General features: G+C 42.8%; 1 protein-coding gene across 3 annotated transcripts; it reads right to left on the bottom strand.

The window, feature by feature from the left end:
• Positions 1-18,317: 18,317 nt before the first annotated feature.
• LOC122782677 (ryanodine receptor 3-like) lies at positions 18,318-106,107 on the bottom strand. Of its 3 annotated transcripts, XM_044047120.1 has the most exons (107): positions 105,796-106,107; positions 87,502-87,621; positions 84,535-84,639; positions 83,712-83,732; positions 81,326-81,340; positions 80,759-80,833; positions 80,560-80,638; positions 79,982-80,094; positions 78,974-79,073; positions 78,556-78,649; positions 77,761-77,835; positions 77,194-77,350; positions 76,423-76,587; positions 75,839-75,960; positions 74,914-75,094; positions 73,878-74,013; positions 72,058-72,153; positions 71,639-71,757; positions 70,677-70,810; positions 69,277-69,518; positions 68,690-68,882; positions 66,711-66,927; positions 66,513-66,617; positions 66,281-66,283; positions 64,443-64,546; positions 63,608-63,691; positions 62,988-63,147; positions 61,288-61,435; positions 60,797-60,999; positions 60,066-60,240; positions 59,531-59,739; positions 59,239-59,438; positions 58,384-58,450; positions 58,135-58,295; positions 57,883-58,048; positions 57,146-57,232; positions 56,535-56,761; positions 55,189-55,993; positions 54,197-54,397; positions 53,388-53,490; positions 52,934-53,065; positions 48,498-48,771; positions 48,282-48,396; positions 47,683-47,815; positions 46,764-46,867; positions 46,447-46,582; positions 46,073-46,259; positions 45,820-45,928; positions 45,610-45,730; positions 44,874-45,043; positions 44,270-44,490; positions 43,821-43,911; positions 43,087-43,227; positions 42,595-42,758; positions 42,383-42,461; positions 41,539-41,628; positions 41,299-41,445; positions 41,069-41,131; positions 40,877-40,952; positions 40,642-40,765; positions 40,396-40,511; positions 40,247-40,314; positions 40,016-40,137; positions 39,808-39,857; positions 39,518-39,578; positions 38,675-38,913; positions 38,253-38,334; positions 38,016-38,146; positions 37,614-37,937; positions 36,911-37,151; positions 36,721-36,808; positions 36,488-36,580; positions 34,894-35,064; positions 34,699-34,758; positions 34,476-34,610; positions 33,993-34,105; positions 32,307-32,403; positions 32,051-32,128; positions 31,321-31,430; positions 31,171-31,222; positions 31,031-31,087; positions 30,835-30,934; positions 30,673-30,752; positions 30,514-30,590; positions 30,221-30,294; positions 29,281-29,298; positions 28,593-28,673; positions 28,421-28,509; positions 28,191-28,319; positions 27,993-28,097; positions 27,289-27,370; positions 25,749-27,064; positions 25,298-25,356; positions 25,046-25,217; positions 24,876-24,962; positions 24,588-24,782; positions 24,356-24,486; positions 24,119-24,161; positions 23,881-24,008; positions 23,724-23,784; positions 23,492-23,638; positions 22,478-22,612; positions 22,232-22,388; positions 21,996-22,060; positions 21,253-21,353; positions 20,692-20,743; positions 18,318-19,470 (listed from the first exon to the last, which is right to left on the bottom strand). In XM_044047120.1, the coding sequence occupies exons 1-107, from the start codon at positions 105,841-105,843 to the stop codon at positions 19,375-19,377; spliced, it is 14,760 nt and encodes a 4,919-aa protein (XP_043903055.1). In that variant the 5' UTR covers positions 105,844-106,107; the 3' UTR covers positions 18,318-19,374. The 3 variants fall into 3 exon arrangements, with proteins under 3 accessions (XP_043903055.1, XP_043903056.1, XP_043903057.1); XM_044047121.1 differs by lacking the exons at positions 32,051-32,128; positions 66,281-66,283; positions 81,326-81,340; positions 83,712-83,732 and having other exon boundaries at positions 105,796-106,106; XM_044047122.1 differs by lacking the exons at positions 29,281-29,298; positions 32,051-32,128; positions 66,281-66,283; positions 81,326-81,340; positions 83,712-83,732 and having other exon boundaries at positions 105,796-106,106.
• Between the last annotated feature and the right edge of the window lie 12,233 nt (positions 106,108-118,340).

The raw sequence follows: 118,340 nt of genomic DNA, 5'->3' as shown, positions 1-118,340 counted from the left end.
CTGTCTATTTTCTTTCGCGGGCCATGTTTCCATTGTGACATGATACTAAGTGGTGGGCCGCATGTGGCCCACGAGCCGCCAGTTTGACACCTCTGCACTGTAGGGTATTATCTATTTCATGACATATATAGCGCTTGATCAAATTATTGTTGTACGGTTGGGGTATTGTTTTTTAAAGATAATGCCTCGCATTTTCAACCCTTGCACTGTACTAACTGAAAATGGTTGCCATATTTATACTTTATATAACAATTAATACTAAATCAAATTTAAGTGTCATTAATTTCATTTTATTTATCTTTATCTTTTACACGTGTGTTTTTAGGTCTTAGGTGTGTGGGAACACTGCAAAGAAAGTGGATAAATGTATAGACTTAACTGATCAAGCTAATTTAAATGTGACGATACTGTGTCTTTGTTAATTCAGTCACGTGAACACAGATAACACACACACACTCTTACACAGATATTCCATCATAATGCACCAGTTCACTGTTATATTGCTCCTGGGTCAGAGCGTTCCAAATGCTTAAGCCACGATTGATGCGTATCATGAAAATCCCTCCATGTCTGCTCGACACGTCGCCGTACATCACCCCCGTGAGCAGCCGCTCACTTCCCATCCTGCCTGACAGAATCGCTGACCTGCACCGCGTTAACGTCGTGGTCATATTTTTTAAAACTCTCCGATACGACCACACATTAACACGTTTAAAAGCACATGCACCCAAAAAGCGTGTCACATTTAAAACCCATTCCTATTGATTCGGTTAGTGTGACGTGTCTGTGATTGATCAGACCGTAAAAAAATCATCCCTAACTGATTTATAATTAAACGTGTGATGGAAAATTGATAAACTGAAATGAAGCCGTTGACCTTAAACATTAAAAATTTGAACGATATCTTGTAGGAAACTATTGAAATGTGATGCCATCATTTTGGGCTTTCTCCTCTTTGCTTCTCTGCTCCCTGAAGGCATGACTGTGTTTCCACAGGCCGCCGTGCCTGTGTGTGTGTGTGTGTGAGACAAGATGGGGGAGGACATTAACACAGTCGGAGATGCTTTGCATCTGTCCACAGTCCACAGAGGCTCGCTTATCTCCTGACCCAATTGTGCACCCATATGCTAGTAAAAAACAACTACACAGTGCAATTGCAGTGTCTTTCAGTCCACCGCTTATTTCCTGTTCAGTTTCAGAATCTCTTCCTGTTTGTTGGGTTTATTTTTGTTAGTCAAACGTAGGATTAGCCTCCATCACTGTGGACGATAAAGATCCGGCCGACACGATCAATTCCTCACTCCGGAGCCTCATTTAATGTACTGCACTTGATCCCTGGCATATGTCTCTCTCTGTCCATGCTGTTAGAATGAAGCGACTCCTCAGCTGTCCTCCTCCCTTCAAGGCTTTGCTGTGCAGGACGATGCTATTGCTATTGTGCCATTTTTATTCCCCCCTTTTTTTTTTTTGGTCTTAATGATTTGTCAATACCTCGTTCTATGTCAGTGGATTTACGAGTCCCTCCTGCTGTGGCGTTCGCTTTTATCCCTGATTTTAAAGGACAGGTCTGTCAGGAGCTCCACACAGAGTCTTTCTCAGTATTTTCGTCAAAGCTACAGAATGACCGCTGTCTCGTGAACATGAGTGCATAGTGAAATGTACCTGAATCTAAAAGGCAGAATATGTGTCTTGAGATAACTCTTCATTTTAACTGGATATATACTGTATATAATCTCAGTTATATATAGTCTCACTTTTTAATCCAACTCCATCTGACACAACAAAAAGTATGCTACTCTAATTTAATGTGCTAACAGTTTTCCATACCAGAATTATGTTATAAAATGTGATTATATACACAAGTTTCATAATTTTACATCCCATTTCAAAATAAATCAAATGTTCCTACTTAATTTTTAATATTAGGTATACATATATATATACACATTATATATATATATACATATATATATATGTATATATATATAGATATATATATACACACATATACATATATATAGATATATAGATATAGATATATTCAGTATTCCAAATGGAAATAAGACACAATTGCATGTAGTTCAACTGCTGTTCTCATGTATAAACCCCTCATTCTGACAGGAACAAAAGAGCATGAAATTAATTTAATTAGAATCCGAATAAAAGCTAAAAGGAAACGAACGGACAGGAGCATGAGAACGTCACCCTAGCGCGTGAAGACCGGGAGCTTCCGGAACGGGAGCGAGCAATGAACGATTGTGATCATATTTGTTGGCTTTATACTTTACGGTTTCCAAAATAGGGCAAAATAACATGTGATATGAAAGTGATGATGTCAGACAGGCTTTAAAATAAGTGGTTATGGGAAAACAGGGCAGAGGTTTCTAAGATTAGGCCGATACTGGCTTGCAACAATTACGTTCTCTTTGTTCCTTGTGTCCGCAGAATCTTTCCTACACACCATGAACTCGTTGTCTGTTGTTTTAAGAAGAAGAAGAAGAAGAAAAAGAAGAGGAAGGAGGAGGAGGAGACCTGATTAAACGACAAATGCAACTTTAATGTTGCCTTGACAGCGGAGATTAGCTCTGGTAGGCAGGCTCTGATTGAGCTGTTGTTGTGAACCGATGCTTTGTAGCCCTTTTAAGGACATCCAACACCGACTCCTCAGACAGTCCTACGTCAAAAACAATGACCTTGTCTGGACAAAACAAGGCCACCACTGCCCACCGTGTGTGTGTGTGTGTGTGTTCATGTTGTCTAATAACAGTGGATGTTTAAAGGAAAAGTCATTTAAAGACATAAAAGTTGATGTTAAACTGTGCAAACAACAGACAAATAGACATATGAACTCATAATGATTTCCTCTAGTGACTTTTAAAAGAGTCACCACTGGTCAGCATGACCTTGCACCAAATGTGCTCCCCTCTTATTTGCTGTTAACCCCATGAAAAGGGGCAGAGCATGTATTATTACTATAAATGAATGAAGCAATTCATTTACATATCAGAACTCCCTCTCCCTCTTACATAACTGTTTCCTTGTTTGTTACCTTCTGAATTGTGCTGGCAAAACATATAATAATAGACAACAGTGAACACCTTCATCCCTATTATCTTGTGAAAACAGACAAATTCCTACTTGTATTTGAACTGTTTTATATTTAAACTCCTTCATCACACAGTAGTGTCCACTGTTCGGAATATTTCCTGGTAGTTTAACCTTTAGTAACTTTGCAGTAAAAGTAGTTATCAGGCTGATCAAACACTGGACGTGGACTCAAAAGAGAAGAGAAAAAAAACACCTTTTACTGGTCTTTGAAACAAAACAGGTTAAAAGCACAAGCAACTAAAGATACACAAAGAGGTCAAAGGGCTAAAGGAAGTGATCTTGAATGCAGACAAGGAGCCACAGACACGGGAAACCTGCTAAATACACAGGTGCAGGGCTAACGACACACAGGTGAAACACGTCAGCTCATCACAGAGGAGGGAAACTCTACAGGAAGCAGACACTGAAACGAGAGGCAGTGGTGATTATTTCAAAATAAAACAGGAAACGGAACACAATGTTAGAGTAGTGGGTGAATTGGTACTGTGTCGTATCATTATTGCTATGGAATAATGCAGCTGTGCGGCGTGAGCGCGCTCGTGTGCGTCCTGAGACGCGTTGTCGTGGACGCCGTGTACAAAATGTTCCCCGTCTATCAGGTCGTCCAGTCGCCATCCGTCTGAACTACTTCAGGGTGTCAAGGCTCAAATGAGCTGAGCCCGTGTCACAGCCTTATCAGCGGCCACCAAATTTCCACGGCGAAGAGACAAAATCGAATACCTTTCACAGCACAGCTCGCCCCCCCGTCTGACCCCACAGAGAAAAAGTGGGAGACATTAATTGATAAAGAGGGTGCTCAATATCTGATCTCTGTCTCTGTGACCTCGCTTGTCTTGTCTGGACGCAGCCACGCGCTCGTGTTACACGGGACTCTGCGTGTCCTTTTAATGAGCGTAATAATTCAGAATCGTCCGCTCAGTGTTTCTAATGCATGTAATAATCCACTTATAGCTGTATATTTGTAACCATTAATTGCAAACCAGTAGATAACTGTCTCTATGGTAACTATGGTAACTGTCACCCTTTACTCTGTAACCGTGTCGTGTCCATGGACGATGAAAATTGTGGCGTGGTCAGATTTGGATCCGATATTCCTTTCAAAATGATTTATTAAACCCATTCGATGTAAATTAGAACAAAAAAAGAAATATATAATATATATCAGCACAGAAAAAAAGAGTAAAAGCCTCATTACCAAAACCTAACCCGTCCTATGACCTTTGACCCCTCTCAGCCAAACAGCCGAGCCGATGACGAATATAACGTGTGTGTATAAATTATATAAAAGAATTACAGATTCATTTGATACCTTTACCATTGTTAAACCATATTTTTGAGTCAAAAATATACATATTTGGAACTACGTCACGGTTCAAAGTTCACTTGGCTTGTTTTTATGAACAAAAAGAAAAGAAAGAACAGTCAATTGTGTGATAATAAGATAATAAACATCAAAAAATGTATCATATATAAAGATATTAACACTAAGACTATAAAAAAATGGTTAGAATATTTTGTAGGATGTACATCATAGACCGTTTGCAGGATACACATAGTATGGACTTGATATTTACAGTATAAATAAATAAAGGTTGAACATGGGACACACCCCCCCAGGATGTCCATATAAGGAGTTGTGTATTAGCGTGCACCTGCGGCACAGATCACTAAGGGTTAAAAAGAACAAAGATCCTCCTCCAGAGTCCTTAAAAACATTATGTGAACTCTCACTCTTCACATCAAAGCTAGATCAATGACTTCTGTCTAAAACACTAGAGAGAACATGTCACATGACAAAGTCTTGTGCATGCGGTCCAGAAGACACTATTAGATCCTGCTACAAAAAAACAGCCTGACCCAGTTTGGGTATGTGGGTTTTGAGCAAGTGACACCAGTCGTCTGCCTCAACTCTGGTAATGAGAAGACTTTCCAAACCTAGGCCTAGTTCTGTATCACAACTAAAACAATGTCTAACTGTTCTGTTCCGTGAGCAGCGAGCGAAACCTGGCGCCGTTTCGTTTGGGTTCCATTAACCTGTTATTATTCTCGTTTCGGCATAAAAGAGCAAAGAGAAAATGACACATACACCCACAAAATTCTAGAAATGTCTAGATAATAATCCCTGTCTGTGCGATGGTATTTGGGCTGTGTGTATGGGGGGGGGTTCTTTTTTTCTACAATACACTTATAACGCGTATAACACACGGCATGTCAACCCCCAAAAGACACTTTTTATAGAGGTATAGATTACACCTCATGCACAAGAGGAGTTATGGTGATAAGATGTGGGTGGAGGTGGTGGAGGGACTAATAAATGACACAGCGGAGTTTAGCAACGTGAAGCTGAAGCATTAACGACAACGAGAGCTCGTGACGGGGGGGGAGGGAATCTAATGATCTTGAATTTGACGCGATGGGTGATGGAACAATATACTGTAAGAGCCAAGAATCTGACATTTTTAAGAGAGTTTTGTTCCCTTTGGTTCATTTGTGAGCGTGGACTCATCACTGTAGCTCATGCATAAACATCCCAAAAACAAGAATGCGAGGCAGATTTAAAATGAAGTACCTTTCCCGGTGAAATGCATCCGTATGAAGGGGAAATTTATTTCAAATCACCGCGAAGGATATGAGCCAGGATTGCTTTTGCAGAGAGCACGGCGGGCGAATAAGTTCCACCGGTTTGAAATAGACTGCCAAACGATAAGAGGTCACTCGGCAGTTAAGTATTTTTCTAATGCATATCGATCACGGGAGACGAGCGGGATCCATTTGCCTACGGATTAAGTCGCTGTATTTACTTTTTTTCCATCACTATGTTTAAACGTACAGTATATACAAAGTCAGAAATGTCCTTAGAAACAAAAGACGATGATACTGATCGAGTACTGACACCTAATCCTCAAAATGTCCGTCTGGACTTTCTTGCTTATTTTAGCCATAAAAAGAGTGAGTTAAGTGCTTTTGCCCATTTTTCCAGAATAACTTTCAATATCTGGCAGTTTTACCACATGCTAATATAGTGTATTAACAATTTAAAATGAAAAAAAGACATTCTGTTGTACATGAACACCAGATTTTGCGAGTTAAAAGTCGAAATTTGAACAGTATAACACATATTTAAATTCCAAAAATTGGAATTGTGTTTTTCCAACGACAAAGACGCTGATTGGCTGACTTCCTGCAGCAGCATGAGTGACATTATCGTAATGACCACACAAACCGTCACATAATGACAGCGATGCAAACGTGACGCCTGCGACGAGACCAGTGTGTGTGTCAAACACAATCACAACAACGCGGCGACGTCCAGAACATTCAGGTGAGCTGAGGTGTGACGTCTGAAGAAACTCACACCGACTAACGCGTTGTGAATTCTCCTGCCGAGTTCTCTCGCTCGCAGACACTTCTTCTAGATATTTAGATGAGAAACGCGACAGAGAACGACCAAAGGAGCATTTTAACATCTCAAACAGTCAAAGCCTCGATTCGTCTTTGCAAATCCACGGCTCCAAATGTGGATTCAAAACGGATCAGACCCATTTTTTTTTAGAGCAAAATGCCTCAGAGATGATAGGGACATATGACAAAAAAAAAGGAGGGGAAACAACATGAAAAACAGCATTGTGCATTATTCCTCTGTGACTCATCTGCACAAGAACAAAAGAAAATGCTTTGTGTACAGAACGGTGATTCATTCAGTTTTTCCGCCTCCACTGTTTCTGTCACTTTGGCTCTCCCTTCATCGTATCGTATCCGTCACAGATTTCCACGCCTGAGCATCCGTTAAACTCATACCTGACTGCCTTCCTCGCGGCCCGGAGCTCTACAAGCTCTGAATCTGCCCGGTAACAGAGCCACTAAGGCTTAGTGCCTCAGGTCAGCTAATGCACCTGGGGACCATGTAGTGCCGGCGGAGTAAAATAGAAAGCTCTGATGTTCCACAGAGCTACAAACATCTGCCACTTAAAGCCACAGACCGATGACGGACGACGTCTAAACCCAGGAAACCCAAACACTGTCTCGCTCTTATCTGTACATGGTGCAGTGTCTGGATCCTGACATTTGCAGTCCCGCGGTGGTGAAGCGAAGCTGTCACAGCACATCTCTTCTGATTCCTGTCACACACACACACACACACACACACCATCAATCCCCTGTGCCTCCATACACCTCATGGCAAAAAGGAGGAGGAAGAGGAGGCGACAATTATTTAATGGCTCAGTCGTTGGACACACACACACACACACTGTAATATTGATTTGATCATAACACACAAGTTAAGTGGTGATGTTTTATCTCGGGATCATTCATGGTTTCATAAAGTGTTTGAAAGGTTCTGTTACCATCATCTTCTGTATGTGACTGACGTTGTCGTACTATATCCACCTCGGAAATATACCGTTGAACTAAAGTGATTATAAAGCTGCAATTCAACATTTAATACACGTTGGGATTAAAGGGGAAAAAAAAAAACCCTGCAGCAGGATTGAGGGAAAGTTGCATCGATGGTCTCTAAACAAACACCTGACAATTATGTGCACAGCTGGAGGCTGAAAGCGAGTTTTATCATTTTATAACTTGTGGGGACCGGTGCAGGTGTAGCAATAATCCGTCTCTGTCAAACTCAAAGCTATTCGCTCCAGACTAATCAGCGTCTTCGGTCGGGAAAGTGATGCATTTGCTGCACAACACGACTACATAACAGGGCGGGACTGAAACTGTCCCCCAGTCTTTGGACAACATTTTGTTGTTTTCATTCCACATATTGCACTTATTGGTCTCAAATGATTCCATGTGCTGACATTTTAGCTCGTAAACTAAATGACGTGGTAACTATAGGTAACAGCCTAGATGAAGAGACTGTGCATGTCTTTGCCAAATGACATGATAATCCAACCAATAAGTGCCGACATATTTCAATCTGCGTCCAACTCGCGAACCACCTGACAGTAACCGTCCCTGGCGGCGGCAGACTATACTAGACATATTAGCACCCCTCGAATTTTATGATCTCACACACCCAAGAATCATTATTTCTTGATGTAAAACAAGAAGGGAGTGTGCAGCAGCAGCAGCAGCAGCGGAGAAATCCATTCATTCATTCATTCATTCCGTGGTCAAAAGCCTCTGTGCAGAGCTGCGTGGAGGCTTCTGATGTCCTGGTTCAGCAAAAGTTGCCTCATTATTGGAGCTGTGCGAGGCCCCTGACATGAACCACATGGTGGCCCTGCCACGACTCACTGTTCTGAAGCCACAGATTACAGCAGCGTAGCGCCTCGCTGGGTTCCAGAGGCGGAAGTAGCTGCCCTTTCTAATGGCACCCGAGGGGACACAGATTTGTACGTAAGTTTGGCGATTCCTTTAGTCTTTAGAGACCTGGTGGAAATATCCAATAAGTCGTGACCACAAAAGGCGCCGGTCTCTTTTTTTCCATTTTGTTTGGCAGTTATATGCCAGCCACACTAAAAATACAGGTTTTCGCCCGTGGCAGGAATGTTGATGTCACCTGGGGACAGCTTTAAAACAGCGCAGGATGGAAATATCATCAGCAGTCAAACGGACGCCTCGCGCTCCTCGCTGAAGTTAAATTAACAGCGTTTTCATTAGCCGTTCTTCTGCTCTCCTCGCGTCGCTTTACCTGACCTTTTCAAATTAGAATGAACTTTAATATGTAAATACCGGTTTGTTTTTCCCCCAGAGCTCTTTCCACTCAGATCCCCCACTGATGTTCTTCTGCTGACCAGGAGTGCGTTGTCTCTGGTTTCCTCATGTCCTTATTTCTCACAAACCGGCTTGTGTCGCTTTCTGTCGCCAGGAAACCAAAGAGTGTTATGATCTATGTCGATTTCACTGTGAGAAATCCTGACACACAGTATGTATGTACGCTATTACTTTCTATAACACAAAGTCCCAGAGTTCTCGTGTGGGTTTCATTTTTAAGCGGTAACCAAAAATATTACACGCTGTCATCTCAGACGTGGTTGATGTTAAAATAAACACGAGAGCATCTCTTTCTTTTAAAAACGCCACAATGTCACTGTCAAACTCTACCATCTCCCTCACAACAACGCACACTTCACTGCGGCTTTATAATTGCACGGCCTGTCTATGTGCCTGTCTATGTGCATTCTGTACTGTCAGGCGGGAGATGTGCTGCTGGAAGTGAAGTGAGGGGACGACAGGTGTGTCTTTCCACAGAGGAAGCTGTGAGGAGGTGAATTGATCCCCCATGCTCCCCGTAAACCAAATAAGGCCTTTGCAAATTTGAATTTCAATCCATCATAAATTCAACAATACTAGAAAATTGACAATTTAACCTTTAGTTGTTTGCAAAACTGAGGGTTTAAGCCTGGTTTAAGGGTTAGGGTTAGAAGTGGGAATAGGTTACGGTTAAGGTTAGGATAAGGGTTTTTTGGGGGGAAAGTGAGGTCATTTTGACTGGTCCTCAAGTTCTAGCACCCCTTAAAAGGGCCTTTTGAGGGTGAAGACCTGGTTTTAGGGTCAGGGTCAGCAACCTGATCTTTCCAACTCTTATTTTGTCTGGGAATGTTATCACTAGCACTCGTTTCTCATAACACATCCATGATTCCGGCCGGGTCTGTGTGTGAGACGACCGATGTGTGACAGCATAGATGTCCTGTCTCTGTTTGCTTTGTCCCGCTCTGAAACAACTCATCCGCCTCCTCAAACGTCTGATCTCGTTGTTGAGCAGCGTCTCGGACTGTTCGGCGTATGCTCGCCTGGACTTGCCTGAACTTCCTTCTATACTTAGCACAAAACAACAGTGGCCCTGTTTACTCTTGATGAAAATGTGCGCCACATCAAAATAGAAACCGTTCGCCCAGAGCAGTCGGCAAGGTGCTGAATTCTAATTAGGTGAGATGACTGTCAGAAGTCCTCAGTGGGCTGATGACCGTGGGCCATTTACCCAGCACCACCCCTCTGATAAGGTGTTTATTTTGGGCATACAGCCAGTGCCCATCATGTGGTCCCATCTCCATCGCGCCATAATTACTTATGCACATGCACATGAACTTGACATTAAATAGGAAAAGCTCGGCTGAATTCCATATTGGGATGAACCTCGCTGCGTTTTTTGCCCCAAAGCAAGTATTTCCATATTGTTCCAGCTTTATCGGTTTGTGGATATTTTAAAGATGTCAAAGTCAAAAACACTGCTGGTAAATATCTCTCGGGTCGGCGTGCTTGGAAAGATGAGTCAGTAAGTAAGGTTCCTTGTTGCTCACCAGTGCAATCATCCCGTTTCCATGTCTCTGAATTATTAATTAATACATATATAGCAGAGATTAGCCGTAATGAAGAAAGATGAGAGAGTCCCGTTTAATGAAAAATAAACACAGATGGTGTCCATGACTGCCGACGACAGATTATGAGTGACATCTCTCGGGAAGTTTGAGGGGAAAAAAAGAGCTAAAGATAATTCATAAAGTGCACCTTTGACGGCTGGAAGTGACGTTCTCGTCTTTTTAAGATCCTCGAGCATGAATCTTTCATTTCCATTCTAAATAATGTGCCATGGATTATTGATGAGACGCACTTTCCTGCAGTGCCGTGTGCTAATTGGTCGAAATTGCACTGAGCTTCGCAGATGAGTGATGACGGAATGAAGCGAAGACGGTGCCACGGATCATTTATACGGGCTGTGCCTCAAAAGTTTTTACCTGAACTCTTATTTAGGGTTAACCCTAAAGGTTACCCTAATCCTAACCCTAACCCCATTAATCTGTACAGCCTAACCAAAGCGCTATCCCAAACCTTAACCATAACAGTCATATAATACCTAACCTTAACCGCAATTCAAATCCTAGCCCTAAACTCCACCAGTTCCTCAGACTTTTGGTTCCGCCAAATTAGAACCAGGTTTCGGTCTCCATGACGACTGCTGGACCTGACACGGTCAGTGTTTAGGCCAGAAAAAGGTCCTACAGAGGTAATAAATAAATACAAGGCGACGCACAAACCTCTCCAACTCCACTCAGGTCACCGACCTCATCACAGAAACCGCTCCTATTAGATTGATTAATGATAAGGTCGAACCCTGAATCAGGTAAGGTGTCAGTTCTGGTCTCAGTGCTGCATTTGATACTGTGGATCACACTGTACTGTTAAAGAGGATGGACACATGGGCACGACTCAACGGAACAGTGCTATAACGGTTCAGGTCCTACTTGGAGGAGCTGTTGAGTTATTTTGTGAACATTGGAAGTTATAGATTGGATCAAATGGCTGCGACAGGTGGAGTACCTCAGGGGTCGATTCTTGGACCCCTTCTGTTTAGGTTATAGATGCTGCCTTTGAGTCAAATTCTGCAGAAATCCATTATTGACTATCATACTTATATATATATATATATATATCTGGCACTGTCCCCAGAGTCATTGTGTCATTGTTTAGAGCAAGTAAATAATTGGATGAACCCATATTTTCTTCAATTAAATCAGGAGAAAACAGTAATGCTGCTCCATTTTGTTTTCCCTCGTTCTTTTTATTAGTCTGTACTCGGTTTTCTTTATGTGATCATGGAAGTCAGAAAGTCAGAAACTCTCGTCCTTCTTGTCACCGTGAATGCTCGAGGACGGCTCAGGTCAAAATCAAAAGCGGTTATTACATTGGAAAATCGCCGCAGGTACATTAGCTTCACGGTTGCTTTTGTGTTACAGTCCCGAGGGTTTAAAGCAGAATTATAATATTCACAGAGGTGGCTCAGCCACAATTGGGCCTCTGATCAATAACATATTGTTACATTTATCTCGCAGCGAGATAACAGTGGCAACTTAAGACCCGTAACAGATAACGCTGTAGCTTTGGACTCTGGTGACAACCATCTGCTTTGTTTTTATGTGCACAATAACCTAAAGCTGTCTAAGATAACGGCCAAGTCCTGGGACCCGAAATTTAATAAAGCTGAGTGAAAAACAACAGTAAATTGCCTTTATAAGCTCGTGTCACGTCGAGATTACCTGTGGAGCGCACTCAAGGATTCCACACAGGGTGAAAATGGCGTTATTATTTCTGTTTTCCCTTTTCAGTGCCATCTGGAGAAAAATTACATAATTGCATGCGTCTTTATTAACCTCAGGGCAACGCTGAGATATAGAGACCTGCCATGTGCAATGTGCTGGAGCTGCTCCTCTTGTCCTGGGTGTCCACATTTTGCTGGAACAGCTCCGTGAACATCCCTCACCACTTGTGCCTCGGGAGATATCGTTTAGAAAATCATGTTTGCACAAAAACACGTTCGAAACCTATTAGACTGTACAGAGCGATGCTACGCGGCGATGGTGAATGAGAGCAGGTGCTGCGACAGTTAAATGTCTCCCTGGAGGTTTTTATTTCTTTTTTTTTAAATGTCAATTATTGAAAAGATTGCCATGAAGTTTTATACAGACATTCATTTCCCCCCCATTAGGATGATTACAGGTAAAATCTTCATTTTACATTTTTAACAGGTACTGCAATCGACAAGCGATCATAAAACAAAGAGATATGCCACAATAAAAGTCTTTTAAAACATTAAAATATCACTGTAGACATTGGATAATTTGGCCAGTGACGTTCACAAGTGCACTTACAGTTTAGTGCAAATTAGCAGTGTGTACGTGTGTGTGTGTCTGCCGAAAAACCTAAGGGAGTGAGGACCGTCTGGATGTTTTGTTATTTTAACCATAAAAGTTATCCTCTAAGTGCTTTTGCCCATTTTTCCAGGATAACTTTCAATATCTGGCAGTTATTTACTAATTTATTGCATGTTACAATTGCGTATTAACAATTTAACAGTGAGAAAAAACACTAGAGTTGTATATGAACTCCAGATTTTGCGTTAAATTTGAAATGTGATGTCCAAAAACAGGGCAAAAAATAAATGGAAACTGTGTTTTTTCCAAACTCAGGAATGACCGTAATAACCATGACGTTAGTTTTTTTGTCCGATAGCACAAATCGTTGCGTATTTACGGTAATGCAAAGTGCGCCAACGTGTCGTCTGTTATACGCCCGCTGTTAAAGGGTTAAAGGGCTTTTTCAAGGTTAAGACCTGGTTTTAGGGTTAGGTTATATGAATGAACCTCTGTTTAGGACTTAATGTGTCTTTTTACACACTGCTGCTGTGGCCTTGTGACAGTCCACTGGACTCCTGAGCACCTCTGATGCCCCGGGTGACACGAGCCCATCCTGGTAATCATCCAGGGAGGAACTAATGAGCCGTGAAGTGGAAATCCAAAACGGCTCAGAAGAATGAGGGGAGGGGGGGAGAGATCTTGAAAAGCTTCCACGTCCTTCCTTGACTTCACATTAGTCAGCCTCGGCCGGCCCATTCATGCGTGCGTGCCGTGTTCTTAATGACATGTATTATTCACAGGCGGGATTAAATCACACGAGCGCCGACCTCGTGGTTGTCGTCCTGAATGATGTCGCAGCCGGTTTTCTTCTTCCCTCTGAGTTCTCTTCACTATGAATGAGCGACATAACCGTGATCGTCGTGTTGTGAGGAAGCGTGCAGCTCAGTGAGTGACTGTGACGGTGACGGGGAACAAACGGCTAATTACCGCATGTGTGTTTTACAACCTCGTCATCTGCAGTTGGTGTTAAAGACAAACAAAGTGCGGTTAATTGAGTGCACACAGTGCTGGTTAACCCTGCTAACCCTCGCTGGAGCTTTTTTATTTAGTTTTAATTAGCTTTTAAAGCGGGTTTGCTTGTTCTTATTCGATGTAAATACTTAGTTTTAGTTGAGTTTTTATTAGTTGTCGTGTTAAGATAAGATAAAGTAAGATAAGATAAGATAATTGTCTCCAGAGTGGAGAGATTTGGTAGCATGGGTACATTGAAATCTAGTCTCGAGCTACACACTATACAGTCTGTGACTAGCGCGTGTAATCTGGATTTAAGTGTAGTTTTAAAATGTTCTCGTGCCGCTCAAGTGACGGATTTCCGGTTCCTTTACCATAGACTCTCTCTCACACAGACACGCCCCTGCAATGCAAAAGGTGGGAAAACTCTTGGGCACACAACCGAGCGGGGGCCGGCCCAGATAACCGGATATAAGCACGTTACCCCGGTAACTACCGAGAGCGTCAGTGTGGACACACAGCTTCTCCACAGCAGGTGAGACACACGTGACGACGGAGTCCATCATGTCAGCAAGAGGCAACACTGTCGCCGTCTCTCAGAACAGAGCGTCATGTCATCGTCGAGTCAAAATACGAATACTCCACAATAAATATTCAAGTTCCACACCGCCCACAAATCTGCTTCACTGGGTCACAGCACTCAACGTGCCAGTGGGTTATCAGACGCCTTCATAAAATGTTGGAGCATGTCTGCAAAGTCACCTCGTCCTCTCCAGCAGGTTCGTTTGGCTTCGTGTCAGAAGCTGATCTGTACTTGACTCGTCCCCCTGCTGCCTTATCAGCGCAATAGAACACCCGCCGAGCATCATGCGGCCTGTTTAAAGCTCACTCACTTCAACCCTCGCCCGGCGCCGGTCATCTCAAATTATTGCATCTGCATCTGCACCAGTGACCCACGGTCTGACACTGGACATGTTACGCACCTGTAATCCAAGTTCATTTGATGAAAGCAGAGATGATGTTTAAGTATTTAGTGCAAGGAATTTAAGGGGATTGCTGTTGCAACACAAACTAAACCATACTGATGACATGACTGCAGACAAATCGAATAATTAACTCACAAACCCTTTTACGGAACAGTATTAGGGCCACATGTAAAAAAAAAAACAAACAGCATGAATTCTGAGATGGATTCTGAGAAAAAAATCTGATTAAAGTCAGAATTCTGCATTAAAATCAAAATTATGTATTAAAGTCAGAATTCTGAGTACAAAGTCAGGATTCAAGTCAGAATTCTGAGAAAAAAATCTGATTAAAATCAGAATTCTGGATTAAAATCAGATTAAAGTCAGAATTCTGAGAAAAAAAGTCAGATTAATGTCAGAATTCTGAGAAAAAAATCAGATTAAAGTCAGAATTCTGGTTTAAAATCAGATTAAAGTCAGAATTGTGGATTAAAGTCAGAATTCTGAGATTAAAATCAGGATTCAAGTCAGAATTCTGAGATTAAAATCAGATTAAAAGTCAGAATTCTGAGTATTAAAGTCAGATTCAAGTCAGAATTCTGAGCATTAAAGTCAGAATTCTGAGCATTAAAGTCAGAATTCTGAGATTAAAGTCAGATTAAAGAATGAATCACATGTTGGTATCAAAGCTTCCCTGAGGCTGCAATTCAGTTTCATTAGAAGCACAAAGGCACAAACACGGCCGAAAGGTTAAAGGTCATGAATTTACTGCAGCTAAATTTAGTTACATTTAGTAAAAGATACAGTTTTTAAGCATTTACAAAAGAAGGGACACTTACATAACTCTCCTTTACCTCAGGTAAGTTTTATAAAATTCACCTTTGTTCTTAATCTCCATCCAATTTTCACACTTCACGCACATAAACTGAATTGACGTCGACCCTCAGGGAAGAGCACATCTGCCAGTACTGCGGCATATGCATGTAAACTGAGGACAGCACACACACACACACACACACACACACACACACACACACACACACACACACACACAAAAGCACTTACAGTCTGTTTCATTTTTGGGAGTAAATCTCAACTTTGTGTTTCCATCTGTTCGACTCGTTCCACTTTAGCCTCCAGTGTGTACTTTTCCTCTCAAATAATGCTGAGTCAGTATCCATTTGACTGTGGGGAGCTTCACTTTCTGAACACAAGCTCGTGGAACTCAGTTTATCCAAGTAAAGCGAAGACCGAAGAGCAGAGACCACAGAGACCACAGAGACCACAGAGACCGCAGGGACCACAGAGACCACAGACAGCACTGGTGACACTTTTAAAAGTGATTTATTTGAAATTCAGAGTGTTGTCTTGACCACTTGATTAGTTAACTCGACTCAGCTGAGTTAATCAACTCACCTGGTGCTGCTCCTGCTCAGCTGGCTCCGCCCTGTGAGTGCTGAACAGTTTCCCTCTCGTCCTTTGTATTGTTAGACGCAGTCCTGACAGCAGTTGAGGATAGCATTTGGTTGTTATTTCTAGATTAAAGTCAGAATTATGAGGAAAAAAAAGTCATATTAAAGTCATAATTCTGAGAAAAAAGTCAGAGTAAAGTCATCATTTTGAGGAAAAAAGGCAGTTTAAAGTCACATTTTTGAGATTTAAATCAGATTAAAGTCAGAATTCTCAGATTAAAGTCAGAATTCTCAGATTAAAGTCAGAATTCTGAACGCAGAGAAGTTGCAAGTCAAAACCAATATGTGGGTATTACGGTAATTTCACTCACGCTTTTGCAGGAAGCCGACAAATCAGCATCTTTGTCACCACCAGAGAGGAGAGAGTTGGAAAAACGTGGCCTGTTTTTGGACGATCTCTTCATTTTAAATGCACTGTTACACTATTTTAAGAGATTGGGCAAATGCATTAAACTCTAAAGGACATTTTCTGGCCCTTTTATGATTAAAATAAGCAAAAAAAAAAAGGTGTTAAAGTGTTAATCGATGATGAGAGAAACATCAGATGAACACAAGTGTTCAGGTGTTGTTTGTTGTTTGTCGCTGCATAAAAACAGTCAAACACTGACAGGATGCGTCGCCGCGACCATATGCAGCAGTCTCGTCTCAGGTCGGAGGTTTCACTGCAGGTCGTCAGCCACAGGTGACAGCACTGATCCGCGACTCAAGCTGCTCTCTGTTTTCTCCCTGTCACTTCATGGCACTGCGCGCCGCGGGGGGGCGGGCGGGGCGGGCGGGGCGCGGATGCCTGTTGTCGTTTAAGTCAGGCTTCCTTCTCTGTAAGAACAACAGGCGATGAGTCCATGGTGTATTTTGGGTATTCCATCTCCGATACAGAAGCCACTTGAGAAACCCAAAGATATTCTCTCATCTGGATAAATTATGGGAATGTTGTGGGTTCAATACACGTATTTCAGGATTGTTTGGTAGAAGTTGTCAAATTCAAAAAAGTTAAAAACAAACCTCATTTGCTGACACAGTGCCACCAAATATTCCTCTCTCCTTTCATAATGGCTCCCCACAGCTTCCAATATGTCAGACGACGGCGTCCTCCTGTTGCCGTAATGGCCACATAATAACGTAATAACTCATTTTCTTGTTGGAATATAAAATATAAGATCTTGAAACTTTAGATTGACTTCCCAAAGCACACATTTACTAGTTAAAGTTACTGCTTTTCATGTGGAACATTTATTTATTTATTTACTCAAAGACAAAACACTCCTGCTTGGACCACAGAAACCAGTCAGCGCACTTAACGGGCATAAGTTGAGGAGTGGAGGAGGAAGAGTTGCTCTCAGCGGCAGGCCGCAGCGCCGTGTGGCGCCACCGGTGCCTGAGGTGTGCTGACGTGATGCGAGCTGACAGGTGGCACCATGGGTAATCGGGCCAAAAACTCCCATCATGCAGCCTGCTGCTGAGGTCCCGTCCCACCGTTCTGTGTCCAACTAGAATTGCAAATCTGCTCAGCCACTGCTAATTAAACACTAATTAAAACCCGCAGGAAGGTCACAGTTATGACATGGCGCTTTTTTTTTTTCGACGTCAAATTAACGATGTGACTTTTAAATGCTATTTGCACACAGTAGGTGTCATATTATTTTATTTTTTTGATCTGGATCTGGCTGCAGAGACAAGATTGCATCTTCCTGATTTAGGATTGAAAAGATGGACATTTTGACCTTGTGAGGACATGATAGTTCACACTTTAGGTTGTAGGGTTCACGTTAGAATTGGGTTTAGTTCAGGGTCAGATTAAGGGTTGAGTCTGCCATTTTTGGACTTGTCTGGTCTAGTCCCATTTTGATTGTCGTCATGGAGCGCCGTCACAGGAAGGGACGTCCGACACAAGAATCAAGCCGAACAATGCCGAACTGTAGATCAGTAAAAAAGACTTAACAATCCTGAAAAGCGTGGCTTCATCTCCAACAATTACCAGGGAAATGTCTAAAATCTCAATATTTAACATAGGAGTCTGGTGTATTTAGCGACAGCACCGCTGTCCAGGGACTGTAGTAGAAGTACTGCTGTGCAGCGATGACTCCGCCCACCTTGAGTAGAAAAACTAAACCGTGCAGAGAAGACATAGAGAGTCATTTAGCTCTAAATATGTGTTTAAAGATCACTGAGCAGACCATTTCACATTTGTTGCATTGATTTCTTTATTTTTCCCATCAAAAGAAATGCACAGGTCAGCAAAGCTACTACATACAAATGGCCATACAATAGCAATTAAACGTTTGTTCTTGTTCGAAGGCGCTTCCTCAAATTCTGATGTGTCGTCTTTTACACGTCATACTTTGAACACTTGCACTTATTCTGCATTCGGCAAAATCAATCAAATAAATAAATAAATAAATAACTAAATAACTAGAAAATCAAACAAATCAAATCTTCTTCCATGTTCGAATGAAAACTCTCAGCCACAAAATATGTGTCTGGACAGCGACGTGTTACTGCTCCAGTAAAACGACTGCACTTACATACAATAAAGAAAAAACTAAAAGTCTTGCATAGCTTCATTGTAATGTAGACACAGTACAGTAAGGCACTTCATGAGGACAATTTAGGCATTTTTATAATCCTACATAAACCTTTTTTTTCCTCTTTCTAAAACTTCATCTTCTCAATATGCATGGTTTACGACATCTGAAATAAAATCTTTTTCCACAAGACATTTGTTTTTTGTTTTTTTTTTGCACACTATACAACTCTACTGCACGCCACTGCATTTCTCTTTTGGCATTAAGTCTCAAGTTCAACATTCTCAAAGTACTGTAGTAAGGTTCTTTGTGCATAATGTGACCCAACAATTATTATTATTGTCCCATTGACTCAATAAAGACAACAAAAACATAAACAAATCAAGAATAAGAATTGTGCAATGAGTTGGGGTTATGTGGAGTAAAAAAGGCAACACACTTTCCCAAATTAAACAAAAAGAATCAAAATCTAACATCTGAGCAAGTTACAGGTCATTTCTTCACTGACTGCATCTGTACCGACGTGACGTAGGTAGAAGACTTTTCTCTTACTGTAGATAAAAAGTACGTTTGCCTTGCCTCTCTCTTCTCAGCCCGGTCCAATGCATTGGGGTGTGATGACTGGTGTACTGTTGTAGTCCAGAAGCTGCATGTAGGACTACACATCCCAGCAGCCCACTCCATGTGCACAGAGGTAAAGAGGATCGCGTCAGATCTATCCGAGCTGATCTTCGTATTGTTTGCGGAAGCAGTCGCCGGCTGGGAAGAAGTCCCAGCAGCGCTCCTGGTACATCTTCCACACATATGACTCCTGCAAACACACACACACACACACACACACGTTTATATATGTATATCATGATGATTGACAGCTGTCAAGTTAGCCTGCTGTGTGTCTTTATTACCACAGTTATGCCACTTTCACCGCTGGAAACATGAATGTTTATTAAAACTGATCAAGAGAGAAAGAGAACGAGAGAACGAACGAACAAACGATAGAACGAACAATAGATAGAACAAACAAACTATAGAATGAACGAGCAAACAATAGAACGAATGAACGATAGCACAAACGAATGGAGAATAGATAGAACGAACGATAAGCGATAGATAGAACGAACAGATGATAGAATGAACGATGGAACGATAGAACGAATGAACGATAGCACAAACAATAAAACGGAGAATAGATAGAACGAACGATAAGATAGATAGAGCGAACAGATGATAGAATGAACGATGGAACGATAGAACGAATGAACGATAGCACAAACGATAGAGCGGAGAATAGATAGAACGAACGATAAACGATAGATAGAACGAACGGATGATAGAATGAACGATGGAACGATAGAACGAACAATAGATAGAACGATAGATAGAACAAATGATAGATAGAACGGACGCTATAACGAGATAGAATGAATGATGTAAAGATAGAACGATATAATGATAGTTAGAACAAACAATAGATAGAACGAACCAACGATACAACAAACATTAGGACGATGGAACAATAGATAGAATGAACGATAGACAGAACAAACAAACGATAGATGGAATGAACGAACGAACAAACGATGTAACGATAGAATGATATAACAAACGAACAAACGATAGAACGAACGACTGAACAATAGACCGAAAGATAGATGGATAGATGTGGCGGTTGTACTTCATTTAGGTGTTTCTGTGTATTACTGTGTGTATTTATGTGTTAATCATGAAACATAGTAAATAAAGTAAAGAGAAATTAGCCGATGGCTGCAGTCCAGCTGTTGCTATTCATGTAAAATAAATAAAATACAATGAATAAATACAATCCTATCGTATGTAACGCTATGCAATTACCACCCAATTAAAATTCTATAGTACCACAATATAAGTCACTATAACTGCATATTCATCTGCAACCATCCCTACTGTACAGTGTCTTCTCCAACATTGGCAGGACGTTAACTGAGTCACTGTTTGTGTCACTGGTTGAAGCTCAGATGAGCGATGGCTCATTAGTGTCGCCGTTATACTGTACCTGGCCTGTGTGCTCTGTCTCGTCTTTGTTGATAAGGTACATCAGGAAAAACCTGACGAGACAAAACAAAAATGTCACATGAAGAGTCATAGAATCACCTGTTGTAATTGGCAGCGGCCGCTGTGTATCTGTCGGCGTCACAGCGCGCCGCAATCGTGATGAATACTGCATGAGAGCGCGCCATCCCCAAACCTATTTTCCAATAAAGATCACGGCATTAAATAGTAATGAAGCGACATAATGAGGCCGGTCTCGTATCCCTCTGGTCAGCTGACAGCGAGTGCAAACAACTCCGTTGTTCTATTGTCACAGGCATTTGAGAGAGGACACTGGATAAGCGACGAGCGCAGAGGAAACGTGGCGACAGGTGGAAAAGAACCCTGAGGGGATGAAGCGTTCTGGATCACTGCGGCTATTAGTGGCCTCGGCTTTAACGCTGTGGAAAAGTGCTGAGGCCACTGTGGTTCAATTACAGAAGGATTTGATCGATATATTATATATATATATATATTTGATCGATATATTATATATATATATATATATAAAAAGTGAGATACTTACAGGTAGTTGGCCAAATTGTGCTCTTGTAAGGTGTGAGTCTCGAAGCCGTGTGGCGTCGTGTCGAAATAATCATTACCGATGCCACAGATGAAACACTTGGTCTGCGGGACAGAAGATGAAAAGGATGATTATGGCACAGGAGACATTAATACAGTATTAACCCTACAACGCATCGCATTGCTGTGATCACGAGGCGGTTTGTGCTATCGGAAAAAAAGGCAGACGGTTTTTGAAAGTGGAGAAGTTGCACGCCAAAGCCGACGTGCGGTTATTACGGTAATTTCACTCGAATCGACGTCTTTGTTGCCAGAAAGGGGGACGGTTTTAGGACATTGTCCCTTTTGTTTTTCTCCATTTTAATACACCATTTTAACATGCAGTAAATTGTAAATACCTGCCAGATATTAAACGTTATTCTGGAAAAATGGGCAAAATCACTTACTCACAGGACATTTTCTGACTTATGGTTAGAATAAGCACAAAGGTTTAAGTGTTAAACATAGTATATGAATTAAAAGGGGTCAAAGTCTGACTATTTAATGATGTCTTCAGGGTTTTTTGTGCTGATTTATTATATAATAGAGAGAAGAATCAAACACTTACAATGAAATCTTAAACATAAATTAAGGCTAACTGATTCTCTGTACTAGAAAGTCAGTAAAAGACGTTCTCCCTCCTCTTCCCCTGAACCTGCTGCGTCTGCACTCAGGGACATAATGGGTGAAAATGAAATATCCTTTCACCTCCATGTCCTCTTTGACTTGCTCCTGCTGGTCTCTCAGCTCTCCGAAGGCATCGATGATCAAACCTACGATCACAGAAAGAAGCGCCGTGAGCATACATATCATATACTGCGCTGTGTAGAGCAGCCCACAATCTCACACCTACTCTCCTCTCAGACACGGGGAAATTGAGTGTGATACAGACGACCTTCATTTGACCTGCAGGGAAAAAGAGCACTCAATCAGTCTGCGCTCACCCTGAATAATGGCCAGGAGGATGACAATGACAAAGAAGAAGAAGGTGATGTCAAAAAGGATCCGGTAGAGCTCGTACGGGTCGCCGGCTGGATCCTCGATCTCATCGCCGATGCCGCCTCCCGCTCTCACGCCAACATACATGTGGAACAGGTAGCACTGGTGGGCAAACAGAGAGGGACAGTCGGGTCCATGATGTGTCGCGTTGAATTGGAATCTATCGGGAATTTTTCTGTACAATATCTTACCGTCATCATGTCGTCACACTTCATGTCCGGCTCGTCGTCGTCCTCGCTCTTGTTGTAGAACTTCCTGAAGAAGTTGAAGGCCACCACAGTGTAGAGGTAGACCACCACCGCCAGCAGGCCCACCGTCAACACCAGCTACAGAGAAGAACACAGGAAGATGTCAAGAGGAGATCTTGAGTCGAGAGAAGAGGTTGTGACAAGGAAAATTCCAATTACATACAGTAAATAAATGAATTTAGACTGCAGCCTTTACATCTCACGTCCGACATGGAGCTCAATTCACAAACAGCTCTCACATTGATTTACTCGTGATCCTAAACAGCAAGAATGGTGGTAGCAGCAGCAGCAGCAGCAGCAGCACACTGACTCTGGATTGACAGCTTGATTGATCTGCCCACAGGCGGCTGAATGTGGCAATTTCTTGCAGCCTAAACCACTCAGGTGTGCATCCACCTTTTAGAGATTGAGGTGACATAAACACACCACAGACGCTTTGTTTCGTGCCTCGGGTCGGTCGACTTAACGGCCGCCGCAAAGGAGCGAAGACTTTTGGGGCATTGCAACTCAAATTGAATCCATCGTACGGCAGAGTCTTTGATTCCTTCACTGACATCTATTTAGTTTTCCATTCCTGTCCAGGCATATTTAATAAAGATGACCCTCAGTCTGGTCGGATAGTATTACTTGACTACTCGATAGGGCCCGTTTTCAGATGAGGCTGACAATTTACAACAAAAATCACCACATTATGTCCTTTACAAGGGGTTGTACATGTGTCACAAACTAGTATGGTGATACCTGCAGAGTGGAAACACACCTGGACAGTTTTAGTCCATATAAGTGTTAAAAAATGTAGTGAAATTACAGTGGTTACTAGACATTCATGTCACACTATCACAGTGTGGCTACAACCGCCAAAGTGAACCAAGGTCAAATGGACTTGCAGTTGTGCGTCGGGGGAATACGGAGGCGGCGCTTACAGCCCAGAAGCCCTGCGCTCTCCTCGCGTCTCACCTGTTTGCCGTTGTGTGTGACAGAGGAGAGGATGGTGCGGAGCGTCTTGAAGCCCATGGCGATGTCCAGAAGATGGGCAGCGAAGAAGAAGTTGTTGTAGTGGCCCAGGATGGACATGGTGGTGTACCACACAAGATACAGGAAAGACTGGCAAAAGGAAACGTGCATCAGTTAAACTCCCTGCATGAAACACTATTCACTCGGTCAGTGACAAAAAAAAAGCACAACTCACATTGTCCGTAAACACCACTCCCAATTTCCAGACGTGGTACTTTGTGTCAATTGAGCTTAACCTGGGAAACAGACAGAGATATTGATGTGAGATCTTCCAAATTTTTTCTGGGACGTCCTATTTTTGGTCCAGACACGTCTGCAATCGAATCTCTCACCACAGCACCAGCGAAGCTTCCTTGGTGACGGTTTCTTCTGTGGGGTTGAAGTCCAGGGCGCTTTTATCCAGGCCCAGCAGCTCTGCTATCCTCTCTGCTCCATACAGGTCGCCGTACTTTTTGATCACCTGCAAACGGCAGGAGGGGACAGAGGAGAGGATGACGCTGTAATATTGTCACTTTAATGAAAAGAATCACCAGATTTGATTTATAGCTACTACAAAAGAATGACACTCACTTTCCGTTTGACAAATTTATCCCAGTAGTTGTTTGGGAAGGAACTGATTAAAAAAAGGAAAGAAACACAATAAACTTTAAACAACAAGAACTCATATTAAAACATATTATAAACAACCTGAAATATACATTTATAATACATCTTAAATCCAATATCTGCCCATGCTGATATGGCGCCGATAGCATCCCTAGTGTTTTTTTAAAACAATATACAATAAGTTAGCGTTTGATAACTCACGGTGTATTGATGACCAGTCTGTCCCACTGTCCTTTGATGTCGTCGTCCGACGGCTGCTCGGTGATGTAGAGGCCGGCAAACTCCAACTTTCTCGCTATCTCCTTCTCGCGCTTGAAAACCACCAGTGGCACCTGCGACACACAGAAGTCAGAATTCAGGTAAAACTATTTTAAGAAACGTGTTGACATTCATATGCGTTCAAATTCTGTCTGTTTTTGGGTGTTTTCTGCACCTTCAGGTAGTAGTATCCCACCACACACAAGAAAGATATGATCGTGTGCAGTATTGCAAGACAGCGAAGCGTTGGAGCCATGTAGCCTGTGCTCTCCTGCAGGACAAAGTATTCAAGCGCCCCTTCTTCCTCCTCCTCGCCAGCTTTGCCTCTACCGTTCCAGGGGTCTTCATCATCCGAGTAATCACCAGTTACCTGAAAGAATGGGGAGACATTTTTAATTAAATTCTTTTTTTTTAAAGTGATGAAAGCACTTAATCTATGTGTTTAAATAGTAGCTAAACTCACTTTGTAGAAGAGCAAAATGAAGTTGATGGCAAAGGCAACAAAAAGGGCCAGAAAACGGAGGTTGTAGAAGTTTCTGGCAAGGTAGTTCTGAGAAGACAACATTATGGATTTCAGCTGTATATACTTAATATGGATTCATTCAGACAACTGGGAGGTAAATAATATCTCACCAGCATCTTAGTCTGGTAAACTTCCAAGCCAGCGAAGAAGCTGGCCATGAAGGCCTCGGGTGGTTCTTTCCTCTGGCCGAGCCTCTTCTTTGGGGCTTTCTTCTCCACTGAGTGCTCCGGAGGGGCTTCATCTTTGGCCTTGTCGGGATCCTTCTTCTCACCATCATCTGAGCTGTAGCAGTAAACCTTCTGTTAGTGACACGTAACAAATGCCACAAGAGGATGAACAAAGTACAGTTTCAGAACACTCACTCTCCTTTCTCTGAGTCTGATTTGTATTCTCCATTGGAAGCCCTCTTCTTTGCAGCCAACTGTAAAAAGATATATTTTTATTTTTTTATCTACATTGACCAGAGAAGGTTTATGGATGCTATGAAGGAGGAGGACACGAGGACAGGGTTAGGACTGCAGGACCAGCGGCGTGGAGGCAAGAAACTTTAGTCCTGTCAAACTAGTAAACAACTGGGTTTATGAGCAGAATTCAAGATTTTTGTGGCCAATTCTTTGGGGTTTCAGACATACTGTGACCTGTTTACAGGCACGTCACTTTACTGATGGAATACTGTTGTTGCCGCCATCTGTCTTGACATAAAAAAAAACTATTATTCAGCCTCGTTAATATTGTACACACTCCAGCTCTAAAGTACACGATGAAGACCAATAGAGCCATCGTGTTTCCTTCTGATTTCACATGATTACTGACCTGTGCCTTCTTCTGCTTGACAGCACTGGCAATAGATGGAGCATCTCCCACCACCACCTCAGACACGTCCCCCAGCCCTGGCTCAGCCCCATGCTTTCCCTCCTTCTTGGGCTGCATGTTCAGCAGCTCGGCCATCAGGTCGGCCTCTGCCGCGTCCCCCTGAGCCATCTGACCCAACTCTGCCAACGCAGCCGCCTCACTCGCCTCCAGCTTCTCTGCCTCCAACACGTCCCCATGAATGCCAAACTGAGTGGGGTCGGGCATGTTCCCCAAAATATCGGTCACCTTCATGTTCTTAGCCCCTTCCACGAAGCCGCCGCCGAACATGGTGGTCCACAAGATATGGAAGAAGCCCCAAATTAGGCTGTAGATGAAATGGAAGAGTCCTGTGATGAGCATCCAGAAGAAGGAGAAGAAGCTTCGCACCATCTCCTTCACACTCATCTTCTTGAATTTCCTGTACTGTCGCCTCATGCTCTTGAGAGTAAGCATTTGGCGGAACTGGCACAGGTTTTTCCTCATGGAAATGCAGGCGAATGTGAAGGCAGAGGAGGACTCCATCATCATGTTTTCCTCGTCTTCCTCCTCCTCCTGGTTTTCTACGACACTCTGCTTGTCGTCTTCGTCTTCCTCGGAGCGCTCCACTGGGTCCGGCTCTGAAATCTGAGAGGCCAGCTGCATCTCAAAGATGGTGTCCTCACAGAAGTTGACAAAGAGCTCCATTTTCTCACTCTCTCCACCCTCGTTGACAACGTCAAAGATGAACTGCCTCTTCGACTCCTTCACCTGAGGCTTCTCCCACTGGGTACGACTGGACTCGCTGATCTCGAAGTAGACTCTCTCAATGCGCTTGGCTCCGCCCATTATCTCAATACGCCCCAAATAAGGCTCAAAATAGCTGAGGACACTTTCAGCCAGGTCGAGGAAGGTCGATAGGCGAGCGTCGTGGGGCATGTGCTCAGAGAGATTCATCAGCAACACAGCGACGTTAAATCCGATGTCCTTGGCAGGCTCGTGAAACCGCTCCACGAACTGCGTGTAGTTGAACATGTCGTTCTCATCAGCTTCGGCACAAGAGAGGAGGAACTCAATCTCGGACTGGGAGTATTGCTTCTGGTTCTCCATGGACTTCTGAAAATCCTTCTTGGAGATGATCCCCTTGCTCTCGCGGTCGTACTCCCTGAAGCTGTCGGACGTGGTTAAATCCTTCAACTTGAGGAACATGTCAAAGAATTTCAGGATCATCTCCACGTTGCTGGAAGATTCCACCAACGTGTCGACCATTTGCTTGCCAATGGTGCCGTTGACAACGTTACCTGTGAGGGGGGGGGGGAAACCAAATGTGTGTCAGCAAACACAGGCAACACAACGCTCTCTCTACAAATTACGCAAAGCCACTGCCGCTGCTGCTGTAAATATTTGATCACAACCCGTGAATCTGTTTGATGAAAGTCATAAACGGGGAGATTACCCTTGTAACTAATGCTGATGAAACGACACACAGAGGTGTCGCTGATGAGATATAAAAAAAAAAGCCAACCTTCGAGAAGAGAGAGCATCATAACGATCATGTCCTTGTGTAGGTCCAGCAGCTCCTTCAGTACTTCAATCTGACTGGAGTCCTGTTAGAGGAGGACAGAAAAGAGAAAACCCTGCCAATCACACGACACTACATCACACAGATTACCCTCCAAAGACACCGTGGCCCCGTCTCATAAGCACCAAGTTGAATTTGGAGAGATCATCGCTGTGTTTGATTGTGAGGAGCCTTGGTGGCCCTGCTGGGGCCCAGAAGGCACTGCTAGGAAACATCCATCCATCAGCACCAGGGTTAATGTTATTTTACCACCTAGAAGCAGATGGCTGGGTCAGTCTGACTCATTTAGTATATCGGTGGAGACCGTATTTAGCAAATGCCATGATTTCAATTTTAAAACTCCACCTGTGCTCTACTCCATCCTGGCTCCGACTGTCAAATTAAGATAAGGTTAGACAGTTGGATTTCAACCACTCTTGCCTTATGGGGCATGGGGGGGGGTATATCACAAATGAAGTCATGTATCATACAGCTGATTTGGAGACACTGCAGTGAGTGTGCAGGTGTCATTCTTTAGTCTGGAGAGCCCTCTAGTGGTAAGATAATATTTTAAGGACAAATAAAGATGCACTACAGATAGATAGATAGATAGATAGATGTATAGATGTATACATGATAGATATTTGTATAGAAAGATAGATAGATACCTGGGATAATTTCATCTGCATGTTGGCAAAAACATGGAGGAACCCCACCACAGCATCCCACAGCCTGCTATGAGCCAGACTCTGCTGGTTCCCAATACACGGACCCTGGAGCAAGCACAGAGCAGAGTGCAGGATCAGAGATTATTCCTACACTGTAATTAAAAGTAATATTTCTTTGGACGTATTGCAATGTCATACCTGTATATACTCTGTTAAAGAGTTGAAGACCTGCTTGGCCACTGACAGAGCTTTGGAGAAGTTCCTTTGACCGGCCTCGTCGATGACATCCTTACCAGAGTAGTACCAGTAGAAATCACTGATGGATTCCTAACAGACAAAAATATTAAAATAAAAATATATCTGGCATGCCAAGGACAATGAGGTTTACATATGAAATGCAAATACATAATTATACATATTATTCACACCTGGAGTCTTAGCAAGTAGTCGACGGTACTTATGATGATGTTGACTGTTGTTGTGTTCCCTGTCTGAGTCCTCAGAAAATTCTGAAAATCTAAAACAAAATCATCGGTCACAGAGGAGTGCGCTCACACGTGTTGGGTTGTTTGGCTGTTGCCGGATAAAGAGTCCACCTACCATTGTTGTGGCCCTCGCAGAGAAGCTGCAGGAACCTAAAGAGGTCCTTGGTGAACTCATCGTTCTGCAGCACCTTGGAACCTGAGGACAGGAAATGAGTTGAACTCTTCTCTTTAACTTGAACTCTTAACTCTCTCTCTTTTGTGAGAAGAAAGCCAGAGGCGCGTCGCTGTGATGTCAGTACGGGCATCAGAGCTTGCATGGCTTTCACTTCCTCATAAAGCTGCAGTCTACTTACATGAGACAGCACTACGTTACAGTGTCACGACAAACAAATAAGGTATAGTGCATCACTGTACAAAGGAAAATAAGGTTTGTAGCAGGAATAAAACTTAGCTAACCTTTTTTTTGTATCATAAAAAACAGCTTTGGGAGATTATTAAATATAAAGAAATGTAAAAAAAAAAAAAAAGGCCTGTACAAATTAAAAGCACCAACATCTTACAAAAGAAGATTTGAGTCAGTTTAAAGCACCAGACCATGGACTGAACAATCCAAATGTGAAAGAAGCATGCATGTGTTCTTTCAGTCCATGGTACACAGAAGGTGGTTTTGCATTCAGGACAAAGGAGGAGGAGGAGGAGGAGGAGGAAGGAGGAGGGAGCAGGAGGAAGGAGGGAATTTGAACGGGGAGCAATCACGATGTCAGCATTGCACTGAATGAGTAAAATCTAAACCATGTATTTACCCCGCTCACTCACGTTGACTGCGACCGATGACATAAAAAATATGACCAGAGGAAAACAAAACAAACAAAAACAAAAGCAGACATAAGCAAAGGAGAAGACATTGAGAGTCATTTAGAAGGAGTTGGAACAGGAGAGAATGACAAACACTATAGATATATCTTTACATACTCACACTGATTTGCAACACTAGACATATGATACGACTACAGTTAAACCAAGTGTTACATTAACGTCTGCTCACTCGGCAGGTGTTTGGACTACAGGTTAGGCAGTCTAGCAGTTACCATCACTTATGCCTGAGCTTATGTGGTGACAATGAGTTGGAAAAAGGCATGAGAGCAAATTTATTCATGTACTGTATGTGACCCATCGGATTAAACATGGCCTCTGATTATGAGTGGGATTTTGTGTGCATTTTGTGTGCGACTGTGATCATTTTTAACGTGGTGGACACCCGTGGCCCCAGACAGGACTTAAACATACAGTAGCACAGGTTTACATGCAATGATGACACACAACGTGACATGGTGATGGGGGTTATTATGTCAAATGAAATTAAAGATCAAATATTAATGCCGAGGCCAATTACAGGCCCGAACGGACGCACAATAACACCACGAGCCCAAATGAGACAGATAATTAATGTGGGATTCACATTAAGCGATTCTGAGTTGCCATTGTGGTTTGGACCACATTCTGTAAAACTGAAAGGCTGAAAACTCAAGACTGCTGCAGAGGAGAAAGATCAATTTGCTGCACAGATAAAGGCGTATAAACAGTAAACAGTAAATGGTTTCAGTTTACATGCAATGCAAGCATCTGTTTATATTTTCTTCAATGGTACATGCTGTGTCGCACCCTGTATCCGTATGAGCAAAGTCTCTTAAAAATTTATCGACATCGTACTTTTTTTTTACCACGTTTATCAACCTCACTTACTTGATCCTTCTTCAGTAACCATTCCCAGACCTTCCGCTTTGTTTTGCCTTTCAAAAGCGTTCAAGTCCAGAACGCTGAAAGGGATCGGGGACAAAAGCTGAGCTGTGATTTACTGCATTTATGTTTTACTGTGTACAATTAAGACATTTGTGAGTAATGGCATTTCACCCCTAGTCCTTAATATAGGTCAAACTGCAAAACCACAGGACATACACTCACCAAAGTGCATTCAATATTTCAGTAAATTGCAGCTGAAAAATAGTGAGTATGTTAATAGTTTAATGTTCCGTTACCTGCACGACATCATCAGTCTAGATAAGCTTTTGAAAAAGCCAACGTCTCTTTTCTCCTTCAGATAGTCGAGCATTTTCTGCATCAAAATACAAGATTAAGTTCATAAAGAGTTTGAGTTTTTTGAATTGTAAAATGTCTAGGTGACGCAGTTTGAGTACCTGCTGGACCACCGTGTTGCCCCCGTTCAGAATGGAGATGCCCAGTTTGAGGGTGAACGTCACGGGAGCGCCGAGTCGACCTGACGATCGCAAATCAAACACCACAGTCAGAGCAAAGAAGACAAAGAGAGAGGCAAGAGTGTGTGTGTGTGTTGTATTTGCCTTTGCTGGCACTGATCATCTGGAGCACCATCTCTGCAGCCCCTCGGTCGTGAAGCCTGGCCTGCTGATACAGCATCTTTTGCTTCTCCATTTCCTTTTCCTGTAGTAGAGGACAGCAGTGTGAATCTGTTTAACCCTTAAAACAAAAAACACGGATGAAAAGCAGAAAAAAACGTTCTCGAGAAATCAGTAGCACCTCAAAGGTTTTCTCTTTTCCTTCCTCGTCCTCCTCTTCTTCACCTTCAGCACAACTCTGACAGCGAAAAGAAGAGTGTCAAGCCTGAAATACAGGGTCGCTGAGCCTTGTACGTCAATGCAGTTAAGAGAACGGAATACCTTTGCCATCATATCTGCATATGCAATATACAAAGGATCCTCTTCCAAAGAACTAAAAAGAAATACAAGTATTAGGTTGATCTTACAAACTGTGATGTGACGGAAGTAAAAATCTGCTGGCACCAGGTTCCCATGTCAGCGTGTGCTCACCTGCACTCAGTCAGAGCGTTGTGGCTGAAATGCAGAATGAGCTGGTGGAGCGGGTCTGGTTGTTTTCTGACCTCCTCCTCTTCCTCCTCTTCCATTGTGAGCTGCGTTTTCTGGGCAAGGCCATGAAACACTTAAACTCATCGTCTCAACATCGACAGTTAGAAGCTACTGAACAGAGACATCTGCAGTACAGCATGACATCTTGAATGAACACTAGGTAAGTAATAGTTGACAATGATACACTGCTTAACGTAGGACAATGAAGTAGTATGAGGAAAAAAGACATGCCAACAGCATGCACAATCAGAGGCGTGTGCACATACATGCATAAAGAGGATGACACTGTGTTTTCTATCACAAATTTCCTGTTGTTTAGTCCTAGAGCAGAGATTATATCAGACACATTGGAACTAGTTTTGCTGCAAAACATATGCATTTGCTCGACTGGGTCATGCAGTTCTTCGTCTCTTAACTTTAAGCTTTAAGCTTTAATTCGAAGTACTGTGGGGAGATTAGAATCAAAAAAAGGTGTATTTCGTTATAGAAACACAAATTCCAATGTGCCCTCGCGATTATCTCCTGTTTCAGATGAGATAAGTGTTGGTAGTTCATGAACCTTGAACGTGTAAGCAGCTAGTGTTACGGTAAATGCTGTGTTTCTTTCTGCTTACAACAAATTCAAACCATGACTGTGACAGGTCATGTCATTCAAAGCATTGTGCTCGCTTACCTCAGCCCGAATGACACAGGCTACACACCATTTCACGAGCGCTGGCTCTGACATCAGCGGTGATGTCATGCTTGCCAACTATGACGAGTGACACGTGAAAAAAAAACAAACACTCGATGGATGACTGAGCATGACTCAGCGGGTACACAGTGGAACTGGCACTTTTGAAAATGGCACAAGTGGAGGAGAGTTGTGGGGGACGAGGCTCGGCTCTCAAGCCAACAATATGGCGCCGGGGACGACACAAATTACTTACTGCAAGGTCCTGCACTAGCTTCTCCTCAAAAGAGTACTCCTCTGTTTCTATCCATATTCTCTGATAGGCCAGGAGGAAGAGGTTAATAGAACGATGCCTGAGGAAGGGTGAGAGGAGATTAGCTTGAGTTAGATTGCAAAAGGATGGGAGAAGATGCTTGTAGGAAGGGGTTAATAGAGGTTAGTTTAGGGTACGGGCACATCCAACTGGTCACCTCAGAGTGGACCATCACTTTGATATCGAAGGTCAGTGCTGTTCATGCTCGCTGCCACGCGGTTGCTCGAGAAACACGCAATTCCAACACTCTCATGTGCAAGCAGAGAGTGGAGAACTGTCCACCAAAAATGATATTTGAATCAACCTCTATTATAAAATGTGAAAAGTTAATTTTAAAAAGTCCAAATCCTTTTTTTCAAAAACATATATCTTAATGAAAAGCAAAAGAAAATCATAATGCTTTTTCATGACCTCTCCCAGCCCAACTGCAGTACCTGCATCTCCCACAGGGAGGCCGTGGCCCAAAACCTAGGGAATCTCTGTGCTACAAGATTAGGTTTCTGCACAGTGAGTACAAAAAGCAGCCAAGTAGTAGTTCCTGCTCTTTCTGAAAGTAACACCACTCTCATGAGAGTGGTGTTACTTTCATACGTAGAGTAAATAAATAAAAGTGGGATTGATCTTCTCATCTGATTCTGAGCAAAAAAAAAAGCAAACTGTTATACTTCTGTTTTAAAGCATTCGATTGAGATGCATTAATCTACAGATGTGGACCAGTGGAAATATCAGATGCGAGTTAAATTCTGTGGCATAAACCGTGCCAGGAGGAAAGCGAAGGGTGGTAGAGAAAGGTGTGCCGGGTCAAACAGTAGCAACTTCGGACGAGGACTACGTTACCGTCAGCATGGAGAGCAGACTGTCATAGTCTGTGTTCTCATGCATTTTCCCCAGCCAAATATGTCGATAGGCTTTCAGGAAGTAATTATTGTTTTTATGCCTGAGGGGATGAGGTACAATAGAGAGTGACACACAAGAGAAACAAAAGGCTGAGCAGAGACACACAAAAGGAGAAAAAAGATGCGTCGACATCATCCAGAGGCTTCACATCCGTTCCTTAAACACAAATATATACTACGCCAAATAAAAAGCCGCTGTATCTGCATTGTAAATACTGACTAATAATTATATAGCTTTGTTATGTTCTGTTTCACTGTCATCAAGCCTGAATAAATGAGTCATGCTGTCAGGCAGCGTTGTCTGAGCACATATTGAAGATGACCACCCTCAGGTTGGGCCTCATAATTGTTTTCCTCCCAACTGTAGCTCTCCGTCTGACTCCTGGTGATTGAGTTACAGAGCAGCAGGGCATGAAATTGCTAGTGTCCCCTTTTTTTTTTTTCTAGTCCTTGATAACAGCTGTGGGCCAGACATTTGTCCAACAAATGGAAGTAGGGGGGGAAGCTGTGCATTAATACAGGGTCAAAAACCATGAAGGTGAGAAATTAGATTCACGATTCAAGAAAAAGAAAGTGTGGCAGTATTTGGCCAGCAAACATGAAAGATAATACTATGCTATTTACCTACGTGGTAAATTAAAAATCTGCTAGAATAACCACAAAGTGTGTCCTGGATCTGTGATTATGTGTTTAGCATCATTTGAAAACATAAACAGAAGAGGTGTAAACGTACCTTGGTAGATTATAAAGAGGAGCCATGCGGAAGCACGCTACGACTGCTCTCTTCCTCTGCTTGGACAACAACTTCTGCCAGACACATTTTTTGGATCTCAGAGGCTGCTCCACCTAATAGGAGCAGAAGAAGAGCAGTGTTAACCGTCAAACCAGAGGAAACAAGTTCAGCGCTGAAAACTGAGAGCTGGCATTTTCACCGTGATCTGCTGCACGAAACGATGTTGCACCAAATTGGATCGGACACTTTACAGTTTTTAAGTTGGTAGAGAACGAGCCTGATAACAGAGTAGGATATCTTGGACTTATTGTCAATGATGAAATCACTGCTAATCCTGCTGATACCATTTCTAAGAGATATATAAACCACAAATGAATCTCCCCTGACCCGTCTGTGGGTCCCAGACATCTGTAATGTATTTTGCTTGATGAAGAATATCTCCCTCACACACACAGGATTCTATAACTTTTGAAGAAGACTGACCTGCTCCAGGTTGAAGACGGCTGCAGAGATCCTCTGAATGCGGTCCACCACCCGCTCTGGGTCCGGAGGCCCCTCGCTCCTCATCACTATGTCCTTGTAGAGGTTCAGCTGCCACCTGACTGCAGGATCCTCTGACTGGGGAGTGTGTGACAGAGGAGGACGTCAAATACTAGTCTACAGCAGCCGTTACCCAATTTCTGCAATACTAACTCAACCTGTTCACCTTTTCTCGGAGATGCAGATTCTGATAAATGTGGTCTTTAACCTCGTCATCTGTGTCTTTCTGTGGGACAGCAGGAGGCAAAATAGAATGAACGCCAAGCACGAAATAAATCTCAAGCACTCTCATTTAGAGATGCGGCGAGTTACTTATTAAGTTGTATATTTTACATCAGTTAACATCATTTCTTTCTCTCACCAGGAGGTAGCGACTCTTGGCTAGAGATATCAGCTCCTGATCCCCTGGTGTGCACATGTTGAGGCCTATTGGCAGCATCTTCTTCAAAGCAGCAACGATCAGCGAGGTCTGGATGGAGTAGAACTCACCACGCCGTTTCTTGTGCTTCCTTTCCTGGTCTTGTCCTCCAGACTACAAATAAATAAGAAACTAATTATATGTGCTTAAAAGTGCTCAAACAATGTCCCTGATAGACTATAGAAACAGAGTAAAACATTCAACCAGAGAAATTGAAAAAAGAAAATCATTAGGAAAAATTTAAACCAGGCAGTTAGATAAAATCAGATAAAATCAGAAAAGGCTTTTGAGTAAAGTTGTGTTTTTTTAGATATAACTTTAATGAAGACACTGACTCAGATAGCCTTATTCCCTAGGGCTGGTGATTACAGAGCCTCGGGGGTGTGATGGGAAACGCTTTGTTAGTTTTCCACCTGGACTCTACAATAGAAAGACGGCCAGTGCCAGAGGATCTGAAGATCTAAATACGATCTCAAAATCAATTCTAAAACAAACTTGAAATCAGCAAGAAGAGGCTAAAACAGGACAGACATGATCAAGCCGATAACTCACAATGGTGACTAAACCCCTCTTTTAGGTGTCATGAGGTAATACATAATACATTTTTTAATTTTTGCAGTGATTAATGTTCCCCTAAAGCATGTTATACCCCTTTAACATTTAAACGGATTATCTTATTTTACATGAGCACTTGAACAAAAGCCAGAGGCGACTGCAGCATTTCTGTTACTGCAAGGCACAAACTGAGACCACGCTAAATCGGTGCCACTGAAGCAATCCGGAGTCTCACAGCACACCTGAGAAGCAGAACGGGCGCGTTGCATCTGTTTGAACAGCATGGTGTTTACAGTTAAGGACAAAATTCCCCTTGTGAGCTTGAGTGAAGCAGCTAGCTCACAGAAAACACGAATATAATATGTATGTTACACGTCAATTATAATATAAAATGCACAGCGTGAGGCAACTACTGGCCAAGCACCATGCCAGGCTACCATGCCTCACATTATCAGGGTGGTATGATATATAACTACGCAGTAGATTACATTATACAGCATAGCTATATGGCAACTATTGGATTTTCTGCATGGCAACAGGGGCCTATAAGCCAATAAGCTGATAGGTAAACATGTCATGCACCGCATCACCTTAAAGGACTATTAAGAGAGAGAGAGGGAGATCAGGAAGAGAAGGCATTTAATCGAGGTTCACAGTCCTCACAGCATGGATGTGCACTGCAGTGAAAACCACTTGCCTTCTAAACACATGGATAGATATCAGTAAAAACGGAACTCTCTAGCATTCACCCAATAGAATAGTCACATGTGTGCATAATTCTCTACCGTTGGAATTTTATATGTTCATCATACAGCACAGAGAAAATGCTACCATATACAAAGCTGTGTATATCTAGATTTTGATACGCTCACACATAAATACATGGCGAGACAATCTGCCACCTGAGACAGCTCATTAAAGCTCCATAATAAGGAAATTAGGCTGACGGTGATGAGACCTGATGTGAAGGCATAAAACCTACCTTTGACATCTTGGTTTTATTATCTCCAGTCAAAAAGGACAGGTTGTTAATTTCGTTCTGAACCACAAAGTTCTGCTCCTCGCGTTTGAAATTCTGAAGAGAGATAAAGTGTCAAAAGAAAACCCACGGCACATATATCGAGGTCTAATTAACACAATCCTGCTTTCCTTACGTGTCGCACAACACGTACTATATCACATTTAAAATATTGGACAGGGAGTGAGAGAACTCACATGTGACTTGCACCAGAGGATGAAAATCTCTGCGACCATTCTGAAGAGGTCGTTCGAATCAGCATCCGGTTCTTTGAGCCACCTGGACCTGCAGCAGCAGAAATGATTAAAACAGAGGGATTTGTATGTTTTTTTTCTGTAAACACTAGAAATTAAGAGAATTCCATCATCTGCTATTTGAAGTGCTGACCTGTTATTGTCCACATAGCGGATTAGCATGGGGTAAAAGGCATAGAGGTCCCTGCAGAGGACAGCAAACTCGTCCAGGATGAGCAGCTCAGCCTCCTGGGTGTCTCCCTTACTGTCCGCCTTCAGCAGCTCCTCTTCAGACACCACCTTCACCGTCTTCTTCTTGAGCTTTTCCAATGTGGGCAGGAAGTGGCTCTTCAGTAGGTCGGCACGCGCCTTGCTGATGATGGGTTGCACATACACTGAGCGATGAAAGAGAGACAAAAGTTTGTTCAAGTCTGCTTAAAATGTTCAGAATCAAGAATGAATCAAGGATTTGCTTGTATTTCATTAATATTTTCACTCTAACGCTGCTTAAAGCTCCAGTGCATAACTTTTATTCTGCCTATGTTTGATCTTCTTGCAATATTAGTTGTATGCTGCATCCTTCATCTGAAAGCAGGCTCTGTCAAGCATTACAAGAGGTGTTTATCTCATTAAGCTGCTGAACAACAAGGTAATTAGTATGTGTGATAGTCTTTCTCATTATAAAGAAAATATTAACAGTTGTCCTCACAATGCTAAATTGCCAACACAGGCTGAAATTGGATCAGGAATTGTACAGGACCTGTGAGGACTGACTGCTAAGGTGTTGTGATGTATAACTAAAAAACAAAGTGGTAAAATAGAGAAACTGATTAGCTGTTATAACAAGTGATGCCCACCTGCGATCCTCTTCATCCACGAAGCCTCGTCGATGCCCAGATTGTTGTTGAGGATCTTGAGGATGTTGCCCAGAATGAGGCTGAGGTTCTCCGAGGTGACGGTGGTGCAGCAGACGCTTCCCCCGCTGGCCGGCTGGTTCTCCGGCCCCCTCTCCCACCAGTAGGACAGATAGTTGCACAGCATGGGCAGCACCACCTCGATAACGTGAGGCATCTCTGTGTACCGTGCCCCAGACTCAGCCATGTCATTGATGTCCTTCATCAAGCCATCTAGCCGCGGCATCCCGGGACATATCTCCTCAACTGAGTCGGGTATGCCTAAGACTAAAAACAAAAACACCACAGAGGATTAGAGGTTAGTCAGCATGCTGAGTGCTCATCCTCCATGAAAACAAAACTCACTGGCTCGTTCTCGGGCACTCTTGGTGTTAAAAACCGAGCAGGGGTTGTATGCGTTGAGCAACGGCTCCAAGAAGGCCACAGGCAAGGCACCAGCCAGGGTGGCCAGACACTGTCCGAGAGCTGGCAGCTGTCTGAGGGACACACAGAAGGGTGAGCGTTGATAAGAACTGCACTGCATATCAGCGAGCTTCTCCACTATCAAGGACAACATACACAGGAAACTTTGGGTGAGGATACCTTTCCACGTAGATGTTTTTCCCAGTGCCCAGTGCATAGAGGCTGGTCAGGATTCGATAGCAGGACACTTGGACATCATCCACTGGAAAACGATAAAAAAGATGTAAACTCAACAAACTGAGCTTTGAGTTGTACCATAAAGTCAAGTTACCATCAAGTTTTCAAGTTAATGATTGATTGTTAATGGTGACGTTATTATTCTGCCTCAGTCTGATGTATGCTACATCCAAACTATCAGACCTGACTGAGGGACAAGAGGCATTTAAGCAGTTAAAAACTTTGTCAGCACTTTGGTTTCATTCATACTCCAAACTTAACAATTGTTTGAATCACATTGCACCGTTACGTAATATAGTGAGGATGCAACATGAGATTCCAATGGACTCATCCCTTGACACAACAAAGAGGCGGTCTGGACTCACGCAGCAGGTCCACCCCGAAGTGGTGCTGAGTGATGTGCTCGAACAGAGCAGTTAGGATGGGGAGCAGAGCCACGGTGGTGTAGTTGATATTCTGCGACACCCCTTTCATCTGCGAGCGGGAGTGCGTGAACTTCCCCAGCTTCAGGTTCTCAAACGTCTTCTCCAGGTCCTCTGCCGCGTTCTCAAAGAACGTCCTCAGTCCCACACGCACCATCTCCGAGCCGGACTTCATCACTGTCCTATTGGCGTAAAGGAGAGTGTAATAAATGACGGAGACCAAATGAAGAGACATGAAGGACAATCCTTGGTATGCGAAAGACAATACAGTCTACCAACGGCACGACACGTGCAATTACTTTACTCTCGCAGTCTCTTAAGGTTTTTGTCATGAAATATGAGACACCCTGAATCCTCTATCATTGAATCAGTACTGTATGACTCTACACCAGCACAATGCATTAATATGATTAGTCTGAGAACAGAGTCTGTGAGAATCAGCAGGAACATCTCAGCACAAATAAGACAGAAGCAAGTTGCTGATTTTGCCTCATCAGGTGGTTTGCCTCAACAGTACATTAAGACCACTACAAACTTTGGACAAAGTATGCCACATAAAATGTGTGTTTAAGTGTATAAAGGAAAATGTTTGGGACACATTTGCATTGCGGTTTCAACAAAGGGTTTAATTCAGAACACAGAACACACACAATTACCATTATCAAATCAAGGATTTATGTTAACATTAATTATTTTCCTTTCGACATTTTATTTCAAGAAGAATAAAATAAACAGGACTGGTCTGGTAGCCGTGCAGGTTTTGAGCTCAGACCAAAATGCACCCACCTTGTGTCCAGGGTGTGAGCCAGGATGTGCAGACAGCTCACCATGGTGGTGGAGTCACTCCCTACAATACGCCATCAAACACAAAAGTTTTTTTTATCTGAATTGAGTGATAACGCAATAATGACTCATGGTTACGTGCAATCTGGAGTCAAAAATATTCAATAGTCCTTTCAGTGAAGTTGAAATAGACAGAATAAGTGTTGTGGACTTACCACATACAAGCAAACTTCACACATATATCTACATTTACACACATACACACGCACACATTTCTGTAGTGATCAGCTTACCAAAAAGTGAAATCCTATGTCTGACAAGAGCTGCCAGTTTACAAAACAGGCTGCAAGTGTGAAGGTTAGAAAAGGGGAGGAAATCAGAAAATCAGTCAATTCTTGGAGAGAAGATTACAAATGAAGACAGTTAGGGATTAAGATGTTTAGTCGAGAGTGGTACAGATTTAAGGTCATGCTGTGTTTTTTTTTTTTAGTGAATAGCTACCTGGTGACCATCTCCTTCTCCTTGTTGGAGGCATAACCACTGCTGCTCAGGTTCTTACTGGGAGAGGAGAGGAAGTAGAGAGAGTGGTTCTTGAAGTACTGGTCAATGAGAGGGAGAAGAACCTAAAAGAAGACACATAAATTGGTATGACAGAATCGGGGGTTGATGGTTTTACATTTGTCATGCATACATTGAGGAGTTTTGAGAATTTTTTTGAGAATTTATTCTTACTTTGGCAAAAAACTTAATTTCTTGCTCATGAGGGGACCTGTCAGTTTTTCCGCTGGCAGCCATGGCCTCTGGATTGAAAACAATTTATAATTTCGAGAAATAAGACGATCACATTATGCGCGTTGTAGTGACGAGTCATGTGATCATACCTAGATGGGCGATGAACTCCTGAGCTGAGTCGACATACTTGAGGAGTTTCTTTAGGAACCTATACGCAAACCTCTTCTCCATAGAAGAAGAATCCTGCTCCAAGTCCTTCAAACCCCTGCAGCACAAGAACATATTTTAATTGAGGACTCCCTTCAACCCTTCATAGTTACTGAAAAGGTTGTGTAAAACGTTTCTTCAACACTTGAAAATGATCGTATATTCAGTGGCATCCTGAATGTGTTGACCTTGTGATGCTATAGCCATTGATTTGCAGGAAGCGGAAAAGGTCCTGGGCCTTTTCTCGATCCCGGGCCTTCTCCTTAGCTGTCAACGTGTCATAGGGCACTAACAGAGGGTGTGTTCCCCCGCCTGAAAGCACACACACAACCCAGTGTTCAGCAAAAAGAGACTCAAAAATACCATCTGCTTAGGCTAGTTAGGGTGAAAGAAAAAATAGGGGAGTGGCAGGGGACAGATCACCTCTACTTCCAAGGTCACTTTTCTTCTTCTTGGCCCAGATGTTGTGGTAATTTTCAGACACTACCTCCACCATTCCCTGTGACAGAAGATAAAAAGACAGTATATTCCACCAACATTACTCATCCCATCCAAACTTCAGAAATATTGCTATTTGGACTGAAATCAGCAATAAAACAATCTAGGAAGACTCACCTGTAGTTCCCTGGACAGAACCACACTGCTGGTGTCTATTGGGCTCGGGTTAAATCCATTTGCCTGGATTGTGGATTGAGAGATAAGCTGTGGTTATTAGCATTCGGTATCACACAACACTTTTTTAGATTAGCGACAAAGTCAACTTTGTGCCCATGATTAATACTTGCATGATGACAACTGCAAAAGTGTTTGATGTTGGCATTTGTCTGAGCTCTTTTCATTTCTACCTGTGAGACTTGAGATATCTTCCTCATTTTCTCGTTCTCTCGCTGCAGAGACATGCTCTCTCCATCTTTGGTCCTGTCGATGCTCCAGCCCATTGCCAGCATACTCTTTAGGGACTCTCTAATTGGCCATTTGTAAATCTCCTTCTCCTGAAGCGCAGACAAAGAAATGGGAGAATAAGGACTAAGCCAAGAAGCTTTACGTTCACCTCCGTCACAGATGTCTCATCTGACGTACTGCACCTTCTCTGTTAGAGCTTTATAAGTCCTGAGCTGAGGGTGAATCTTGGCCTTCTCATCAACACAATCTCCATATTTCCATCCAAGCAGCACCTGAGGCACATGGGATGCACACAAGGGTGAACACAAACCTCATTGCCTTCTGAGATGCCTGAGGGCATGATTTATTATTTGAAAAACTGGGTAAAAGACTCAGGAAGCGTAACATATTTATGAGCCAAAGTGCATTCAATTCTTGCTGTTCTCAGCTGTTGTGATGTGTTTTGTTTAGTTTTGTTTTTTTATATACAAATACAACAACAACAAAAAAACATTGGCACAAAAATGAGCAAGGGGCTTTTACATCGAGGCTAGCACAGTTATTGGCGGCATGCCCAGAATGCCTTTCGAAGGAGAGATAGCTATGATACTAGGGGGAAGAACAGTGTCAAGATGTTTTTTTAACGTAATTTAAGAATCTAAAAAAGGAAAAAAAAGGTCAGTTATATTCCAATTTTTTTCAGCAGCATCTGGATCTTGTTTCGCCTGGAGACATTTCTACATCTCCCACAGGAAGTTATTTGCTTCATGTCAAGACAGACAAAGGCAACAGCAACGTTTTACTCGTAAAGCAAGACAAGCAGTTTGGAATATGACTGAAAACACAAAGAAATGCTCACAAATACTTTCAAAAGAGAATCCTACTGCTCAAAAAATATTCATTCAGCGGTTTGATGAGATAAATGCTTCATGTCCAGACCACAACTTTATACACAGACAGTATAAAGTATATTGCTGAAATACTAATATTATTACCAATACTACTACTGCCCCATTTCTCCAGGTGGACACTAATGTTTGGCCTTACCTTCTCTGCAGACCACTTCTCATGGGAATGCTCAGCATATTTGTTGGCAAAGTGCTCAAGCTTTTCTGGCAGAGCAATGCTGGAGAGAGAGAGTGTGCGACAGTTGGTTGGCATATGCAAATGGAAGTTACTCAAGTCATCTACAGTCATGTAGTCTGTGCAAAGCTCTGCATGTTGCATCTCACTGACATACGGTCGCAACAGAAGCTTACTTCGCAGTACTGATTGGTTTGGGGTCAAAGTTGCCCTGAGCATCGACAGAAACAGGCTTCTCCACAGTCGTACTAATAGAGGCGTCCACGTAGTCCGGTGGCAAAGCTCCAGCTATGGCACTGAGGCAAGGCATGGCCATCTTGAATAGCTCTGCGTCATATTTCTGCATGGGATTAAAAAAAAAAAAAAAAGGCATGTCATAAAGTTAAATCCAAAACTCACCTACAATTTCTACATAAGGTGGGAGTTAAGAAAAAGAAGCAACACAGCCACACTAGTATGAGAGTGTGGCTGGATCGATTATTGGCTGGCTTCTTGGCCTCTACTCATGAGTGTTCATTTAGAGTCCACCCATCCGCATGACTAACAGACATTTGGGCAAATGAGTTCCTTACTCGGTTACTTTTTATGTGAACAATTATTGTTGAAAATTGCGTATTGAAGAAATTAATGCAAAAAAAAAAACACGCTATATATAACTGACTTCTCACCCTCTGGGACAGAGAATCAAACACTCCCCAGAAGATCTTCTTGGTGAGCAGTAGTTCATCCTCAGACGCCGTCCCATAGCTGCCCCATCCCGACGGGAGGCAGTAGTACTTCCAGTTCTGCTCATAGTGGTTGGTTAGCAGCTGGAGGACACACAGAGGACAAAGTTTAGTACATGTACAGAACTGAATGGACAGGACAATTAACGGCGTTTTCAGTGACGGGCAGCCAGCTACACCTTGGGTATGTTCTCGCAGCACGGTGGCACTGAGCCATGAATACATACATGGATGTAAAGAGCAACCGTTTCACAGCCCAATCGCAATCTATTACACTTCCATTATTTCTCTGCTGAGGCCAGATGGATGGAGAGCAGCAGTGGAGCCAACAAGCATGAAATCACACAGTCCAATACTTCATCTCCTTGTTTTCCTTCATCTCTCTACAGTACTTATTCTACCCCAGATGATTAAGCCCACACTGGTACAAATGTGCCCCTGTTTTTGTGTGTGTGTGTGTGCGTGCGTCTGAAAGAAGAAAAAATAGTAGTAATTCATGACTACACAGTAACCACATAGACATAGCTCAGGGTCGGTTATGTAGAAAAGAAGAACAAAAAGAAAAGATTAAAAGTAAACAGCGGATAATGAGGCACGCCGGCCACAATGACTGTGAGATAAAGGTGTGATAAGAGAGAGCTTTAAAAAAAAAAAAAGATAAAGAAATTGTTGCCCACCCTGAGAGGCATCTTGCAGTATTCGGTCAACAAGGGCACATCAAAGACAAGGCGGTGCAGGAGCTGCTGCAGCATGGAGGGACGGAGGTGTCTGCAAAATAAGGTGTGAAAGAGATAAGAGCGCCGCCCTTAACTGGAACATCTTGAGGGTCTGATCTGTTTAGTTGGCATTTTGTCTCTGAAGGATGTTTAGAAAAGTTAAGGTGAGTAAAGTTTGCAAGAAAGCTGGACTAAATGTGTAGAAGCCTAGGAAGTAGAATGAAAGTAGTCGTTGTGGGCAATGAGTTAATGGTCTCAATTGCTCGTTTCAGGTCTTCTTCAATCGCTGTCCATTTTGTAAATGATGTTCCCATTCAGAGAAAAATAAGACACTAATGTACAGTACATATGAGTGGACAACATTTTTAATCTCTACTGGTTAAAGCAGTCATTTTCTTTTAGCCCCTCACTTGCAGACAGCCAGGAGACACTCCTCTATGGCGTCTCGCTGGGCCTTGGTGAGTGACCGGCCCTTGGAAAGGCGGTAGATGGTGTGGAGAGTGGAGTCGATGAGGCTGGCGTAGTGTTCGGTGCCAGCAAACAGAGGAGCGCAGCGGGTGAGGAGGGGGAGCATGGCGGAGCCGATGTAGCGGTTCATCGCCAGCGCTGTCTCTGTGGTACAGAGACACTCCTGGAAACAAAATGGAGACACGGGTCAACAGGTGTCCTTCATCAGTGTCGGCTGCGCTGTCTTTTACCTCATGTCACAACTTTAATAGTGTTTCTCCATTGTAAAGAACATAAACACACCTAAATACACACATTTAAAGATATAATGTAACCTTTTTGCATAAACTACATAAAAATGGCATGACTAATGTAATGGCCAAGCACCAATGGATTTAAAAATGTTGTTTTTGTTTCTCAAATAAACCTAAACAAACCTGGAAATTCCTCATTAGCATCAAGAGCTTGCTCAGTGTAATTGATTTTGTAATGACCCGATGAAGTTCATGTTACAGAGAACAGGCCATTCATCACTTCTCCGCTGTGTTTGTTAAAAGCTTCACCCACCGTATCCAGAGAGGTAGCAGCCTTCAGGTCAGGCAGGAAGCCAACTTCGAGCAGGTGCAGCAGAAAGCTCTGGTCCTCAACGCCATATACTCTGTCCAGAAATAGGACCATGGGGGCTTTGTGGTCTGGACAAAAGCAGGCTGACATGTCCGGTTCTGTCATTGACCCATCTGGATGAGATTAAGGCAGAGAGAGGAAGGCGTGACATTCTGAAGTGGGTAATCCATGTAGTGAAATACACAGAGAACAGGCCACAGTACGTAATGGCAAAGGTTTTTTATTTTTTAATTAGAGGAGTTGTGTGTGTGTTCATTAGGCAGATTGCAGCAGCAGCAGCATGTGAATGAGAGGCTGGTGCGGTCTTCACTCTGGGCCTGCTGACAGAGCTTGTGTGGTGGTGCGCACAGCAGCAAACCTAAGAGGCGAGTCTTTCCTAGCTTATGCAGATCAATCAATAGAGCAAGACAGCTTGCTATTGAAATGATCTGGCTTACTCAGAGCTATGGGAGTGTGCAGTAAAATGTTGCTGATTAAAAGGGCATGAGCGGTGAAATGTAATGAATATCCTTCTGCTTTGGACCCAACGTGCATAGGAGGTGGATAGATAGTATAGTCTGCCTTTTACATGTGATGTACCTGCATTTAAAGTTTAGACCTTCTGTTGTAGCATGCATGCAGCATATGACACGTCCACTGATGGTTGAAAGCTATTGGGAGCAAATATCAACACCAGTACCTTTGTTGATGATGGGCATTTTGAGTGGTATACTGATAATGCCCACAAGGTCTTCAGTTGGAACCAAAGAACGCAGGATGGCACGGATGCGTAGAGCTTCACCTTTTCCCTTGTTGATGAGCTGGAGGAGGAAAAAAAAGGAGTGAAAACAGGGAGAACTAATATAAAAATGTACAATATAAAATCACAGAAAAAAAACAAAAAACATACATGCATTTCTGGCGCGCAACGTCCCAAAAGGTCTATGAGCGCAGAGTAGAAGGACATAATGGCATTGCCCATGTGAACCACCTCCTCTTCATCATCGCCATCAGCAGACCTAACAGTGGGAAATTAGCATAGAGAAAGTTGAGGAACATCTATGAAGGACAACACTGCAAAGATGCAAGTCACAGGGAATGAAGGAAGCTAATCTTCCAGCTAATTCCTCAGCATTGATTTGATCTTTAACTTTGTGGCTTACACGTCAGAGCTGAATCCTTGGACAGAGCCCGGCAGGTCCAGAGCGGGCGTCTCAGAGATCTTGATAGCTTCTTTCATGGCCGCTAACAGGCCGTTCCCACCCTCTCCCCTCAACGCAGGTCCAAAACACTCTGGACGACGGATTAGCAGCTTGACCACAACGCTGGAGTTCTCCTCTACACTTTCACCTTGTACACAAACAATATGAACGGACACAAGTAAATACAGACCAGCATGGGAATAGATAATTATGCGCATAGCTCAAAGCCACAGGCAAAATGCCAAGTGGACTTTGCCTTGAGCAACCTGAAAGAAGTTGTAACTTTGTTACAAGAAGTCAAAGACAAGAGTGGGAGATAGTAACAGCAGTCCTACCATTGACGAAGACAGCAAACCGCAAGAAGGAAAGGTAACGTTCTCCTTCAATGGGGTTCCAACCAATGTCTGGATAACCTTTAGCCAGAAGCATTGGACAACTCTGGAGACCACATCCTGCTAGGTAGGTGACCACCTATTGATACAACACATACATAGCATCTATTCATTCTTTCTAATGTGTTTATCCAACACAGTTTTATTTTTTAGTATGTCCTCATTTATACAGTCGGTATGCATCTCCCTGAGTTTCTAATAGACTTTTTGTCTATGAAATGATATACTAACAAAATCTCATGACAAGAAAGACAACACACCTTGTCCAGATCTGGCTCCTCCAGCGCTAGAGCCAGGCCGTTGTTGTCCATCACTGAGGAAGCGGCCACATCTAATGGAGTGGATCCCCTCATAGAGGGTGAGGCTGCACAATAAAGAACACACAAAAGGTCCAGCTGCTTATTGTCCACTCTGCCTTATGTAATATCTCTGGACAACTAGCCTGTATATGTCTTCTTGTATGGACAAAAATGCTTTGCAAAGTGCGGAGAGTGGTGTTTCAAATCATTGTATTAGCATTTGACTGTGAGCAGAAAGAATGGAGTTGATTAGATTTTGGTTGTGATCGTATGATGCATATTACATGTAGTGACACTACATGGGGAAACTGAACAGCCTTGGTGGAGGTCTGTGTTTTTATTATAAGATTTCTTTTTTCTCTGCTTATACTGTCACATAGCGTGTCACCAGTTTAATGAACAATCTGTGAAGTGTGTTCATGTGTGTGTATGAGTGAGTGCATTGCGTGGCCTATGTGCCTTCCTGAGTGGGTGCATGTGTGTGTGCATCCAGGGGAATCGCTCTCTCTTGGCACAGCAGGGTGCTCACTAAGACTGTGGCATTGCCATCTTCTAACAGAATGTGAGATGAGTCGCTCCCCTTGCTAAGAAGCTCTGAGTGCACTGACTCACAATTACACACACATCTTCTGAGGTGTGAGTCTGATGTATGTTAGCTCAGAGACGCAGAGCAAGCCCCATGATGGTAAAAGTGTCAACCATTTTAATGAGGATGCTGGGGTTTGTTATCCATTCATACTGAAGGTGATTTTACAGACACGTTTGTCCTTTCCTTCACAGTTTCACATACAACATCCTACTAACCTTTATTTGTGTCTCGTGTCTTCACTGTTTCAATCACACAGCTAATAATCTTGATGATAACATGGTTTATACCCACCTAGTCCCACACTGCTGTTCTCCAGCAGGTAACTAAGGTGGTCAAACATGGCTTTCTGGTTCTGACGGCTGATCCTACAGAAGTAGCACAGGAAGCGACAACAGCTGGCCACCATCTTGGGGAAGGCGATTTCCTGTAGGGTAGCACATACAGACTAAGAAGGGTCAAACATCTGGCCTGGTTATGTTTTAATTAAGAAATTGCAGCAAGTTTTTAAGTCTCAGCAAATGCAAATTGTGCAAAAAATATTGTAATATGCCCAAAAGCAGGTTTTGGAGGGGGGTTCTGAGTTCAATGCAGAGGCTTCCTCCAGCCTTGATACTATAAATTCTCCTGCATATCTTTGTATCTAATTAAACTCTAAAAGGTCTGACACCTTCACACGCTGCCTGCCACAGTCTACCCTTTGTGGCCTCAGCCTGAGGAAAAAAGTCCACCTACTAGGACCACGGCTTCATTAACCACACATTCACCGTGTGAAAAATAACACGTATGACAACTGGTCTTTCTTTTAGCAAGGTGCATCATTTCTAGCGATGGTGGTGTAGTGTGGAGGCCAGTGGAAGGGGAGATAAATATAGAGGTAGATGTTGTTAAACCTGGGATTTGTCTCCTCCGAGCACATTGACCATGACCTCCATGACAGTCTCATGCATGCCCAGTATTCTCATTAGGTTCGGGTGCTGGTAGAACACTTTGTTGTTCATGATGTCGCTAAAGAAAAAAAAAGAGACAGAGATATTGAATATTAAACAAAACCTGACAAAAATAGATGGGCAATTTCAGGTGGACTCAAGAAAAGTTGGCCAACTGACCCAAGTCCATCAATCATGAGCTTCTCCTCTTCTTTTCCCATGCGGACAGACAGCAGCGACCTGATCTGACCCAGCGAGGCCAAGAGGTTGATGGTGTCTTGCACAGAGGCAGCGCTGATGGTGTACGCCTTCCTCATGGCGCGAAGCAGTTCGCCAATGCTGTCGTACTGTCTCCTCAGCAGGCTGAACATCTTGCGTACGAGCTCTGGGTCCTGTATGTGACATTCCTGGGCCCAGCTGACCATGGTCTGAGAGATCAGCTCCTTCAGATTGGCTGGGGATAAAAGAGTTGGATTAACAGGTTATTTGTTTTTGTTTTGTTTGTTATAATGGATGGCAAACGGTTTAAAATTAAGCATACGTGGAACACAAGCATTTATTTATTTAGAGTCCTATTTCCGGTCACCTGACAATGGTGCTTACTCTTCTTCAACTCAAGTTATTTTCCAGTCTGTTACATTCAAACCATTTAAACAAAGCTGATTAACCCTTAGAACAAAGAGCATTTCGGCTGCTTTTCTCCATTACTATGTTTAAACTTACAGTATATACAGAGGCTATAAGAATGTGCAATTTTTTTTCAGAACAACCTATAAGCAAAAAAATTAATTTTCACCAACTATGTAAACACACCTGAGCAAAAAGTACTCAAAATGTTTAAAATCGTACTGAATTTGTGAAATTTGCAAATACGACACAGTTCAAAGTTCACTCGTTTTTTATGAACAAAAAGAAAAGAAAAACGGTCTAATTTTGTGACTTCTGCACAATTATTGCCACTTTACATCACTACTAAAAATGCGATATAAAATGAATCATAACTTTGACTCAACAACACAGAAAAATGCATTTTTAAAGCCTGAATATGTGACCTATAAACACCCCCCCAGGATGTCCATGTAAGGAGTTGTGTAATATTCCCACTGCAATTTACCATGGGTGCACCTGCGAACAGTGCACTAAGGGTTAAACCTATAACCTCTCTGTATTTCACAGTATAGCAGTGTTTCGATCACGTGTCACTCAGCGACATTCCTAAGCTGCACACAGGAAGTGATTTGTTTTATGTCAAGACAGACAGACAGGCAACAGCAGCATTGTGACAGTAAACCCAATTGGCTCTAAACAGGTTGAAGTATGAATGAAAACATAAAGGGAATTCTACTGCTCAAAAAAAACCTGGTGGCTCAGCAAACAAAGGCTCCCTCAGTCAGGTCTGATATTATTGCATGACAGAGCCCGTTTTCAGATGAAATTATGTTGTTTCTGTTCACCAAGACCAAACACAGGCGGAATGAAGTGTGGTGACAGATATTTATCAACACAAATGAGAATATCTCCAAATCCTCTACCTAGATCTACCCATCAGTGCAACAGTTGTTGACAAAGAGTTGGTTCTGACTTATGGTTAAGTGTTAGGTTCTACTTTATATTTTCCCACTTTTTATTCAATAAAAAGTGAGGACAACATAAAATTGCTTTCCCTTTTCACCTTTGGGTCAGTATTTGTTTGCATAATCAGGGATGTTTTTCCCTCTTAAAATTAAACGAGGAAGCTTTCAAATGAGCCCGGGGATTTGGTTGTAATCACAGGGGCTGAAGAACAGAGGCATTCAAAATGAAATAAAATTATATTATCGCCCTAAACCTATAGTGTAGATGTGACTGGGCGATTCAGGCTTCTCTCATTTTAAACAATACAATAAAAGTGATTATTTATTGAAGAAATTACAGTGAAGTCTCCTAATCCTTACTGCATTGTATTGGCTTTGGAGGAAAAAATACTTACAACAAGACACAACAATTGTCCTCAAGACACTTCCTCCTTCAGTACATCCATACAACGATAGACACACTGAGTCATCCTTTATATCCAAACACATCTATATAATCTATAAGGCTGATGTTAAAAGAGCCTTCACTTGACTACGTGCCTACATTTTTACTCAGATGACCACTTCTGCGATGCAATTACGACCATGAGCACAAACAGCAAAAAAAAAGGGCTGTGGTATGTGCATGTGCACAAAAGCCTACGCCTTTAAAGCAGAGGTAATCAGTTCAACAATGTCATAATTATTTTCTTCTATTCTATGGAAAAGAGAACAGATTGTGAACTCAGTGGAGCGGAAAAAGACCGACGTGTTACGTAAAGAGCAGCGGAGGGGAGGTGGAGGATGTATTAATAGTGTTGCACGTTGTGACGTTCCACTCCTGTGGTTAAACTGAGACATTTGTTTGGACAGCACAAATGTGGGCTACCCTTAAGGCTTCATTAAAACTGGATCAATAGGTTTTGTGTGGGTGTACGTATGTATGTGTGTGTGTGTGTGAGAGAGTGAATGTGCCTGTTCATGAAATATGAATACACAAAGGACAGAAAGGCATCAATTTAACAACTCGGAAACCATAAAAGATGGCGCAATTTACACACAATTGATTTCTTTAAAAGTATTGCAATTAGGTGATTGTATTTTTAAGGCCCCTGCGTCAATTTGGTTGATTGGTTTTCCAAAACTACCTGACACCAGGCTGTCAATCAATGTACACGTGTGTGTGTGTGTTTGTGTGTGTTTGTGTGTGATGGGGGGGAGGGTGGGGCAGAATGTCCCAGTCAGCAGTAACCGATCCTTTCGCCGTCGAGGTGCGTGGGAGTCGGAGACAGGGCAGACGCACCATCCTGCACCGAAATAAGAAGCAACAGTTCTTCCCCCGAGCCAACATGCACCACAACACCTGCCTCTCGTTCTGTCACATGATCAAACACGTTTGCTCGTGCCCCTCCTGTCTGTTCCCCTCACTACACACCTGCATACAAATCTGACCGGTCTAGAGTTGCACTGATAAAAGCCAGCGGGACTTGAGAGCTCTCTCTCTCTCTCTCTCACACACACACACACACACACACACATAGTGGAGCAAGAGATTTCTTCAAGGCACATGATAAAATTGGTGTAAAAACCAATTTGTTAAATTAGGGAAATTATTAATTTTGTCCTATTACTGCACTCTAGTGAAATAATGGCAAAGATGATGATAGTGCCTCTTTTTTCACCACAGACTCATCGAGCAACATGAAAGTGACAGAAGGAGGTTAACATACAGTAACTGTTGAGAATGCATGTCTTCTTCACTCACATTCTGAAAACGATATACAAGCAAATAACGAGCAAAACAAAAAGTGCATCGACTACATAATGTTTGAGCTCATGCATTGTTTACGTGTTCGCTTCTGTGCAGCGTTCCTCTTCTGTGACTTTCTGTTTGTTGGTGGCGCCGCAACCAAGAGTCTATGATCTTAACACTAATTTACCAACAGACATAATCCAAAGTGACGTGATGGTCCTGAACTACAGCTGCCACCATAAACAAATCTACAGTAAAATCCCAGTGCAGACGGTATATCGAATCGGACTTGCAAGTATCTTAAATTTTTACTTCAAAAGAAGACAGGGATTTGTCAAAGGGTTTTCAGCAGTAAGAGGAAAATCTCTTTATAAGCAATAAAAGAAAGCAATGTTTCTTGCTTTACTGCCATAACAATGTAAATCTTGGGAAAGGTCACATATAAGAGAAAAAGATTGTGCCACAAATGGAGACATGGGCTGGTAAAAACTTAAGATAGTGTCAAATAACACAGAAGAATGTACCATGTGATTTTTGCTTACCATTTAGGTAGTCATTTGCAATTAGAGATTGATTGATTGGTCGTCTTCTGCATACAATTTCTTCTACATTCGTATTGTCTGCAGTCGCGATTGTGTCGTTTTTTTTTTCCCCCTCACGTGTACATTGACATAATCAGGTGAAGGACTCAGTTTTATCACTTGCTTTTTTCCCTCATCTCTTATCTCTTTTAGAGAGGCTGACAATAAAATTGAAGCCGCTTCTCCACCCGGCTCCCCCATTACCATAATGAAAATGAAAAAGAAATTGAAAAGGAAATGACTGCCACCCAGCGAGTCGGTCCACGTGAAATTGGCAGACAGATTGAGGCGAGATTTAAAGGGTGCCTGTGTCGCTTTGCAATTCGCCACGTGCTTTGAGTGAGGAACAGAGAGAGCCCGAGCAGAAAGACATGAAAAGGAAATGTAAACAAGCAGAGTGCCGTTGGTTTTGAAAGGATAACCTGAGTTCATACATCTTTGCAGTAGAGAGACATGTGTTGTAGAAGCAGTTTAAAAAAAACAGGGCACAACAACATCAATGCCTTGCTCAAAGGACTGTTGAAGAGTTTCCTAGATATTTATAATTTTGATTTGCTTCATAATGTTGCTATGGTTACATGATGCACTTCTTTCTCTGAGTAGAATATGAATATACAAATTGAATGCAAGTCGTTGTATTCCCTCAGGTTCAAGGACAATTATCCAACAGCTTTAGTAATAATTTTAATAACATAAGGGAAATAAAATGGAAATCTGAGATTTGCTTACATGGTGCAGCTTGTTCCTTCTCCGTGGGTTTCTCTGCTTTGAGAGACTGGCCTTTAATCTTGTTCACCAACATTAGGAGGCGAGCTTTAATGGACGTAACTTGGTCATGTTCGTCTTCCTCCATAGGGATTCCTATACGACACAGACAGACAGACAGACAGACGCACCATATACGAGGAGCATCTATGAAGCAATGTCTCATCTCAGCTTGTATTTCTGTGGGTTAAGTAATGCCATGTGTGTGATGAGTTGTATGGGATGCACAGCAGTTCCTATGCCATGACAATCTCTGTGCAGTTCAATTATTTATCAAGGCACTGAATTGAGAGGGATGGAGAGGAGGGACTGGCACTGGTGGAGATGAACACAATGGAGCAATATAAAAACAGTGTGACATGTTGGATATAATAATACATGCTTCATGATCAAAAACCAATGAAAGGTGCCTCCTCACCACAGTGGAGCTGCAGCTGATTGTGAAAGTCGTAGAGTTCCTCCTGGATGTCAAATGGACACGGACAGTCCTCGCCCGTGCTGAAGTTAAGCAGCATGTTGATCTAAAAATATGAAACACATATGACGTGATAGTTTACCTTTTCTTTATTTCTTTCAAGAAATCTGGAAATAGTTTTGTCTTACAGTTGGATTCACAGAACAAAAAAACCCAGCTCTCACTCACAGTCGCAGTCACAGACCGAAGGACACTATGAGTCATTAAAGTGGCTGTGAAGCACAGAGTGCTATCCCCGGCTGTGACCCTAATGGGTCACTGTTATGTGTGTGTGTGTGTGTGCACTCTCACTGGAGCATTGACACATCACAAAATGATGAATTTGCCTTGAGCCTTTGTTCAATAGACCATACACACTAAGCGAGAGCTTTCAGTCACATTTGGAGGACCAGCTCTCGGTCTTGAGGCAAAACGAAGGGAAGTTGGCACATAAAAGCCAAAATGGGATGTAAAGACGGGGAAATAAATTATCCATATATGTGGAAAATTAGAGACGTTATGTAATGAATCATCTCGTTACATGCATCATTTGAAGCAGGGAGCCCGTGGGCTTCATCCTTGTCATTCCCCTGTTCCTATTCACCATGATTGTTTGAAATCTCCTCCTGTCATGCATAGGTTTTGCCACTTTTTCCACTTTAATGTGATATATGACTTAATTACTTAAATAAATGTATAAAGAATTTAAATGAGCTAGTCTTGGAACCACTTGCTTTTTTGCGTGTAATTTGCCATCTTCCCCAAAATCTCACCTGCTCTTGAGGTGGCGATCGGAACTCTTTGGTCTTCTTCGCCGTTACAGCGGCAGACATGTTGAGCGCCAGCATCAGCTCGTTGTAGCGGAACTTCTGATTGTACTGCAGCTTCGAGACAAAGCTGTCAGAGAACGACACGATGGCCTCGATGCGGTGTTTCAGCTCGCAGTCGCAGAAATAGTGAAGCAGCTCACACATCTGGGGGGGAACAGACACGAGGGAGGGGGGGCGAACAACAGATACCGTTGGATCGCTGTCGCCGACGCACAGATGCTGCAAGCATCTACATTATTTATTTATACATCATTTATTTAAAGAGTCATTTTACCCAAGAGATCATTTGTTAAATATGAAGACAGACAAAGCTGTTTCATGTGCGACTGACTTCTGAATGTGTCTATTACAGTGGAGCAACAGAGCATCTGACTGAGAGCACAGCTGTGTTAGTATTTATCCATTGAAATAGCACTTGTGTTTATTCATTTTACATGTTGATCAGATTTAGGTCCAATCCCAGTGCTGTAGTGATTAAAATCTAACCCTCGTAATGGGAGAACTTGATACGTCATCACATGAGCATGTTTTTTTCTCAGAGATTTAACATTATCAGCCATTTAATCATGACTCTGGACTATAGGCATTATTAAGCCATGTCAGAAAATGTCTTCAGCGCATGGGAATAGTGTGGGACCTGTTTATGATATGCACAAGAGTCTACAAACAAGTTTTGGTGTGGTAAGTGTAGCTACATAACATTCTAACAAATGTTTTATGATGGTAATATTCTTGGAGTCGATGAATCTGTAATATAAAACCTCATAGTCCACTTTTTGCTTTGGAAAAATCCTTGTTTGAATAGCCACTTAGCCCTCTTACTTCACCCTAACCCTCTGTTTCAAGAATTGGGACACATGTACGGCATAAAATGGTACTGAGCCTTAATTTCAGTGGCTTGGATTAAAGTTTAACACATTCAAAATCATTATTACCTGTCGCTTGACAGGCTCAGGCAGCCTCTTTTCCAGCAGCCCTTTCATTGGCTGTTTAGCCTCTTTGGCTGCTTCCTCTTCTCCAGCTTCCACCGCCTTCTCCTCGGCTCCGGTAAGTCCCTCTTTGTCTGTGGCCCCAGCGACTCCCTCCTCGTGTGTCTCTCTGAAGACGTTCGGGTCAATGAGCAGTAGGATCTTATGAACGTCCTCGCTCCCTAATATGCCCATAGTCAGCAAGGTGCTAATGAGTTTCAGGATTGGCACAAACTGGTACTCCACGCCTCCTCCGACAGGATCCCGGATGTGGTGCCCTCCACCTTGTACAGCCTCTGTCAACATTAAGATGGATTTCTCCTTCAGCGAATCCAGTGGGATTTGTGGGCTGTACAGATGCTCCCGTTTGGTGCAGATAAAACAGGGTGGGGCAAAGTTGAGGCGCGGTTTGAGTGAGGTGCTAAGCCCAACCCCCGGCGGGAGGTGCTTCTTGGAAGCGTCGTTAAAGAGGCGGATGGAGCGCGTCTCGGCCGTGACGGGGATGATGAATTCGTCCTTCATCATGAGCCGCGACTCTTTAGCCGTCTCCAGGTGGATGCTGATCAGAGCGTTGTAGAAGCCCTCGCGTAACATGCCTGACAAGTACTGATTGTCGATGGTGTACAACAGCTGGGACTGGTCCAGGTGGCTGCAGAGCGCGTGGGCCACGCGGGTGTTGCCCAGAGCACAGAGGGCACAGTAGAGCTTCAGAGTGTGATAGTGGAACTTCCTCAGGTCTTCCTGCTCAGACAGCTCCATGATGTCAACGCACCTTTAAAAAAGAAAATGGCAAGTGTTTTAAAATGCACTTTAACCCTTAGAACACCCTTAGACATTACCATGTTTAAACGTACAGTATATACAGAGGCTATAAGAATGTGCAATATAGTGTATTATATCCTTTTTTTCAACACAAGCTAGACATTGTGATAAAAAAAAAATTTCACCAATTATATAAACACACCTGAGCAAAAAGTACTCAAAATGTTTAAAATTTGATTAAATTTGTAGAATTTGGAAATACGTCACAGTTCAAAGTTTACTTGGCTCATTTTTATGAACTGAAATAAAAGAAAAAAGGCTCTATTTTGTGACTTCTGCACAATTATTGCTACTTTATATCACTATATCACCAAAAATATGATATAAAACAAATCATAACTTTGACTCAACAACACATAAGAAAAAGATGAAAAAAAATGCATTTTTTAAAGCCTGAATATGTGACCTATAAACCTGTTTTCATCACCTTTCTGTGGATCAGCTAATTAACAATGGAGGTAGGATGGACAGTAGGTAGCTTTTGTTTGTACCTGTTCTCCTCCGGTATGTGCACAGCCAACATCTGCAGGGGCTCCACACACTGCACCACCCAGCCGTGTCGCTCGTTGACCCGGGCCGTTTCCACCTTCAGGAATATGTTGGGCATGCGGCTCCACAGCACGGCACTGATGGTCTGCACGTCTAGACGAGGCGGACACTGCGGCACCGGGTTCTTGTGTTCACTCTTAAAGATCGCCGATGACAGAGGCATGGCATTCTGAGGAGGGCGAAGCCACAAATGATGGAAAGTGTGATGAAAAGAAGATGATTATAATAATAATAATAATAAAGAACATCAGTGTTGTGAAATGTCAAACAAGCCGTTAAAGAGTTATCGCTATCATGACCTCCACAGTCCACACCATGATTTGCTGGAGTGTAACAGCTGTATTAAGTATCTTTCTCAGGGAGACTCTATCTGTTAATTGTGTCAGTGCAAACTCTCCCGCTAGTCACATAATCTCCGCTTTTTCACAAGCATGCTGACATAATATTAGCCTTGTGGTCCTCAGTGGACCATCCATTGTAGGGGACTGCATTGAGAAAACATGTGAGAAAAGATATTAAACGCTGTGAGGAGACATTTCGGGGGGACTCCCACCTTTATTTTCGCCAGCTCAAACTGGAAGAGGTTTGGACTTGTGGGTCTCACAAACACAGCGGGGAAGAGCTTGGTGTTTGGTTCCACCTGCGGCACAGCAGAGAAAGAGCAGATTAAAATTAAAAGGTCCAAACAGGAAGCATATACAATAAAAGCGAGAGAGCATGACTTGAGGAAAGCAGCTTAATGATGCATCATGAAAACCCTTCTGCTTAGTGTCTGCGTGATCCTCTGAGTGTCAGGTGGCGGTATGACTCAGCACTGGGTGAAGTCTCGCACCATTTCAGCGAGGGGCAAAATAAGAAGATTATACGCCCTGAAAGATTTACTTCATAGAGAACATTTTAACAAGCTAATTCTACATTTGAATTTCAGCAGTGCTAATGTCAATGGGATAAACTAAATATAGATTCATAGACAATGGAGTGGATGGTGATTGTAAACCGATGTATAGATGGAGGGAAGTATAAAAGAACAGTGGGGAAGCAAAATCACAGGCACTCTTTGAAGTAAAGTATTTCTAAATCCACACAAAGTGCCAAAAACTCCACACATTTAAATCTAGACGTATTAAAACTTTAGAACATGGTTATTCACATTAATACACACAAAACTGTGTCAAAGTAAAATTGAGCTTTGTGACTATATTGCATTACCGTTCCTTCTTGTATTTTTTTTTACTAAACATTAGAATCTAAATTTGGGCTTTATTTTTTTGTAAAACATGCATTCAGTACCTGGTAAGATGTGGATATTTCTTTGCCATTGACCGTGAACGACACCAGGCCAGTGGCCAGGTCGATCAGACAGCCAATCTCCAGGTCCACGTTGCTGCGACTGGAGGCGTGAGCAGCACTGGTCACATCGCCTCCCCACACCATGTAGCAGTTACTTCTCTTCACACTGTCAGAGAGCAAATAAACTCACAGTCAGGCACAGTATACGCTGAAAAGGTTTCCATTTAAAATGTCAGACGTTTACCCACTCACCTCTCATGGACCCGTCCTCGCTCGTCACCCAGGGTCACGGTCACCGTTCTGTTTTTGCTGAGGTTAAAGTTGTTGCTGTAGTAATGGTAGTCGGGGGTAACCCATCCGACCCACACACTGGCGGGGTCCTGACCGGCGAAGACCCTGACTGAATGGTAGTGCTGCAATGGCACAGATCAGAGTCAGCGATGACTGAAAAAAGTTTTAAACCAACTGGACCATAAAGACAAACTAAAAGTGAGTGAGTACCATCGTGATGCTGCTGTAGTCAACTCGTCGACTTTCATCACTGTGCCTCACAGACCTCAACGGATACCTTATGCAAGCATAAATGGCATCAGTGACTACAATGAACAAGTGGTTATTTTGAGAGATATTCATAGATACAGTCTACATTTTTTAAGGGTCATTTCAAGGGGTATTTACTGTATCTTGACTGGTTGGAAAGTGTCTTAGATGTTTACCCTGCTTGCATTGTCATGCCAGCAAAGGCATGATGTGTTTTACTCACTAAAAAATCTTCTGTTTGTTCCCCTAACATCAGGTAGGAAGTACCGCTCTTTAAGAAGCCGGACCACCAGGTTGAGGAACAGCTTTTTCCCCAGCACTTTTTGACAATCAACGGCACGGACTGAATGTGCTGTCGTGGGCAACATCTGCAACATTTTAACTCCAAAAATGCACTTTATACAGCTGGTGCTCTTATTTATTTATTTTATTTTTCTATTTTTATATCATTTACCTACTTTTATATCATTTATTGCTGTCATTTTATACAGTTTGTGTCCATGTTTTTGTATTTTATTCAACTAAATTTCATTGTGGAAGTACTTTGACAATAAAACTTCCATATGTCCTTATATTGAGGATATGGCTAATTTCCGATCTGTTGACTCAAGTGAGGTTTAAAGTCTCCGAAATGTCACTGAACTGAAGAAGCCTCACAAACGTCTTCAAGAAATGAACGCCCAGTTTCTACTGATTCAATGACATGTGGAGAACTATGACCTGGATGAATGATCATCTCCACAGACAATGTCAGAATAAAATCATACCTTTGACCCCAAAAGGTTCATTCAAACTAAAACACATGTGGTTCATTACCTATGTTTCACTTTCAGGGTTTCTTCCTCATGCACTCCGTTCATGTCTACAACCGGACTGCACTTGAAGAAGGAGTGGAACTCAACAGGCATGCTGAGACGACAAAACACCATGTCGGCGTTACTGTTCTGTGTGCCGAACGTCTTGTGGGTCACTTTAAGACAAGGGGGGCTTTCGATGGTGCCGTCAATCCTGATCACCTGAACAGAGTAGAGAAGGTCTTTGCATTCATTCGATCGCTGATTCTGATATGGTTAAAATGTGTGTTTTTCCTTCTTTCTTTTGTACCCACCGCAATGTGGTTGTGGTCCTTCGGCACGTTGATAAAGGTTGGCAGACGCTTGCTGAACCACATGGTGACCTCTCTGTTCATGTTGACCGAAAACGGCTCGAATCCTTCCTGAAGGCCACACATGGTGTAATACTTGAAGGTGCTCGCATCTTTCCCCAGATTCATACGACCCACCTGACACAGCCCCAGGCTACACACGGGAATGAACCCTGAAGGGCAGTGAGAGGAAGTGACAGCAGGAAAAAGGGCAGAGAATATAAGAGCCTTTAAGAATAATGACAAGAGGGACAGGAAAAAAAATCAATCCATCTTTTTGCAATTTACGGCGATTTACATGCGTCACATTAAATAAGGCTGACTTTCTAAGCGAGAGACACTTTTTTTGGCTTATATCCACAGGAAGGTCAATCCAGCTCGTTTCCTGCTTTACATTTAAAGGCTTCATTGAAAGATAAGTGGAGGAGGTCGAGGTTCTGCAAACTGGATCTGTAACCGCACACAACCTATGCACATTTGCCTCCACACACTTTCTCACCATCCTCAGTTTCAAAGTCAGTGAAGCAGAGTTCCGAGCCCTTGGTGGTGATGAGGATTTCCCCGTTCAGGGTGAAGATCATAGACTTGTCCTCCATGTTGATCATACATCCCACCACATCCCCCGCGTGCCAGCACCGCCCAAACAAACGGCTGCCCATGTTGAGACATTGGCCCTGTTTTAAAAAAAACACACAGACACAGAGAAATAAATTATAACATAAGCACGACAAAAACATTACATTTCAATTTTTAGTCACAATAATAGTTAGTACAAGTAGGGCTGCAGGTAATGATTATTTTCATAATCGATTAATAATCGTTTGGTCAGTATTTGTCAGAGCTGGAAATAACAATGTTCTCAAGGGTCTTTTTTTTGTGCACAAACCAAAATGATTCAGTTTTCATGATTTCTTTGTTATATGGAGCAAAGACACCCAAAAATATTCATATTTAAGAAGCTGAAAAATCACAGAAACTGGTTTTAATTCTTTAGAAAACACTCAAACAGAATAATCGATTATCAAAATAGTTGACAATTAATTTAATAATTGATTAATAATCAATTAATCGAATAAATGTTTCAGCCCTAAGTATTTAAATCAGTTAATTCAACATTATAAACAACACCTTAGGGTCCAAAATACTGAGATATTCTTATTGTTTGTGCACATGTCTGACTTGCAATACAATATGTGTACACTACTTAGGCTAGGGTTGGATGCAGCTTACCCTGTATCCGTCAAAGACAAAAGCAAGCTCATCTGTGCCCAGCTCCACATCTGGCTTACATCCTGGTCTGGCCCAGCCCACTCTCATGTCTCCTCCTGTCACAGCCTCGAACTCAAAATACCATTTCCCCGTCTTCACCGCGTATGTTCGCTCCACTCGGAAGAAGCGGATCTTGTCGATGCTGAGCCGCTCGGCCACTTGTCCTGCGGGGCGGAAAGAGAGCGAGTGCAGAGTCAGACTGCGGATTCCCCCTCCAGCGAATAAGGAAACCAATAACGGAAACACTGACTGCAATTTCAGACTTTAGTTAAATGCAGTTGCCTCAAAGGGAGTGGGAGGCAGGATCCGTGTGTGGGTTTATGTGGGTTTGGAAAATGAACACACACTTGTCAGGATGTGTCATTTTCCTCCCATTCTTTGTAACAAGCATTTTATCGACTTTTACGCCGTGTAACGTCTGTGTACTTTAATCGTCCATTAGTCAAACTGACCGCTTTCCTGGTCCGAGGGATCGATGTTGTACCCGTAGCCAATCAGAGTGCGGATAGCCTCCCGCAGGCTGTCCCTGTTTGACTTTTTGGTGCGCTCATCCAGCAGAATGTAGGGAACCAGACGAGGGTTACGCTTACTCTTCAGATCCTGCATGCGAGGAAGGACCAAGGTTAGGAGAATTTGTTTTTGCTGCATGCCAATCCCCAAACGATCTCTGCTTATTTCATGTATTGTAGACTGGCTCAAGGGAGCCCTGCTAAGTCGTGCAATTGTTGTGTTTGCTGTGACTTTGCTGTCAATCCTAGTAAGTGAGAAGTTAATGGAGCATTTATTGCCGGTGGGCTACTGCTGCTCATCACACTCCTCTAATTCCCATTTCAGAGATTTCTTACTGGGCGGGCAAAGGGAAACTATGGCGATAAACAACATATTATTCATCATGTTTTATTTATGTTGCACGTTATATTATAAAATGTGCTACAGGTTAAGTATCAATCAAAAAAGGGGATACAACTAAGATAAGATCAGAGAGATAACAAACAGAAAGGATTAAAAACAGTAGGTAAGAAAACAGTTTAAAAATCTGACATTCTGCTAAAAAGTCTTTTAAAGCTTCATTGAAAATCCTAGCAGTGTATTTGTTTAATTAGATTTAACAGTGTTCCCATTAGTAAAGATATTAAAACAGTGTGGGTGAGTCGCTATGAACCTTGATCTACAAACCACAAGGCCACAAAATAAATATCAACCTTCCAGTATTTCTCCAAGGTCATTCAATGTCAAGTAGGTTTTATTAGTAAAAAAAAAGAAAAAAAAGGCTGAAGGGTCAAACTGATGTCTCCACTGATAAACTGCAAACTGACCAAAGCCAAAGCAGACACAAAAGGAAAGATTTCCTGTTTGTGTAAACAATATTGAAGTGTTTTCTACATGGTATATATACAGTATATAATTTCACTTTACACTGCACTTTCTTGTGCTTTCAGGCTTCAAATAGAAAGCCTCTATTTTCCACTAAGTTATTTCTAACATGAGTGATTAAGGTGATATGTGTCATCTCTTTGTCAGCGTAATAAATTAAAGCTTAATACCAACCACACTGTCTTTTATACTGAACTGAAATATTTCATTTAAATGGAGGGTTAGGTTAGGTTATGAGCAGCAGAACATGTATTTCAGGAGAATGCGTCACATCCATTTTCATGGTAAGAGCAGCAGCAGCAGCAGCAAAAAAAAAAGAAAAAAACACAAATCAAAAATAAGTTACTTGCCTCGAGTCTGTACAGTTTCAGTGTTTTTTTTTTGTTTGAAGCAGATGAGAAGGTACAGAAGGTATTGTACTCAATATGTTCGGCACAATATGTTCTGTGGCCAGTCGCCCTTTATTACAGAATGTCTTGCTGTGTATTGAATCATGATTTAGAGCTGGGAAATTAAACAAGCTGTCTGACTTATGCGTGGTGTGAGTGTATGTATGTGAGTACTTGTATACATGCATTATGTCAATGATGTTACCTCACCAAGAGGTGTGTGTGTTAGACCATGAGAGAGAAACAGAATATACTGAAAGACAGTAGTAAAGCAAGGGATAGAAGGAAAGATAAGAGAGAAAAATGGGCTTGAATGTTAAACCCTTAATAGGGTTTGAGGAGATTTTTAGCATTTGATTTTTTTTTTTGGTTCCAATGTCGCAGTGTACCTGCTGAATGCCGTAGGTCCATCCCTGTTTGATGCGGTCCTTGGCCCAAACATTGTGCGCGTTCTCCGCCAGTTTGTCCACCAACATTTCCTGACCTGGAGTCAGTTTAATGTCGGACAGGTCCAGAGGGGATGGCTTATAACCATTGGACATCATGTAGCTACAAGTGGAAAAAATAATGAAGGTGAAAAAAATTAGCAGAACATACTTAATGTACGTATATGTATGTATGAATGTTTCCATTTTAACTTTTGGGCAGTTACAGCTAATTGTAGACCACTTAGCCGTAAAACAAGGTAATATGGTACTAATAGGGAGGTAATAATGTTACAGCAATATCATATTATTTCCAAAGTAATCCAGGTAATAGGTTAGAAATGTGAATCCATCAATCGTTTAACCTTCACATCACCTCAAAGTTCAAATAACCACATTTTGGAATTTAAATTCATCCCTCATGAGCTCCAAACACATTTTATATTGTTCTTACTAAGTTATTACCTGGGTTATGATGGAAATAAGATTGTCTTAGCATAATATTACTTCCCTATTATAAAGTACTATTACCATATTGTTACTGTACTGTAATGTGTTGAACTGAAATGTGGATATACACTTACTTCTTAGGGAGTTTGATCTTTTTGAGTGAGTCCTCTGCATTTGGATTCACCTGGACTACACGACAACCCAGTGCCAGCAGGGTCCTGTAAGAGAGAAACGACATGACCTTTAAATGGACGGTACATGTAGATCTATAGAGGGCTTGGGAGTATTCATTAGAAGCAGTGATGGATTAAATTGTCCTAATTTGCCTAAAGGTAAAAACAAAAAAAAAGGGGGTCAATGATTACCAAAAGGAATGTCATTTTGAGAAATTTCCACCCACCTTGTGAGAGGACACAGTGAGTTTGATGTCACTCAGAAACCCATCACTCTCATTTACATAAGCCCTGCACTGCAGCAAATCAAGATTAATCACGGCAAAATCTAAGCTTTTATCATCTGAAGAGCAGTAACAGAATGTAAAGCACATGTAATAGGTCTCACTGGGACCTGGTGTTATGTAGGGCACAGACACGCGAAGAAGGATCACAGACTGTAAGACTCTGGTCAAACAATAGAATTAGAAAATCCATTGCAAATGCTAATTTCTCACAAAAACCACTCGTTTATAATTGAGCTATGCTGTCACAATGAATTAAGATAAGCTATTTATTTAGTATGTAAACAAGCAGAAACGTGAGTTCATCTGGGGTTTATAGCTACCTCTTCCCATGTAATGCTTCTAATTAGTCCCCAGTAAACACTCATTTAAAATCAAACAGAACAACTAATATCTAATTTCTCTGTCTGCTCTCTGTATTTTTCCTCCCTCCCATGCCCTCTCTCCTTCTTCAAATCACAAAAATGTGTGGACCGCGGAGGAATAAATTGATCCATAAACACTCAACATACTTCAAAGTTTCCGTCGACATCTGCAAATTGTAGTTTTTTTCCGTCTCTGGCAGCTTGGAGAAATCCACCAGGCATGGATGCTGCCGCTTATTATCGTCTCTTATCTGTGGGGGGGAGTAAAAAAAGAAGAAGAAGAAAAAAAAAAGAACAGTGACAGAAATAATATTTCAATTTTCTCTTCACAAGCTCCATATACTGAACATACACCATGTGGGGAAAGCTTATACTCAATTTATGCATATGGAATTCACAGACTTAAGACACTGTCATTGTGAACTAACATGGGGATGGGGATGTGTGTGTGTGTGGGGCTAATGAGGAGAAGTCTTCTTTAGTGAAGATGTTTAAGAAAGAAGAACAAGGGAGCATGTTTTCTTGGACGATAGCAAGGTGGAACAACTGGAATACCAAGTAAGAGAAGAGTCTCTCTCTCGGCTGCACTTTATGCCAGATATTCCCTTGGCATTGCTGCTCAGAGGAGGCGGAACGGCAATGGGGATGATTCCCAAGAAAACATGCAGGACTGTGAAGAGAAACACAGCTAGTGTGTGTGTGTGTGTGTGTGTGTGTTCTGTGAACACCAGCCAGCTCTTTTCAGAATAGTACAAGAACTCTACAGGAAATCACTTATCTGCCACGACTTCTTCTTCCTCTAACAGATTTATATTTGTGGAACGAACAACATTAGATAAATGTATTTATATATTTATACGCAACCAGTGACTAATTCGGAGACGATGCTTTGTTTATTCTCCGTGCTGTGGGACGTGAACTATAAAAAAACAGCTGCAATTACACACAATGAATGACAGCGGGAGCACAACATACACTGCGGTGAAACCACATTCGGATATGAATCGACTACTCCCTGTAAGCTTTACCACTGATTGACAGATTGTTATTGTTCTGACCCCCTCAGATTAACTAAGGAAACTTCATGACGAGAAAAATGCGGATTCCACTTTATTCCACAGGGCTCACTCTTCAAATCTCTTCAATCTGACGCTTAATTACAAAGTGAAGACCTGCATAATGGCGCTTGGTATTTAGGTCTGAAACAATGACTCGATTCATCGACTATTAATCGATTACTAAATGAATCGTCAACTATTCTGATAATCGATTATTCGGTTTGAGTGTTTTTCTAAAGAAATAAAACCAGTTTCTGTGATTTTCTTCTTAAATGTGAATATTGTCTGGTTTCTTTGCTCCACGTGACTAAGAAATCATTCAAACTGTGGACAAAATCATGACATTTGAGAACATCGTCACCAAATGATTACTCGATTAATTACAGATAATGAGAGATTAATCGATTATGAAAATAATCATTATGGATTATCATTATGTATGTTTGTATTACAGACATAAGAGGTGAATACCATATTGTTGTTTGAGTTTTTCTCGTTCCCTTCATGAGCAAAACAGGTCACGTTGGCGCTTTCAAACATAATAAACCAAGGTCATTTTCAGGTATGCACAGGTTTACCAAAGTGGGGAAATGCATACTTTTTGCTGAGAGTCAGATAAAAAACATCTATACCACACCCAGGTTTCGATGCAGGTGACTTTTGGGTTTATAATCAAATGATGTATTGTGTCTTTAGACGTCGCCATTGACTAAAGAGGCAGATTTCACCTTGGTTTATTACTTGTAGAATTTGCCAAAAACGCCCTGTTTTGCCCTTGGGTGAACCACTACTTTGTAAATCATGACTTAATCTATACAAAAACACAAACACGATGACTCGTCTACCTACAAGCAAACTATGATGAGGCATTTAAATGAGTGGACATGAAAAGCACCGAAGATGAAAAATGACTATTTTTCCACTTACCCTCTTTTTGGTGTGAACCGCAAATTATAAAAGAGAAAGCAAGATGACGAACAGTCTTTTGCGATGGTTAAATTTTAACACGACTAAAGAGTAATTGTATTTTTGAGCTGGGTTTTAAAACTTGAATTTGTTTAGAAAAATGTGTAATTGTGATGTTTATCTATGCACAAATGTGGCAACAAGGGTGATTTTGTTATCAGTGAATCAAATGAACAATCTGCATATTTCTCACCTTGCCGTACGACCAGCCCAGCTCAATCTTATTCATGCCCCACAGTTCATGAATGTTCTCGGCCAGTTTGTCTCGAACCTTCTCCAAATGAGGTGGCATCACAATCTGGGAAAACATAAAAGCACAACTCCAGAGGTAAAAACCTGAACAGTCAGTCAGTGTCAGTGTTGCCACTCTGCTCTGCTCCCGTTCGCTTACCTGGCTGGTTTCCACCGGAGTGGGGATGAAGGAGGCCTGCGACAGAAACTGAGTGGTGCCCAGCAGATCTCTGACTCCGTCCACATCCCTCTTGTACTCTTTCACAGGCTCCACCTTCATCTTCTCTTTCGGCAGCAGCGCCTCATAGCACGGAGCGTAACCTGACGGAGGCAGGAACTTAAAGTCACCATGTCGACCACCCAACAGGAAGCGCACCCTGAGAAGACAAGATATTGGTCACCTGTTGCCTTCTTCTATTATTCTACACACAAAAACTGGAGAAAAGAAAAGTTAATTCACTGGGGAATGATTAATGAAATAAGCAGCCAGTGAAAATAAAACCAACCTTGCAGCTAAACATAAGAACTTATCCTCCTATAAATTGAGTTCAGTCAGTTACAGTCTTTGCTCTAACAGGAAATACTTTAGCTTTGACTGAAAAAAAAACCTGTCTTAGGATGTCACCATGAAGAGACTCTCCTGAGACCACCCAAAATAGCTATTAAAGTAGTAGTGGTGACGCAACCGGGCCCCATTCCGACTGTAGCCCTCAATTATTGAGCAGTGAAGATGTGTCATTGTTCCTGGATGTTCACCCTGTTCACTGGGTCAGTTCTGAGTTCAGTGGTTAGAGGAAGGCACTGTTAACTCTTTTGAAACCCACATTTCTAGACGTGAGTGAAACACAGGCACAGGGGAGAAGGACACTGAATTCACTCTGGAGAAGTAAACAAAGTGCAACATATAATAATGTAAAGGATCACCTTTCATGTGCTGTAAAACAAAGAGAGACATAACTCTAACCACTTCGTTGCAAGACGTTTTTCATATTTCTAGGATTCACTTAATGTGATGTGGTACTTTTCAGCTTTTCAGCCTATTGCTTTGTTATTGTTTTTTTTTTTAATTGATGCAGAATTAGTTTTAGCATTGTTATTATGTATTTTTTATTTGAATCTTGTATTAAAAAGGACATTTAAGAGGAAAGAGTACAGTCAAGATAGTGACATGAAACATAACAGTCAACTTGGATGAGTTACTGTCACATAGGTACTGAATGATTATGATTAAAACAGTAGTTGTTGGAGTTGGATATAACAACTGGAAATAAGGACTGTCGGACAACAACCTGATACACCCTGCTTAAAAAAGATCTAATGTGTAATTCATATCTCCTACAAGAAAATAATGAAGGTATCAAACATAGAGAAGATGTGAAAGTGAGTGAAAATGAATGCACACCTGTAATTCCTTTTTTTTTTCTTTCTTTCCCCAAATAAACGCAAACAAAGCACAAACAGACAAAGGAGATTTTTAGGGAGAAAAAGCCATATTGCTTTGGCACTTCTATGGGAACTTGTCTATATACACACTCTATAGATTCACTCATTTTTTCGAGCATTAATTTCCATCAAGCAGTAAGAAATATCTAGTCTCTCTGTGTCAAGCATCTCAGGATTTTTGAACAGTGAAAGTTGCTCTACAAAGTCAGAGCTGATCACAGAATCATGGGAAAACTGCTAGAGCCTGAAATTCCATTTTAAAATCTGTCAGTCAATCACCCAGTCTGTGATCGCCATGGTAACAGAGAGAGAATTAATGCATGTGGACCAAAATGTATAGGTGGATTAGATGGATTTCAAAACAGCGTCTGTGTGGATGTAGGATTTATAAAATTATTTTTTTGGCTTCTGTTTGTCCGTCTCATTTTTCTGTGCTTAGAATTGCAACTCAGGCTTTATCATGGACATTCAGGGGAACCGCTTGTTTCAAATATCCCACTGGTCAAGAACCTGCTTAATTCTGGTTTAATTGTATATGCAAAGTAAATTTTTTCACTCACCAATGAGTTTAAATGAGGGACTATGGTAAGATTCAATCAGATTCACACAAAAAAAAAGGCATATAGCAATGGAAATGGTTCAAAAACAAAGGTATCGCATTCATTTTAGTGTGAAAGAGGCTAAACTAACACTCACTTGACCCCTGCAGAGAAGCTGACGACAGGGAAGAACAGGCCGTCTGTGCTGAAGTTTTCAAACATGCCCTGGACTGGCTGCCCGTTAATTCTGAAAGAGATGCTGGGAGCTCCCAGGTCCAGGCAACAGCTCACCACATCCTCTGAGGTCAGGACGTGCTGGTTCATGGATGCAACCACCCGGGGGATACGACCTGTTTAAATACACACACACACACACACACACACACAAACAAACAAACATGGTTAGGTGAAATATAACCCGTGAGTGATGGCACAGATCGCATCTCTCTCTCACTGAACCTCCACTAACAGCACACACAGAGACAGAGTTTGGTTTTCATTGACTTACATTAATTTCCTGGAGACTCTTACCCATAACTAGTACTGGCTTAATCCTAACCTTAAGCTAACCTTAACCCCAGATATTTGTAAAAACACGCTCTGGGAAAAGAAGGTCGTCCCAGCTAATTTCTGTCGAGACACAGCCTGGCTTCACCCCAGATTTAACGCTCATTTTTATTTCATTAGCTCATCATGATCTCAGCCCCACACATGCATATGACGTGTTTTCCTCCTCACACTGACCAGACCAGAGGTGGAGTCCATCAAAACCATACGAGTAGAGGTCATCTCCCACTCCGTTGCCCCCCCAGCCCTCGCCTCCTCCTGGGTAGGGAGCGTATCCTTTCGTGTTGGCCCAGCCGACTCTCAAGTGGGAGGGCTCGCTGGTGACAAAGTGGTCCACCTGGTCTATAATCAGCTCATAGTACCACTTCTTATACTGCGCCGAGCCGTCGCTGACCCCAAGGAAGATGTTTGGTCTCATGCTGGCAATGAAATGAAGCCCAAATGCATTTAGATGTCCCTCAGAGCAACAGACAATTGTCACATTCATTCAGTCAATGTTATTTTTCTCCTAAAAGCTAATGAAATAACCTACCCTGCCATGGATCACTTCATTCAATTTATTTCAAATACATTGTGTTTAGGAAGTGTTTAGAGAGAGTTGAGGCAAAGAAAAGACAGCAGATCGCTACTTCAGTGGCTACAAAACAATGTGATTAAACCTCAACAAAAATGCTTCTTCGAGGATATTTAGCCTTTCTAAAGTGCATAAAGTCTATGCATTGAACGCGGATGGGGCATCTCTTATCATAGCTTTCTCTGCTATTATCCCACTGCCAAAGTTTCCCTTCGATTATTGTATTGCACGATAAGCACAGCTGTATAGTGAGAAAATTTGGCTTTACTTACTTACTTACTTTAAAAATAACGAACAACTACATATTTTATCAAATGAAAATGCTAAGCTTGCTTAGCTAGTAGCATAATTGTTTTTTTAAAATATTTAAACACTTGCCATTCATTTAAAAACAGAATCTGGCACAGGGACATCTCAAAGCATAAAGTAAAACAATTTTTAATTTAAAGCAATCATACACAAACATCATGCGTTGTGTATTCAGTTTCAGTGCTACACTAAATGTTACACACTAAACCTATAATCTAGACCTCAACTAGCCACAACTTTAAAACTGGCTTTAATTTTGAGGCTCAATGTCTGTCACTGTGAACCATAATTAATGATTTTATACTTATTTTGAAGGTGCAGTTGTCAGTCACTCATAAATACACACATCTGCCACAACAGGAAAATCAGTTACTGGTGTAGCTCCTGCTAAACTTTAAATATTTGTTGTGTTTATATGTTATATGCAGTAAGACCGCATATAAAGTTGTTAAAAGCAACTCAATTTAGCACACTATTATTTGGAAACTAACTAGTATTTTTAACCCAGTAGTCACAGGTCCTTCAAGGTATAACTAAACCCCTAAACCAACTGTTTTCAGGTGAAAGCTAGGGGGTTTAGCTACATTTTAATGACTTAGCATTTCACCAAATGAGACCCTAATTGTTTACAGTGTGTATAAACTCTAAACATCAGAAGAGCACATTGTTCCTGGTGTATGCACGACTCTCTTACCTCTGGACGTCATTGACCAGCTGGGTCTGCAACAGCAGGTCTCTTTTGGGAAGCAAGTAATCACAGATAAGGTTCTGATTGGTTCGCACCGCTACACCGTTACACACACAGAGCGAGCAGAGCACATCCAAAATCTGAAAAAGACAAGAGGAGACACCAGAGTGGACATCAGGCAACGATATCATGAGGAAGAGCACAAACCTCCATGACTAATCACACTTGATCCCTGAAAATGACCCTGTACCACTTCAGAAAATGCTGGGCATAATTATCTCACTGTCCTATAGATGTTGTCTGTTCAGGCAACGACTGCTTAATTACTTTGAGAAAACATCCAGCGTCCAATTATATCCCTTTGATGTTAAGTTGGGGAGCTCAGTCGAGGGTGACAAGCCTTGACGAGCATCTTTCCTCTATCGTTGGTCCTTTTTGCCCGTTCCTGTGGCAAAGTGATACGACATTTAAGTTGATTTATGACGCAGGACAGCTGACTGCTCGTTCCTGATCTAATTTCGCTGGAAAGCGTATTGATTCGTGTGATGCGGACGCGCTGCAACTAAAACCCTCGGGCTTGCTTGCTTGCTTCCGTCAGGGATAGAAGTTTGTCTGCCGGTAGAAGGTAAGCGAAAAGAATTAGTAGTTAAAGAGGAGAAGCGGTGACAAACAGGCCCATAGGGAACTGTTATGGAAATTAATGTGCAGCCCATGAACCACTATGGGCAGCCTAATGAGGAAAAAAAAAACTGGAGACAGGCAGAATCTGTGTCAATCTCATTAAGTAAAGTATCATTTCTGACAACAACCAAGTGATTTGTAATATTCCACTTAATGTAAGTACTGACACTTAAGAAAAATGCACCAAATTATGCACAAGATGAATCACATGTGTGTCATTGTGTAATATGACAGAAATGCTGGTCATTATTAACGCTTTCACTGTAGCCGCACAACCTGCCGCTCACCTTGTGGTTGCGTCCGTGCTTATAGAGCAGAGATATAATGGACTTGATGTGTCCTCGCTGGATGATGTTGAGGGCCTCCGGGCTCTCGATTAGAATGCAGTGCAGGACTTCCAGGATGCCTGCACAGCCACAATTGTGTCAATTAACGTCCACAGTGAGAAAAGACAACACAGGAAACACTCGCCAAAGACACGTGTGTGTGTAGATCGACGAACACCGAACACCGAGTGCTGCCAATAGATTCCTTACATTAGTCGAACTACCTTTACACAGAGAAACAGTCTATTTTTACATAACCATGTTGACGTCACCTGGAGTTGACATTAATGTCTTTTCTCAGTCAGAGAAAATGCACCGTCTTGCATTAGGCTGTCTTACTGGGTTCTTAAGAGTGTGTGAGAGAATGACAATAAGATTACCCGAGGACGACTCCAGTCTCTCCAGCTTGCTCACCAGCCAGTCCAAGTTGTTGGAGAACTGGGTGCAGTTGTTTCTGTTCCCTCGGATTAGCGCCGCTGCAGGACAGGAGGACAGTGCAAAGACGGGTGCGCTGTTATTCATAAAGCAACCAACCGTCACCCATAAAATGGACACTGTGAACGCACATCAAAGGCCTATAAGCGGGAGCTGTGTTACTTTCACTCCCTTAGAAATGCAAATTTCAAAGATGCCCGAGAAAGTGACGCAACAGGGAACGACACAAGGGGGAAAAACAGGATGGCACAATACCTCTTTCGCTTTTTATTTTCCATAAACATAGCTATTAATAAGACATTTTGTAATGTATACTGTATTGTATTTACAAGCCAATGTCATGTGCAGACCTCACTCACATTTTGCTCAATAAAAAAAATTAAATAAAAGCATAAACACGTGCAAAAGAACACATCCGGATGTGTACTAGCACAAAAGACGTGGTCACTGTTCACAGACAGACAGACGAACAGAGAAAAAAGGCATCCTAAATCCACTTAGCACTGCGCAGGAGCAGGTGTGCGGAGGAGGGAATGGAGGAAGGGAGAGACGTGGATGGACCTCTAATGGGAGCTGGAAGGTGAAATCGGTGTAAATAAGAATCTGAAGGACACACTTGGAGGGCAGAGCAGAGGGGCTGCAGCATGACAGCATGACAGCAAGACAGCAAGACAGCAAGACAGCAAGACAGACGCACCTCACATGCAGGCTATCAAGATTACTGCCACCAAAATGTGACACATCCAAAACATGACTGCAAGAAATTCTCATCGACACACTTGTTCTTGGCTCGGCAAAGCATTTTTTATGCCACAAGCGAGGGGGGCATATTCAAGGGGGGTTTGGGGGAACTGTGTTTGTCAGATGCATAACAGCAGGATTTCCATATTAAGCTGGAGAGCAAAACAAATATACATTTATATTGTTCCCTGCCAGGTCATTTTTAGTGATACTTCAATATCTGACAGAGCATAATCTGCCAGGAAAGAAGGAGGTTAAAGCGAGTTTGAAAAGGCTGACTGATGACATTGTGTGTGTGTGGGTAAATAAAACGCACGGCAAGGAGCGAGTAAACACGAGAGAAAACGACAAAGACAGTGATGAACATTGACACGCAGTGGTCAGCAGGCCATCTGGCCAGTTGGGGACACCCACGTTTTTGTGTGTGTTGACTGATTTTGCTGTGCCCACCCCCTGGAAGCTTTTGCCCAACAATGAGAGAATGTTTGTGAGTATTACAGGTGGGGAGGGGAGCGTTTACGATGTGTGCACATGTGTGTTATTTGTTAGGCTGTTTGAATTCTGGCAGCCTCAAAATGAAATCCTTCGGGGTGAGACATCTGTAAATACCAGGTCAGCACAGTTCTCCATCACCAGTGAGTTGCCCCACACTTGCAGCTCCTTCATCCTGAAATTATCCTGAGGAATCTTGTCTAAGTGATTGATTACAGTGAGGAATTTTGTACATGTTATCTCTTTAGGACCTTCTGGAATAAACACTGACCTTGTCAGGACCTGTAGTCCTCATGGGGTCCAAATAAAGCAGAATCTGATTTCTGAAACTGCTGATGTTTGAGTGTGTTCTAGTATGGGCATGTTTGTGAGAATAAACATAAACTATAAAGGGAGTGAGGATATTTTGGCTGGTCCTCAGGTTCTGTCAGGGTTTTTTGAGGGTTAGTGTTAGAATTGGGTTTAGGTTAAGGGGCTAGGGAAGTCGTCCTCCCTAAGATATAAAAACACAAGTGTGTGATAAGATTCTCACCGAGCAGCTCATACAGCAGGTTCAGTATATCTTTCCAGGCTGCTCCGGCCTCGGACCCGGCACACTCCCCAAAGTGGGCAGCACTGTTGTACACGTTCAGACGGTCGATACAGTTGGACACCAGCGTCAGCATGCCCTTGGAAATACACAAAGGCGCAACTTCAGATTAAAATGTATTCATTCAAGCACAAACGTTAACGTGAAAAGTAATGTGGAACATCATTAACGCAGCCCCCATTTGGTGGCTGTGATGTGATCTATACTACATACTACAGAGAAATATCCATAGTGATCAGATACTCTGTGTGTTAAATAGAGGGTGTGACATGTGAAAAATATACATTTTCAGATGATTTACAATACCAGGGCAGGAAAACTCACTGGTCAGCAGAGCGCAGTGACAAATTGACCTTCTAAATGTAAATTAGTATTAGGGCTGGGATAGCAATGTGCTATTTTGGTGTATTAACTTGGTGAGACAGATAAATGGTGTAAGATGAACGGCTGGATCATGCATGATTTTGAAATAGTGATGATTATTTTATGATTCCACTTAATTCAATCACATTTATGTATGTTGGCCTGAGGATATGGTGACACTGTGTTGTAGCCTGTGAGGATTAGGAAGAGTTTGGATAGTGGCTATCGCAGGGCCCCCCCTTCAGTGAGGCAGCTGACATTTTTGTAATTGATGAAAGCAATTTAGGTCCGAGACGCTTAGCAGAAAGCTTCAGTGCACTCGTGCCAGCCTCGGGAAAACTTATAGCACCAAATCTGCTGATACCTTCCAACGCAGTGCTTCCCTACAAAGTAGCATTGAAACGCACCGAAAAAGAACCCAGTTATTTTTTGTACTTTGTCTTTTGCAGTGTTGTCATTGCTCTTGGCTCACTCCTCACTCATATTCAGTCCTTTCAATCACAGCCCTTCACTCTGGGTTTAACATTTTTGCTGCAGTGCAGAACCGCTCGCACTCTTACGAACTGAACTATCATGGACTATGAGTGACTGCGTCGTTCTAGACGGTGGTACTCACTTCCTGCTTGAATAGGTTCTGTCGGTTCTTGAGTGAGCGCAGCTTGATCTGCCGCTCTTCGTGCTCCAGCTCAGCGTCGGGGAGCTGGAAATAGGTGATGAGGTCATTGAGAGTTTGGAGCACCTCCTCGACCGGTAAGGCAACCAGTATCCGGTTCTTGACACCCAGACAGTCCAGGTCTCTGGGAGGGCAAGACAGAACGAGCATAGGGACACATCAGTATTCACGAGAACACCCCTCATTTAGATGTATCATCAGTCCCCACTGACGTCTATGATCTTGTGCTGCATTCAACATTTAATTTCTGGTACGAATGCTGTAATTGGGAGGCTGAGATGACTAACGCGATGTTTAGCCCACAGGTTCATCCATGCTGAAATAGTGATTTCTGCTTGCGTGCTAAAAATAGCTCTTGTTGTACGCTTGGGAGGGGTGTGGGTAGAAGTATGTGTCACGGCCGCAGGGGAGGCTGATAGACTCTCACGTGTTTTTCCGACATGAGTGCCACTGAGCTCAACCCAGGGGGACAACGGGCCATTTGATGAGGAAGCCTCCACTCGTTTTTTCTTTTTCCACAGCCGGCTATGTGAAATGCATGATAGCCCCACCCCCCACCCCACCCTACTCAGTCGAAATACACGTGCCAAGAACTCTCCAATGTGTGTGTGCACAGTCTGCGGGGACGCTATATCATTATACGTCTGAGAGTCTATAGAGGTTTTCAGATTTAGGCTCCAGCTATAATTTAATGATGAGGTGACTTCCGTGGGACTCTTGTTAAATCATCTGTATGAACTCCGCCATCTCTAATGTAGCTCGTCTGTGACTTCACCAAAGACTGGATAATAAAGTGGCTAATTGGACAATATATGTCGTGGCGTTCACCAAGCGAGGGAGAGTGCAGCATTTATTTAATTCCACGAACCTGATGAATCGGTTGAAGAGTAAAGTGGTGTTGCGGATGATGCGTGCGGCACGGGACTCCTCATGCTGACAGCGCTGCAGGGTCAAGCCGTCATCCATGTGACCTTCAGAGTGTAGGCACGCCTTGAGACCAAACGACAAAAATGAGAATGAGAAACAGTGTGAGACGAGTGCTAGGAGGGGATATCTGACGAGTGTTTTAATGAGGAGAAAGTCCCCAGACGTCCTCAACTAGCACTAAGCCATAATGTCTGGAACACAGGTGCCGACACTACAGGCTATCTGGCCGCATTTACATGGAGGACACATTGTCAAACACATTACCACAGACACACCTCTATCACATTATCACTCCTGTCACAGTAGCCAAGGGACAAGGTTTATATTTAGTCTAAGGGACATAAAAAACTAACAGACAGTCATTTTAACTCAATCAGCTCATTACCCTGAAAGTAATTATATGCTCTAAGGAATCTCATTTATTTGTTAATCTTATTTGTTTTTCTATCCGCTTTGCATTTTAAGTGGAAGATGATAAAAAAACGGTGTGTGTGTGTGCGCGCTATGGGTTCTGTCGCCGCTCACTCGTCTCTTGAGGGGACCCAGACGGGCCGATTTGACATCAGGTGCCTGATAGGAGAGCCAGAGTCCCGTGGCCATGTGCGTGATGAAGCAGAGCGAGTCCCCGTATTTGATCTCCGCCACCCCCATGCCCTCGATGTCTCTCTTGGGGCTCTGCTCCAGCTTCTCCTGCACAAGGGGGTGAAGAGACAATGAACATGTCCAAGCTGTCACTGTGAAAGGAGCACACACACACACACACACACACACAGTACAGAATGTGCGCACAAAGAAAGACGCTGCACACAGATCTGTTCAAAATCGAACCACCAGTGACTGTATTTGTTCTGCTATTAGGATGAATGCAAACCATGATAAATGACTTCACTTTAATTCTACAATACACACTTTACATCCACAATGGGTCACTAATTTGCACACAATCAGAGGCTATATCTTGAACTCCATTACACAGAGTACAGCTAAATGGTTGCTTCACTGAGAGGCAGCAGGATCAGAAAATTAACCTAAATGGCGAAGCTTTCATTGAATAACTCTTGCAATTCTCGTTGTCCTTGACTAAAGAAAATTGTGATTTTTTTTTTCAGTCCCAAGATAGTGGGTAATAAATTTGTACACGATGAGAAAAGATAGTGTGTAACGCCTTCGCAGCGGCATATAATGGCGGTTGATTTGGTGTGAAACCAGTCACCTTGAGAAAAAGCGGGCAGTCAAGTGCATACATCCATGTGTGATTGTGCCTTTGTATCTGTGTGTGTGTGTGTGTGTCCTTGCCTTAGACGCTCTGAAGCAGAAGGCTGTGGCGACAGTGTCTGACTTCTCCCGATCCTGCAGCACCAGCCCTCTGTCGTCAGTCAGAGCCAGATAGTGACCAGTGGTCAGATGCCGCAGGCGAATAGCCTGGCCCCAGCGAATGTGGCTCCCACTCCAGCTGCTCAAGGTCAAAATGAGGGCACATGTGCAAAAGGATACACTGAGAAATGCATTTCCTAAACACTAATTAGCTGATATAAACACAACACACTACAAGTGAGCTGAAATCATTTCGTTAATATAATCAGCTCGCTTTTATTTCACTCGGATTAAATACCTGACAGAGACAGGGAGAGGGTCAGAGGGAAGAAGGAAGAGCAGAGGAGGAAAAAACATAAGAGATGCCACAGTGCTGCGTTAAATCAAAGGAGGGGTAGAGAGGAAAAGAACAATGGGTGTAGAGAGAGAGAAAAATGACAAGACTGCAGACAGTGTGAAATAGGGAAAAAAAAAAAAAGGAGAATGATGGGAAATGAAAAATAGTGAAAGGAACGGAACAGATACCAGGTCATGTGAAAAATAACCCACCTGATTCTGAGTGGCTCCAGCCTCCACAAGGACCTGGCCTTGGCGCCGGCTTTACCCGTCTCATAGTTGACTATCCTGGGGATGCCAGAGGAGCGTGAGTGGGTGATCTGTCTGTGGATGCTTTCGATGTCTAATCACCACTGATACTCTTTAAGGTCATCCATTCCTCGCTTAGAAGGGCAACACTTGTTTACCCTCATTTGTCATCGTGATATTCACGGTGAGGATGTTCAACTCAGACACGCACACGATCACAGACAGACACACACAGACAGGATCTGTATTTACTCTACAGATTTCATCCATCAAACAGAGACACGTGTGTCCCGATAACTCAGAGCTACTATGTTTATCGGTGATAAGGGTGACCGGGTCCAAAGATAAAGGGGGGCCGCTCATCGCCCCCCCCCCCACGCTGACAGCCTGGAGTGTGTTTGATCTGCACCATAAAAATATAAGACCCCTGAAGAACCACGCTGCTTCTGCTGGATGTCAAGGACAAGTCTGGGAGAAAAGTCAAAGCTGGAAATTAATATCTAGTCCTGCCCCCATATTTGCCATTCACTGTTCTAAAAATAGACTCTGTCGCTCTCTTTCTCCCTCTCTCACTGTGTATGTGTGTGTGTGAGGGCCTTGTCCACTGTTTTGACCCACTTCCAGCCCCGTGTGCCACAACTCTGTGACCTACCTTACCTGTGTTGGTACTAACTTTCAATACTGTAGATAAAGCTCGTCATGTGCTATATGCCGACACATTAATGCCGCAGTGTAATCGAGTTTGTTTGTGTTTCGAACCTTTGCTGCTCTTCACTCTGGTCTGACCCCGGGATGGTGAGTACTTCGTCGTGTCCGTGGAACATCCGCATCACATGACCGCCAAGCAAGTAGCCTATTGGGAAAGGAAAAAACAGAGGATTTTTCTGATATGCTGAATCATGACATGGCTTTTTGTTGTGGGATATTTGTCATCTCAACCTGCAAACTGTAACTATCTAGATCACAAAAGTGGGTTGTGGATATATGGAGCAGTTTTGCATTTTAGGTTTTCTGAGAGAAGAAGAAAGAGCTTTGGATACAGTCCTCCAGTTATATGAATTACACACATGCACAAATGTAATTCTTTGAATTTGATCAATTAAATAAAAGGTACAATAAATCTCTGGGGGCTTTTAAAACAATGAAAACATTTGTGGGTTCATTTATGAGTCTTTACCTTCCTCTATGTTGCTGCCGGAGCAGATAGGATGGACGTTCCACAGGGTTTGCATGAAGGAAGCATCCACCTGGATATTGCCATTGGAGATGGATAAGTGCTGCCAGACACAAGGAAAGATTGAATATTTATATAACATCCATTTAAGTTACAGTACATGGACTACATTACATAAAAGAAAATAATCTATCACCACAAACATGTCCCATAATGACTAATTTAAGAATTCTGTGTTGTCGAATTTCTCGACACGGGCATGACAACAAATATCATTGTCTCTTGGGACGGATCAAATGATTCAAGATGAAAATTTAGCAAACGGTTGGAAACACTCGGTGGAAAACTCTCGGTTATCACTGAGTGATGAGGGAAAGATAAAGCTGACTAGCAGATGGATGTCTAGGGATTTATACCATCTGGGAGGCTGCACTGATGTGCATGTGTGTGTGTGTATGTGTTGTCCACAGTGTTTATGTGACAGAAATAATGTGGCAGCTGTTCATCGTCTTTTGCTTCAGGTGCTGTCTGTCCCCCACACACCACTTTGTGGGTGACGTACGAACGTGCTGACATTGGTGACTGTAAGGTCATCTGTAAGGTCATCTGGTCGTGACCCTCGAGGTGCCGACTGTAACCATTATTCATAGTTTTATTATCATATTCACTCTCACACTGACACCTACAGTCAATTTCGAGTGACCAGTTCACCTCTGCATGCTTTTTCCACTGTGGGAGGAAGCCAGAGAATCCGGAGAAAACTCCCACACAAAAGGTGGAGAACATGCAAACACTCCATGCAGAAAGGCCCTTGTTTGGACCTGGATCTTTTTACTGCAAAGGCAACAGCACTAATCCCCCGTGTGGCCCCTTACAGGATAATAATAATCTTATTTTTTTTCACAGCGGTGGAAGCAGAGTTGATACTCTCGTACTAAGACCTCTACACTATGCAAACACACACACATCCGAGCTGCAGTGTCAATATGAAACAACACAGAATAAACTTACAAGATATCGCTCTGAGGACACACTGACAAGGATGAGGTCATCACCAATGCGCACTTTCTCTCCTTCCGATCTCTGTTTGGAGGCAGGGTGGATCGTCCACCAACAGGCCTCCCCTAATGGCACAGAAAATCATATACATGAACGATACATATGCACTGTCTCTGTATTCTGTAATTACTAATAACGTAATAAAAGAGCCAGAGTGGGCTGAAATGACAACCTGGGCTAATTTGAATGCACCATGGCAACAATGCATTTAAGTCATCTTGAGTTGACTGTTCATCGAGAGCAAAAATGTGATGAAATAAATTATAATAGAGATGAGAAGTAATTTCGTGACAGGGAACAAATGAGCAGCAAAGATGTAATCATCACTGGGGAAAAAAACAACAAAAAAAACAACACTGCATGTGCTACATGCGCTACACAGGGAACATTAACTGACACAGTGAAATTCTAACATGAACAAACGTGGTACAGCGAGGACGATAGTGACAAAGGGCCAGATGCAGAGACAGTGAGAAGAAAAGAAGAGGAAGATAAAAGCAAACTGTATCAGAGCTTTTTTCTTTTTTTACCTGTTGAGTCTTCCTGTAGGCCGACATCAAAAGACAGCTTATCAGTCTGTGACCTTGATGTCTTCAAACAGGCCAGGTACTGTGGTCAACGCACAACAAAACCATATGAGACAGAGCTGCAACACATCATCAAGCCCCACACATGCTCCTCTGAAGGTAATGATGCTTAAGTCCAAAGCTTAAGTGTTCAATCTCTTACCATGGAGCTAAAAGAATGTCGCAAGAGGATGGCATGTCCGTACAGTAGCGTCTTGTGTCCGCCACTCTGTGCTGCCTAGAAAAATCAATACACACACACAAAAAATGCACACAAACACACGGTTATGTGACGGCTCAGGCTCCAGACATAAGAGCCCAGTAGTCTCCTTCCAACTGCCTCAATCTACACCCCGACCTCTGGGACTGAATGTTGACCTTGGCAAGGAGCAACGCGCTGACAACGATGACCTCAAGCTTCAGACACATAATCTCCTGAGCAGGGTTTGAGGTTCCATCTCACCAAAGAAGACATGCAATCTGAACTGTCACAGGAGATGGTGTTTCTGGCACCTGTATCCCTGAGTGAAAACAGGATACCGGGTCATCTTTCCACCACTCCGACGACAGGAATGTGGGAAGGATGCGCTACTACGGTCCGTTGGAATGTCAACATTAGCAAGGGGAGACTCCATCATTGATGGAGTTCAGTTAAGATGCAGGAAGGGGATTGAATGATAGCTCTACCCGTCGAGATGCAGAAGGGATTTGTTGTCTTTCTACTACTCACCTTCCTTATCAGCCTCTAGGAAGCATTAAAGTGAAAAAGAGTGTCGTTATTTAAAACTACTGTTGTTCAAGCCTTTTCCTGTCCTTTATTTTATCCATGAAACTCCTCGGGGCCAAATGTGATTAACAAAAAGTCTTGTTTTTGACAGGGATTTGGGAAAGTGTTTGGCATTTACAAGACAATATAAATGCCAAGATGGCACAAGATTAAGATATTATGTCTGAAATGATGCCAAACAACATTGTTTAACCATAAATATGTTAAATTGAAACTAAAAGCAATACAGGATACTAATGATATTCTGTTTACAAAATATCGTGGCAACCCTTCCATACACATCCTCTCTTACTTTCTCTTTTATTGCATTTCCTTTGTCTTACTCTATCCCCTGCCTTGTTATTGGCTGCTGGGACAAACGCCGAATTGTGATTTGACGCAGTTGTGTCGTGCAAACTGCCGCACCAGCTTCCAAACTACGTTTGTGCTTCTGGGTACTGCTGCACGTTGGCTGGGGTACTGAGATTAATGCAGCGAGGCACATCCAGCTGCAGTCACCACAACCAATAAAACCCACATCCCCTGCTCACTTCGTTATCCCGTGGCTGAGAAGAGCAGTGCACAGATCGGGCACAGCGAGGGTCTTTTTGTGTCTCATATCAGTGATTCAGCACACCTTCACAAACCGTATTACACTTGGCTCAATTAACCATAGAGGGGAAGATTATCGGATCAAGGACATGAGAGGAAAAAAAAAAGAAAAAAAACGAGCTATGAACTGTGTGAGTGACATCCTTTTTAACCGTATAAAGACTTGACATTTAGCAGGACACAGGCTCCTGATCTGTGAGCCCTGCGTTGTATGCGTGCATGGCTGCGGTGTTGCAGCTTCTCTCAATAAAAGGCTGTGAGAAGAGGAGCCACAAGCTAATAACGCCGAGCTGAAAGACAAAGAGGTGGCAGCAACCACAGGAGAAACACGAGCACATCAGACGTCGGCAGAGCAGCTCTGTCTTTTTGACAGACTGAGTTCATCATGCCAAATCAAATGGGTCAGTACTTTTTGGATGAGATGAGAGGTGTGAGCTAAATGGAGTTTGGCATTTACACTAGCATTGAGTGTGGTGTCTCTACAGGTCCTCCCTGTGTGTGTGTGTGTGTGTGTGTTTCTGTGCCTTCTGGCTAAAACAGCATGGGTTTCCAGCTTCAGCCACTGTCGATTGATAAGCCCATCTGTTCAATGATGTATTGATTTCAGAGACTCGCGAGAGATTTTCAACCTCCATTTCCCCTTTAACGGCACTTCCGCTGGTGACTTTCAGCCCAGATTGAATGGTGAGTAGATACACAAGATCGAAAACTGATAAATACGAATAGTAAGAATGCACTGTGGGTCCGATCCGAGCCACCATCTAAGGGTGTCTGAGATATTTGCCTAAATCCTTGTCCACAGTGCAACTGGAAAAACAATTCAGTAATATAGTAATACACTTTGTACACTTGTTACTTGTTAATGACCTTAAAAGGTGCTGGTGCAAGGGTGATGAGGTTGATCCATTTGAGCTTTAATTTAGCATTGCATTTTTGAAAACCCCTTTTTCTCTGCTGCAGCTCATAATTCCCTGCCGTGTAGCTCTTATGCTTCCCGCAACAGCGATGGAACCAATGGTTTTGACTTTCCTCATTATGCAGCTCCAGCTCTGACACATCCATTTACCTCAGTAGTCACATATGAGCACTAACAACAGGCGATTTATGGAAATCCTCACTGTGATCAACATGTCTTCAAAAGGTTCAAAGATTCCATGTAATGCTGAGACTGCATTTTCTTTCATTTAACTAAATCACTCATGATCACGTCCCGTCTCAGTCAAGAAATCTTGGTCTCAGCCGTTTGCATCATCTCATAGTGTCCAGCTAAACATGAGTAGAAGAGGCTACTGCGACAAATGAAAGCTAATCCTATGAGGCGGGTGAAACAATTGATACTGTGATGAATATCCATCTGAAACCCCCGAGGATGAGACTAATAGTTAATCTGACGCTAATCCAGCATCAGTGCCGCTCTAGTTCTCCAGCAGTGGAAGTTGAGATGTGCGAGAGCTGATATTTGTGAGAAACCTTATTGGCGAAGTCTATACCAAACTCAATTTGTCTCTGTCAGCTATGCGGGAGCTCAAACACAATCTACTCACCCAGTGTTCACAAAAAAATCTATATGTTTATTTGCATTTGCATAAACCAGGATTCCTACAGTTCCGATGCAAAGACTATCGGATGATAACATGCTATAGTAGACAAACAGAACTAGCTCAGAGGAGTTATTGTGTCTGATCTACTGCGTCATGCACTATGGCTGAATTGAGAATGTTATGAGTGATGAACATACCCATCGATCCGGGCCGCAAGTCTATCATGCAGAGGATGGAGATTATACACAGAAAGTAGAAGATAAAGAAAAGATGGGAGAGTTAAACATCTTGTCACAACAATAATGAGGAAGAGAGGGAAACACACTTGCAAGAAGATGACTGAAACAGGAGCAGAGAATACAATGATGAATGAGTGTTGATTACAAATTCAGCTACATTGTATTGATTATATGCAGATTCCCTCCACCGAACTCTCCTTTTTACTTTTATTATAACATTAACTGGAAAAAAATGTGTGTTGTCAGCTTTTCTCCTTTAAGTTTTTGGATGTAGATAAATGATGCTGCTTTCCTTAGAGGCTTGGGCTAAAGTGCCTGGTGCACTTCTGATACAGCAACATTACTGTCAAAGTATTCCCTTCACTATCTCTGCCAAGAAGGATATTTTTTGCCCCATATGTGTGGCTGTGCAGCATAACTCAGGACGTATTTTGATGACATTTTCTGCACGTTATGGTATAAAGGAAAAGGATATTAGATTTTCGTAGTGATCCAAATATGGAAACTAAGCTTTCTTGGCAAGGGCTTCAGTGTTCTGAGTGCTTTCATGATATCATGATATCATGATAAGGTCTCTATCATAGGCCTATTATGCCTATTGACCTCTATATAGTAACAAAATAGTGACTTCATTGAAATTTTAAATACTTGTTTTAATGTTTAATGTTTTAAATAGGAATACAGACCATTGACATACAGTACGTGACACAGGGATGATTTATGTAGAGCTGAAGTGTGAAAGTGCGCGTGTGCGTGTGTGGTGGTGTGTAGCATCACTCACCCCTTCACTGTTCTGTCCACTCTTAGCCAGCATCTCCTGAAGGGCCCGCACCGACAGAGACTGCTCCAGCACAAACGTGCAGATGCACAGGTCTGGAGGAACATACTGCAACAACACAAAAGTGGGTCTCATGTTAAAAACAATATATATATCAATCAATCAGTCAAACTTTTTATACAGAAAATGTAGCACAAAGTGCTTGACATAATAAGACAAGGACCTCAGGCTGGACAAAGAGCCAAACACCACTGCTATAAGGTGCCTGGACCCCGCCATGCAGCCACGATTTTAGATTTTTTGGAAAATAGAAAATCTAAAACAAGATAAAAAAAAAATGGGGGACATTAGTTAAAAGCCAAATTACTGAGGAAGAAAATTAATCATAATGACTGCAGCTTTAAATGGGTGCTTTGCAATAGTGAACAGCTGGAACCTAAAGGTACAGCCTTTCACCTAAGTTCATTGTTAAGACTGGGAGCAGGGTGAAACAACTGGATAACTTATTGCTTTTAACTTTCTTTAGCCTGCATTAAAAGTGTAAACACTACATTTTTAACGTTTCAAAAGGTTCTATGAGCCTTGGTTGTTTGTTTGAACCCCTTTCCAGCTGCTAAGATAAACTAGCTGAATGCTAGCGCTAAACTAAGCTAGCTGAAGGCTAGCGCTAAACTAAGCTAGCTGAAGGCTAGCGCTAAACTAAGCTAGCTTCATGGTTTGTTCTTGGAAAGAGGGACAGTTAGACTTTTAACTATCAAATTTTCCAAGACAAGAAGGACAAACTGGACACTTACCATTATTATTTGGCATATTGTCTTGTCTCATCAAGTGTAGGACAAGTAAAGCATCTGTATGCTGTGGCACGTGTGCTGTGCAACATTCAAGTGAGCATTTGACAGCAGCTGCTTCAGAAAAGTGTCACCTACATGTGACCTACTAATGATGACCCTTTGTTATTGGTACAATTGGTACTTGTCCATCAAATCTCATTTTGATTTAATGGGCTTAACATAAGGTTAAAACCTTTACATTAAATGAAAAACATTTTTTAAAACTCTCTCCCTGAATCCATTGGGAAATAATGAATAGATGCCCACTTGCACTTGAACTAAGTTTGCTTTAATGGAGTGAGCAAGTACATTCATTAAAAGGTACTTCATGAGCAGATCAAGAGCTCTATGGTCAGTGTGTGCTCAAGCCTTGGACAGAGAATGATTAGAAAAATAATTGCCTCCTAAAACCGGGGCAGCACCAGGACAACACTTGAGAGGATAGGGAAACATCACTGGCAGAATGGGGGAAGTGAGGATGCAGATATTGTTGGATACGGCTACAAGATTAATGACAGCGACCAAAACAACTTCCCTGGCCTCCTTACTCAACACCTCAACTCCTCCATAACTGGACCAACTCACACAGGTGAATATAACCTCATTTGCAAACTTTACACAACACAGTTAGAACATATCCCGGTGTAACAGTCACAACATTTAGACACCAACTTTAATGGTTTGTTTATTATGAAAGACAGTAAATCAAGCTTTTCTTGTCCAAACATATACAGTTGCTGGTTAAAGTCAGTTTAAAGCAGCTTGGCCATGCCCTGGTTTACTACCATTCGTGTGTTGCGGGAATGAGTGTGTAGCTAAAGAATGGCCCGGGATAGAACGCGTCTCTATTTCTGTCTCCCGAGACAGGGTCGGGACAATACAGCTCCTCTGCAGCTTGATTGGAAGAGCGGCTAAAATCATTAAGTGAAGCCACACAGAAATGATGAAACAAACACTTTGCATACAATATATCAATGGGTCACTCAGTTTCTTAATTCACAAAAAAAGAATCATTCCAGACAGGGGACACAATATTGAGTCACTGACAGGCGAGATTTGCCTGTCGTAGATCAAGCATTGGCATTTAACCTGTGTTATACTTTAAATCAACCTCATCCTCTCGTCCTGTTTCTGTGTCCCGTCGCTAGTACTTCACCAAATCATTCAGTCGTCCAGGCCTACTACTAAATTGCCATGTAGGGCTATTTCTACCTCTATGTCGTCGGTTGATGCCTTTTCATAAAAACAGCAGGCAATGAAGACAAAGTGCCCGACAGGGAGAGCATCCATCATGCCTGTCAGGTATAATTACCATCCAATATAGGGTGAAAACCTCCCCTCCCTCTGCGCCCAATACCCCACCCAACCTTCCCCACCACAGACAGAACTCCATTGTAAGAAGGGGGTTGTTGAAAGGGGAGAATGCCATGAGCAGGGGAACCTATGGCGTCATGTAAAAATAATCTCATTCCTTTTTACTCTCTGAGCCATCTCTCCCGTGTTTTCCCTGCGTCCCTGAAAAGAGCATCTGTGTCTCATTAAACACACTGCATTTGCCTGGTGTCATAGCGTGAGGGAAATTAATCTCAGGTTAATATTAAGGGATTATGGTTCCTTATTGTTGATTAAAAAGTCAAAATAGCAGATGAGCAGCAGAGCAGCAGGAGCCGGTGACAGATGACTCAGATCCTCTCAAACAGCCAACAGGGTGCAGGATGTTGCTGAATCTGGATTAGTTTCTCTGGTCTGGCTGTGGCAGCCCACATTGATTACACCGGCCAACAATTAAAATGAAGTCATTAAAACTTTGCACTTAGTAGCAAAAACACAACCACTCAGCTGCAATAAAGCTGCGTTGTTCATAAAACAATCCATCAAACGTGCTCGTAATTTCAGGGGAAGGATCATCTGAGGGTGAGCAGACTGTCAGAATTGTCCCTGAACCGAGAAAAACACAACAAGGTGATTTAGGTGGATGTGACCTGTTGTGTGTGCAGATTATGTAATTGCAGCAAGATTATTTTTGATCAAGGAGCTGAGCAGATTCATCCAACAGCAGTGACGTGCGTCTCCATTCTGCAGTGAATGTTTTCCAGATCGGTGAACATCAAAGTCAGTCAGTCAGTCTATATGCACCTACCTTTGCCTCAGATGTGGGCTCCAAGTAACACAGCCTGTTGCCCAGACCCTCAGCGGCCAGGCAGAACTTGCGATTCTCCTTCTGGATGCAGGCCACGCACTGGAGCACCACTTCGTCATCCTGTCAAAACAAAATTGATTTCAGTCTTTATGTCTGTGAGTGTGTGCGTCACACGCTGAGAGAGAGAACCCATCCAAACGCTGCTACAAACATCACCATTATAACCACCGTAACTGAAATTGTGATTGTGATTATCAGCGTCTTCGTATAAACAAACAAAACGGCTGTTGAGGAGGTGGGTGGGGGGTTGGGCTTCCTCTGCGATCAAACGCACAACCATGGCTGATCCCTTTGAGTCAAACCAATCTCCTCCGGGGTTGTTTACTCTGTTTATGTGGCATAAATGAGGATAAGGTAATTGACTTCAATGTTTATATGTACATTAAATGTAAATAATGGCCTCTGGAAATGAATCCATTTATGCATGTAAAAGAGAAAATGACTTGACTGATGCTGCATTAGTAAATATGTGTGAAATTGTATTTAAGTAATTATTATCTGCAGTCATACTAGCATTCTAAACACCGCTTATGTTACATCACAACAAGAAGATAAATGCTGTAAATATTTTACACCAGCTGTAGAAAATATGAATAAAATGTATTTTTTTAATCAAAGGCAGGTGTCATAACTGCAACTGTGTGTCTGCAGTTTGCACTTAGCAGCTAAAAACAAACATCTGATGCTGCTGCTGTATTGTGTTTATAGTGTTGGCTTTGTAAACGCTGAATTGGGCATAGTTAGCCTCGGTGATGGCAGCAGCGCAAGCGGAAATCTGCTGATACGGGCTGCCGTGGGACGCGGGGTTGGTGGGGGAGCTCTGCTGCACAATGGCCAGCTGCATTATTAAATGTGAGAAGAATTGTGCTGAGAGAAGAGTGCAGCAGCAGCAGCAGCAGCAGCGGCAGTAGTTACGGAGACACACTCAATTATGGTGCAGCATGATGCAAGTGAGAAACAGAGGGAAGTTGAGGGATAATAATCATTTGTTGTTTGTTTTTTTTCTAATATGACAATTCATCAAAATGCATGCACGTCATCACCACAATCATGTGTGTCTCTAATCTGATGCTAATCTAATCTAGTCTGACTTTTAGATCACATTGTCAGCCTCGGGCTAAGGCTTTTACTTGTGTGCTGTCTGCTATGATGTTACAGGCACATGCCCCGACTGAGATGAGACTTTACCATGTTACGGACAAGTCTGTCGACTGCACCACTGTGAAAAGTGTCAAAATAACTCCGCGTCAAAATAGCAGTTTGACACACACGACGCAAGTTTGATGTACAGGTCTGGAGCATTCAGCCACACTACAGCTGGTTCAGTTGTCATTACGTAACCATGGCAACGGTCTGAGCCAGACAAAAATATGCCCGATAAGTGTGAGGATTCTTCTTCTTTACAATAATCATACAAGAATATGACGTTTTACATTGACAAACACATAAAGTATGATATTTTACCAGGAGTAAAATACGTACAGTATATTGAGAAGCAGATAGACTTGTAGCAGATAATGCTAATGGCTTTGGATCAATACGAGAAACCGGGATGCAGACTGAAATGAATAGCCTTCTATGGCAAATCGTCACTGGACTGCGTCGTAACATGTAATCACCAGGATCACCAGGATGTACATGTTGCACACAGGCGTACACACACATGCAACTCTTTAATTAGAGCGGCCAACTCATGTCTCTGACTTTATCCAACCCACAACTGGCCTCATTACCCCCCATCTAACCCCCACACTTAAGTTCAATTAAGCATCTGACATTCTCTCTCTGTCTCTTCCTGAATCTGTCGCCAGATTCTCCCCCTCTGACTGCCGCAGGAGTGGAGGGGCTGCCACACACCACTATCAATCATTCATAGACTGAAAGACGATGTGATGCCAGAAAGAAAAGGAAGAAAATGTACTCTCCCCACTTCAGGATGGGTAAGTTTACAAAATCTGAAGACGGCGTCAGACCTGAGGGGATTCATGGTACGTGCACTGTCCACACAGAAACAATACGTTAATTATATAACAGCATTGTTTCAAACTGTAAACAATATCCCCCAGTTGTTGTTAATACTTCATAAGAAGGGAAGTTGAGTAATTATGATTTACTATGAATATCCAGTGAGATATTTGATGTTAGAGAATAAGTTGTCTGACAACTGGCAAACATATTGATTTTGCCACAGCGCTGCCGAGGCTGAGAACCCCCTCAGAATAGAAGCTAAGAATGCAGCTCTTTTTTGATGTCAGTAAAGAAAGCATCATTCTTTCAACTGCCTGTGAATTGAGTCTCCAAGGGCACCGTGGAATTGAATTGTACTGTACTGATTATACTCCCTGTCTCACATGCTCTCACTCTCATCGCTCAGTTCTGTGTAAATCCGTGCATTTTTCATCTCCACTGTGTATATGTGTGTGTGTGTGTGTGTGTGCGTGCACTACAAAAATAGCGTAAAACTCTACCATGCTCCTCTGAGGCTCGTGTGAGCGACGCTATAGCATATCAATGAGCGAGCAGCTCTGCTCACTTCCTTGCTCTCAGCCAGTCATGATCTGCTGAGGCACGAGGGGGGAATAATGGCGTTGGAGGAGACTTTTCCATAGTGACAGTTAGGAAAGCCAGCGCTCTCCTTCACTGAGTGAAGCTGTAAGGACGGTTTGAGCTGTACATGAATTCAGGCTGAGGTCACACATGCTCCTTCTCCTGTAGAACAAACTCCACAGAGTGGAGAGTAGCACAAATACATTATTGGAGATGGTAAAGCACCATAGAGAGACATGTAATGGCTCATCAAGGCTCATGAGAGGAATTCCTAGCATGAAAGGGGTTATTATGAATCAGAGAGCAAGGAAAGCTCTGTTTCCTCTAAAATTGTCAAACATTTACATTTCATAACTAAATGTCCGCTAGAACTCGATGAACTATTGCTCTCTATGGGGAAACAGAAAAGCTTTCTCTCACTGCGGTGAGCAAGACGATGACTGGATAAATGCAGCGAAAAAAAAGTCACCAGGGAAGCTCTATGTATAAATAACCGGGATACCTGAAATGAGCTTCCCCCTGATTCACAGAAATCCAGCCCAAAGAGAAAACTTTCTTCCTCTTAAGCAGTAAAGCATCTCAGGAAACTGGAGCATCTCTGTCTTTTGTTTGAAGACAAATCTACAGTTTTTGCAGTGCGGTGCCATCAGCGCATGGAAACAGACTCTTACCACCCTATTATACCCCGAGCAGGACAGTGCACATTTGGCAATGCCTTCTTAAGCACATCCTGGTGCTGCACTAACCACTGCAAAGCTGGAACCAAAAATAACAACAACGACGACGACAACTAACGAACGAGCCAGAGCAGGAGATGAATAGAGCAAATCACCAAATCTGCAATAAAACAGACTGGTTTCTGTTTTCCACCTCCCTGCCTGGGTGTGATGCGTGTGTCGCTCCAATATCTCCCACGAGGCTCATATTGCCACTGGTTGCACTGTTACACCAAACTCACACTCATCATGACATTAGCATTTTTTTTCTTTCATGTAACACCGCTCCACCTCAGCGTTTGAGCTTCGGTGCTGCAGAGAAAACAACACACACACACACACACACACTCTCCCAGAGGACGGGAACAACACGACGAGTGTTTCCTGTCTAAACCCATGAAGGATTGGTTTTCCGTGATGCTGTGGTGGCACCCGACAGAGCAACAGGCCCTGCGTTCATAAATAAAGGTGTGCGCATGAGGCTAAATTGGTGTGTATAAATATCTAGTTCATAAAAAAAAAAGACAATCACACCTTCCATTAAGAAGGTGTGAGGGTGTAAGTATATCCCATCAAAGTGAAGACTTGTGGTGATAAAAATTAAGATTCCACTGCCGTAGCTGCAGCAGCTTTGTGCTCGGATTTGCTCCCTCTTGAACCGATGCCAAGGAATCTGGTGATTCAACAGCAAATTGATTTGAGGGTGGCACCGAGTGGCCCTTAGGGAGAGGGTTGAAAGGTATATAACACCGCAAAGGAAAGGAAAAGGAAAGGAAAGGGGTAGATGGAATATCAATGGGAAAAGGCCCTACACAGAATCAAACTGCAGCAGAACCCAGCACCTGTCCCTGTGTGACACGATCGTACGGTGGAGCCGGGTAATAAGTCTCCATCATCACTATAGGGCCCTGCTGCCAGTCAACGAAATGTACAGAGGCTGGCTCACACACTGTGACTTTGTTCTGGACAGAGTGAAACAGATGGTCAGTCACCGCAGAACAAAGTGCAGCTGGGCAGCAGTTTTACCCCCCCGCGAGTTACACTCTTCCACCTTGTCTTTGTCCTCTTACATCCAAAGACCCGGTTTCTCCCAGGAGAGGAGACGAGAGAGGGAACGAGAGAGGAGAGGAGACGAGAGGAGGTTGTTCAAGTCTTCAATGAATCCTCTCGCTTATGTTAATATTATGCATACACCTTATTTAAGAGGAGCACCTTCCTTTCTAACCATTATTTAACTGAAAAGGAAGTTTAATCTCTCTGTGAAGGATCACAATCCAGGTAGATTAAATCATTTGACGTACACCCACCGTGAGATCTGAGATGAACGTGACGTGAACAAAAGTGCAGATGAACTAAATTAAAGCTTCAGATAAAACACTTTACACAGTAGTGCGACAGGCTTTTGGGACACTGAGAGGGTACGAAAAGGCACTGGTTGCTTTCAATTGCGATGGATTATTTATTCTGGTGGAGCTACTATCCTCACTGGCTTTAGTGTTCCTGTGATTCACAGACTTGCAGCTGAATACGCTCCCTCACTTGTGCTGCTGTGACATCAGCGGAGATGGAAAGAGAAATACAGAGAAGAAGTTTGGCTATAGAAGAGCAAGTGTTTTTCTCTTGTCTCATGACTCAGTGTTGCTGTGTAAAAGCCGGGACGTGCTAATGCTCAAGAGCTGAACCTGCTGCTCAGATAAGAACGACAGAGAGAGAGAGGCAAAGAGCGAGGCGTACGGAGCCGCAGAGATCCCGGCAAAGATCCACCACGCCAGGTGACATCATAAATGACTCAGAAGTGACATCCGCTAAAATCTCAACCTCCTGTAAAGGCTCTTCTGAGGCTGCAGCACATGACAGCTTTACATCAAATGTGTGCAGCTGAATCCTGCTCTTGCCTGTTTGGAGAATCATTGAAATCGCTCGTAGCAAATCTTTGTATCAATAACTAAACTGCGTTTGTTCCTTTTTTCTTTGCAAGAACAGATGCAAGTGAAAATAACACCAAAGCTCTGGAAGATAGATCTAATCTGTAGTGCTTTAACAGTTCCACATTTGGACCCTAAATGGACCATGGATGCATGACCTAAAACAACTATCAATCTCCATCCTTGATCGAACACTTCAATCGGTGGTCTCCCACTAATCGCCGCTCATATTTTCATTTACGTCTCTTTCCCACTCCCTGTCTGTCACTTGCACAGAGGCACACAGACAGCGGACACACCTGTACAGTCAGAAAATGACTGGAAGCACTGGAAGTTAATCTAATCTTCAGTGGCTCAATGGTTCCATCCATATTCGTGGCTCCCAGTCCCAGGTTGTTTGTAAACCTAACCTCTATAACAGTCACGTGGCACATATTGGCACGTCAGCCCCCGACAGTCTAATCACGGTATGCAATCCAATTACCCGATCACCATACCCTCAAACGACACACAGCCATGAGCCATGTGCACCGGGCGGGTACATCCATCTTGAAGATTGGACAAGTACGGCAATCACTGTGAGCCCAAATAGCTCGGGGTGAAAGACGGCTGCAACCTAAATGACACAGAGCGTACGTAGCTGCTGTTCGCTTCACAATGTAGGAGCACATTAAAGTGGAGATTTACGAAAAAAGTCAGAGTCCATGAAGAATGAGGGCTGCTGTACAGGTCAGCCTGTCGAGGCCGTACCATGTGGTCTATGTGCTGATTTATCTTAAAACGAAGAAACTAATTAAACTCATGACAGAATTGCATCATGTTTATGTATTTTGGCAAGCGTCAGACAACATTAGCCATGTATCTGTTTTGCACAACGAGTCATTCTGACATTACACAGACTTTGTACTAGGGCTCTGACAGAGAGAAGTCCATTAACTGTCTGCTTCGACTGATGCAGACACACACAGCTCCTCCGGCTAATGTAAGTTCAGGGTTGAAGTTCATGTGGACAACAATGTGCTGCTCTGCCTGAATGATGTGGGAAAGATTTGCCTAGTAGCAGTTGCTTAACCCTTTAACACCAAATTTTAACCATAAAAGTGCCAGAAAATGTCTTGTGAGTAAGAGCTTTTGCCCATTTTTCCAGAATAACTTTCCATATCTGGCAGTTATTTACAAATGATTGCATTTTGAAATAGTGTATTAACAATTTAAAATGGAGACAAATATTTTGTTGTACATAAACACCAAATTGTGCATGTTAAATTTGAAGTTTGAATAGTATAAAACATATTTAAAATACCATTTTTTATCACAAAATAACAGGCGTTTTTTCCAACTCTCTCCTCTCTGGTGACAAACATGGCGATTCGCTGGCTTCCTGCACCAGCACGGGTGACATTACCGTAATAACCACACGTTGGCTTTGAGAAACCCTTGGGATCTTTCTGATAGCACAAACTGTTGCATAATTAAGGTAATGTAAAGTGCGCTCGCATCGATGTGTCATCTGCGATATCCAATATCTATCTGTCAATCTGTAATCTTGAAAGACCGCCTGTCACTAGGGGAAAAAACCTGGGTGATCAATGCAAAACTCACCAAACCAATGGTAATCTTGATCTTTCACTTAATCCCTCGTGGACATTATGGGTGCATTACTGGGCCCTAATTGGACTATAGACATCCACCCAAGTCAAAATCCATCCATCCATCCATAATCTACTGCAGTGTTTCTCAATCCTGGTCCTTGGGACCCACTGGCCTGCATGTTTCTGATGATCCCGTGCTCTAACACACCTGATTCAAATACTCAGTTCATCAACAAGCCTGGTGACGACCCATTCATTTGAATCAGGTGTGTTGGAGCAAGGAAACATCTAAAACACGCAGGCCCGTGGGTCCCAAGGACCAGGATTGAGAAACACGGATCTACTGCTTGGGCCACACGGTTGGTGCCTTTGCAGCAAGAAGACCCGGGTTCGTGCCCCAGTTGGAATAAGGGTCTTTCTGCATGGAGTTTGAATGTTCTCCCCGTGTGTGTGTGGGTTTTCTCCGGGTTTTCCGTCTTCCTCCAACAGTCCAAAAAACATGCAATACCGGGATTTGGTAAATTGGTCTAAATTGACCGTAGGTGTGATTGTGAAGAAGAAGAACAAGATACAGTGGTAGAAGATGGATGGATGACCTACTGCTCATCTTTTGGGAGTCCCAGCTAACATCGGGCACACATAGACTCTGAATAAAAATGTATGTAAACTTCTGGTAGCAAAACAAACTCACATTTGAGTCTCCATTTACCTTAACCACAATCTGCATGACTTTAGGCTGTGAGTAGAGGAAGGAGTACCTGGAGAAAACCCCCGCACAAACAAGGAAAACAAAACAAACCCTACACAGAAAGGTCTCAACCAAAAAAAAAGTGTATACTAATTAAGCACTGCAGGCAGATCAAACCCATCCCGGGGCTCAGTATTAAAGAAGCACAGAAGGCAGCCTGTATAGCATTTTACTGCACCTTGCAGTGCTGCTGTGCCTCCCTGGTGGGGTCTTTAATGTGAAAAACTAAGTAAGCATTTTCATTCCTTGCTTACGCTTCCACTGGAAAACACAGAGATGGGAGCATTACTGTATTGTGTCTGAGATGAGACAATACAATGATGAAGGGAATTAGACGAGGAAGGTACTGCAGCTTTCCCCCCCTAACTACACAATGGCAGTGAGGATGCTCAGGGCTAATGTGTGACGCCACTGTCGCCGCACCGGGAGACTGAAAGAACAAATCTCCCTCCCTCCCCTCCCTCTGCTTCTTCTCGGCAAAGTCGCCTCATTTCAAGGGAATTGAGGCTTCTCGTGGCAGAACACAGAGAAGTGAAAAGCCTAGTCTCTCTGTGTTATCTGTATTTTCTGGGAAACATTATTCTTGGAGGTCCAAAGGGACAGTATTACTAACAGGTGTTTGGACACAATCTGCATCCAGGGAGTTAAGCATTCACTTTTCAAGTTTTCAAGAAGGCCTATATGTGAAGAAGCGGTTCAAGGATGGAGATTACACTTTGCTGTGAGGTCAAGAAAGTGGAAATTATGAGGTGTGTGACCTAGAATACCAAAGGATATGGTATTTCACAAGCTACCCATCTACAAGGAAAATATATATACTCATTGTCTTGCCATTGAGTGGCACCACTTAGAAAGCAGCTTGTTATTTAAGCTTAGCATGAACTGGAAATAGAGGCGCTACCATTATTATTATGGCCCCAAATGATTACAAAAACAAAATAATCGAAACAAAATTATCACAAAACAGGGGCTTTTTATTCTGAAAATAATAAAATATTTTTAGCTTTTATAGTCTTGATTAAGTGTCTTGCTCAGGGACACATATAGACTGGCAGAGCCAGGAATTGAACCTACAACCTTCTTGTTGAAAGACAACACGCCCTACCACTGAATCACCATGGCTCAAGCCTAACTAGTCACCTTTTTTTTTAATACTTTTACTTCTAAAAAAGTACATTTTATATCAGAAATTTACTGAAGTACAGTAAATGTCATATACTTTAAGACTTTTACTTAAGTAATATTTTTAAAAAAAAGTGACTTCTACCAAAAGTCATTATCTGGTAAGTTATTTTTACTTTTATGCAATTATCCTTTTAAGGTACTTTATACAAGACTAAGAGTTGGCTGGTCCAATCACCACATAGCCCATTTTTGAGACTGAAGTAGCTCAAACTTCATGTGTTCACAAACCAGTGAGAACGCCCAGGGGAAACATCACTAGATCACAAAACAGAGAAAAGACAGATGATAGATGCAAAGAGAGGATGCTGAGATGACTAATTTGACAGCTTTCTTTTTTTTTTTGAAATGTAGGGACATAACACCCAGAAATATGTGACACGGAAAAAGCAAGGTTGTGATGCTGATGAACAGACATCTCACCTCATCCAAACGCAGTCAGTGGGCTCTTGTAGGGCAATTTTTACTGCATCAAATATCAACCTGCAGCACTTTGATTTGTCATACATTTCAGGAAGAGGCCATTAAGAGCTCGACGAGGTATATTTTTGAGGTGTCAGCTCCTCCGCTAAACTGCCACAATAACACTTCTTTGAGTTAGGAGGGCGCATCGGGAGCCGAGAGGAGCTAAAGCGTTGCAGCACAGATATTCAGCCCAGTGGAGAGGTAAAAATGCTCCACTTTCCCTGCGAGTTCCCCTCACTTGCAGGCCTCGCTATAAAAGCTTCCACTCCACTGAATCAAATGCAGATTGCGACAGGAAATTAGAGAGCTTAGAAAAAGTGTTAAACTCAACAAAAACACTCTTTAAAACTGTAAATAAGACATGCACCACTGAAGGTGCATGTAGTTACCCGTATCTCAGCAATCCCCATGAATTCCCCGCTGTCATAATGCATCTCTTTTAACACACATCGTTGACTGGGCTACAACAAGGTCCAATAAAGAGGGCGATATCTCCTGATCTGTGCTGGTATGGCGCGACGCAGAGGTTGTTAAAGTGGTATGAATCTTTTATGAGGTGAGAAATGCAATCGTCGTCAATATCAAAAAAAAGGGGCCCGAGATTTTTGACACCTGCCCGGAGTGTGTGGCAGTGGCATATCACTGGATTTTCTTGACACAATAACTGTTGAGTAGAATGAGAGCCTGGAAATGACTCAATGAATCACTCTCACTGGAGTCCTCACATGCACTGGCGGCACTGGTGGAGTCTCTTGTCTACGGCATAATGACCAGGCATTACTTTTTTTCCAGAGGAAATGTCAACGTTTGCTTAAAAATTCAGACAAACACTATAAAGTGAGCTTGAACAGCAGTAAACAGCCCTCTAAATGACTTATAAGGGACAGAACATTGGACATTATTCGGAGAGATACCAGAGCTGTTTTTAAGTGGCTCAGCCAAAAGTACCTTTTTGATGATTCTTATCCATGGTACATTATTGGAAATCACTGGCATTGTTTCTGTCAGTTACACAAGTAGGGAACTCCTAATAAAGTTGGTCGCACAGAAGGCACTGTGTGAAAAGAGCCAACCGTTTTCCTCGGCGTGCCTTTGTTTGTATGTGGTGAACTGGACGGAAACAGAGATGCCTTGGAGGAGGATATAACTGATGCAGTGCACCCCGTCCCGATTGTGCAGACACGTCATCAGATCATTGAGAAAACAAAGACAGATCCCCCTACAAGTCCAAGAAGATGACTCCATGACACTTCAATATTTAGCCAGAGACAACACAAACTCCTAGCTTTAATATAATGGACCTGGAAGTGAGTATCTACAATGTAAAGGCCAATGCTATTAGTCAACCAGGCACATTGCTAGGAAAGCTGCGGTTCAGACAAGGTAAACAGGACTCGGGGATAGACCTTGTGTGATATGATTTCTGTGTCGACCTGGAGCAACCATAACTCAACAGAGGAGGTGGCTTAAGAGGCCAAGAATCAGCCAACCTTCAACATTTCCTCCAAAGACAGCTCAGCACACGTCCACACTTCAACACATTTGAACCCCATGACTCACACAACAATTTGAGATTAACAACTCACATTCACACCTTGACTCAGGTGATTCCAACAACCCAAAACAGGGTCTAAGGAAACCAAGATTAAATATTAATAAGAGATTCCTACCAGTCAGTCAGAAAATGGATAGTATCTTGAATGAAAGGGTACATTTCTCCAAGAAAACCCATGTTTTCTACAACCAAGGTCAAAGGTGGATTCTGACTAATGTCAGTTTGCTTCCCTCACATACAGTATACAGTACAGTGTAGAATCCACCTGACAATGACCGTCTCTATTCACACAAAGTCAGGCTTCTGGACTTAGGGAAGCTGAGAAGTGAGGTTTGTTTAGTTTGATTGACTCTGCATTCACACATACAGCTCCTCCCAGTAATATCTTGGAAAGTTTAGTTTTGCAGCTAACACAGGCATTGTCTGTTGGATGTTTCTCTTAACGCTTTCTGCGAGAAGTCTGAGTAGATTCTCCTTTATCCAAGTCATACTGTAACTCTCTATAAATGTCATTGAAGCACTTGCAGATTTCTTCAAGACTCCAGTTCAGATCTTACAACTGAAGAACAGGACAGTACTGGCAAATGTCCATTTTGAAAAGTAGATACGGTTTGTTCAGAGAGTATTTGTCGACGAGTGCTTTAAAAAATAGAAAAGTAATAGGGCACAAAAAGTTGGTAAATGAAGCAACAACTGTGTCCGTAAAGCCTCTAATATCTGAACAAGCAAACAGAAGTGTTTACGCCAGCTTGTTTAGCAACAGTATTTGAAGGCACGTGGTGGATCAGTGGTGTACCTCCATTGGGAAATGAACTCTATCGCTCATTCACTGAATAACGGACATTTAGAGATGTAGGAACACTCAGTCCAGCCAGATAAGGGAGCAACTTGCAGAGGTATAATGGAACATGACCCAGCAAAACCATGCAGCGTTAAAAATACTATGCTAGTTTTTATTCATCTACATGCACTCAGACACACGATTATTAGAAGGAAAAAATAACACTGGAACGTGCCTGGAAAAATGTGTGGATGGCACATATTTTCTAGAACCAGTGACAAATGGAGGACCCCGGCTTTTTGTCGCCGCAAAAGCAGATTCAGAAATGCAACCTCGAATGTTTGAGCCAGCGTTAAGTGCCAAGAAGCAAAGCAAATCAGAGACAGAGATGGGAGATGAGAAATGGCCCTGCTAAGCAGGAGGGAGCAGCTAAGGACAGGCTAACGCTCGCTGCTGGTTCTGGAGACTGCCGCTCCAGTATCTTTAGGTTACCAGTGAACAATAGAACAAGATGACAGGATACATGACGCTGGAACTGGCTCATGTTGGATAATACTGGCATGACTGAGCATAAACACGGATATAAAGTCATGTTAAAGTCACGTTAACTGCGGCAACCCTCACGTGGAGGATAAAGTGGTAGAAGATGAGGTTACAATAGATGTCGTGTTCCTTGTCAGGCCCAGTTGTCCTCATTATCTTGTTGGGTAAAGGAACAAATACATCTACGCTGTTTTTTGACATTTTTTGAATTTGACATTTAAGGAAAAAAAGAAAGAAAGAAAAAAAACTGTGACCATTGATTAAAAAAAATATTTGGCTTGTTCATGAATAATTTAAATCAGTGGTTGCAGCACTTCCGCAACAGGACATCCAACACCTTACCCAAGTGGGTAGCACAGAGCAGCAAGCGGTGCACTAGAGGAGATAAATGTGAGAGCGACGACAGCTGAGAACACAAGTGGCGGATGTGGCGGTGGTCTTCAGACAAGGAGAAAATAACAACGGGGTCTTCTTTAAGAAGACGCTTCCTCACCGCTGCCTGGTTAAATATTCATGCTCTGAAACACCAGATCAATCAGGCCCACTTACTGCATGCCACTGACATTACTGAGGAAATTTCTTCATTTGGCGGCACAATCAATATCTCATTACAGCAGCTTTACACTGGGTTGTCTCTGTGCAGGCCTGCTGGCTTTCCTCCCTCTATCTATATCAAGAGCCTTATCTTATCTGTCCATATTCATCACGCAACACAGAGAAACCTTCTGCTGATCAAAACTTCCACTTCAAACCTGACACCGACTTATGCTTGTCTGCAACGTGAGGATTGGAAAATGTGTTACTGAATTGTGAATGAGTCTCAGGTGATGCATTACCTCACATATGAGGTAAATCAATGCTGCAGTATATATACATATATATATATATATATATATATATATATATGCCTGTTTAAGATGTTTAAGATGTACGTAGTACTTAAAAGTTACTTAGTTACTTTTTTAACAAGGTTCTTTCTTGTGTCGTGTAAAAAGGACAAGGGAAACACAACGTGAACATCTGCATTATGACAAGAAAACTCTGTCTCACTTACATGCAGAGCTTCTGCAGAGTAGGTCCCCTCAAAATCTGCCCCATAACGCTCACAATGCCTTGGGGCCGCTAATGAAAGTGAGCTATTACTTTTTTTTAATCCAACCATGAAATGACAACAGACCTCAGCCAAATAGCATTAAAAAGCTCCTCCTTACTGTCAAGGAGAACGCAGGGATGTGCCGAACTAAATTCCCATCAGTGGGAATCATTTCACGGTAATCTCTTATAATTATACGGCGGGCAAGTGGCGGAGGAGCAAACTATAAAGTCAGTCTGGCATCAACGCGTGTGACAGTTTGTGGAGTTTATATCTTGGCAGAAATTGAGTCTACTTTCTGATATGATGGCGTAGTTACCTGAGTTACTAGAGGAGTTCTCTGTTTAGTACAATCTGCCATTTCCCCATTCGATGTCACCATTTGCATGTTTCCACCGCCTCGCCTTGTCACGGCACGGTTATTTTTGTGTTTCCACTAGCGATACTACCTGGTACTTTTTTTCCAAGGTTCCAAGCGAGCTGAGGCGATACTATGTGTGACATCGCCGACACAAGAATCAAGCCGAACAATGCCGAATTGTAGCTCAGTTAAAAAGACTTAAAAAATCCTAAAAATGTGGCTTAATCTCCAACAATTAACAGGGAAATGTCTAAAATCTCATGATTTAACAGAGGAGTCTGGTGTATTTAGCGACTGCTCTGCTGAGCCGCATCACAAACCCTGACGCTGTATTTGTTGGAGTCTGTGCTGCGGTCACGGAGGAAGTACTGAACAAATCTGTTCATTGAACTGATTCTAATGATTCAGTTACACTGAAAACAACTGCTTTACAAGTCACTCGTTTGTGAGTTTCATGCAGCCGTACGGTGATGGCTCCGCCCACGTTTGGGAGATACTATTCTCTCATGGAAACACGACTTAAACCGTGCCATGCTGAGGCGAGTGGAGCTGGGACCAAAGGTGGAAAAGTGTCTAAATATTTCTTGCACCTGAACCTGGAAGTGGGGAGGGAGAAAAAATGACAGTGAACGCAGGGAAGAGCTAAACAGAGCAGACAAGGTACAGCAACCAAGGAATGTGAAGAGAGAGTCATCCAGAAGGTGTTCACGAGCGGCTGAGGTACAAACACACGACATGGTTTTAAATGAACACTTCACACTGTCTTACGTTGTGTTTTTTTTGGTTCCTAATGTCGTACTGTACCTTTTCCGCTCGCCGTTTCGCCCCATTGCACTGCTTCCTCCTGTGTGCGTCGCACCGACAGTCATCGCCCCGGATGCAAAGTGAGAGCGATGCCTTCACATAAACAAGCTGAGCGCTGCCACAGTGCATTAGTCACAGCCCGAGTCTGGCCTTTTCAAGGTCGCTACTCCCACTCAAGCCGCTAATAGATCACCAGAATTTGATATTCGCCTAGCGGGGATCCTCGCATCAGAGGAACCTGTGCTCGTGTCCTCGTGCGCTGATGATCACGGCGCGCATGCTGTGAAGTGCTTTCACTAATAGGCGGCCTTCCGTCAGGTATTTACATGAATTAAAACAAAAAAGAAGCGAGACAGAAAGAAAGCCTCTGCTCTGTCAAGTTATTACTTTTGGAATTTTTTTACACTGCTTTTAATGAAGCTGCTGCTAGAGCTAGAGCTGGTACATGTGAGGACATTTCAAACAGGAACTGGAGAATATGCAGCTTTAATAAACCCAGTGCAGCATTTTGTTTGGAGAGAGGAAGAGGGGGAGGATAAATGGGGGGTGGGGGGGTTTCTCTGAGTCTCCTGCTTCACAATCAGTACCGTTCCTCTTCCTGAAACATCAAATTACCCATGGCTGAGATATCCTCCTCACTCTTCCCCACTCCTCCTTTTCTCCTCTCCTCCCACTGAGTCGGGTTTATAGGCGGCAGCAGTCCGACAGGAATAATTTCTGCCACCACTCCAGGGAAATTACTTTGTGTTGTTAGAGAAAAGGCAGTTTGTGAACTGCTTTATCAAGCGTCTTGACTGCAATAACACTTGGATGCCAGCAAGAGAAGCTACAGCCTCTGCACTGTTCTCATACAGTGATCAAGTGTAAAGGCATGCATGGTGTGAGATGTGTGTATCCACTTTGTTTCTGCAGGACTGACTGAGTTAGTCATGTTCTCTGGATAGACGCGTGTCTCTGTAGTATGTGTGTGGGCATGTAGTGTACATACTCGTGTGTGCTTTATATCGCTCCTGCTCTTCCACACTGCTGACTAGTTCTGCTCTGCTCATGCTTTGCTCGGACTGATGAATAATTTCTGCACCGCACTCTGCTGTGGCACGTCTGGTGCAGCCCGACTGCACCACGCGGCTACAGCACTGCATTTGCATTCAACAGGGACACACACACACACACAGATGAACGCCAACCTCCCTCACATACCAATACCATTCAGCTTGTCAGCTGTGTCTCGGTGTGGATGGATGCAACAAGCTGCTAAGCTCCTCTTTTTCTTTTAAAGCAGCGGCAGTTGCATATTAGTCGATGTCATGTCACTTTTCCTCCCACAAAAATTCATCCCCCAGGAATTCAACACATGTGGCCAAAAGGGTTAAGCAAGCAAAACATGAGAATAAATTCACCTCTCATGGTGCTCGTCTTAAAAAAAATGGTGATATTTTAAAGGTGATTCATGTAAGAAATGTCTAAAAATGACCACGATGTGTCATCAGAGTTGACGTGTTCAATTGCAAAGTGTCACTGATAAACGGTCTCTATTTATACAGCGCTTTTCTAGTCTTGATGGCCACTCAAAGCTGCTTCGCGCTATAAATTTGCCATACACTCCTTCACACACTTCCATACAGCACATCTTTCATACCCATTCACACACTGCTGGCACAGCAGTCAGGGGCAACATGGGGTTAACCTTTGCGGTGGGAATCACAAGGTACCTCATGATACCAATAATATCACGCTACAACGATTCTGTGATGATCAATAGGTTTCCAGACAATCATATAGCGATACATCACGATATCTGTCTAAATTAAGAAAACAACAAAGTTAAAAGTGCAGGATTTCTCTATGTATTCACAACATAGAGAACAAAGTGCATAAAGTCCATTTCTCTGCCTGTTATACTGCTGTAAACTCCCTCTTCTTTGGCCAGGTCGCCCCTTGCCCACACAAACACATCTGCATGTAGACTTGCTGAGCTTGGAATCCAACTTTCTCACTCTACAGTCAGCATATTCACAATTTGTGGGCCATGAACTCTGTTTATGTTTTGCCACCCACTGCCATACACCCAATAATGCAGCTGGTAGCACTTAAACACGCAGGTTGCCTGCCTCTACACAGCAGCTGCAGCTAAAGCCCCTTTTCCATCTATGGTGCCAGCTCGACTCAGTGCCAGGTTTGCAAATCAACATTTCCAAACCTTAAAAAGCCTCCATACCCCTCTCAAAAACATCTCAACCAGAGAAGAATCAAATGAGAGTATGCAGTGGAGATAACCTTTGATAACCAACCAAGGTTAACTCACATTTTCTCTCTCTCTCTCTCACACACACACACACACACTGTCACAAGATATTTACCATTTATATTTTTACAGTCACTGTCGCCTCCTCATTTCCTCTCATCATGAGAAAATTATGGGCTGCAGACACATTTTCACTTTCAATCTCCGCCTGTTGCCGACACGGGAAAATTACTCAAATTGGTTCACTGTTTTTAAAGATATGGATGAACACAGTGACAGGTTTGTCCTTGGCGACCACAGTTTCCAGTGCTTACAATGGGGATTGCAGTAAATGTAAATACTGCTGCTGCTGCTGTTGTATATATTTTACATGTATCACCGTTAAGCCCAGAATAGGGCTGAAGTGGAGATGAAATGTCAGCTCCCTTTGGATTGGCGGGCATGCTGATGTGGTGACCTCTACGTGCTGTGGGTAAAGGAGTTGGGGGATTGTGCCCCCACCAGGAGGTATCAGCTTAGTCTGAGTGAAAGGAAAGGATCACTGTTAAGGACTCCACACCTGGGGACAAGAAACCTGTTTTTTTCTCAAAACTAAGACCAGTGTCATGAAACAACAGAGTATCTTCATTTGACATTTTTACACTAATTAATGACGCCTCAAAAAAAATCAACATTTAATGACAGGAATACACTCATAAATGACTAGTTTACTATCATTTACATAGGGATAAGCACATCGCTGATCAGTCAGTGTCACAGTACAGCCGGTTGTGCATTAATACACAGAAACCACAAGCAGCAGTTTCACAGAGATATATGCAGAACCTCGCCTCCTACTGTCTTGGTGGTCTTTCTGGAAGACCTCCAGTATTTGGCTCCTTCATCTATCCGCGACCAGTGTGTGTATTTTTGTACATGATATGCCTCTCGATGTGTTTTGCCATAGATGAGCAGATGGTGTCATCATCTATCTTTGTCAGCAGTGGAAACTGTTCAGCCTCTGCCAGAGTGTCAACGCTCATCTTTGAGCTCAAGAAATTCATTTTCAGACTTAAGTTTTCATTGCAGAAGAAGCAGAAGAAGTGTCTCTTATAAGCACAAAAAAGTTTGTCTGTACTAGTTGTGTCCAACAAGCAGTCGTAATCTGTTGCAAAATGATTATGTGTATAGGCTTTTCACGTTTAAATTATGTATGACACCACAAGAACATTGGTTCAATTTATCTTCAAAGAGATATTTTTGTTTTAATTGAACGTAATCTGTGATTCAGATTCAGATTATTTGTCCCTAAGGACAATTCAATTACAGCAATCCCCTGAACCACATAAGTTGTAAATAAATAAAGTTAAATCACAGGTTGCCGTGTAAGTTTTACATGACAGGGGGGAAACAGTGCTGTCAACTTCTTGAGACAGAGACTGCAGAAAAGACAATAGCAGTCAGTAAGCAATGCGCAAAACAATGGGGCTCTGTCACCGCCTATTAGATCTGCAAGAAGACCCGGGTTTATCATAGGGTTTCAGATTAAATAACATCAGAGAGGCAAAAGACAAAGTCACAGGGTTATAATCGAGAGGAATAATCACACACACACACCAGGTGCCATTGAAGGAAAAAAAAAAGAGAGAGCTACACATTTCTCCACAGCAGCGCTGCTTCAAGTAAAAAGGTACTCACAGTTCTGAGGAACTGGATTTCATCCTCTCCTTCTCCTCCTTCAGCCATGGCCGCACAGGAGCCTGCTCACGCTCGGGAAGCCTCCACTGGCTCCTCTCACCTATCGATATTAGCATATAGCTAATCCACGGACCATACAGCGGACAGACTGCCGCAGCATGTGTTACTCAGGCCGCTGTGCTCACCGCCCGGAGGAGTGTGTGTGAGCATCGGCGGGCTGGAGCGACTGGGGCACGATGTGGCGGGGGAAACAGCGAGAAGCCGAGTGGTGACGCGGAGACACAGCAGCAGCAGCGGCAGCGGCAGCAGCGGCGGCGGGGGTCTTTATCTTCGACGTCACTGACAGACCGTATCAGTACAACGCGCGAATATTTAAAAAAACCAACATTTTTTCATCTCCTGGTTACAGTCAGATTCCCAGAAAAGATGCTATTGTGTTGGTTCCTGATCAGCACCATGGTCAGCGCCTCTCTGCTCACACATGCTTTATGAGTGAGAGACGAGGAGCACAGGGATGAGACGCTGTCAGCCACTTTATTAGATACACCTGTTCAAATGCTTGCTCACGCGCATGCATACATAATCAGCCAATCACATGGCCAAGAGGAAAGGAAATGGGCTTTTAACCGGATGGTCACTGATTCGATCCCGGGATGGGACAGAGTGGCCCTAAGCAAGGCAAAGGCACCCTATTCCCCACTGCTGCTTCCCAGCTAACAATATTTGGGATATTCTGGGAATGTTACCTTCTGGTTGCAGGAACGTTCGCTGAAGGTTCTCCTCCTGTGGTTGCCACGGAGTGTTTCCCTAACGTTAGTTTTTGGTTGCACATTTGGTTCCCAGAACATTAATATCACAGGGCAACCACAGGAGAACGTTTTAGTTTTTGGTTCTCTCAACGTTAAGAGAACGTTAGGCTCCTACCTGACCCTCAGGGAACCTTCTCTAAATGTTAGTTTTTGGTTGTAACTAACCTTAGGAGAACCTTAGGAGAACGTTTTTTGAACATTGTGTGTTAGTAGGGTTCGCCCGGCTTGTGTGCGACTCAACCTACAACAACAAATGAACATATTTAAGGAATTTAATAATAAGTACAATAATGTACTGTATGCCACACTTTTCAAAAACAGTTAAGGTTCCAAAGTAACAAAATTACACTTCAATTCCATTAAAATAACTTTATTTATCCGTTGAGCATCAGTGTGTGTCATACACATTATTTGAACATTTCTTTACCCCAGCATTATGGCACACAGAAATCCACCAATCAACATCTGCTCAACAAAAACAACAGTGAGTACACTCATTCAAAGTCTAGTATATTACATTAAATTATACTCTGATTGGATGTTGTTATGAAGTTTGACATGGCTGTTTTAGTCCTGAAGTGATCTGTATATACATTGACTGTATTGATTGTGTAGTGTAGTGTAGTGTAGTGTGAGCAATATAGAATACAATGATGCAAGTACAAAATAAAACGGTTTTAAAAAAGTTCACCCACATGATAACAGATGATATGGAATGAATAAAACAGTTCCATCATTAAAAAAGCAAGTTGCAAAATGCATACTAATCAATCAATCAATCAATCAATCAATCAATCAATCAATCAATCAATCAAAATGGGCCTCAGCTGAGTTTATGCTGGTCTATGTTTCAACTCATGACTGAAACACATTGCACTCTTCAGACAGACCACATTTTACCTATTTATTTCTAATGGATGACTCGCCAATAAATTACTTATTAAATGTGATTAAACGCAATCAACCTTAATGACTTAAAATAATGGGCCCGCATAATGGATTCCATTCATCTCCACACAGCTACAGCCGAACATGCGTTATAATACGAACCGTGGGGTGATGCGATGCTGCCCTCTAGCGTAAGTGATGTGCACTGCACACTCTTTGACTTCATCTCTTGATCTCTCTTCCTCGTCACAGTTACTCGTGTACTTATGTATCCACCACCTTTCTTTAGTTGGTTATTATTTCTCCTATATTCACTTCTGTAAGATACATTCTGTCTTCGTGAGAACTAAAAACAACATTAAACACAATTTCTTCTTTTATTATTTAAGTAAATTACTAATTACATGAATGGTGACATGAATGTCAGATCACCTTCCTGTATGGGTGCATGTATTATTTTCTTTAATTTAATTTAATATGGACATAGAGTGCAGGATATACTGAGTATTCATATAAAACAAAATAGTTTACTGTAAAGACGTAAAAAAGTAAAAGGGGGGTTAGGCCCAGAAAAGTTCTTATTTCTGCCTGCTCCTTTTTCTGACCACAAGTATAAAAATGTTTTTTGGAAATTTTGAGTGCAATTTATTTATTACAATTTTCTATTTTTCTTTCCTTAAAATCAGCTTTTCTAGTCTTGATGAGCTGCTTTACTCTATAATAAAAACGACCCCTATTCTAGTAATACAAAGCTAAATGCAAATCGCTGAAGTAATCTCTTAAGTACAGTAAAGACCTTTATATATATATGTATATATATAAAAGTGACTTCAACTTCTATTAAGGTCATTTTCTGGTAAGATACTTGTACTTTTACTCAAGTATCCCTTTCAGGTCTTTAAATTAAGACTGGTTTTAAGCAGGAACATCGTATTATGAATGGAATCATGTCAGTGGAGCTGTGTTACTCGCTTTGGCCACTAGGTGCCTCTCATTGGCAAGAAATGGATTCACCTGCGCTTCCATGCACTTTGACGTCACTGCCACTTTGCTCTGCGTGTAAAAACAAAGCGCCGACAACACACGGCAGTGGAATCGTCACAGTAACACGGGACTACCTCACACTTCAGTCCTCCTCCTCCTCCTCCCCAGCTGCTGCTCTATACATAGCCCTTCCTCACATGTCCCACACCTGCACGGGGCACACACTGCAGCAGCTCCACTCATATTAAATGTGGCTGAATCGTTCACAGCCAACCACGGAGCACGGAGCCGACGCTGCGTGCTCCTATTGGCCGGAGCTGCTGTCAATCACAGCAGCAGAGAAGCCCAGAGGAGCAGCAGCAGCAGCAGCAGCGTTGAGCTGTGGCTGCACCACGCAGAGATGTGAAGTGAAGGGAGAGGAGGAATCATCTGCAGAGCCTCTAAAATCGGGTAAGTCAGTGTTTATATTTGATTTTGTCGAGCTGTGAACTGTGACAAGCGCAGTGAAGTGTGTGTGTGTGTGTGCGTGTGTGCGTGCACCCACTCTTCTGACCTTCTTACTGGATACAAACCAGGCCAAGTGTGGACTTTATGTTATGTTCTGTGAACTGAATGAATAATAAATGCAGCTGGATATAAGTGGAATTCAGTGTAGCTGTGCGCGCATGCACTCGTGGTTGTTGCAAGGTGACAGTGGCCCGCGGGATCATCATCATCATCATCATCGTCATGATCATCACATGGGCCTCTGTTATCATGTAAACACCTGAGAAATGTGGCAGGAGTCGCCCATAACTGAGCTGCTTCTTCTGTGTTTGTAAACATCTCCAACAACCTGATACCAGCTCTATACACTGGGCCCCAGCTGCATAATTATGTCCTCACCACATGCAGGGTTTTATGCTGTGGCTTTGACAAAATGAATGTTTCATCTGCTTCTAGGTTTTATTTAGTTTGTCGTGAACACGTGCGTTTTTTGTTTCTGTTTCATATGAAACATGTGTCTGTTTTTGTGCTGCAGCATGATCTCGGCAATGGTGTCCAGGGAGTAGACAGACATGTTCAAAGTCAGTGTTTAAACTCCATCCTGCTAGTTGTTTGTTTATCTTTTTGTGATAGGAAGAGAATTAGTGAGACAACTGCAACATCTTAACTATTTTGTTTCCATTTATTTGAAATGTAACTCCTTGAGAGTAGTAGAAAATGTTTATGGGACACTTGGATAATTGTTTTTTTCCTGTAAAATCCTGTTGTTCCAATGGAAATAATGCGTTTTATTTTACTCTTAATCGATTATGAATCTTTCCAAAAAGGTTCACACTGCCTGCCTTCTTGCCAATATTGTTGAGCTTAAGTTTAGTTCAGTCCGACAAATATAAATGTCCGACTGAACCAAACTTAAGCTCCAACGATTATTTATCTATTACTAAATTAAGTCGATTCAACTGTTCAACTTGTTTGTTTTATTATTAAAACAATGTCTCTGATTTTTCAGCTTCTTAAATGTAAATATTTTCTGGTTTCTCCAAATTATTCAAACTGATTTATTCCTGTTTGACGTTTTGTGGGTGAAGCAAGTACTTGATGATTAATTGAGGCAAAATAATGAATCATTTTTGTTATTTACAGTCTGGATTTACAGTCTAGATCCATGCTAGCAGTAAACCCAAAGCAGAAAGACATGAACACCATATACTAGTTGTTTATTCATTGTCATTGTCAACGTAGCGTTCACCAGTGTTTCACATTATTGTTTGTGCTGCCCCACATTCTGTGTCTACAAAGTCTGATTGATCGCCGTATGCTGCTTTCTCTCTCTGACAGCATATGCACAGGCCAGGTGATGAACAGCCAGAAATCCTCCTCTGCAGTCCGAGAGCCCCGTCACTCAGTCTGGGGACTGACAACTTACTCTGTGGACTACAGTAATTAACGTAGCACCCTATCATGGAGGGCACGCACGCCATCTTGGTTCTGTATGCACCCATCCATGAGCTCTGCAACATCAGCCCCTATTACCCAAAGAGGCCGGCCCCGAGCTTCAAGTACAAGAGCCGTGCCCCTCATTCAGTAAGGTTTGGTAACAACCATGACAGGGGAAAGGAGGATCTCACTGTGTTCGAACAAAGAGTCCAGTCTTCTGACTCCACGGGCGAACTCCTCAACTCCCGGCAGGCAACAAAGGAAGCTGTTGCAGAGCTCTGCTGGCTGGCGGTGGAGCACCACCAGTTACTGGCGGACCTCTTATCACTGTGTAGGGACTGTGCCAGCAAAGTCAGGATGGGTAACCAGGATGGGAAACTCCAGGATTACATGGAGGGTCAGGAAGTTCACCTCGGTGGTCACATCGTCAACAACAGCAACTGCACTCTCGCCGTGTCTCCAGATCAGAAGAAAACTGCATCCAAGAGCAGCAAGAAGCTGAGAAAGCTGGGAAGTAAAACATTCAACAGTGCTGAGGATTTCCTGCACGGTAAGATGAAGAAGAAAATAACAAGTGGGGGTTTGTCTGCTGAATGTCCTCCTCAGACTAGTGTGTCCACATCTGCAGTCTCGGCAGTGGAACGGATTACAGGGACGCCAGCTTCTATCCATGTTTCTGACAGTCCAGCTACTGGCTCTTATGTCAGCGCAGTCAGTAATCCCATCCTGCCAATGGAGGAGCCCTTCCAGATCGGTCAAGAGGGCTGGGACTTCATGGACGACAACCGGGCATTTGACCCCGACATGTACTTCTCTAACGATTTTTCAGACTGTGAGCTGGGTTACGAGTCGTCGTCTTGCAGGCTGATCGAAGGACTGACGCGAAGGGAAAGTGGAAGCAACCTTCGTCCAATTAAGAGGTTTGATTCTCCGGCGGAGACGTTGTCTGAAAGTGCGTCGACGGCCACGTCCACCCAGCCACTCTGTGACATCAATTCGAGCAGCGCGGGTGTCAGGGTGGTAGCTAAAGTGCAGGATTTGTCAGGGAAAGTGCAACATGTCAACCGTACAAGCCCAGATAGTGGAGGTCCAGCTGTGTGGGGAAGGTCAAATGGCAACCAGGGAGTCGGTAGAGAAAAGACGGGTAAAAAGCACAGTGGAGACATGTGGCTGCCCCTGTCTACTACTACCAATCACTCACTCCCAGCTGAATCCTACATCAAGAGCCCCTCTTCTTCCTCTCTGGCCGGCATCTTTAACACCTCTTACCCTGCTTCAAACAGCCTCCAGAGCATGTCCCCAGTGCTGTCCCCTCTGCCCTCCAAGCAGCCGAGCCCACAACTCAACCACCGCATCCTGCTGCTGTCGGACACGGACGTGGAACCAGATAATCCCGACGACCCCGGTAACGCGGACGAGCCCAGAGTCTACACCGAGGTCATCGACAGGAACGGCAACAAGCGGACGATCACGCGTCTGGATCTGAACCTCAGCAGGCGGCCGAGCACCACGAAGTGGAATTCCTCCAGCAACTCCACAACAACAGGTGAGTTTTTAAGAAACCCCTGCTCTCTTTGAACACTTTCAACAGGCAGCTCAAACACCCTGCTCTGATGATAATGTTGTCATCCGCTCTTTCATCACCTCAGAAGCATGAAAGCCCTTGCTCGGCTGCGGCTGCTGCTGTATTTCAAAGAATAGAACTTGACTGAAATATGTGAGAAACCCACTGCTTCAGCTATTATTCTGCAGCATCTAAAAATGTCTTCACCTTGGCTTTGACACATGATGTCCACAAATTAAAAACTACCCAACAGAGTTTAACAAGGGGCAAGCAGAGCCTGAGAACAGTTTCACTGAGGATCCACTTTAACTCTGTCAGTGCTGCAGTGAAGGCAGAGATTAGTGGGTGAGTGTCCCAGATTAAAGGCTCAAAGTGGACACCAAGTTGAGTTTACACTGACCCGGAGTTCTTGTGGACACAGAGTTAACCGAAGCGTTGCCGATTTGAACTCTTGGGGGATCTGCCGTCCCTCCCCTTAAACCCAGGATCTGACCTCTTTCACTGGAAGATGACAAAGGATTCAAATGCCCAGTCGGCACCAAGGGTTAGATGTTCCATAATCTGGTTGATGACAGAATAAACAATCGCAATATACATAATTGTTGGAGTCAGATCATTGGAGTCAGTTTGACTTGAGGTTTCTGTGGTGTTTTAAAGTTTCTACACAATCGCTCCATAATGCACAATCCAAGCTAATTCTCCTGCTGTTGCTCTGATTAGTGAGGGATGAGGCCTTATTATGATTATTACATTAGCTACCTCTGCAACATGCGTAATCAGCCCTTTGAGTCTGTGTCTCTTTAATCTGCGGCAGCAAACAGATGGCCTTCCATTCATGAGGTAATTTAACAAAGGACAAACAAAGGTGTTTTTTTTTTAAATCCCAAAGTTCTCTTCTTTTCCCCCCGAGTGTAGCTCCAGAGCGTTTGAGTTGTTACATAATAGACTAGTTGTGTATCTCCAGCAATGATCGGCTCTGCCACAGCCTCAGGGGAGGGGAGAGCCAAGCTCACTGGTGGATAGGCGAATGAATAACCCAGGTTTACTCATGTGGTAATAAGTTGGATCAATTCCCACTGCGATGACTGTCCCTGTGTGCCCTCGGACATCTTGGCACACACATATAAGACACACTCGGGTGTCGGCTAGCGGCACGCAGTATTATCCACACTCGAAACGAAGCAGTAAGGGAATTGCAAAGGCTGTAATTGAATTCTTATAACTTTTATTGTTGTATCTTTGAAGCAGATTAAAAAACTGCAAAGCATACATGTAGGAAAGAACTCATAGCTTAGCCAATCTCACTAAATTTTAGAGTGTGCAATTTACCCAATCCCCATATTGAATGTTTTTGGACTGTGGGAGGAAATCAGAAAACCCGGAGAAAACCCATGCACACACAGAGAGAACATGCAAACTCCACACTCATTACTGTATATTTTCCCTAAATCATTCTGCCCTAATCTTTATTAGAATTTAATCTACTGATGTTGGCATTTGACTTAAAATCTCCTTTTTCTACTGTATTTCCAATGCCGTTAAGCGCTGGCCTAAATCCTCCTCAGATGTTTTACATGATAAACATAGACAGAAGCAAAGTGAATGACTCTTGTTGTTGCCTGACACTGTGTTTTCCACATGCGTCATGATGCTGCGCAGTCTTTCAGAACGACTGAAAGAACCGAATCCCTCTCGGGTTGTGCTGCGGCGTCCTCCTCGCTGTTTACTGGATTGCCCCTTTGTGTCGCTTCATAATTGAATACATTTCAGATGCTAACGCAGATAAATGAACATCACAGGGTCCAGCCAAAGAGAGCTAAGTGGGTCAGTGTGAAGCTCGGGCCTTCGCGGGTTTGCAAATGTCAAACTAATTATGACCCGGGCACTTTAATCTCCGCTCACCATTTGAAGCTCAGTGCTTGTTAATGAACATGCTAACGCAGACGGGAACTGTGATTTTAAAGTCACACGTTCGTCCTCATTTGAATGTTGTGATAAAAAGCCTCTCTAGTAAATGTTGCCATCCGTTCATCCCACCCATCCCTAATTCCTTCCTTATTTTATTGTCTGACATATGGCGGGCAATACCATAATCAGATTACTCGATACATTCCGGCAGCGTCATGTGAAACTGATCAGCAGCAGGAGTTGCGTCGCTGTCTTCCCCCTGCCGCCTCGCTGTCAGTCAACAGAAAGCTCACTGCCAAGTAAAGCTGTCTCGCCCCTGTGAGTACAAGGGCCTGTTCTATTCATAATGAAGTAGATTCTTTCAAAAATATGCACTCTCCCTCCGCCTCTGCACATTACACACAGACACTGTGTCCAATTCAGGTGTTCTTATTACGAAGAGCTTCAGTTTCCCCCTCTGTATTTATATATAAACAAGGGCCTTTCTGCATGGAGTTTACATGTTCTCCCCATGTGTGCGTGGCTTTTCTCCGGGTTCTCCGGCTTCCTCCCACTGTCCAAAAACATGGGATTAGGTAAATTGGACACTTGAGATTGAGAGTGATTGAGTGTGAGAGCGGAGGGTTGTTTGTTTCTATACGTGGCCCTGCGATGCACTGGTGAACTGTCCAGGGTGTGTCTGCCTATCGCCCTATGTCGGCTGAGATTGGCACTATGTTACATATACTGTACGTTTAAGCATGGTAATGGAAAAAAAAGCAGCCGAAATGCTCTGTGTTTTAAGGGTTAAAAAAACCCGCCATTACACAACTTGTCTTGTGTGAAATAGAGACACATGTCTGGTGCACAGTGTGTTGTAAAACAGGCTTTCAGAGGCTAAACCCATAGTTTTCTATATACCAAAATGTACAGAAAAGGCTGCATTTTCAGAATCATCCACCGACAGTATGTGTGGACTGAGCCAAAGTCTCAAGTCTTAACTATACTTCCTGTCTCCCAGTCAGTGGCCTGCCATGTCAGTGAAAGCACACGTCCTTCTCCCCTTACTTCTATTATCCCGTCAGCCTCCAGAGCCGCATTGGAAATGAGTAAACGCTGAGATTCATGTCATGCTACATCCCTGCTCAGATGGGCTTTCCACTACATGGACCTCAGGACTAACAGCCAAACCGGTCAATCAGGCCAGTCTGACAGCGATGCACAGCCAACAAGGCTGCTTGTTTGTGACGGTCACAACCAAGCGGGGTGATTTATTAATCCTGTGCTTTTTTTATGATTTATATCAAAATCTATAATCCTCCTTGACTAATAGCGGTGGAGGGGAAATGGAGGCTACCAGATGCTGTGGCCAGGCCACATGGCCCAGTTGTTTTTCTTTGAATTGTTTAATAATATCATAGATTTCATGTGGGTAAAGTGGGACAGTGGACATGCCGGATGATGATCAGGCCATCAGGATCGCACTCTGTTATGTGTACTATGTTCTAATAAAGCCAGAGAGACTCAGACAACATGTGGTGCAGGGCATTTCTTTCTGTGCAACCAATCTCTTTTTTTAATGTCGGGCCGCCGCCAGACAAACACAATACCATCTGCACTCTGTCCACTCAGTTATGGACGATTTGATTTAGTCTTAGCTTTTTGGAGCAGCGGGGAGGGAAGGAGATTAAAAGGCAGAGTAAGCACACAACGCTCCGCAGTGGCATTAAACTTCAGCTCAACGTGCGCACGTGTGTAAATAAAAGCGGTGTCTTTTTACCTGATGAATCGGAGACTTACTCTCCCATAGCTGTTTGCATTGATTACACATTGCATTAAGTCTTAGTGCACGTCTCCGGCATTGCTGCACAGTCGGGGCTTCTTCCACTGCAGTGTGTTTGACTACAGGGACTTTTTCTCTGCCTGTCCAGATGGTGGCAGTGTGGGCCACCTACTATATATTAAACCTGGTGACTGAGGTGGTTGTAAATGTGTCAAAGGTGTAGAGCCCGCTTGAGTCTTAACGTTTCTGTGGGCATTAAGGATTGGGGCAAAGACATCAATAGGCGCTCACTGTTTCCCCTATCAAACAGTTTGTCACGGGAGAGAACGAGAGACCTGTTCCACATTGATTAATGCTTTTCTTGGCTCACACTGACCTTAATTCTACATTTGGAAGAGTCCCAGTCCACAGTCAGCAGTTCCCACTGCCGGAAACATGCAGTGCGGCATTATCATAATGAAAAGTTATTCATCTAATCCCGCATTCTTTCCCCGATGTCCAAGTCTCAGATAACTACAGGGACTGCCTGACTCTGAGTGACAGATTGCATTGTCCCGTCCAACCGCAAGGAAGCCAACGCGTTGTCCTGAGAAGACAAAAGCTGCATAAACCTGTTTGTGTGGGTGCGTGGCTGCACGTGTGTTCAACCGAGTTTAAAGCATGGTGCGAGACTCGTGGCGTGTTCATTAAGCTGCTGCAGTGCAGTCTTTAAGGATCATCATTAATACTGAGGGGGTTTTTCTTTTTTTAGCTTTGGTGTCTCATCGAACTGAAAGCGATACGCGTGTCTTAGTTTCCAGCTCATAATTCTGCCCCAACAGGTTAAGGTGTTGTCTTACAGCTGGAGGAAAATTGAGGTCACCGTGCATCAAGATCTGCCCCCTCCCCTCCCCTCCTCAGTCTCTTCTCTCCTCTTTTCTCCATCGTATTCTTTCTGCTCTCTGTCCCTGCCCCGTACTGCATTTAGCCTTTTTGACTCTCTTGAAAGAGTGAATAATATCGTGTTGCGTGTGAGAAGTAACCAGCGTGTACTCTCTACCTCTGTGTTGGCTTTCGCAGCAGTTGCCTGGTTCCTGACGTTAGTACCGTGTTATTTGTGTGATGGCCATGACACACGAGGAGGAGGAGGAGGAGGAACACTGTGCAGGCTTCTGAAATGCACATAATGAATCCAAACTCCTTCACAATACTGAATTCATTTGTTTTTTTAGGGTAAAGTTTTACCTGTGGCCTTAAATTGTGCAGTGTATGCACTGGCTCGGCCAGTAGAGGGCAGTGTCTCTCAATCCACATGAAGATGAAGTCATATTTTCACTCTAACAAATCATCCATTTCTTATTGCAGTTAACTCGTCTATTGTGTTATTAGACAGGTCTTTTCTCTTGCTACCTGTCTGATACCTGTGTTCTGCCTCAGTAACCGATGCAGGTTACACAAGAGTAGAACTTGCCTCACACTGTGTTACTGATGTTGTTTTGTAATCACACCTTTTCTGTTGTTGTGTGTTTCTCCTTGCACAACACAGAGCGTTAATTACCCTGTGCTTGTGTTTGTGTTTGTGTAGATGAATCCCTCTTGCGCCAGGATGACATTTGGATGTTGGATGGCGATGAAGCTCAGGAGCCTCCGTCTCGCGCGCCGCGCCCCGATCACCTGGACTTCCTGCGCATCACGCCGCCTGAGGATGACATCATGGGGGACACGCCCTATTATCCCAAACTTGAGTGCACGGTGAGGAAACATGAGCAGCGCAAACACTTTTATTGAAGTTTATTCCATTCAGAACACCAACATTTTGATTTTGAAAAAAAAAAGCAAGGATAAACTAAACATCTCTTGAATTCTTACTTTTCCTGACGAATACGCGATGCATGTCAGAGTCATGCTCATTGTTACCCCCCCTCCTCCTTTTGTTGGACTCTCTTGAAATCTCAGAAATGGATTAAAAGGTCACGGCTGCTAATCTTAAGACTTAGGTCCTGAGCCATAACTGAGAACATTCCACTCAAACCACAGAAAAGAAAAGCCTGACTTACTCCTCCAGCTATTTTTGAACACTCCCTAACCTTATTTCAGACGGCGAAGGCCACTGATAATAATAATTACGATGTTTTCCCCTATTGCTATTTGACTGAAGTTGTTATGTGTTGCCACAGAGCGTGTGGTTTATGTGGTCCTGACGTGTGGGTCTTCTAAAACAGCCTGAAGCAAACAGTGTGTTGCTTAAGGACATAAATACGCTAAGAAAGACGAGCAGCGCAGTTTTTCATTACACTTTGAAGGATGTCATTCCTTTGGCAGATGAGTCAGATTACCTGGGTGTGGTTACAATTTTTTTTAGGCAGGTTATATTTTGCTGCAGTGTCGTGTATTGTTTTCCCCAGCCGAGACACAATGGAGCATAATCTGTCAGCATACCATCACAACAGGCCATCGTGTCCACAATCAGGTCTCTGCAGTCACAGTGTTATGAAACGGATAGCCGTCTCACGTACAACAACAAAAACACACACAACAGCTGCACGGCGTACGTGTTGAACTCACAGGAGGGTGTCAAATCTGTGGCTTTAAAGCTTTAAATTAAAACCATTTAAGATTAGTTTCAGCAACGTACCAACATCTGAAATATAATAACAATCAAAGTTTCTATAACTTTTGCGGATACTCAAAGACGCTTAACAAAGTATCAAAATCAAAGGAAACTTAA

This window comes from Solea senegalensis, linkage group LG16 (assembly GCF_019176455.1).
Source record: "Solea senegalensis isolate Sse05_10M linkage group LG16, IFAPA_SoseM_1, whole genome shotgun sequence".
In the NCBI taxonomy this organism is placed as follows: Eukaryota; Metazoa; Chordata; class Actinopteri; order Pleuronectiformes; family Soleidae; genus Solea; species Solea senegalensis.
This window is presented reverse-complemented; position numbering and strand designations above follow the sequence as displayed.

What these genes read in the sequence shown, in the direction of transcription:
- LOC122782677 (XM_044047120.1), bottom strand. Translation starts at nt 105,843, where the DNA reads ATGGCTGAAGGAGGAGAAGGAGAGGATGAAATCCAGTTCCTCAGAACT. An exon ending in CTCCGGTGGAAACCAGCCAG is followed by an intron (nt 66,618 to 66,710) that starts GTAAGCGAACGG and finishes ATGTTTTCCCAG; the next exon opens with ATTGTGATGCCACCTCATTT. An exon ending in GATGCTCTCTCTTCTCGAAG is followed by an intron (nt 27,065 to 27,288) that starts GTTGGCTTTTTT and finishes CCCCCCTCACAG; the next exon opens with GTAACGTTGTCAACGGCACC.